Source organism: Rana temporaria, chromosome 10 (assembly GCF_905171775.1).
Source record: "Rana temporaria chromosome 10, aRanTem1.1, whole genome shotgun sequence".
Lineage (NCBI taxonomy): Eukaryota > Metazoa > Chordata > Amphibia > Anura > Ranidae > Rana > Rana temporaria.
This window is the reverse complement of record NC_053498.1, coordinates 148,955,058-149,099,236: the sequence shown is the minus strand read 5'-3', so window position 1 is coordinate 149,099,236 and position 144,179 is coordinate 148,955,058. Positions and strand designations below refer to the sequence as shown.

Here is a 144,179-nt window from a genome sequence, read left to right as displayed (position 1 = left end):
GCCTCATATAGCAGGGGTAACTTTACGCTGGATGTAAGCCTAACGTAAACGGCGTAGCGGGCACAAGTACGTTCGTGAATCGGCGTATCTACCTAATTTACATATTCAATGCGTAAATCTACGGAAGCGCCCCTTGTGGCCAGCGTAAATATTGCACCCAAGATACGACGGCGTAGGAGACTTACGCCGCTCGTATCTTGCCCAAATCTATGCGTAACTGATTCTATGAATCAGGCGCATAGATACAACGGCTCACATTCAGACTTACGATGGCGTATGTGGAGATACGCCGTCGTAAGTCCGCTGTGAATCTGGTCCTATGTCTAGCCCTCACGTCCCGTCCTGCTGACAATACTTCAGAGTACGGATGGCTCAGGGTGACATCTTACACAAATTGGATTTGCCGGCCCATAAGTACCTCCAATCCTCCTCCATGTCTTACCCCCCCCCCCCCCAGATCATTATATCCACCTTCCCCCTCTCTGGGATATTTAATGTATCACCTTATAAGAGCCAAACAGTGAACAACGTCTCCTGGCCGGGCTTTGCTGCAATGCAACCTCCATTCAATCCTATTGAAAGACCGTCACGAGGGGGGAGGGGCAAGTAGTGCATTAAAGATATACTGTAATAAAAGCACAGAGAAGCCCCCCGTCTAAGAGCCGGCACCACAAGGGACTCGTTATCACCTTTGTTGGCTACAAGAAAACTAAGCCCGGCCTCTGGAGTTAAGCATCCAATGCCGGCAGTAGCCTTCTAATTGGCATGGAAGGGGCTTTCAGTGGATGGACGGGATAGAAGATGAGCTCAGCTCCGGGGTCAGGGCTGGAGAACCATTCAGTATTCTCAACATCCGTCATCCTCACTTTGCTGCACATCCTCCTCACGTTTTTCCTGCAGACAGATTCTTGGTTCTCCAATTGTTGCAATCCATGGTCACCGATTGTGTCAAAGAAATGTGCCGTTATTTCAGCCATACCAGCGCCGGACCCTGATAGAAGGCAGATCCTGAGGAATTCTTCCCATGGGAAGGAAGGAAACCTTAAGCCAGGGGTGCCAAACTCTAATCACAGGCCACATTAGCATTGTGGTTGCCCTCAAAGGGCCAGTTGTATCTGTAAGACTAGATGTACAGAGCACACCCCCCCCCCATCCCCTTGCATTAAAGGTCAAGAGTCCCCCACCCTCCTTTACATCACAGTGCACGGCAGCCAGACTGGTAACAGGTAAAAAGTCGTGGGAATCAGTCTCCCCAGTCTTGAGGTCCCTCCACTGGCTGCCCGTACAGGACCGGGTGACATTCAAGACGCTCTGCCTCACCCACAAATGTATACAGGGGAACGCTCCTGCTCCGCGACCAAAACCTTCTCCAAATTCCTAAATCCCGCTACAAATCGAAGGGAGAACGTAGATTTTCGGTCCAAGGACCACGGCTCTGGAATGCTCTACCCACTACCATCCGCTTGGAGGAAAACCATCAGGCCTTTAGGAAAAAACTAAAGACCCACCTCTTCTGAAGGACCGGCACGACTGTGGACGGGAAGCGCCTTGAGGCGATTTAGTTCGCATTTGTTGCGCTATACAAGTTACTCACTCACTCACTCACTTCCCCTTACTGGGGAAGACGCTGGGGGCAGACCTGAAAAGCAGAAAATGCAGGAGTCAGCTGAATTCTGAGATCAGGGGAGGTGGAGATAAGGGGGAGCTACGGCTGCACAGAGAGGCGAGGATCTGAAGGAGTTCTGTCCTCCTCTTTGCTGCCGACTGCTGAGATGAGGGGGACCAGAGAGGAGCTTTGTTGCGGCTGCAAGGAGTGCAGGGACTGGTGAAGGAGTTCTGTCCACTGTAAGAGCGGCAAGGATGTGGAATTCCCTTCCACAGGCAGTGGTCTCAGCGGGGGAGGAGCCTTGATAGTTTCAAGAAACTATTAGACGGGCATCTGAACGACCACAACATACAGGGATATACAATGTAATACTGACATATAATCACACACATACCGTGTTTCCCCGAAAAGAAGACCTAGCGTTATTTTCCAGGAGGGCTGCAATATAACCCCTACCCCGAAAATAAGCCCTAGTTTAAAAAGCTTGTAAAATCCTATAATCCCCTCTATTACAGTATTATATAATGTACAATGTGAGTGTTTCTGTAATATAATTGCGGGTGAAGAGAGCTCCGTCGGGTCACAGAAGCGCAGAGCGGCGCCATAACAAAGGTATTTGGCACAATTATATTACAGAAGCACACACATTGTACATTATATACTCCTGTAATAGAGTGGATTATAGTATTTCACAAGCATTTTTACTCAGATCACACTGGGGATTCCTGACAGGCAGGAAGGGAGAGGGGGAGAGAAGACAGCACATTACATGGTAAGACCTACCCCAAAAATAAGCCCTACGGTGTCTTTTGTTCCCAAAATTAATACAAGACCCGGGCTTATTTTCAGGGAACCATAGTGTAACAGTCACCACCGTTTACGATATTCCATTCCATCGCCCCCACGACAGCTTATCCGACAGTCCGACAAGCCAGCAGACACGATCCATAGGAATTCCCTCAGAAAGACGAGACATACGCTCTGTGTTCTGAGTCAAATGAATGAACGCTTTTAATGGTATCTTAGCTTTCTTATATACAGTACAAGCATGTTACAGTTAATCACAGGGACAAAGAAACTCTCCACCCCCAAACCATCACACAATGGGGCTTCATACACATTCTTTTAGATAATGACATTCAGTTGAGTTAATTATTAGTCATCCCCCAGACGTCCCGTCTCCGCAATAAGTTCCCCTCACCTGTTACACAAAACACATTCCTTTACTAAACATAATTGACATGCTAATTCCCTACCCCTGAAAGGAGACATCTGACCTTTCAGACTTAATCAGTACAATAGACACAACACAGTATTGGCATCACACAATGGGGCTTCATACACATTCTTTTAGATAATGACATTCAGTTGAGTTAATTATTAGTCATCACCCAGACGTCCCGTCTCCGCAATAAGTTCCCCTCACCTGTTACACAAAACACATTCCTTTACTAAACATAATTGACATGCTAATTCCCTACCCCTGAAAGGAGACATCTGACCTTTCAGACTTAATCAGTACAATAGACACAACACAGTATTGGCATCACACAATGGACAATGGAATGTCTTTCAGGAGCCTATTGACCTGTTGTGGGTCAGCATGAAATCACCTGTAATATGTCCAGATCTCCTGCAATATATGAATTATCAGTTATCAGTCACCCTATGCCCAAAAGGGGCACAGGGTGACCCTAGACCCAAGAGTCATTAGTGACGCTGGCACAGGAGTACCCTTCATCCTTCCAAAGTCTCTGGTTGTCAAGGGTCATTCCGTTACACATGGTAGGTTGGACTTGATGGACTTGTGTCTTTTTTTTTTTTTTTTTTCAACCTCACCTACTTTATAACTATGTAATGTAAAAATAAAAAAAAATTGTATAACTTTTCCTGAACTTTCAGTCTTTGGAATAGCTGCAATTTTTGTTCTTCACGACGCACAGCCACCAATCAGACTTCAAACTCTCTTCTCTTGTGTAAGACCTGAGACCTTGTTTGCTCTTTACCCCAGTTTATCCCCCCTGCACAGACTCCTGTCACTTCTCTGCATTTTTCATTTGCTTGTTTCGGCCTCAATAACTAGTCATGCTTGCAGTAAATCTCAGTGATCTGCATCTGTGTGGCACGGAGAGGACAGCTCGTGTGCGTGTCACAGGCATGGAGATAAGTGAGGAATACACAACGATGCTTTCTATAAAAACAAACACTTGGCACCGGGAGCGCGGCGATCGCGTTTTCTTGTTTGAGTGAAATATGCAGAACCAGCTGAGATTTGCGAAACGGAAAAATGAACCGATTCTTACCGATCAAAGCGCGGTGCGCAAAAGGCAGGTGGTGGGCGTGTCCAAGACTGACCTACTTCTAGTCTACGGTGTCCACCGAGCGCTTATATACACACCCGTGGGCTTTCTACTGTACTGCAAGGGTAGGCAACCTATCAGAAGTTGAGATCTACCCTGACCACATGGAGGAAAGCAAAGATCCCTAGAAGGGTGGGGGGGGGGGGGGGTCAGTGACGGACGGTCGGTCGGTTGCACTTACAAAAGGACTCTGATGTGAAAAGATGATGATGGGGGGGGAGAGTGGTGGTAGGACTGAGGACTCTGATGTGAAAAGATGATGGGGGGGGAGAGTGGTGGTAGGACTGAGGACTCTGATATGAAAAGATGATGGGGGGGGCAGTGGTGGTAGGACTGAGGACTCGGATGTGAAAAGATGATGGGGGGGGAGTGGTGGTAGGACTGAGGACTCTGATGTGAAAAGATGATAGGGGGAGAGTGGTGGTAGGACTGAGGACTCTGATGTGAAAAGATGATGATGGGGGGGGGGAGAGTGGTGGTAGGACTGAGGACTCTGATGTGAAAAGATGATTAAGGGAGGGAGTGGTGGTAGGACTGAGGACTCTGATGTGAAAAGATGATGGGGGGGGGAGAGTGGTGGTAGGACTGAGGACTCTGATGTGAAAAGATGATGGGGGGGGGGGGGGGAGTGGTGGTAGGACTGAGGACTCTGATGTGAAAAGATGATGGGGGGGAGTGGTGGTAGGACTGAGGACTCTGATGTGAAAAGATGATGGGGGGGCAGTAGGACTGAGGACTCTGATGTGAAAAGATGATGGGGGGGGGGGCAGTGGTGGTAGGACTAAGGACTCTGATGTGAAAAGATGATGATTGGGGGGGGGAGTGGTGGTAGGGCTGAGGACTCTGATGTAAAAAGATGATGGGGGGGGGGCAGTGTTGGTAGGACGGAGGACTCTGATGTGAAAAGATGATGATGGGGGGGGGGATGGTGGTAGGACTGAGGACTCTGATGTAAAAAGATGATGGGGGGAGTGGTGGTAGGACTGAGGACTCTGATGTGAAAAGATGATGGGGGGCAGTGGTGGTAGGACTGAGGACTCTGATGTGAAAAGATGATGGGGGGCAGTGGTGGTAGGACTGAGGACTCTGTGAAAAGATGATGATTGGGGGGGGGGGGGCAGTGATGGTAGGACTGAAGACTCTGATGTGAAAAGATGATGATTGGGGGGGGGGGGTGTGGTAGGACTGAGGACTCTGATGTGAAAAGATGATGATGGGGGGGGGGGGATGGTGGTAGGACTGAGGACTCTGATGTAAAAAGATGATGGGGGGAGTGGTGGTAGGACTGAGGACTCTGATGTGAAAAGATGATTAAGGGAGGGAGTGGTGGTAGGACTGAGGACTCTGATGTGAAAAGATGATGATTGGGGGGGACGGTGGTAGACTGAGGACTCTGATATGAAAAGATGATGGGGGGGGGCAGTGATAGTAGGACTGAGGACTCTGATGTGAAAAGATGATGGGGGGGGGGTGGTAGGACTGAGGACTCTGATGTGAAAAGATGATGATGATTGGGGGGGGGGAGTGGTGGTAGGATTGAGGACTCTGATGTGAAAAGATGATGGGGGGGCAGTGATAGTAGGACTGAGGACTCTGATGTGAAAAGATGATGGGGGGGGGGTGGTAGGACTGAGGACTCTGATGTGAAAAGATGATGGGGGGGGAGAGTGGTGGTAGGACTGAGGACTCTGATGTGAAAAGATGATGGGGGGGGGGAGTGGTGGTAGGACTGAGGACTCTGATGTGAAAAGATGATGAGGGGGGAGTGGTGGTAGGACTGAGGACGCTGATGTGAAAAGATGATTAAGGGAGGGAGTGGTGGTAGGACTGAGGACTCTGATGTGAAAAGATGATTGGGGGGGGGGGGGGGTGTTAGGACTGAGGACTCTGATGTGACTGTGCGTATGTGTGGGGGGGGTGAAGGACTCTATTGTAACGGGGGGGGGGGGGCACTGAGGACTCTAATGTTAAAGTAGAGATTCTGATGTGACAGGGGGGCCCCATTATAAACTGGGGTGCCTCAAGTCTTTTCATACTTTTAGAGGGCGCCACATCTGAGTGAAGGTTGAGCCGCGTTGATCTGGGGACACAGATTTAGGGCAGGAGATGAGTTTTCAGGCTCCGGCTTTGAAGTCCCCTCCAATCAGAAGACGGTAAAAGATGAAAAATGAATTAGCAGAAAATACTTTCTGTAGAACGGCCGCCATCCACCTGACTGGGTGCCGCTGCTTTGAAGTGGAAGGAAGGAGTTTCGGCGGGGAGATTAGTGACCTGGAAATGGGAGATGTAGAAAACAGACGAAGAGGAAGGAAGAGACAGAACAAAGGATTCTGGCCGGGTTCCCTCAAGGATAAAACATATGTCTGCGGAGGTGCGCCTTCCTCGGCTGCCATTAATTTGAACTGACAATTATGACGGCCCGCCGGTGATAGATCGCTGCGTCTTCATTTTCCTTAGTAAGCAAAAAGGATACGGAGAATATTCCTCACACGGGGGCTCCGACTTCAAAGGGAAAGTCAGAAACATCCAATCAAAGGTTTCAAAGCTAATTCCACCCAAAAACTGATGGGTTCCTCAAATACACCTGTAAGACCTGACCACCCCTCAGTACAGACACCCCCATCAGTGTAGAATCCCACCTCTTAGTGCAGACACTCCCCCTTTAGTGCAGACCCCCCATCAGTATAGAATCCCCCCTTAGTTCAGACCCCCATTAGTATAGAATCCCCCCATGGTATAGACACCCCCCTTAGTACAGACCCCCACAGAGAGGAGGCGGCGCTGGCTGCTTCAGTCCCCTCCGTTGACACAGAGAGAGGCGCAGATTAGTTTAGGGCAGCGGCGGTGTTAGCGCTGCCGCTATGCACAGGTGTCACCCCTCTGGCAGTTGGCACCCGGGTGCGGCCCACACCCCCTGCACCCACCTAGCACAATGATACAGATAGCGGGGTCCCAGAACAAGGACAGATAGCGGGGTCCCAGAACAAGGATACAGATAGCGGGGTCCCAGAACAAGGATACAGATAGCGGGGTCCCAGAACAAGTATACAGATACAGGGGTCCCAGGACAATGATACAGATACCGGTGTCCCAGGACAATGATACAGATAGCGGGATCCCAGAACAAGGATACAGATAACGGGGTCCCAGGACAATGATACAGATAGCGGGATCCCAGAACAAGGATACAGATAACGGGGTCCCAGGACAATGATACAGATAGCGGGATCCCAGAACAAGGATACAGATAACGGGGTCCCAGGACAATGATACAGATACCGGTGTCCCAGGACAAGGATACAGATAGCGGGGTCCCAGAACAAGGATACAGATAGCGGGGTTCCAGAACAAGGATACAGATAGCGGGGTCCCAGAACAAGGATACAGATAGCGGGGTCCCAGAACAAGGATACAGATAGCGGGCTCCCAGAACAAGGATACAGATAGCGGGGTCCCAGAACAAGGATACAGATAGCGGGGTCCCAGAACAAGGATACAGATAGCGGGGTCCCAGAACAAGTATACAGATACAGGGGTCCCAGAACAAGGATACAGATAGCGGGGTCCCAGAACAAGTATACAGATACAAGGGTCCCAGAACAAGGATACAGATACCGGTGTCCCAGGACAATGATACAGATAGCGGGATCCCAGAACAAGGATACAGATAGCGGGGGTCCCAGGACAATGATACAGATCGCGAGATCCCAGAACAAGGATACAGATAACGGGGTCCCAGAACAAGGATACAGATAACGGGGTCCCAGGACAATGATACAGATACCGGTGTCCCAGGACAAGGATACAGATAACGGGGTCCCAGGACAATGATACAGATAGCGAGATCCCAGAACAAGGATACAGATAACGGGGTCCCAGAACAAGGATACAGATAGCGGGATCCCAGGACAAGGATACAGATACAGGGGGTCCCAGGACACTGCTGAACGTTAATGGTATTTTTAGATCCAAGAGGTTGGTTAGAAGATCTGGATACCACTATTCTTCTAGAAAAATCTATTGTATTGAACAAGAGTACGTGTTTATGCCCAGTGCCAGTTGGGGGTCTCAGAACAGTGGTACACTGACACTCATGGTCCTTAAACATGGCATACAGACCCCTCAGCCCCAGAGCACTAACACTTGGGGTCCCAGAGCAGTAGTACACCGACACTCAAAGTCCTAGAAGAGTGATACACTGACACTTATGGTAAGGTCACCAGATTTTTAAAATGAAATCCGGGGGCATTTTTTTTTTACTAGTAATGGCAGCAATCGGCGACTCTCTGCACGTCGCCGCCCACCTCACAGCCTGTCAAATCTCACTCTCCGGGCCCCGGCTACTACTGGATGGGGTGCGGAGGAAGATCCCTCCACCTTCACCCTGCGTCAACATGGACTCCCCCGCCCATTCTGGGTAAAACTATCACCCCTAGCACCAAAGTCAAACGTCTCGGAGTCATTTTCGATACCTTCATGACAATGGATGCACAAATAGGGTCAGTAGTCAGCGGATCCCACCATCTGCTGCGCCTACTACGCAGACTCACGCCCTTTATCCCGAAAGAGGACATTGCAGTCGTGGTGGGAACGATCATCAATTCCAGACTTGACTACGCAAATGCCCTCTATCTAGGACTCCCCAAATACCAAATCACTCGTCTGCAAGTCGTTCAAAATACGGCCGCGCGACTAGTGACTGGAAAAAAACCATGGGAATCAATCTCACCTTCACTGAGATCCCTTCACTGAGATCCCTTCACTGAGATCCCTTCACTGAGATCCCTTCACTGAGATCCCTTCACTGAGATCCCTTCACTGAGATCCTTCACTGAGATCCCTTCTCTGAGATCCCTTCATTGGTTGCCAGTAAAAGACAGAATCACTTTCAAGGCACTCTGCCTAATACACAAGTGTATTCAAGGCAACGCCCCCCAATATCTATGCGAAAAAATAAAAGCCCATAACCCCAATCGCATTCTGCGATCCACCAATCAAAACCTCCTCCAGATACCCAAAGCCAGATACAAGTCCAAAGGAGATCGAAGATTTGCAGTCCAGGGACCTCGCCTGTGGAATGCACTACCAACCACCATCCGACTGGAGTCGGACCACTTGGCCTTCAGGAGAAAGATTAAAACCCATCTCTTCTGAGGTCAAGGGGTTCCTTACCCATGAAATGGATACAGCGCCCAGAGGCGATTCAGTTTGCATGTGTTGCGCTTTACAAGTCACTCACTCTGGGAAGGCAAGGAGATAAGTAGGCAGGCGGCTGGCCTGGACTTGAGCCAAGGCAGAAGAACAGAAGTGGAGGTGAATGGGCACCCGAAACTGAAAAAATATTCCCTCCGCTCCGACCAGCACATGATCATCAAAAAGAGGCACAGATAATGGAAAAAAATACATGCCCCCCCCCCCCCCCCAAGCTAGTAGAAGCGGCAGAGTGGAGGTGTGTAATTCAGATTTATTTATTTTTTTATTCTGCACTGAATGGCCCGGATTCTCAAACGAGTTACGCCGGCGTATCTCCGAGTCTGATTCTTAGAATCAGTTACGCATAGATTTGTATTAGACCTGACCGGCGTAAGTCTCTTACGCCGTCGTATCTTAACTGCATATTAACGCTGGCTGCTAGAGGCGTGTACGCTGATTTACGCCTAGAAATATGTAAATCAGCTAGATACGCGAATTCATGAATGTAAGCCCGGCCGACGCAGTACAGATACGCCGTTAACGTTACGCTTTTCCCGGTGTAAAGTTACCCCTGCTATATGAGGCGTACCAATGTTAAGTATGGACGTCATTTACGTGGGGTCACATAAAATTTACATAACACACGCCCACATCTACCACATTTGAATTAGGTGGGCGTACGCCGGCCTATTTACGCTACGCCGCCGCAACTTTCGTTTGAGAATACGGCACTTGCCTGTAAAAGTTGCGGAGGCGTAAAGTAAATAGGATATGTTACGCCCGCACAAAGATACGCGGTTCTACGTGAATTCGGGCCAATGTCTTTGAAATTGCCCCAGCTCCTGTTCAAATCCAATCCGGGGACAAAACCGGGGACAGACTTGGTCCGGGGACAGTGTCCTCAATCCGGGGACTGTCCCCTGAAACCGGGGATGTCTGGTCACCCTAACTTATGGCCCTAAATCATGGTGTAGAGACCCCCAGAGTCCCAATGCACTGACATTTGGGGTCCCACAGCAGTGGTATACTGACACTCAAGGTCCCAGAGCAGTAGTACACCGAGACCTGGGATCTCAGAACAATGGTATAATGACACTTATGGTTGGAAAACAAGGATTCCGTGACGCTAAGGTCCCAGAACAGCTTTGAACTGACTCACAAGGCCTAAGAGCTGTAGTAACCTCAAGGCCCCAGAGTAGCAGTCCATTGACACTCAAGGTCTTACAGCAGTAGTGCACTGACCCAGAAGGTCTTACAGCAGTGGTAAACTGATACTCAAGGTCCCAGAGCAATAGTACCTTGACACTCAAGGCTACAGGGCAATAGTGTTCCAACACTTAAGGCCCCAAAGCAGTAGTATCCTGCCACAGAGCAATAGTATTTTAACGCTAACAGCCCCAGAGCGGTAGTACCCTTACACTCAATGCCCTGGAGTAGTAGTACCCTGACACACAAGGCCACAGAGTAGTAGTACGCTTACACTCAATCCTCCGAAGCAGTAGTTCCCTGACACACAAGGCCCCAGAGCAATAGTACCCTGGCACTCAAGGCCACAAAGCAATAGTACCCTGACACTGAAGGCCCCTGAGCAGTAATACCCTGACACTGAAGGCCCCTGAGCAGTATTACCCTGACACTGAAGGCCCAAGAGCGGTAGTACCCTGATAATGAAGGCCCCAGAGCAGTAGTGCCCTGACACTGAAGGCCCTGGAGCAGTAGTACCCTGACACTGAAGGCCCTGGAGCAGTAGTACCCTGACACTGAAGGCCCCGGAGCAGTAGTACCCTGACACTGAAGGCCCCAGAGCAGTAGTACCCTGACACTCTAGGCCCCAGAGAGGTTGTACCCCGTCGACACTCAATGCCCCAGAGCAGTAGTACATTGGCAGGGGTACATTGACACTTATGGTCAGATAGCGATACTAATGGTTGAATAACAATGGTTCGGTGACGTGGGGTCCAGTTCACCCGGATTTCCATAGCTCATCACCCCATCGTTTTGTAGGAGTTCGATCAATAGAAGGCTGCAGTAAGAGAATGTGTAAATGATTATCTTGTTACTAATAATTGCGCTCTGACATGACATACCATTTAATCAATATACACTGAGAGCTCCTCTCCACATGATCTATTTCCACAATCCCGGATAAAGCGTCATACCAATCCCATGACATTTATTCCTTGCGTCCGGCTATTTATAAATTCCGTGAACCATGACCCAACTACCTTGGCAACAACTATTTGTTTCTATTAATATTATCATCGGTGACCAATAACGAACCACTTACTAACGAGCGCCATTCAGATGTCTACCCTGGCCTGGCAGTCACATATGGTAAGGGGTTAATGGTTGCTGCACGTTAAAGCGGAACTCCGGGCACAAGTGCTTTTATTGAAATACATTCCTCTATAGCCCCAAAGGATACAAACCCAGCCTTTGAAAATCCACATATTACCTTGTGGGAGGGGCCCAGCAGGCTCCACCCATTACAGAAAACTACAGGAGGGGCAGAGACAAGACCAGTCACCCTGCACGAGGAGAGAGAGCAGGGCTGTGGGAGGGGCCCAGCAGGCTCCACCCACTACAGAAAACTACAGAAGGGGGCGGAGACAAGACCAGTCACCCTGCACGAGGAGAGAGAGCAGGGCTGTGGGAGGGGCCCAGCAGGCTTCACCCACTATAGAAAAGTTTAGAAGGGGCGGAGACAAGACCGATCACCCTGCACGAGGAGAGAGAGCAGGGCTGTGGGAGGGGCCCAGCAGGCTCCACCCACTACAGAAAAGTTTAGAAGGGGCGGAGACAAGACCGGTCACCCTGCACGAGGAGAGAGAGCAGGGCTGTGGGAGGGGCCCAGCAGGCTCCACCCACTACAGAAAAGTTTAGAAGGGGCGGAGACAAGACCGGTCACCCTGCACTAGGAGAGAGACATAGGACCTCTTTTAGAGCCTGGAGAATGCTCATAATCCAAAGCGCTTGCATATCAAAGCGAGTTTCCCCATAGAAGTCAATGGAAACTAGGGTTGTCCCGATACCACTTTTTTAGGACCGAGTACGAGTACCGATACTTTTTTTCAAGTACTCGCCGATACCGAATACCGATACTTTTTTTAAATGTGTCCCCAAATGCAGCCATGTCCCCCCACAAATGCAGCCATGTCCCCCCCATATCCAGCCATGTCCCCCCCATATCCAGCCATGTCCCCCCCCATATCTAGCCATGTCCCCCCCATATCCAGCCATGTCCCCCCATATGCAGCCATGTCCCCCCCCATATCCAGCCATGTCCCCCCCATTTTCCAGCCATGTCCCCCCCCCCATATCCAGCCATGCCCCCCCCCCCATATCCAGCCATGTCCCCCCCATATCCAGCCATGTCCCCCCATATGCAGTCATGTCCCCCCCATATCCAGCCATGTCCCCCCATATGCAGCCATGTCCCCCCCATATCCAGCCATGTCCCCCCCATATCCAGCCATGTCTCCCCCCATATCCAGCCATGTCCCCCCCCATATCCAGCCATGTCCCCCATATGCAGCCATGTTTACCCCCATATCCAGCTGTGTCTCCCCCCCATATCCATCCATGTCCCCCCCATGCAGCCATGTCCCCCCATATGCAGCCATGTCTCCCCCCATATCCAGCCATGTCCCCCATTTGCAGCCATGTCTCCCCCCCCCCATATCCAGCCATGTCCCCCCCCATGTAGCCATGTCCCCCCATATGCAGCCATGTCTCCCCCCCATATCCAGCCATGTCCCCCATTTGCAGCCATGTCTCCCCCCCCCATATCCAGCCATGTCTCCCATATGCAGCCATGTCCCCCTTACCTGCATCCCGCCGCATCCCCGCTGCCGCCGACTGCTTAATACGCGCGGGGAACATCACAGCTTTCATTCGAATAGCTGTAATGATTCGTGCTGCGCTGCGTATAGACACTCCCCCTTGCTCGGCATTGGACAGTTCACCCGAGCAAGGGGGAGTGTCTATACGCGGCTCGGCGCGAATCATTACAGCTATTCAAATGAATGCTGTAATGTTCCCCGCCCGTATTACCCAAGTGGCGGCGGGATGCGTTGGCGGGGGGGGGGGGGGGGCTATAGTATTCTATTTCGGTATCAGGGGTATTTGCGGGAGTAAGAGTACTCCCGCAAATACTCGGAATCGGTCCCGATACCGATACTAGTATCGGTATTGGGACAACCCTAAAGGAAACGAAGATAATTTGTTCTGCATAGACTTCTATACCGCATGTGGCCAGAGGTGGGGGGGGGGGGATGGGGCGTCGGAGAGTCTCAGAAATATTCGGAAATTGTAGTTCCTTCATTTCTTTGTAAATGTGCAAACTTAATCGTCAGGGAATCAAATAATTGTTTTCCCCCGCTGTGTGTATATATATATATATATATATATATATATACACACTAAATGGAATTGAGTTTACATCTCCTTTAAGAAGATATATGAAAGAGCTGGAGAATTCTGAGGAGGATTTAATGAGTGTTGAGAGAAGTGCAGTTTTATGTAGCAGACACATCAGAGGTGTACTCCGGATTTCATGTACATTTCCCATCACTGCAGTTAGCAGCTCATTACCGCTTGAAATATTGATGCGGCGGGGACTATGTGAGAATTTCTTCATGTTGGCTGATATAAAAGTATGTTACTACCACTATACTGCCGACAAGTTCTATTTTTTTTCTTCTCTTTAAGATCATGGCAGAGGATACAAGGGCACTCTGTTTAACTTTTCCATATGAAAAAGGGTTCTTTACTGTAAGAGCTGTGACAATGGTTTCAGGGTATATAGAGAAAAGGGAACACCATAGAAACATGTTGATCTCTTGGAGTTGCTGACCAGCACTGTATATAGTGTACTTCAGAGAAACATTATAGAATGTGCGCAGTGCAGGTAACACAGGGCCGATCCTAGGGTCACAGACACCTGGGTGCAGAAATATTTCTGGCGCCCGCGCGTGGGCGTGGTCATCTTACTAACTCCTCCCCTTTACACATGTTTCTATGGCTACGACTCAAACACAGAGATGCTTCCCTAAGAAGTCTTCATCAGTGTCCCCCATCAGAGTCCCCCCCCAGCAGGTGTCCCCCATCAGAGCCCCCCACAGCAGGTGTCCCTCATCAGAGCCTCCCAGCAGGTGTTCCCAATCAGTCCCCCCCCCAGCAATTGCCCCCCATCAGAGCCCCCCACATCAGGTGTCCCCATAGATGAGTACTTGTCCAATAGATCCCTGTAGCTCGGGCGTGCTGGGAGCAGAAGCACATTACAGGGGAGCGGGGCATACGTGGCATCTTTGGTTACTTGGAGGGTGGCACTTGGAGAGCATTTCTGGGAGTGCACGAGATGATTGGCAGCAGCTCCGGCCAACCCAGAAGCCTCTCATCACACCGCCTATGGGAGAAGAGCCAACACACGCAGAGGGGACGGGGCAGACAGGAGACTGCTCCATGCACACCGGACAGAATTAATTAGTGGAGCCAAGTGGCGTAACGTGTTCCGGTACTAGGCTCTGCTGTGTACCCAGCCCTGATTCCGGGGACAGCGAGAGGTATGCGCTCTTGTCAGTTGCCAGCGGAGAGAGCAAACTAGATGGGGAACTGCAGCACCGGCCACATGCACTCCGCCTCTGGACACAGACAAGGAGGAGGGAGGGGAGCACTTTGGAGCTTCGGCGCCCCCCCCCCTCTGAGGCGCCTGAGCACCCTGCCTAGGATCGGCCCTGAGGTAACAGGTCTGGACTCTGCTCTGAACAGATTCTGCGCTTGTTAGAACCACTTACTTTCTGCATTTACTTATAGATTCAATATTACCCCAGTACGAGGACCAGAGGTTCCATAACCTGCATGTCTTGCTTTAGCTTTTGAACTATTTCCTTTTTGTTAAAGTTGATTCCCTCCCGGCTCCCCCCCAACTGGATGTGGGCTTACCCATACAATAGAAGATATCCATCACTGGATGTGAGGTCCCCATACCATAGAAGATATCCATCACTGGATGTGGGGTACCCATACCATAGAAGATATGCATTACTGGATGTGGGGTACCCATACCATAGGTTATATCCATCACTGGATGTGGGGTACCCATACCATAGAAGATATCCATCGCTAGATGTGGGGGTACCCATACCATAGAAGATATCCATCACTGGATGTGGGGTACCCATACCATAGAAGATATCCATCACTGGATGTGGGGTACCCATACCATAGAAGATATCCATCGCTAGATGTGGGGGTACCCATACCATAGAAGATATCCACCACTGAATGTGGGGTCCCCATACCATAGAAGATATCCATCACTGGATGTGGGGTCCCCATACCAAAGAAGATATCCATCACTGGATGTGGGGGACCCATACCATAGAAGATATCCATCACTGGATGTGGGGTCCCCATACCATAGAAGATATCCATCACTGGATGTGGGGGTCCCCATACCATTGAAGATATCCATCACTGGATGTGGGGTCCCCATACCATAGAAGATATCCATCACTGGATGTGGGGTACCCATACTACAGATGATCTACTCTATATTGGGTACCCAAGCCATAGATAATCTCCCCTAGTTGATATTGGGTGCCCACACCATAGATGACCTCCTTCACTGGATAAGGGGTACCCACAGCATATATGATCTCACCCATTGGATATGAAGTATGTATAAGGGGTACAAATACCATATATGATCTCACCCATTGGATATGGCGTACACGCACCATAGCTTATCTCCCCTTTTGAACATAAGGTATCCACACTATAGATGATCTCCCCCATGGATATGGAATACCCACACCATAGATGGTGTGGGGTACCCATACCATAGAAGATAGCCATCACTGGATGTGGGGTACCCATACCATAGAAGATATCCATCACTGGATGTGGGGTACCCATACCATATAAGATATCCATCACTGGATGTGGGGTACCCATACCATATAAGATATCCATCACTGGATGTGGGGTACCCATACCATAGAAGATATCCATCACTGGATGTGGGGTACCCATACCAAAGAAGATATCCATCACTGGATGTGGGGTACCCATACCTTAGAAGATATCCATCACTGGATGTGGGGTCCCCATACCATAGAAGATATCCATCACTGGATGTGGGGTCCCCATACTATAGAAGATATCCATTACAGGATGTGGGGTCCCCATACCATAGAAGATATCCATTACAGGATGTGGGGTCCCCATACCATAGAAGATATCCATCACTGGATGTGGGGTCCCCATACCATAGAAGATATCCATCACTGGATGTGGGGTCCCCATACTATAGAAGATATCCATTACAGGATGTGGGGTCCCCATACCATAGAAGATATCCATTACAGGATGTGGGGTCCCCAAACCAAAGAAGATATCCATCACTAGATGTGGGGATACCCATACCATAGAAGATATCTATCACTGGATGTGGGGTACCCATACCATAGAAGATATCCATCACTGGATGTGGGGGTCCCCATACCATTGAAGATATCCATCACTGGATGTGGGGGTCCCCATACCATAGAAGATATCCATCACTGGATGTGGGGGTCCCCATACCATTGAAGATATCCATCACTGGATGTGGGGTCCCCATACCATAGAAGATATCCATCACTGGATGTGGGGTACCCATACTACAGATGATCTACTCTGCTTGATATGGGCTACTCACACCATGGATGATCTTCCTTACTTCATATTGGGTACCCAAGCCATAGATAATCTCCCCTAGTTGATATTGGGTGCCCACACCATAGATGACCTCCTCCACTGGATAAGGGGTACCCACAGCATATATGATCTCACCCATTGGATATGAAGTATGTATAAGGGGTACAAATACCATACATGATCTCACCCATTGGATACACGCACCATAGCTTATCTCCCCTTTTGAATATAAGGTATCCACACTATAGATGATCTCCCCCATGGATATGGAATACCCACATCATAGATGATCTCCATCACTAGATAAGGAGTACCCACAACATAGCTCTCCCTCACTGGATATGGGTACCCACACCATAGATGATCTCCCCCACTGGATCTACCAACACCATAGATTATCTCCCCCACTGGATCTACCCACACCATAGATGATCTCCTCCACTGGATCTACCCACACCATAGATGATATACCCCACTGGATCTACCCACACCATAGATGATCTCCCCCACTGGATCTACCCACACCATAGATGATCTCCCCCACTGGATCTCCCCCACTGGATCTACCAACACCATAGATGATCTCCCCCACTGGATCTACCAACACCAAAGATGATCTCCCCCACTGGATCTACCCACACCATAGATGATCTCCTCCACTGGATCTACACACACCATAGATGATATACCCCACTGGATCTACCCACACCATAGATGATCTCCTCCACTGGATCTACCCACACCATAGATGATATACCCCACTGGATCTACCCACACCATAGATGATCTCCTCCACTGGATCTACCCACACCATAGATGATCTCCCCCACTGGATCTACCCACACCATAGATGATCTCCCCCACTGGATCTACCCACACCATAGATGATCTCCCCCACTGGATCTACCAACACCATAGATGATCTCCCCCACTGGATCTACCCACACCATAGATGATCTCCCCCACTGGATCTACCCACACCATAGATGATATACCCCACTGGATATACCTACACCTACCACCTCAGTAAATATGGGATACCCACACCATAGATGATCTCCTCCACTGGATCTACCCACACCATAGATGATCTCCCCCACTGGATGTACCCATACCATAAATGACTTCCCCCACTGGATGTAGGGTACCCCACACCATGGATTACCTTCCCCACTGGATATGGGCTACTTAATAAATGATCTCTACTGTATGGGGTACCCACACCATAGATGATCTCTCTCGCTGTATATGGAGTACACACACCATAAATGATTCCTCCTACTGCGTGTGGGGTAGCATTAGCACACATTAGCTAAAGCTCTGTCAGGGCTGGGCTCAGCCCTTCCTTCTCAGAGTTCTGTGCCGAGCTATTGGTTAATTGCCAGTACTCAATAATATGGAAAGATTTCCCCAGTGGGGTTTGAAATAGCAGTAGAACACGGTCACAAAGTAGAATAAGTAAATGTTGATGTTTAATTTATAAAAACTGGTCCAATGATACAATGAATTCCACAATGCAATAAACAGACACAATTATGCATATCATTACATTACATAATGCTTTATGGTGTGCGAGCCCCTGACGCGTTTCGACCTCTGAAAGGTCTATTCAGGGGGATAATTGGTTCTAAGGAATACATTACATGAATTTAGAATTATGGAAGCATATAATTATACATCACATTGAGTAAGCCATAATGGCATATTTACTGCTAAAAAGTGGAATGGGCTTTCCAATGACCAGAACTGGTATAAGCCGCTGAAGCCGCTGGGAGATCCAGAGGACTTCAAGGCCACCCTCCCTCCCCCCGGGACGGAGGAGCCCACCCCAAGGGGCTTGCAAGGAGCCACACTGTGAACACCCTCCCGAGAGACGGAGGAACCGGCCCCTACAATCCTCACTTCCTGTTCTGTCTGTAACTTCACACCGTAATGCAAGGCTTTCTCCCTGGTGTGGAGTGTCGTGCTCGCCCCTCCCTTGGATTACAGGAGAGTCAGGATGCCCACTAACACACAGCTCCTTTCTCTATCTGCAACAAAGAGAGCCTCCCGACTCTCCGTAGTCTAAGGGAGGGGGCGAGCACGACACTCCACACCAGGGAGAAAGCCTCGCATTACTGTGTGGAGTTACAGACAGAAGAAGTGAGGATTTCTCAGAAGAAATAAGGACATTTAAAAGCAAAATGGAAGGATGAGGTAAGTGAAGGAGGACTGCACTAAGGTAAAGGAAGCTATTTAGGAAAAAAATTGTACCTTTACAACCCCTTTAAGTGTATTGATTAAAAGAAGTGCAGTGTATGTGGATGGAGGACTGACAATTGGGACAGTCCAAACATTTGCCAGAACTCTTCATTCCACAGTAATCACCTGGTCTTCATTTCCTGCTCGTCAGCTAGCCCTGCTGGCTGTTTAAACTGCCTTGATCAGATCTTCTGTGCCTTCGCCTGGTCAACATATCCAGATACTCTCTGCTGTGTTTTCCTGTTAAAGACTTTTGCCTGGCTGACTTCCCTTCTGGTTCCTGATCCTGTTTACTGCCTCTGACTACGCTGATCTCTGAATTCCTGTTTCACTGGCTTGTTCAGACTACCCGATCTGGTTACCGAACCCTGGCTATGTTTTGACTAAATTTTCTCTGTTTATACCATTTTATTAAATAAAGTGTGATTTTTACTGCACTTTTTCCTGACAAGCTCTTAAAAGAACTCTACTTTTGGAACAATTTGCCTTTAAGACACGCCCTCCTTCTCCCCAAGTGCAGCTCACCTGCTCCAATATATACCTTTCTTCTGGTTCGAGCAATCTACACTATGTGCCCTGGATGGTGCCGTTCCTTCTAAAAGCATCTGTTCCAGGTTCTGTTCCTCCCGCACATACATTATCTCACAAAAGTAAGTACACCCCTCACATTTGTGTAAATCTTTTCTTGTATCTTTTCATGTGACAACACTGAAGAAATGACACTGTGTATCTACAATGTTGTGTAGTGAGTGTGCAGCTTGTATAACGGTGTAAATTTGCCGTCCCCTCAAAATAACTCAACACACAGCCATTAATGTCTAAACCGCTGGCAACAAAAGTGAGTACACCCCTAAGTGAAAATGTCCAAATTGGGGGCCCAAATTGTCAATATTTTGTGTGGCCGCCATTATTTTCCAGCACTGCCTTAACCCTCTTGGGCATGGAGGTCACCAGAGCTTCACAGGTTGTCACTGGAGTCCTCTTCCCCTCCTCCATGATGACATCACAGAGCTGGTGGATGTTGGAGACCTTGGGCGCCTTCACCTTCCGTTTGAGGATGTTCCACAGATGATCAATAGGGTTTAGGTCTGGAGACATGCCTGGCCATGATGTCATAAGCCTAGGACTAATGACCAGACAAGAAACAGGAAGTGGGCTGTATAAGGAAACAGGAAGTGGGCTGTATAAGGAAACAGGAAGTGGGCTGTATAAGGAAACAGGAAGTGGGCTGTATAAGGGATTTACTGGCAGAAAAAAATATGTTTTATTATCCAGTTAAAACAACAACAAGGGCAGAAGATTTAATAGATGTCAAGTTGAAAAAAATGACTGAAGGTCCATTTTAAAGGGGTTGTAAAGGTTCAAATATAAAAAAATAAAAATAACAAACATGTCATAATTACCTCCACTGTGCAGCTCGTTTTGTACAGAGTGGCCCCGATCCTGATCTTCTGGGGTCCCTCAGCGGCTGTCTCGGCTCCTCCCCGCATCAGCTAACCCCCTTCATGGTAAGCTCACAAAGGGGTTAGCTTGCGAGCGCGCTCCCATGATACAGCCGGCTATAGCCGCCGAATGTATCGCTGGGCCCCACCCCCCGGCGCGTTGCGTCATTGGTTTGATTGACAGCAGCGGGAGCCAATGGCTGTGCTGCTATTAATCATCCAATGAATAAGCCGAGAAGAGCCGAAAAGCCCGGTCCAGAAGCCTGCTCGTTCACGACGCAGGACTTTCGAGGGCTCGGGTAATTAAACCGGGGGGGGGGAACTGGGGGGCCGGAAAACATCAGATGTTTTTTCACCTTAATGCATAGAATGCATTAAGGTGAAAAAACAGGAACCTTTACAACCCCTTTAAGTATTTCTCCCGGTGGGCTGCAGTTTATCAGTGTACTCCTTCTCTTTTCACTGTCCAACCATAGGCCAGGAAAACCTGGGCTCAGAGGAAGTTGGTTAAATGAGGCTGGCCATGACAATGAGCACATTTATTGGTAGAAAATAAGAAGTGCTGAGGAAATCTCTGGATTAAAGGTGAGTATTGCAGCAAAAATTATGTTATTTAATTTCATCTTTAATTGACTTTATTTTGTGTTCTTTTTTAATTGAATTCTGCTGGAAGTTTAAAAGTACATGAGCTTGATCAGCCCTGAGAGCCTCCTACCAGCCCACAAGGACAAACAATAGGCTTCTATCAAGTGCCAGCATCGCCCGAGTGCCAGCCTGATTTTAATGGGTACCAGTGACAACCCTTCAACCTCGCCTCTCTCCCACAATCCCCCCACACCAGCGGAAAAACAAAAACAAACAAAAAAACTTTCTGTCCAGTGTATGATTTGGGATTGTTGATGTGGTGTAATTATAAGACGCTCGGCGCTTAGTAAGCGGAGTCTGGGGGTGAGCGAGTGGGGGTGAGCGAGTGTGCATTTCCAAAGTCCTTAGTAAACCTGCTTATTACAAAGCCTGACAGACTAATCACCGTGTCAGACCATCTGCCGCAACATTCGGCACTGCCAGCGAGCACTTCAGGCTGAATCACGCAACGACGCAAATCAGTCGCCCCCAATCCAACGCACAGCTTACACTCTAACCACCGCTGCCGCCTGCCTGCCTCTTCGCATCATCAAAAAACCCCGGCGCCTTTTTCCGTTCATAAATATTTGATGTGCATTTTCTTATCTTATGTAAGACAACACTGACACAAGCAACTGTATACAGAGAGAGAGAGAGAGAGAGAGAGAGAGAGAGAGAGAGAGAGAGAGAGAGAGAGAGAGGGGGGGGGGGGAGGGGGGGGGAGAGAGAGAGGGGGGAGGAGAGAGAGAGGGGGGAGGAGAGAGAGAGAGAGAGAGAGGGGGGGGAGAGGGGGGGAGGGGGGGGAGAGAGAGAGGGGGGGAGGAGAGAGAGAGGGGGGAGGAGAGAGAGAGAGAGAGAGAGAGAGGGGGGAGGGGGAGAGAGAGAGAGAGAGAGAGAGAGAGAGAGAGAGAGAGAGAGAGGGGGGGGGGAGAGAGAGAGGGGGGGGGGAGGGGGGGTGAATAAAAGGAGCTGAAGTCAGCCGATTGCTAGATAAAATATATATATACACATACACACACTTGCCTACCAGGCCAATTCTGACATTTCTCTCCTACATGTAAAAATCTTTTTTTTTTTTTTTGCTAGAAAATTACACAGAACCCCCAAACATTAAATGGGCCAGATTCGCGTAGCTCAGTGGATCTATAGATCCGCTCGATCTACGTGAATTAAGATCCGCTCCCGCAAGTTTAGGAGGCAAGTGGCTAATTCACAAACCACTTACCTCCAAACTTGCGACGGCGGATCCTAAATCCCCCAGCGGAATTCAAATTCCGCGGCTAGGGGAGTTTCATATTTAAATCAGGCGCGTTCCCGCGCCGATTTAAATGCGCAGGCGCCGTCCGCGAAATTTCCCGGCGTGCATTGCTCCCACTGACGTCGCTAGGACGTCAGTGGTTGCGACGCGTACGTAAACTACGTAGTTCCGTATTCGAGAACGACTTACGGAAACTACGTAAAAAAATTCAAATTCGACGCGGGAACGACGGCCATACTTAACATTGGCTGCGCCTGCTTTTAGAAAGGGTAAGTATACGACGGGTACCGCGCTACGGAAACGACGTAAGAACACAGCGTCGGGTCCGTGTACGTTCGTGAATTTGCGTATCTCGCTGATTTACATATTATTCAGTGTAAATCAGCGGGAACGCCCCCGGCGCCATTTTTAATTAAAAAAAAAGATCCGACAGTGTAACACAGTTACACCTGTCAGATCTTCGCCCTATCTATGCGTATCTGATTCTATGAACCAGGCGCATAGATAGGACCAGTGTAAGTCAGAGATACGATGGTGTATCTGTAGATATCAGGAGATACACCGTCGTATCTCTTTGTGAATCTGGCCCTAAATATGTTTTTTTTTTTTTTTTTTTTTTTAGCAAAGACCCTAGAGAACAAAATAGCGGTGGTTGCAACTTTTTATCTCGCATGGTATTTGCGCAGCAATTTTTCAAATGCGTTTTTTTGGGGGAAAAAACAGTTTCATGTATAAAAAAAATATATTATATATATATATATATATATATATATATATATATATATATATATATATATATATATATATATATATATATATATATATATATATATACACACACACACACACACACACACACACACACATACATACACTTGCCTACCAGGCCAATTCTGACATTTCTCTCCTACATGTAAAAATCATTATTTTTTTGCTAGAAAATTACACAGAACCCCCAAACACTATATATGTTTTTTAACCACTTAAGCCCCGGACCAAAATGCTGCCTAAAGACCCAAGGGGTTTTTACAGTTCGGGACTGCGTCGCTTTAACAGACAATTGCGCGGTCGTGCGACGTGGCTCCCAAACAAAATTGGCGTCTTTTTTTCCCCACAAATAGAGCTTTCTTTTGGTGGTATTTGATCACCTCTGCGGTTTTTATTTTTTGCGCTATAAACAAAAATAGAGCGACAATTTTGAAAAAAATACAATATTTTTTACTTGTTGCTATAATAAATATCCCCCAAAAACATATATAACATTTTTTTTTCCTCAGTTTAGGCCGATACGTATTCTTCTACCTATTTTTGGTAAAAAAAAATCGCAATAATCGTTTATCGGTTGGTTTGCGCAAAATTTATAGTGTTTACAAAATAGGGGATAGTTTTTTTGTATTTTTTTTTTTTTTTACTACTAATGGCGGCGATCAGCGATTTTTTTCGTGACTGCGACATTATGGCGGACACTTCGGACAATTTTTACACATTTTTGGGACAATTGTCATTTTCACAGCAAAAAATGCATTTAAATTGCATTCTTTATTGTGAAAATGACAGTTGCAGTTTGGGAGTTAAACACAGGGGGCGCTGTAGGAGTTAGGGATCACTGTGTGTGTGTTTACAACTGTAGGGGGGTGTGGCTGTAGGAATGACGTCATCGATCGTGTCTTCCCTATAAATTAGATGACGCGATCGATGCGCCGACACAGTGAAGCACGGGGAAGCCGTGTTTACACACGGCTCTCCCCGTTCTTCAGCTCCGGGGAGCGATCGCGACGGAGCGGCTATAAACGAATAGCCGCGCCGTCGTCCCGGATCGCTCCTGAAGCCACGGGGACCGCCGCATGTACCGGTGGGGGTCCCGATCGGACCCCCGACCCACGTCAAGCAGAGGACGTATATATACGTTGATGTGCCTGCCTGTGCCATTCTGCTGACGTATATGTACATGAGGCGGTCCTTAAGTGGTTAACAGAGACCATAGCCCTAGAGAATAAAATAGCGGTCGTTGCAACTTTTTAACTCGCACGGTATTTGCGCAGCATTTAAAAGCAAAAATACTTTTATACTATATACCTTGACATTTATCTTACTAATTTTGGCAAATCATTGAGACACATATCATTTTGTTTACAGCTGATATCTATCAAGTCGCATACTGAGACAATTAGGACCATTCACCTTTACTCATGCCATGTCTGCCGCTTGGCGTCCTCCCTGGGGGTATCTGTGTCTGTTTTCTCCCCCTCAGCTCCCGTGCCACACCTTGGCTGCTTCCGTCCATTTGGGGGTTCAGCAATGGAGACACTGGCTTTGTTCATTGGTAAGTATTGGGCCAGTTCATTCTGGCCCATTCTGCCATTGTTCGTGCATTTACCACTGTGACACATCTCTTTATCTATTATAGATACATTCCATCTGCATCCACCCCTGATGAGCGAGCAATGATCTCGCGAAACGTGCGTCGGGTTCTCTGATGCGTGCATTTGTATATACTGCATTGTACAACGTTTGTATCAATTTTAATTACCTTTTATTATGTGCAAAGCCATTGGCTGAGCTACCATGCTGTATTATTCATGTATGTACATCTATTTTAATAACAAATCTATACGGTTACTATTTTTGTTACTTAGTGGCAAACTGTGACCACCTCATTTAAAGTCCCAAGGGCGACTCTTTTTCTGCATCTGTACATAACAATAGAGCAGAGCTGGGCAGCATTAGTAGCAGCACTTCACACTGAGATATCAGGACACAGCACAGGACTAAAACTTCAAGGGACAAGGGAATTTAAACTGGGATAGTTGGCAAGTATGAGGCAGCTGCTTTGGGCCCCACAACAATGACAGGGCCCAGGGCAGCTTCCCCTTTTGCTCGGCCTTAAAGACGGCCCTGCATATAATATGGTTTAGAGAAAATTCCTATAGCAGGATGGGATGTGGAATTTTAAATGTTGCAAAATGGATGTATATAACAAATAAATATTTAGGCCTGGTCAAACCCCAAACAAATGGAATATACAAGCACAATTGATTAAGTAAAAAAGATTTATTACAAAAACATAGAAAGAATATAGAAACTTGTACATTTATTATTGATCATTCTATTTTGCAACAGTTTTATGTGATGTTGTTATTATATATTTTTCTCTTTTCTCAATTATATTGTAAATATGTTATCTAATTATTATAGACTATCACCCTCCACGGGTTCCTGATGAAGCCGTAACGGCGAAACTAGTAAAACCTTTCTACGTGGGGTCCGAAGAAGACTATGTGCAGTTTTTTGCACCACTAGTACTTTTTCTATTTCTTGTCTGAACATTTTAAACTATGTCAAAGTTTCTATATTCTTTCTATGTTTTTGTAATAAATCTTTTTTACTTAACCCCTTCCATACCGGGCACGTATACACCTTCCCGCCCAAGCCAATTTTCAGCTTTCAGCACTGTCGCACTTTGAATGGCAATTGCGCGGTCGTGCTACACTGTACCCAAACAAAATTGGCGTCCTTTTTTCCCCACAAATAGAGCTTTCTTTTGGTGGTATTTGATCACCTCTGCGATTTTTTTTTTTTGCGCAACAACTAAAAAAAGACTGGAAATTTTGAAAAAAAATTACGTTTTAATTTTTTTCTGTAAATTTTTTTGTAAATAAGTAAGTTTTCTCTTTCAATTATGGGCACTGATATGGCGGCACTGATGGGCACAGATGAGATGGCACTGATGGACATCGATTAGGTAGTACTGACGGGCACAGATGAGGTAGTACTGATTGGCGGCGCTGGTATGCGGCACTGATGGGTGCTGATATGCGGCACTGATGGGCACTCATAGGCGGCACTGATGGGCACATGGGCGGCACTGATGGGCACACATAGGCGGCACTGATGGGCACATGGGCGGCACTGATGGGCACATGGGCGGCACTGATGGGCACTCATGGGCGGCACTGATGGGCACTGTGGGGTGGCACAAATGGGCACTGTGGGTTGGCACTGATGGTCACTGTGGGGTGGCACTGATGGACACTGTGGGGCGGCACTGATGGACACTGTGGGGCGGCACTGATGGACACTGTGGGGCGGCACTGATGGACACTGTTGGGCGGCACTGTTTTCCTTTTGTTGCCAGTCAGTGCCCATTTGTGGGCACTGATTGGCATCTTTATTTTTTTTCCAGACTTTTTTTTTTTTCAAACTTTTTTTTTTTTTTTTTCAGACTTTTTTTTTGCCCCGTTTTTTTTCTTCCTGCCCTTCCCTGGTGGTCCAGGGTGGGCTTCCCTGGTGGTCCATGTGGCGATCCGAGGGGGGGCTGCGCTGATAAACAATCAGCGCAACCCCCCCCCCCCCTGTCAGGAGAGCCACCGATCGGCTCTCCTCTACTCGCGTCTGTCAGACGCGAGTGAGGAAGAGCCATCGACGGCTCTTCCTGTTTACATCGTGATCAGCTGTGATTCGACACGGCTGATCACGTGGTAAAGAGTCTCCGTGAGAGACTCTTTACCGAGATCGGTGTTGCGGGGTGTCTGACTGACACCCCGCAACAACGATCGCCGCGATGCGCGCCCCCGGGGGCGCGCAGCGGCTCAGAATCCTGAGGACGTCATATGACGTCCAGTCAGGATTCTACAACCACTTTGCCGCCGTCAATATGTCATTGGCGGGCGGCAAGTGGTTAATCAATTGTGCTTGTATATTCCATTTGTTTGGGGTTTGACCAGGCCTAAATATTTATTTGTTATATACATCCATTTTGCAACATTTAAAATTCCACATCCCATCCTGCTATAGGAATTTTCTCTAAACCATATCTTAAGTGGAATTATGTTGCAGATGGCCTCTCACCTTCAATCAGTGTGCGCTCTATAATTTAATCTATATCTGCATATAATATGGTTTCCTATGGAAGACGTTCTGTAGTGCAAATCTGCAAAATGCAAAAAGCACTAAAAATGCCCTAGGTGAGAATCAGGCCTTCGGCCTCGTTCCCATCTGAGTGGATTGGAATTGCGGTCAGAATCACCCAATTCTGCTCATGATTCCAAAATCTCTCCAAACGCACAGAGCACTTATTTCTTAACGGCTCCCTAAATGCTTTGCGATTTTCGTACATTCGTATCACTAACAGAGGGAGATATTTGTATAGCATTTTTTGCTGTGAAAATTACAATTGTCCCAAAAATGTGTCAAAATTGTCCGAAGTGCCCGCCATAATGTTGCAGTCACGAAAAAAAAAAAAATCGCTGATCGCCGCCATTAGTAGTAATAAAAAAAAATTATTAATAAAAATGCAATAAAACTATCCCCTATTTTGTAAACACTATAAATTTTGCGCAAACCAATTGATAAACGCTTATTGCGATTTTTGTTACCAAATATATGTAGAAGAATACGTATCGGCCTAAACTGAGGAAAACATTTTTTTTTTATATATTTTTGGGGGAATATTTATCATAGCAAAAAGGAAAAAATATTGCATTTTTTTCAAAATTGTCGCTCTATTTTTGTTTATAGCGCAAAAAATAAAAACCGCAGAGGTGATCAAATACCACCAAAAGAAAGCTCTATTTGTGGGGAAAAAAAGACGCCAATTTTGTTTGGGAGCCACGTCGCACGACCGCGCAATTGTCAGTTAAAGCGACGCAGTGCCAAATCGCAAAAACTGGCCAGGTCCTTTACCTGCATTTTGGTCCAGGTCTTAAGTGGTTAATGATACATTGTATCAGGATGATATGTTGTGATCTCCCTCTATTATAGTGATACATTGTATCAGGATAAGATATTTATGTTGTGATCTTCATCTATTAATGATACATTGTATTGGGATGGGGGGGTTCTTCTGTCTGCGATTTCCCTCCAATGATGATACAATCTCCCTCTATTAGTGATACATTGTATCAGGATGATATGTTGTGATCTCCCTCTATTGATGATACATTGTATTAGGATGGGGGGGGTCTGTGTGCGATCTCCCTCTATTCGTGATACATTGTATTGGGATGGGGGGTCTGTGTACGATCTCCCTCTATTGATGATACATTGTATTGGGATGGGGGGGGGGGGTCTGTGTGCGATCTCCCCCAATAATGATACATTGTATTGGGATGGGGGGTCTGTGTGCGATCTCCCTCTATTGATGATACATTATATTGGGATGGGGGGTCTGTGTGCGATCTCCCTCTATTGATGATACATTATATTGGGATGGGGGGTCTGTGTGCGATCTCCCTCTATTGATGATACATTGTATTGGGATGGGGGGTCTGTGTACGATCTCCCTCTATTGATGATACATTGTATTGGGATGGGGGGGTCTGTGTACGATCTCCCTCTATTAGTGATACATTGTATCAGGATGGGGGGTCTGTGTACGATCTCCCTCTATTGATGATACATTGTATTGGGATGGGGGGTCTGTGTACGATCTCCCTCTATTATTAGTGATACATTGTATTAGGATGGGGGGGGGTCTGTGTACGATCTCCCTCTATTGATGATACATTGTATCAGGATGGGGGGGGGGGTCTGTGTACGATCTCCCTCTATTGATGATACATTGTATTGGGATGGGGGTTATGTGTACGATCTCCCTCTATTAGTGATACATTGTATTGGGATGGGGGTTCTGTGTACGACCCCCCTCTATTGATACATTGTATCGGATGAGATATTTGGGCTGCGATGTCAGGCAGTAAAAAGTTGCAGGCTGCATCCTCCTCCATAGTAGTGGGCTGTCTGTCGGGTGGTCGGGCATGCGCGGTGTCCTCTCCTCTCTCATCCTCATCCAACCCAAATGATGAAATGAAGAAGTGAGGGCTGAGTGGGGTGGGAGCGATGACAGAGGGAGCCCATTGTTCCGGGTGGGTTGGGGGCAGCAGATCCACAGTGAAAGCTGCTTTTCTCCTCCTGGAATGGAGACGGTGCCCGGTGCCCAGCGACCAACCAGCCAGTGCCAGCAGATCTACTGATCAACCCAGGAGAGGAGCCGCTGCCGTGCCTGCTCGGGGGCTGGGGGGTCCTTTATTCTAGGAGACAAAGGGACTGGATGAAGGGTGCTCCTGAAAACTGGGCAAAGGGTGCTCCTGAAAACTGGGCGAAGGGTGCTCCTGAAAACTGGGCAAAGGGTGCTCCTGAAAACTGGGCGAAGGGTGCTCCTGAAAACTGGGCAAAGGGTGCTCCTGAAAACTGGGCGAAGGGTGCTCCTGAAAACTGGGCAAGGGGTGCTCCTGAAAACTGGGCGAAGGGTGCTCCTGAAGACTGGGCGAAGGGTGCTCCTGAAAACTGGGCAAAGGGTGCTCCTGCAGACTGGGCAAAGGGTGCTCCTGCAGACTGGGCGAAGGATGCCCCTAAAGGCTCAAAGGATCACATCATTTGCTTTGTTACAAACTCATGCCAAGGGGAGAAGATCGCAGGCTGATGGCACCATAACCCAGGTATGGAAACCTTCTATGCATTGTAGAATGTTGGGTAACTACTAGTCTAAGCATGCCAACGTTGTGCATGGAATGAGATGTTGCTACTCATGGTCTGGTATAGGGTACAAGGACACAAGATATATATATATATATATATATATATATATATATATCCCTGCATAGGGCATAAGACTTCCCCAACAGTCTCCGACTGGGAAGAAAAAGTGCCAGCATTAGGCAAGCATTATTCTTTGTATTTGTTGGGTTACCACTATATGCCAAGGGTACAGGAGCTGTGCCCTCCAAGCTGTAGGGGGGGGGGGGCTACAAGTCCAAAAGATGTATCTAAATCTCCCCCCCCCCAGCTGCTGGAACTGTAAATGCCAGCATGTCCTTTTATTTAAGCAGCTCATTTATTTTGCCCATCAATGCCAAGCAAAGCAGCACTGACAGAGGGGCCAGAACCCCAAAACAGCACCCAATGTAATACAGAGACATTCTAGGAAACCTTCAGCCTCCAGCAGGGGAGAAATAAAAGCCTCAATAGGTTTATGTAGACTTTTAGTTGCACAGCCCATGGTGAACCTAAAGAGTGCCCTTTGACTTGAAGTTCTGAACCCAAAGGGTGCACATTGATTTATAGTTTCCCAACTCCTGGTGTACCCAAAGGGTGCCCTTTGAGTTGTAGTTGCACAGCCCATGCTGAACCCAAAGAGTGCCCTTTGAGTTGTAGTTGCACAGCCCATGGTGAACCTAAAGGGTGCCCTTTGACTTGAAGTTCTGAACCCAAAGGGTGCACATTGATTTATGGTTTCCCAACTCCTGGTGTACCTAAAAGGTGCCCTTTGACTTGTAGCTTCACAGCCCCTGGTGTACCCAAAGGGTGCCCTTTGACTTGTATTTCCACAGTCCTCGTGAACCCAATGGGCGACTTCCAAAGACCACAGAAAACCCTAAGGGTGCGCTTTGACTTGTAGTTGCACAGCCCCTGGTGTACCCAAGGGGACCCTAGCCACCTAAAGCTCCTCCTTAATGGGCATTACAGTGATCCCATCATAGGTTATGTAATAGGGGGAGGTGGAGGAAATGCTTCTTCTATGGCTGGATAATTACAGTAAATGCCAAGAGTCCCTGATTATCACAAACTAAAAAACTGGCAATTTGTTTCCATAATATCCAACTGTGCAATATTTCCTGGTCTGTGCATTATGGAATACATTCAAGGCTGTCTATCTCGCGGTGTCTCTCTCTGTGTGTCTCTCTTTCTCTCCATCTCTGTCTCTCTCCATCTCTCTCTCTCTCTCTCTCTCTCTCTCTCCCTATGTCTCTCCATCTCTCTCTCTCTCCCCCCCTATGTCTCTCTGTGTGTCTCTCTGTGTGTCTCTCTGTGTGTCTCTCTGTGTGTCTCTGTCTCTCTCCATCTCTGTGTCTCTCCATCTCTGTGTCTCTTTCTCTCTCCATCTCTGTCTCTCTCCATCTCTGTCACTCTGTGTCACTCTGTGTCACTCTGTGTCTCTCTGTGTCTCTCTGTCTCTCTGTGTCACTCTGTCTCTATGTCACTCTGTCTCTCTTTCTGTCTCTCTCTCTCTATGTCTCTGTCTCTCTCTCTCTCCATCTCTCTGTCTCTCTCCCTATGTCTCTGTCTCTCTGTCTCTCTCCATCTCTCTCTATGTCTCTCTCCATCTCGGTCTCTCTCTCGGTCTCTGTCTCTCTCGGTCTCTCTCTCTCTCGGTCTCTCTGTCTCTCTCGGTCTCGGTCTCTCTCTCGGTCTCTCTCTCGGTCTCTCTCTCTCCCTAGGTCTGTCTCTCTCCCTAGGTCTGTCTCTCTCCCTAGGTCTATCTGTCTCTCTCTCTCTATGTCTGTCTCTCTCTGTCTCTCTCCCTATGTCTGTCTCTGTGTCTCTCTCTCTCTCTGTGTCTCTGTCTCTCTCTGTCTCTCTCCCTATGTCTGTCTCTGTGTCTCTCTCTGTGTGTCTCTCTGTGTCTGTGTCTCTCTCTGTGTCTCTGTCTCTCTCCCTATGTCTGTCTCTCTGTCTCTCTCTGTGTGTCTCTGTGTCTGTGTGTCTCTGTCTCTCTCTCTCTCTCTCTCTCTCTCTGTGTGTCTCTCTCTCTTTCCATCTCTGTGTCTCTATGTGTGTGTCTCTGTCTCTCTCTCTCTTTCCATCTCTATCTCTCTCTAAAACACATCATTAAACATAATCCGGTTTATTTCACCTGGCGGTCTCCTATAGCGACTAATCTCCTTGCACATTTCCCTGATTGTTGAACAGATTTGCTGGCAGACATTTATGAGACCACCGAGACCCTCGTGTGTCTGGCTTCCCCAAAAATGGGTCACTGCCCTTTGCACTGCCTAATTAAATAATCCAGTGCTCACATCCCCCGCTCCTCGGGGACCCTGCTCAACAAAAGGGGATTTCAAATGCACCAAAGCAATGGCAACCTCCCTGGAAAGGATTTGAGAAGGTTGGTTATGAATCTGGAATGATGGATGGAGATGGGAACGGCGTGGGATCTCATCCCTCCTGGCTTTGTTTTTAATGCTTCACAGGACACGTGTAGCCGCAGGCAGCGGACGGGCACCGGAGGGTTAAATCCCCCTCGCAATTCGGCACAGGAGGAGCTCTGCCCACGCTGAGAGATGGACATGTGTCTGCGGGAGATTCTCATCTATCCAGGTCAGGGCTGTCTTAATGAGAGGGCACACCTGGGCACTTCCCAGGGGCCCCAGCTGCATGGGGGGCCCCTGCACTTTCCCCAAAGCAGCTGGCCCTTGATCCCATGCTGCCCCAAAATTCGGGGCCCTCATGATGGCACGGAGAGTGATGGGGGATATCTGGGGTGTAGAGGGGTCAGAGTGCTGGGGGGATATCTGGGGTGTAGAGGGGTCAGAGTGCTGGGGGGATATCTGGGGTGTAGAGGGGTCAGAGTGCGGGGGGGGGATATCTGGGGTGTAGAGAGGTCAGAGTGCGGGGGGGATATCTGGGGTGTAGAGGGGTCAGAGTGCTGGGGGGATATCTGGGGTGTAGAAGGGTCAGAGTGCTGGGGGGATATCTGGGGTGTAGAGGGGTCAGAGTGCAGGGGGGATATCTGGGGTGTAGAGGGGTCAGAGTGCTGGGGGGATATCTGGGGTGTAGAGGGGTCAGAGTGCAGGGGGGATATCTGTGGTGTAGAAGGGTCAGAGTGCTGTGGGGATATCTGGGATGTAGAGGGGTCAGAGTGCTGGGGGGGATATCTGGGGTGTAGAGGGGTCAGAGTGCTGGGGGGGATATCTGGGGTGTAGATGGGTCAGAGTGCTGGGGGGGATATCTGGGGTGTAGAGGGGTCAGAGTGCTGGGGGGATATCTGGGGTGTAGAGGGGTCAGAGTGCTGGGGGGATATCTGGGGTGTAGAGGGGTCAGAGTGCTGGGGGGATATCTGGGGTGTAGAGGGGTCAGAGTGCTGGGGGGATATCTGGGGTGTAGAGAGGTCAGAGTGCTGGGGGGATATCTGGGGTGTAGAGGGGTCAGAGTGCTGGGGGGATGGATATCTGGGGTGTAGAGGGAGGGGTCAGAGTGCTGGGGGGGATATCTGGGGTGTAGAGGGGTCAGAGTGCTGGGGGGATGGATATCTGGGGTGTAAAGGGGTCAGAGTGCTGGGGGGATGGATATCTGGGGTGTAAAGGGGTCAGAGTGCTGGGGAGGCATCAATCTAGCAGATATATTTGTTATTTTATGTAGTATTTTCCCCTCTGTTTCTTTGCTGTACAGAATGATTGTTCATGTAGTTAATGCCGAGTTCCACCCAGGGGCGGACTGACAACTCATGGGGCCCGAGTGACTCAATGGTCAGTCCGCCCCTGGTTCCACCCAAAAGGTGCCTCCTACCTACTTGATGTCCGTTTACCCGCACTGTCTCCATCGTAGGGGCCCCAGAGCATTACTTTGCCCAGGGGCCCATAATGCTAATAAGATGGCCCTGATCCAGGTCATGGTATAGCTAGTAGTAGTTGGTTACATTCAACTGGACTTGTGAAGTAGTGAAGACATTTCTTAGTTTATCTGGATTATTCATAGAATTCCGAGCTGGAGAAGTGCTTTGGAGAATCTACGAAACGCCTTCTCCTACATGCGCACTGGCAGTTTGCACCACGTGCGCCAAATCTCAGGGTTTCCGGGCAATCAGAGAGGTACAATTGCAGCACCCAGCCAAACTACCAACAGCCCATCAAAACCTATAAATGGCTGAAATAGAAGGCGGCTGGGTGTTGTGCCCCGGGCCGGAAACAAGGAGTGGGCAGCTGCCATGGGCACTGTGATATCGTATCAGATGGCTGGGCACCACATAGGGGGGAGGGGGGATTTGTGTTGGGTGGCAGAATTTGGGGGGCAGCAGGGGGTAAGAATCTTTCTATGAGGGGGAATTTGGGGGTTTTACTAGGAAAGGTGTATTTGGGGGGGGGGGGATTTGTGTTGGGGAGTGAGATGGTGGAAGAGTTTTTGTCCTAGGTGGGGGTATTTGGGGGTGTTTGTGTTAGAAGAGGTTAAATAGTAGAGGGGGTAGGGGATTTGTGCTAGGAGGGGAAGTATTTTTGGGGGGGGGGGGGGTATTCATGGCAGTAGGGTTGAGGGTATTTGCGCTAGGTGGGTAGATTTGTGCTGGGAGGGGAGATTTATAATGGGGGTGGAGAGGTTGTGTACTTGGGGGGGGGGGGATTTGAGGAGTAGAGGATTTGTGCCATGAGGAGTGATTTTTTTTTCTGGAGGGGAATGTGTGCTGAGAAAGGGGGGGGGATTTGGGGAGAGAGTGGATTTGATCTGGGAGGGGGGTTGGGGGGGGCAAAGATCTGTGCTGGGAGGGGCTAATGCAGCAGGGAGGTGAATTTGCCCTGGGAGAAGGGGTAAGGGTTCCAACACATAATACTCATACATCTTGGGCGCGGTTTGGCACGTTCCTCCCGGGCTCTAGATGGCTTTTTCCCGGCACTGGTTATACCAAACCATACTTGCCTATAAAGGAGTTCTGCATTTGAGGCATGCATCCCTTGAGGTGTGACTTCTGGGCTCCATCCTCAGAACCAGATCACACGTAGGTGTCCGGACACATTTTCCCTAAATGCCGCATGTGATCCTGAAACTATCAATTCACTATAACGGTCTGCGGTATCTACCGCAAAACTCTTGAAAACGTTCGGTAAATACCGCAGGAACAAGCGTTAAACTCAATTCACAGAAGGAAATAAAGAATTGAATGCATATAGTAATTATTTCACACCGATCTACTCTTTCAACAACTTGTACTGTATTGCGAAAAGGTTGATCAGCGCGTTTCGAATGAGTCTTCGTCAGGGGTCAAGAGTACATTGTGTTATATCTCATGATTGGGTTCAGCTATGGTCGTGGTGTTGGAGTCTTTTGGCTCATCGGTGGCCATTTCCTGGTAGTAGTTGATCATATTGAGCTGGACCTGATCTGTTTCGTTGAAGTCTTGTTGTAGCTTCTCCAAGAAACTTCTTCAGTTCTGAATTCTATGAATAAGGCCTAATGCACATGGGAGGTTTGGCCCATGTGAATTAATTCCTGGCATTATTGGGCACTCAATAATTGACGCACATGGGAAACTTCTTCAGTTCTGAATTCTATGAATAAGGCCTAATGCACATGGGAGGTTTGGCCCATGTGCATCAATTCCTGGCATTATTGGGCACTCAATAATTGACGCACATGGGCCAAACCTCCCATGCGCATTAGGCCTTATACATAGCATTTAGAACTGAAGAAGTTTCTTGGGGAAGCTACAACAAGACTTCAAATGAAACAGATCAGGTCCAGCTCAATATGATCAACTACTACCAAGAAATGGCCACCAATGAGCCAAAAGACTCCAACACCACGACCATAGCTGAACCCAATCGTGAAATGTAATACAATGTGCGCAAGACGCTTTCCCCGACTTGTTCATTCCCCGACTTGTTCATTCCCCGACTTAGTTGGGGTAGGCGGTACACTTTGGTGGGGGTGGGTCAGCCACGCCCTTTGACCTTTGGGAACCCTCCTCCTGACCTTTGGGGGAGGTCCCTGTTCTAATTCCTGAGTCCTAGCCATATTCTTCAATGGGAAACCCTAACCCAACCCCTAACCGGTAACCCAACCCCTAACCCTAACCCAACCCCTAACCCTAAACCCAACCCCTAACCCTAACCCCTTCCCCCGACGAAGACTCATTCGAAAACGCTATGAATAAGGCCTAATGCACACGGGAGGTTTGGCCCACGTGCATCAAATCCTGCCATTATTGGGCACTCAGGAGGCACTACTGCCGGCAGCCTCTCAAAGTGGTACTTTTAAGGCTGTATGTGTTCTGGGATAGACGTCTGGAACGGAGGAGTTCTGCATTTGGGGCATACATCCCTTGAAGGCATTTGTACTGACCGAGGTGTAACTTTGGACTGTATCGTGCCAACATCCCAGAGAAAAAAACAAAACTGGTGTATTGGGGTATATGGGTCTTCTTGGGCACGTAGAGACTACACATCTGTATCGGAATCCATATTTTATTATTAAAATTATAAAATCTAATTTAAAAGGTATTGGCTGGCAAAAAATTCAGGTTACTCATCTCGAATATGATAATACTCCATATTTCACATCAATCTACTCTTTCTACAAAGATTGATCAACGCGTTTCGAATGAGTCTTCGTCAGGGGGAAGAGTACATTGTATTACATTTCATCATTGGGTTCAGCTCTGGTTGTGGTGTTCGGAGTCTTTTGGCTCATCGTGGCCATTTCTTGGTAGTAGTTGGTCATATTCAGCTGGACTTGATCCGTTTTGTTGAAGTCTTGTTGTAGCTTCTCCAAGAAATTTCTTCAGTTCTAAATGCTATGAATAAGGCCTAATGCACACGGGAGGTTTGGCCCATGTACATCAATTCCTGGCATTATTGGGCATTCAGGAGGCACCACTGCCGGCAGCCTCTCAAAGTGGTACTTTTAAGGCTGTATGTGTTCTGGGATAGACGTCTGGAACGATCCTTGTGGTGCCCATTCCGCCCCAATATCCTTGCGGTGCCCATTCCCCTTCCCAATATCCTTGTGGTGCCCATTCCCCCCCGCCCCCAATTTCCTTGCGGTGCCCATTCCCCTTCCCAACATCCTTGCGGTGCTCATTCCCCCTTCGAATATCCTTTTGTGGTGCCCATTCCCCCTCCCAATATCCTTTTGTGGTTCCCATTCCCCCTCCCAATATCCTTGTGGTGCCCATTCCTCCTCCCAATATCCTTGTGGTGCCCATTCCTCCTCCCAATATCCTTGTGGTGCCCATTTCCCCTCTCAATATCCTTGTGGTGCCCATTTCCCCCCTCTCAATATCCTTGTGGTGCCCATTCCCCCCTCCCAATATCCTTGTGGTGCCCACTTCCCCTCCCAATATTTTTGTGGTGCCCATTTCCCCTCTCAATATCCTTGTGGTGCCCCCCCCCCAATATCCTTGTGGTGCCCATTCCTCCTCCCAATATCCAGGGCACCACAAGGATATTGGGGGGGGGGCACCACAACGATATTGGGAGGGGGAATGGGCACCACAAGGATATTATATCCTTGTGGTGCCCATTCCCCCTCCCAATATTCTTGTGCTCATTCCCCCTTCCCAATATCCTTGTGGTGCCCATTCCTCCTCCCAATATCCTTGTGGTGCCCATTCCTCCTCCCAATATCCTTGTGGTGCCCATTTCCCCCCTCTCAATATCCTTGTGGTGCCCATTCCCCCTCCCAATATTCTTGTGCTCATTCCCCCTTCCCAATATCCTTGTGGTGCCCATTCCTCCTCCCAATATCCTTGTGGTGCCCATTCCCGCTCCCAATATCCTTGTGGTGTACATTCCCCCTCCCAATATCCTTGTGCCCATTCCACCTCCCAATATTCTTGTAGTGCCCATTCCCCCTCCCAATATCCTTGTGGTGCCCATTCCCCCTCCCAATATCCTTGTGGTGCCCATTCCCCCACCCAATATCCTTGTGGTGCACATTCCCCCTCCCAATATCCTTGTGGTGCCCATTCCACCTCCAAATATCCTTGTGCCCATTCCACCTCCAAATATCCTTGTGCCCATTCCCCCTCCCAATATCCTTGTGGTTCCCATTCCCCCTCCCAATATCCTTGTGGTGCCCATTCCCCCACCCAATATCCTTGTGGTGCCCATTCCCCCTCCCAATATCCTTGTGGTGCCCATTCCTCCTCCCAATATCCTTGTGGTGCCCATTCCCCCTCCCAATATCCTTGTGGTGCCCATTCCCCCACCCAATATCCTTGTGGTGCCCATTCCCCCTCCCAATATTCTTGTAGTGCCCATTCCCCCACCCAATATCCTTGTGGTGCCCATTCCCCCACCCAATATCCTTGTGGTGCCCATTCTTCCCCCCAATATCCTTGTGGTGCCCATGCCCCCTCCCCTTAAAATTGGATCCTGGACGGGGCGGCTCCTCTCCTGCTGGTGTGTGCAGACCGCGGCACTAATTGAGTAACTGGGCTACATGCAGGGCGGAATGATGTACATGTGCCCCTCCCAAAAAATAAGTCCCTCCACCACTACGCCCTCCACCTCATGGGCCCCATAGGGTCAAATATTTAATTACACTTCCTACAAGTAGAAGCGGGGGGGGGGGGGGGGGGGGAGTTTAGCAAGTCCTATTTATTTTATTATGCAGTAATGAATTGTAATGTTACCCACCCCCCCTCTCTGTGGAGCTGATGGGGCCGGGCCCCCGTACACCAGGATCGCATGTACTGCCTCATCAGCGGCCCTGCCCGATTACATGGAAAAGCCCGGTAGAGCCAGCAGCGGGGGGGGGGGATGGGTTATATGACTCGACGCGTTTCACGAGATAGATTAGCCTTTTCAGGAGGACATTGAAACAGAACATCATTTAGCGTTGAACTTTCATCGAAGGCGCGATACATTGTTTCCAATGTTTCATTTAGTCGTTTTCTCCCTCAGGCTCGTGTCAGATGATCATCGCTTTCCAAAAATAATCCGCACTGCTGATCTGCAATCCTCGCAGGAAAATGATACAGGACCTGCCTGACCCCCTCATCTCGTAACCCCCCCCTCCCCCCGTGTTGTAGTATTCGGCACAGGAAACGCGCTGTAGGACAAACACACAGATTGCGCCAGAAATAGCTCATCACAATAAGATCTATTTTTATCTCAGTGCCATCTGTGAGTGTGGGGGCTGGGCTCTGTCTATGCAGAGGGCACTAGGAGTCCGGACAGGGGAGACCCCCCCCCCCCGCTCCGTGCCATTTATGGTTGTGGGGTACGTATAGCGGTGGGGGTCACTTTTTTCCCCCCCAAACGCTTTTGGCTTAAATGTGTGTAATATGAAAAATAAATGTTCATATAATCCTAGAGTGTAAGCTCTACTGACCAGGACCCTCCGATTTCCTCCCGTATTGAATTGTATTGGAACTGTACAGTCTGCCCTCATGTCGTAAAGCGCTGCGCAAACTGTTGGCGCTCTATAAATCCTGAATATTAATAATATGTTGTCTATAATAATAATAATAAATAATATTACTATAATAATATACTATTATAATATAGAATTTTTATAAATATAAGTTGTATACATGCCATTGCTCTAAATACCGTATCTCACAAAAGTAAGTACACCCCCCCATTCATTCATTCATTCACCCCTCACATTTGTGTAAATATTTTCTTGTATCTTTTCATGTGACAACACTGAAGAAATGACACTTTTAGCCAGATTCACGTAGCTGTGCCCATCTTTAGGCGGGCGTAGCGCACCAAATATAAGCTACGCCACTGTAAGTTAGAGAGGCAAGTGCCGTATTCACAAAGAACTTGCGTCCTAAGTTACGGCGGCGTAGTGTAAATGGGCCGGCGTAAACGTGCGTAATTCAAAGTAGGGCGTGTCGTATGGTAATGAATTGTGACCTCACGTAAATGACGCGCCGAACGAACGGCGCATGCGCCGTCCGTGAACGTATCCCAGTGCGCATGCTCAAAATCACGTCGCAAATAGTCAATGCTTTTGACGTCAACGTAACTTACGCCCAGCCCCATTCACGGACGAGTTACGCAAACTACGTAAAACGTGAAAAATTTGACGCTGTTCTGATGTCCATACTTAACATTGGCTGCGCCATCTTTTTGGTGGTTTATCTTTACGCCTGAAAATGCTTTATGTAAATGGCGTATCTTTACTGCGACGGGCGTGCGTACGTTCATGAATAGGCGTATCTCACTGATTTACGCATTCTAGGCGTAAATCAGCGTACACGCCCCTAGCGGCCAGCGTAAATAGACAGCTAAGATACGATGGCGTAGAAGACTTACGCCGGTCGTATCTTTAAGCAACATTTAAGCATATCTCAGTTTGAGCATACGCTTAAATATACGACGGCGCGGATTCAGAGTTACGATGGCGTATCTACTGATACGCCGTCGTAACTGTACCTGAATCCAGCTATTTGTATCTACAATGTTGTGTAGTGAGTGTACAGCTTGTATAACAGTGTACATTTGCCGTCCCCTCAAAATAACTCACCACACAGCCATTAATGTCTAAACCGCGGTATTTAGAGCAATGGCATGTATACAACTTATATTTATAAAAATTCTATATTATAATAGTATATTATTATAGTAATATTATTTATTATTATTATTATAGACAACATATTATTAATATTCAGGATTTATAGAGCGCCAACAGTTTGCGCAGCGCTTTACGAAATGAGGGCAGACTGTACAGTTCCAATACAATTCAATACGGGAGGAAATCGGAGGGTCCTGGTCAGTAGAGCTTACACTCTAGGATTATATGAACATTTATTTTTCATATTACACACATTTAAGCCAAAAGCGTTTGGGGGGGAAAAAAGTGACACCGTTATACAAGCTGTACACTCACTACACAACATTGTAGATACATAGGCCCGGATTCAGAAAGGACTTACGACGACGTATCTCCAGATACGCCGTCGTAAGTCAAGGAAATCAGATACGCCTGAATTTTGGCAAGATACGACCGACGCAAGTCTCCTACGCCATCGTATCTTGGGTGCAAATTTACGCTGGCCGCTAGGGGCGCTTCCGTTGATTTACGCGTTAAATATGTAAATGAGCTAGATACGCCAATTCCCAAACGAACTTGCGCCCATAGCAGTAAGCTACGCTGTTTACGCAAGGCGTACGTCCGGCGTAACTTTACCTCTCATAAAGCAGGGGTAAGTCATGTTAAGGTATGGGCGCGGGAACAGCGTCGTATTTTACGTCGTTTACGTAAGTCGTACGTGAATGGGGCTGGGCGTAGGTTACTTTCACGTCGCATGAATGGACCCGGCGTATCATAGGGAGTAAATTTGACGTGATTCTGAGCATGCGTGCGCATGCCCCATCGTTCGGCCATGCATTTACATGGGGTCACGCTTCATTATAATACAACACGCCCACTGCCTTGCTACTTTGAATTACGTGGGCTTACGCCGGCCTATTTACGCTACGCCGGCGTAAATATGGGAGCGAGTGCTTTGTGAATACTCAGCTTGCCTCTCAATGTTACGTTGGCGTAGCGCATATGAGATGCGCTACGCCTATCTAAAGATGCACCGATCTCTCTGAATCCGGGCCATAGTGTCATTTCTTCAGTGTTGTCACATGAAAAGATACAAGATTTACAAAAATGTAAGGGGTGTACTTACTTTTTTGAGATACTGGGGTAGATTCAGGTACATTTGCCCATTTCTTACGGAGGCGCAGCGCACCGTTTTGCCGCTGCGCCTCCGTACATTTCCTGCGCTACGCTTGATTCACGGAGCAGTAGCTCCGTAAATTGCGTGGGCTCTCCTGAAAAATGCCCGGCGTAAGAGCGCGCAATTTAAATGATCCCGTAGGGGGCGTGGATCATTTAAATTAGGCTCATTCCCGCGCCGAACGTAGTGCGCATGCCCCGACGTGCATTGCGGTAAATGACTTCGCAAGGACGTCATTTGCTTCAAAGTGAACGTGAATGGCGTCCAGCGCCATTCACGATTCACTTACGCAAACAACGTAATTTTTCGAAAACGCGACGCGGGAACGACGGGTATACGTAGCATTGGCTGCCCCTGCTAATAGCAGGGGCAGCCTTACACAAAAACCGACGTACGCAAACGACGTAAACTGCATGCGCAGGGCGCACGTACAGTTGTGAATCAGCGTTATACTGCATACTGCAATTTGCATACTCTACTCTGACCACTACGGGAACGCCACCTAGCGGCCTGCGTAAGAATGCAGCCTACGATATGACGGCATAAGAGCCTTATGCCAGGCATATCTTAGGCTGCAGTCGGTGTATCGAGGTTCCTGAATCAGGAGCATTCGATACGCCGGCGCAAGTAAGCAATTGCGCTGCGTAACTATGGTTACGCAGACGCAAATGCTTTTTGAATCTACCCCACTGTGTGTATATATATATCTCTAAATGAATATTCTGGGCAGTGAAAAAAAACAAATGCCAAAGTGCTTGACACGCCTAAATGCACCTATGCGTTGCACACATTTACAAGCCTCAAAGGGTTGTTTTTTTTGCCTGGGGGGGAAAGGCATCTCGGGAGAGATGGCCAAGGCATCCAGTGGGAATGAGGCCTCATTGTTGTGGGCAACTTATCAGAACTTGACACGAACATCCGATATGAAATATTGCCGATCCGATGTAAATGTGGTGCGATCGGTCATAATTAGCAATAGGACTTTGCTCACCTACGGGTTGCGACCGAGCACGCGTGCATTTTCAGCTTGTTCCCGCATGTCACATTTCATGTCAATGGACTGCTCTACACGTGAGAACGGCAGAAGAGATATCCGTGGCTATTTTTCCAAAAACAAGGGCCCACGGAACTGCATGATGCTGCAGTACCCTGCAGTTTGGTGCTTTCAAAAATGCATGGGGGGTGCCATTAACAATCAGACCCCATCCGCAATAAAAAAAAAAAAAAAGATACCACCAGCTGCCACTGCTGGCATTGCTAATTTTGGCACTTAGCCATGACCTCTGGTGACAAAAGGGTTAAACCTGTCACGGACAAGAACTGAAAAAGAGAACGGAGTCGGTGTTCCTGTAAAATGTTAAAGTCGTTTTCCAACTTCAAGACACACTGGAGAAATGACAGTTGTAGAGTTTAGATGTATCCGTCCTTCAGATCTTGTCAGTTGACAATCGTCGATATACCCATCTCCCTGCAAACCAAGCCGAGAGCTGCAACGTCCAATAACAAGATACCAGAAAAGTAAACCATTCTTTGCAGAATCTGTCCTCCACTACAGATACAAAGATTCCGAGTTTGACATTTACAGTATCTCACAAAAGTAAGTACACCCCTCACATTTTTGTAACTTTTTTCTTGTATCTTTTCATGTGACAACACTGAAGAAATGACACTTTGTGGGCCAGATTCAGAAAGGAGATACGACGGCGTATCTCCAGATACGCCGTCGTATCTCTGAGTCTGGCCGGTCGTATCTATGCGCCCGATTCATAGAATCAGTTACGCATAGATTTATATTAGATCCGACCGGCGTAAGTCTCTTACGCCGCCGGATCTTAACTGCATATTTACGCTGGCCGCTAGGGGCGTGTACGCCGATTTACGCCTAGAATATGTAAATCAGCTAGATACGCGAATTCACCAACATACGCCAGGCCGACGCAGTACAGTTACGCCGTTTACGTTAGGCTTTTTCCCGGCGTAAAGTTACCCCTGCTATATGAGGCGTATATGTGACGTACCAAGTATGGACGTCGTTCCCGCGTCGAATTTTGAAAAATTTACGTCGTTTGCGCAAGTCGTCCGTGAATGGGGCTAAACATCATTTACGTTCACGTCGAAACCAATACGTCCTTGCGGCGTACTTTGGAGCAATGCACACTGGGAAATTCCACGGACGGCGCATGCATGGTTAATTTACATAACACACTCCCACCTCTTCACAATTTGAATTAGGCGGGCCTATTTACGCTACGCCGCCGCAACTTTCTTTTGAGAATATGGCACTTGCCTGTAAAAGTTGCGGAGGCGTAACGTAAATAGGATACGTTACGCCCGCACAAACATACACCATTCTACGTGAATCTACCCCTGTATCTACAGTGTTGTGTAGTGAGTGTACAGTTTGTATAACGGTGTAAATTTGCCGTCCCCTCAAAATAACTCAACACACAGCCATTAATGTCTAAACCGCTGGCAACAAAAGTGAGTACACCCCAGAGGACTCCAGTGACAACCTGTGAAGCTCTGGTGACCTCCATGCCCATGAGGGTTAAGGCAGTGCTGGAAAATAAGGTTTTTTACATTTACAGTATCTCACACCCCATTCACAACTGAGCGTTTTGTAGCCTGAAGCTCAAAAACACCGGAGGAGAAAAAAAAAGTCTCTATGGAGACGGATCACATCTCCACAGCTTTTTTTGGCGCTCAAATCGGGCAGATTTGGGCATTTTTGGCGCTTTCTATTCTCATAGAAATGAATGGAAACGCACTATTCGCGGGTTTTTGTGCGTATGTTCTGCTCAAATTTAAAAATAAAATAGTAACAATATATGAAGAAATGTAAAATAAATACACAAATAACTGAATATCAGCATAAATAAGTAAAACAATTATAATATGTTATAAGACATTAAGAAAATAACAATTAACCTCTAACCTTTAAAAATATTAAATACATTGGCCCGGATTCACAGAGAGCGGCGCATCTTTGTGCCGGCGTAGCGCATCTCATATGCGCTACGCCGACGTAACAGAGGCAAGAGCAGTATTCACAAAGCACTCGTTCCCTACGTTGTGCCAGCGTAACGTAAATTGGCCGGCGTAAGCCCGCCTAATTCAAAGTAGGAAGGTAGTGGGCGTGATACATTTAAATTAACCGTGACCCCATGCAAATGAAGGGCTGAACGAACGGCGCATGCTCAGAATCACGTCGAATCTACTCCCTAAGATACGACGGCTCAATGCCTACGACGTGAACGTAACCTACGCCCCATTCACGTACGACTTACGTAAACAACGTAAAATCCGATGGCTGTTCCGTCGTCCATACCTTTGCATGGGATGCGCCTCATATATTTGGAATAACTTTACGCCGGACGTACGCCTTACGTAAACGGCGTATACTACTGCGACGGGCGCAAGTACGTTTGTGAATCGGCGTATCTCGGTCATTTGCATATTCAACGCGTAAATCAATGGAAGCGCCCCTTGTGGCCAGCGTAAATATGCGCCCAGGCTCCGGCGGCGTAGGAAACTTACATCGGTCGGATGAAGCCAGATTTCAGGCGTATCTAGCATTGAGAATCAGGCGCATAGATACGACGGCGCATCTGTGCACTTACGCGGCGTATAGAAAGATACGTCGGCGTAAGTGTTTTAAGAATCCGGGCCATTGTTATTATTGTTCTACATAATAATAATAATAATAATAATGATAATAATAGTAAAAATAAAACAACAATAAACACCCAAACTCAAACAAAAAATACATTATTAACCACTTGGCCACCAGGCACGTAAACCCACTTAATAACCAGACCAATTTTCAGCTTTCGGTGCTCTCACAATTTGAATGACAATTACTCGTAGTCGTAGTCATACAACATTGTACCCAAATGAAATTTTCGTCCTTTTTTTCCACACAAATAGAGCTTTCTTTTGGTGGTATTTAATCACCGTTGGGTTTTTTATTTTTTGCGCTATAAGAGAAAAAAGACTGAAAATTCTGTAGATGCCCAACATGTCACCCTTCAAAATTGCACACGCTCGTGGAATGGCGCCAAACTTCCCTACTTAAAAATCCCCATAGGCAACGTTGCAGGGTATTGCAGAGTAGTGTGGGGTATTGCAGAGTAGTGTGGGGTATTGCAGAGTATTGTGGGGTATTGCAGAGTAGTGTGGGGTATTGCAGAGTAGTGTGGGGTATTGCAGAGTAGTGTGGGGTATCCCAGAGTAGTGTGGGGTATCGCATAGTAGTGTGGGGTATTGCAGAGTAGTGTGGGGTATTGCAGAGTAGTGTGGGGTATTGCAGAGTATTGCACAGTATGGGTATGGAGTATTGTTTGTATGGGGCAGGGATGGCTGAGCAGGGATGGATGGCTGGATCTGTGACTGCATTTGTCACAGATCCAGCCCACAGCACTCGTGCTGCATCCGCTCTCTCCCCTCTCCTCTCACACTGTACCGCTCAGTACAGACAGGGGAGGGAGGAACTGGCGTCATCACATGACGCCGGTTTGTTTACAAGTGATCGCTCCGTCATTGGACGGAGCGATCACGTGGTAAACCGCCGCTATCAGCGGCGATTTACCGTGATCCGGACCCGGCGGTCACGGACATTCCCATGTCCGCGCCCCATGGGGCGCGCGGGAGCGCGATTCTTTGAGGACGTCCATGGACGTCCTCCCAGAGTTAAGGAACCGCCTTGTAGACGTATATCGTCTATAGGGCGGTGATTAAGCGGTTAATAATAATAATTTATTTTGTGTTATAGTGTTTAATTATTTATATATATATATATATATTTAAAGTAATGCCGCATACACACAAACTTAATACAGTTTTATCTTTTAGATTTAGCAGGAATTTTGTAAGTTGTGTTATGTTTGCGTCCACGAATATTGACTTTTGTGTATATATTCGTCTTGATATTTTCGGGGGTACGTGGCCCTGCCCGAAAGGGGGTATGTGGCCCTGCCCGGAAGGCCGCATGGGCCCCCGTGATTTCTAACAGCAGCCCTGACTTTATGGAACAATTAGGAAATGTTAGTCCTAAAGCATTGGTTGCCGCCGAGCGGGCGCCTCCGCTTCTCACCGTGTAAATAATCGCGAGTCCCAGGTAAGGATCAGGAGCAGAACGCGTATTCTAGAAATGGTGTCAGGAGAAGAGCGGGATGGACAGGTGTGACATCAGGCAGAAAGATTTGTGTCGCCGGGGCCAATCAAGCCGGCTCACGACGGCGACGATCGTCTTTGAAAACAGCAGCCGAGATATCAGATGAGTTGCGAGCCGGTGTCACAGCTCGGGAATTAGCGTGACGAGCTGTCTGGTCATGTCAGCGTTCCCATCAAGTGGAAGGCAATATCTAACACTGGCAAATTAAAGGATTGCTGGAGGAGCTGCGGGCAAAAAAAATGAAATTTAAAGCAGCGCTGAGCATTGGCGAGATTAAATCAATCGCAAGATCCGACGCGCTTCGCACATTACTTATTTAATGGGAGGGGGGGAGGGGGGGCATTTCAGATCTACTTCTTCCTGGCCTTCGAGTAGATCTGCCATGAGAGGGAACTGCCAATAAAATGTCAACAGTGAGAACAATTGGCTACTCATAAGAACAAATGTATCAACCGGGAGCAAACAATATGTGTGTGAAGTACACAAGTTCTCGTTTCCATACAAAAGAGTAACAACTTGCTACTCAGAAACCAAGCGCACCAACTAAGTGCAAACAATATATATATAGAGGAACTAAAACAGCATTCATTGGATACAAATTATTACAATTATTAGAAGGGTAATAATGCATAAATACTAAACCAGGGCTTGACAAATCTGCTATCTTCTCTTGGTTTCTTGGCCAATCTGTCCAGACCTCTCCCATTCTATGGAACTCCCTACCCCAATCTGTCCAGAGCTTCCCCAGTCTTCTAGACCTCCCTTCCCCAATCTGTCCGGAGCTTCTCCCATCCTCTGGACCTCCCTACCCCCATCCTCTGGGCCTCCCTACCCCCAATCTGTCCAGAGCTTCTCCCATCCTCTGGGCCTCCCTACCCCCATCCTCTGGGCCTCCCTACCCCCAATCTGTCCAGAGCTTCTCCCTTCCTCTGGACCCCCCTATCCCAATCTGTTCAGAGCTTCTCTCATCCTCTGGACCTCCCTACCTCAATCTGTCCAGAGCTTCTCCCACCCTCTGGACCTCCCTACCCCAATCTGTCCAGAGCTTCCCCCATCCTCTGAGCCTCCCTACCCCCATCCTCTGAGCCTCCCTACCACCAATCTGTCCAGAGCTTCTCCCTTCCTCTGGACCCCCCTATCCCAATCTGTCCAGAGCTGCTCCCACCCACTGGACCTCCCTACCCCAATCTGTCCAGAGCTTATCCCACCCTCTGGACCCCCCTACCCCAATCTGTCCAGAGCTTCTCCCTTCCTCTAAACCCCCCTACCCCAATCTGTTCAGAGCTTCTCCCACCCTCTGGACCTCCCTACCCCAATCTGTCCAGAGCTTCTCCTACCCTCTGGACCTCCCTACCCCAATCTGTCCGGAGCTTCTCCCATCCTCTGGACCTCCCTACCCCAACCTGTCCAGAGCTTCTCCCATCCTCTGGGCCTCCCTACCCCCAATCTGTCCAGAGCTTCTCCCTTCCTCTGGACCCCCCTATCCCAATCTGTCCAGAGCTTCTCCCACCCTCTGTACCTCCCTACCCCCAATCTGTTCAGAGCTTCTCCCATCCTCTGGACCTCCCTACCCCAACCTGTTCAGAGCTTCTCCCTTCCTCTGGGCCTCCCTACCCCCAATCTGTCCAGAGCTTCTCCCTTCCTCTGGACCCCCCTATCCCAATCTGTTCAGAGCTTCTCTCATCCTCTGGACCTCCCTACCTCAATCTGTCCAGAGCTTCTCCCACCCTCTGGACCTCCCTACCCCAATCTGTCCAGAGCTTCTCCCATCCTCTGAGCCTCCCTACCCCCATCCTCTGAGCCTCCCTACCACCAATCTGTCCAGAGCTTCTCCCTTCCTCTGGACCCCCCTATCCCAATCTGTTCAGAGCTGCTCCCACCCACTGGACCTCCCTACCCCCAATCTGTTCAGAGCTTCTCCCACCCTCTGGACCTCCCTACCCCAATCTGTCCAGAGCTTCTCCCTTCCTCTGGACATCCCTACCCCAATCTGTTCAGAGCTTCTATCATCCTCTGGATATCCCTACCTCAATCTGTCCAGAGCTTCTCCCACCCTCTGGACCTCCCTACCCCAATCTGTCCAGAGCTTCTCCCACCCTCTGGACCTCCCTACCCCAATCTGTCCAGAGCTTCTCCCACCCTCTGGACCTCCCTACCCCAATCTGTCCAGAGCTTCTTCCACCCTCTGGACCTCCCTACCCCAATCTGTCCAGAGCTTCTCCCACCCTCTGGACCTCCCTACCCCAATCTGTCCAGAGCTTCTCCCACCCTCTGGACCTCCCTACCCCAATCTGTCCAGAGCTTCTCCCACCCTCTGGGCCTCCCTACCCCAATCTGTCCAGAGTTTCTCCCGTCCTCTGGGCCTCCCTACCCCCAATCTGTTCAGAGCTTCTCCCACCCTCTGGACCTCCCTACCCCCAATCTGTTCAGAGCTTCTCCCACCCTCTGGGCCTCCCTACCCCAATCTGTCCAGAGTTTCTCCCGTCCTCTGGGCCTCCCTACCCCCAATCTGTTCAGAGCTTCTCCCACCCTCTGGACCTCCCTACCTCAATCTGTTCAGAGCTTCTCCCACCCTCTGGACCTCCCTACCTCAATCTGTTCAGAGCTTCTCCTACAATCTGGACCTCCCTACCCCAATCTGTTCAGAGCTTCTCCCACCCTCTGGACCCCCCTACCCCAATCTGTCCAGAGCTTCTCCCTTCCTCTAAACCCCCCTACTCCAATCTGTTCAGAGCTGCTCCCACCCTCTGGACCTCCCTACCCCAATCTGTTCAGAGCTTCTCCCTTCCTCTGGACTTCCCTACCCCAATCTAACCCCAAGTTCGAGTGTTATTCTGGCTGCCAGGCTTGTGAGAGAGGCCTGTCCAGGTGCGCTATACCCATTGCGGCTGGAGTGGTGAAGTAAATTTTGTCGTTGGAAGCAGGACTGTTTCCTTTTACCTACACCCGAATCTGTGTTCTCCATCTCTGCTATTCCTCTATTCTTCACCAAGTTCAACTGTTTTACCTTGTTGGGTACATAAAAGCACAAGAAAAAGACACCTACTGTATGGACATTCCATTACTACAGCTCTCATCAACTACCCTAGATGGCAGAGTCACAGAGGTAACATGGCACCCAAAACAAACCAGCAGCTCCTCCGGGGGTAGTGCTACATGTTTAAAGGGGGAATGGCGTGTGTTATGCACAGGGTGCAGATTCCAGGCATGTGCTATGCACAGGGTGCAGATTCCAGGCGTGTGCTATGCACAGGGTGCAGATTCCAGGCGTGTGCTATGTACAGGGTGCAGATTCCAGGCGTGTGCTGTGTACAGGGTGCAGATTCCAGGCGTGTGCTATGTACAGGGTGCAGATTCCAGGCGTGTGCTATGTACAGGGTGCAGTTTCTAGGCGTGTGCTATGTACAAGGTGCAGATTCCAGGCATGTGTTATGTACAGGGTGCAGATTCCAGGCGTGTGTTATGTACAGGGTGCAGATTCCAGGCGTGTGCTATGTACAGGGTGCAGATTCCAGGCGTGTGCTATGTACAGGGTGCAGATTCCAGGTGTGTGCTATGTACAGGGTGCAGAATCCAGGCGTGTGCTATGTACAGGGTGCAGAGGCCAGCACTGGAGGCGGCAGAAGCTCCGGATGATCAAAATCTCTGCCGGCTGGTGCCCACAATGGAATCTTCCTTCCTGTGCTAGGTGCTGTTACATGGAGAGCGTTCCAGCACCTGGCACCCGCTGACAGTCTGCGTGCTGTGCTCAGGTGATTAGGGTGTGCCTGGGCACAACACGTGAACACCCCTATGGCGGACACCTTGCTGTTCCCTGATTCCAGGGGGGGCACTTGCCCCCCACCTACAGACGCCCATGGCCATGGGGCTCACTCAGGAGCCAAAGCCCCGTCGCACATCTGCATATGCGTAGGGGGTGGGGCAAACAAATACCTTTCTTGCTGAGGCAAGAAATGAGGCAATGTTTAGCAGCAGGGCCGCCATCAGGGGGGTACAGGCAGTACACCTGTAAGGGGCCCGGAGGTCCCCAGGGGCCCGGATGGCAACCCCCTTTGTTTTTTGTTTTTTAGGGGTCTGGAGGTTCCCAGAGGCCCACAGGGCCCCAGATGGCAACCCCCCTTTTTTTATTTATTTTTTTATAAAAAAAATATATATTTTTTTAATATATTTTTATTTTATTAAAAAGGGACAATTTTTTTTTTTAGGGGTCCGAAGGTCCCCAGGGGCCCGGAGATCCCCAGGGCCCCGGATGATAACCCCCCATTTTTTTTATTAAAAAAAAAACCTTTTTTTTATTTCTTTTATTTTTTATTTTATTTATTATATATATATTTAATATATATATATATATATATATATATATATATATATATATATATATATATATATATATATATATATATATTTTATAAATGTTTTTTTTTTATATATTTTTTTTATTTATTTTTTATTAAAGGGCCCAGAGGTCCCCAGGGCCCCAGATGGCAACCCCCCTTTTAAAAAATATATATATTTTTTATTTATTTTTTTCTTTTTATTGAAGGGCCCAGAGGTCCCCAGGGCCCCGGATGGCTACCCCCCCTTTTTTTATATATATTTTTCTTTACTTTTTTGTATAGGGCCCCCTCCCCCGCTTCTCAATTCGCGGCAGCCATGCCTGAAGCTGTGTAAGGGGCCCCATAATTCCGGATGGCGGCCTTGTTTAGCAGCACAAATAAATGTTAAAAAAAAAAAACATTTATATCTTGATTGTAACAGGGAGGGGGAGGAGTCAGGCCAACGTCACAGTAAAGTTCCACCTCATGCAAAATATCATATTTACTTATTTTTCCTCAGTTCATTTACATTACCGACCTTTTTTTTCTCATTATTGTTGAACTTAAAAGGTCGCAAGTCTTTTTTTTTTTTCCTAATCCCACCAACGCTATGTAATAGATACGGCGCCATATCCCTACGTAGGATCTGTGCCTCGGAGCCCATTGTCAGTCCTCCCGGGTTGCCAAGAATCAGAAGTGAATAAAGCCAGTATGCAGTTACTAGGCAACAAAGAAAGTTCACCTTCGTAGCATCTGTAGAGAGAAAAACTCCCAAGACTTCCATGATCAGGCACCTTCATCATACGAGACACAGAGAGCCGCGAAAAACAAGTACAACTCACTGGAGACGACGTGTGTGAGGATTCCCGGGGGAAAGACACATCCTGCAATCATCGGATAGAATATTTTATACCCACCAAAGTTCACAAGAGACTTTATAGTCATACTTAGGTTTTTAGACCCAACGAGAAGAGTCATTGCTCTACTTTGGTGATCTCCTCCACCCACTGCCCTTAATAATGTTGTCCTTCAGGACGGTCAGAGGCGGATCTTTAATTAGGCGGTCGCCTAAGGCCTCGCACTCACAGGGGCCTCGCGGCCGCCTAATTTGCCTCTGCTCAATCACTGTGTGCTAGATCCGTGCATCTTTCTGCAGCCCCTTTTTACCCATTATGGGTATGAGTGGGCCCCCCGTGTCTAAGTTTTGCTTAAGGCCTCACAAAGCCTAGAGCCACCTCTGAGAACAGTGGTCTCCAAACGGTGGTCCTGGGGGCCAGATGAGGCTCTTTGCTTGCCTTTATCTGGCCCCTGGGGCATGTATCCTCTTACTGACACCAATGATCAGCTGATACAAACAATGGGGTGCAATTCCTCCCAGTGATACCAACAATGGGGTGCCATTCCTCCCAGTGATACCAACAATGGGGTGCTATTCCTCCTGGGCTGACACCAATGTTGGGGGCTGGGGTTAAATTTTACTGCCACTGACCAACAATGTGGGGGGATTATTAGCACTGACACTAATGTTGGGGGTTATTATTTAATCCACTGACACAAGCATTGGGGGTTATTCTTGCGTCGACTGACAGTGACACCAATGTTGGGAGTTATTATTACATCCACTGACACCAATGTTGGGGGTTATAATAGTATCCACTGACACCAGCGTTGGGAGTTATTACATCCCCTGATGCCAATTTTGGGGTTTATTATGTCCACTGACACCAATGTTGGGGGTTATTATTGCGTCCCCTGACACCAATGTAGGGGGTTATTATTGCGTCCCCTGACACCAATGTAGGGGGTTATTATTGCGTCCCCTGACACCAATGTAGGGGGTTATTATTGCGTCCCCTGACACCAATGTTGGATGTCATGTATCCCATCTTCTTCAGTGTGCATTGTGATACGCTGCAAACAGGACCCAAATCTTTGTCCATTGAGAGAAGTTATAGCTGCCAAACTTGACACAATGTACCTCAATTCACAAAATGCGCTGCTATTGTGTGGCCCTCCGGAAGTGTCAGGAGCCATACTGGAGGCTCTCTGTCATTTTCAAGTTGACCGTCACTGCCTCAGAGTCTCAACTGCCTGGATCCATCATCCCTCACCCAAGGCTGGTTGTGAGCCACATGGGTGTACCAAATAAATGGCAATAGGGCAGTTGATATTCCTGATCAATTTAGTCTGTGAATTTTAGATTACAGTAAAGCAGGGCTCGACAAATCCCGGTCACCATGGCGACTAGAAATAGGGTCCTGGCGACTTGGCTTTTTTTTTGTGAGCCGGCGCCATCTGGTGGTGAGCCATTGGTATTACAAGTTATTACCACCAGATGTGTAAGCTGGCGCCATCTGGTGGTGGCCGTTGGTATTACAAGTTAAGCATTACAAGTTAAAGCGGATGTGCCACCCCAAAAATATATTAAAAGCCAGCAGCTACAAATACTGCAGCTGCTGACTTTTAATATAAGGACACTTACCTGTCCTGGAGTCCAGCGGTGATCGCAGCAGATGACGAGCCGATCGCTCGTCACCCTGCTGCTCCCCCCTCCATCCACGGTGAGGGAACCAGGAAGTGAAGCGCTCCGGCTTCACTGCCCGGTTCCCTACGGCGCATGCGCGAGTCGCGCTGCGCCCGCCGATTGGCTCCCGCTGTGTGCTGGGAGCCGAGTGTTCCCAGCATACAACGGGGGGGGCGACGGGAAGCGGAGGAAAAACCCGTCCTTTGCCCGTATCGTAGGGCCGGAAGTGGGTGCAGATACCTGTCTGTAGACAGGTATCTGCACCCCCCTCCCCCCTGAAAGGTGTCAAATGTGACACCGGAGGGGGGGAGGGTTCCGATCAGCGGGACTCCACTTTAGAGTGGAGATCCGCTTTAAACAGCAATTCTAATGTAATTTTTCACAATTTTTCACTATTTTCACTGCCATCTTCTTCCCTCTAATTAGAACCCAAAAACATTATATATATTTTTTATCCTAACACCCTAGAGAATAAAATGGCGATCGTTGCAATACTTTTTGTCACTCCGTATTTGCGCAGCGGTCTTACAAGCGCACTTTTTTCGGAAACATTTTTAAATTAAAAAATAAGACAACAGTAAAGTTATCCCCATTTTTTTTAATATTATGAAAGATAATGTTACGCCGAGTAAATTGATACCCAACATGTCACGCTTCAAAATTACGTCCGCTCGTGGAATGGCGACAAACTTTTACCCTTTAAAATCTCCATAGGCGACGTTTAAAAAAATTCTACAGGTTGCATGTTTTGAGTTTCAGAGGAGGTCTAGGGCTAGAATTATTGCTCTCGCTGTACCAATCGCGGCGATACCTCACATGTGTGGTTTGAACACCGCTTACATATGCGGGCGCTGCTCACGTATGTGGTCGCTTCTGCGCGCAAGCTCGTCGGGACGGGACGCGTTTTCTGGCTCCTAACTTTTTTAGCTGGCTCCTAGATTCCATGCAAATTTGTCAACCCCTGCAGTAAAGTACCCAATATTGTTAGATCGGGGAATCTTAAAAATACATGCAATATAGGCTGACTAAAGGCACAGAGATACATTGTACAACAAACGTTTCTCTCCTCCTGAGCTCCGTCCTAGTCCTCCATATGTATAGGAGCAACCTTAACAAGCAGAATGAGAATTTGATGCCATATGAATCCCGGCTGCTCTCTCATGGCTGCACTCTGGGGAGATAAAGGACGGGACTTATGCGAGCTCCAGCTGTCCCAGCATCTCTAGTAATTGGTTTATTCTTTTATCAGAGCTGCAGATCATATTCATGGTATTCATGGTATGCGCAAAGCACCCTCTAGTGGCAAAGGAGAGATTGCATCTGTAGGGAACCAAGGTGTGCAGGGATTCATCTATAATTTTTACTTCAATGGGACGGCAAATACTGCAGCTGCTGACTTTAAAAAAAATGGACGCTTAACTGTCCAGCGCGCCCGCGATGTCGGCAGCCGAGGCCGAGCAATCGCTCGTCTCTTGGCTGCCCCCGCCACCATCCTCGATGAGGGAATCAGGAAGTGAAGTGTTGCATGCGCAGTAGGGAACCGCAGAGAGAAGCCGCGCGAGCGGTGCAGCCCGTCCTCACTGGTCCCACCGCTCTCTCCCGGGACCAGTGTGTTTCCCAGGAGACAGCGGGGTGGGGAGGGGGGGGGGGGGAAGTGGCGTGACTCCCACTGGAGTCTATGCCCGGAAGTGGGTGCAAATACCCGTCTTAGAGCAGCACAGTGGTGCAGTGAGTAGCACTTTCGCCTAGCAGCAAAAGGTTTGCTGGTTCGAATCCCAACCACGACACCATCTACCTGGAGTTTGCATGTTCTCCCTGTGTCTGCGTGGGTTTCCTCCGGGTACTCCGGTTTCCTCCCACACTCCAAAGACATGCTGGTAGGTAAATTGGATCTCGTCCAAATTGACCCAGTATATATATATATATATATATATATATATATATATATATATATATATATATATATATATATATATATGTATAGTGTGTATGACTGTGTCCCTAGCGTGTCATGATCCTACCGGGTAAAAATGACCGCACCAGCCAAGCAGATACTGGCTGGAAAAAGTGCTCAGAGGCGATTCAGTTTGCATGCGTTGCGCTATACAAGTCATTCATTCATTCATTCATAGACAGGTATCTGCACCCCCCTACTCCCTGAAAGGTGCCAAATGTGACACCGGAGGGGGGGGGGGGGGGGTTCCGAAAAGCGGAAGTTTGGCTTTAATGTTGATTGGACCCTGGGCAAAAATTTTCTTGGGGCCCCCTCATGCAATTTTGCTCTCCACCTGCTCTGAGACATACAATAAATATCAGCTAGACTTAAAATCAGTTTACTGTATCAGATCAGGCAGTGATTGCAATTGGTTGCCAGAGGTTACAGCGTATCATTACCGCTTACTGACTGGTTGCTAGAGGTTACAGCACACATTACAGCTCACTGATTAGTTGCTAGAGGTTACAGCACATGATTTCTTCTTGTTAATTGGTTGCTTACAGTAATACTGCTCACTGATTGGTTGCTAGAGGTTACAGCACATCATCTCTTCACTGCATAGGGGCATGATATACATATGAATGCCGCCAGCCTCAGCTATTTACATATGAATGCCCCTGTTTTTTACATATGAATGTCTTTTTTTTTACATGTAAACACAGGGTCTGCAGGTGAGTCATCTGTACACAACAATAGAGCAGAGCTGGGCAGCATTAGTAGCAGCACTTCACACTGAGATATCAGGAGACAGCACAGGACTAAAACTTCGAGGGACAAGGGAATTTAAACTGGGATAGTTGGCAAGTATGAGGCAGCTGCTTTGGGCCCCACAACAATGACAGGGCCCAGGGTAACTGTCCCTTTTGCCCTGCCTTAAAGATGGCCATGCATGCAGACGTTCAGAAAATTTTAAATTTTCAGACTCTAAGGGTTATTGATTCTCTGAAAGAGTTCGATTTTGAGAAGTGAACAGTTCAATTATAAATACTGCATTAACCACTTGTTGTCCAAACGGCATGCATACACAGGAAGTCTGGTGCTAGAATTATTGGTCGCACTCTGACGTTCGCGGTAATACCTCACCATTTACATATGCTTGCAGGAGTAACGTATGAGTTTGCATTTGCACATAAGCATGGGGTACGTGGGCACATACATTTTTTTTTTCAGATTATTTTATCCAAAACTTTTTTTTACACTGTCTCCAATTTTTTTTTTTTATTAGAGTGGAGTTTCAGGCCAACATGAAACTAGGTACAGAAATATCAAAACCCCCCACCCTCATTTTTGGTTATACTTTTTTTTATTTTTTTACGTTTTGGACCTTTTTGTTGTTCTCCAGCTGGACCTTCATCCTACCTCGTCGCAGCGAGGTACGTCACTTCCACATTTGCACCAGCCCCTCCTCCTCCTCCCCTTACTGCCTTATGGGACCTGTGTGTAACCCAGAAGACAATGGGACCATTTAGAACTTACCCAGTATGCAACTGAGCTGTTGGGCTTGCCTTCATCCAGCGTGCTTTCTGAAATGGGCATTCAGTGCTGCTGGAGGTTTTGTTACTGATGTTAGAACGTGTCTGTCCACAGACTCCGTGGACCATCTGACATTTATCAAAATGAATCAGTCCTTGATTACCAGCTATGAAGCCCCTGATGCCGATGTTGTTGATTAAATGTTTTTGGGATGTGGAATCTCTGCAGGACTTCTAGGCTGCCCACTACATTGTGGGTGTTAATTTCATCTGGAAGATTTTTTTGGTGTAGGTTTCATGGGCACAATTAACACCCAAAGACCAATTTTTCTGCACCTGGAATGAACAAAATCCCTTGTGACAGCATGGGCCGTGAAAGGTCCTCTTTATGGAGAGTCTGGGGCCTATCAGACCCCAAATCTCTCCTCTGGCCTCCAACGCAGCCGATCAAAGAAAAGAAAAAGGAGGGCGCAGCGACCTAGTGTATTACCGTTTAAAAGGATTTTATTAAATTCATTAAAACAATGGTTATACGCAGCCAATCAGGCACAGAAAGTGTTAAGGATTGACGTCCAGTCCTTTGGATTTTGCTAAAACAATTGCCTTTTTTTCATAAAATATATATATATTTTTAATCTTTTGATAGAGGACAGAGGCGATCAGCCGTTTCCTGTCTACATGCGCTCCACTCCACTCGGCTGCACATCATTGCACTGGACCGCGTGCGGCACAGGCTCCATTGGGGTACATGTCACAGCTGACAATAAAGAAGCTCAGGTTGTCACAGGAAGTGTCCCTCATGGCATACATCACTAAGCATTACTTAACTGAAAACTGCTGAAATCACATTAACTTGTTTAAACTTATTTGAGGTTTTAGTAAATTGGGCGTACATATACTTTAAGCCCAGAGAAATTAAAAAATAAATAATTTGCACACATTAACTGCTTAACGACTGCCAAATGTACATATACGTCGGCAAAATGGCACGGACAGGCAGAACGACGTGCCCGCACGTCGCTGCCTAGACGTGGGTCGGGGGTCCGATCGGGACCCCCCCCCCCCCCCGGTACATGCGGCGGGGGTCCCGTCGGAAATCGTCGGGGAGCGATCCGGGATGAAGGGGCTGCTATTCGTTTCTAGCCGCCCCCTCACAATCGCTCCCCAGAGCTGAAGAACGGGGAGAGCCGTATGTAAACATGGCTTCCCCGTGCTTCACTGTGGCGGCTGCATCGATCGTGTCATCCCTTTTATAGGGAGACTCGATCGATGACGTCAGACCTACAGCCACACCCCCCTACAGTTGTAAACACACACTAGGTGAAACATAACTCCTTCAGCGCCCCCTGTTGGTTAACTCCCAGACTGCAACTGTAATTTTCACAATAAACTGCAATTTAAATGCATTTTTTGCTGTGAAAATGACAATGGTCCCAAAAATGTGTCAAAATTGTCTGAAGTGTCCGCCATAATGGCGCAGTCACGAAAAAAAAATCGCTGATCGCCGCCATTAGTAGTAAAAAAAAAAAAAAAAAATTAATAAAAATGCAATAAAACTATCCCCTATTTTGTAAACGCTATAAATTTTGCGCAAACCAACCGATAAACGTTTATTGCGATTTTTTTTACCAAAAATATGTAGAAGAATACGTATCGGTCTAAACTGAGGAAAAAAAAGTTTTTTTATATATTTTTGGGGGATATTTATTATAGAAAAAGGTAAAAAATATTGATTTTTTTTCAAAATTGTCGCTCTATTTGTTTATAGCACAAAAAATAAAAACCGCAGAGGTGATCAAATACCACCAAAAGAAAGCTCTATTTGTGGGAAGAAAAGGTTCGTTTCGGTACAACACTGCATGACCGCGCATTTACCAGTTAAAGCAGCGCAGTGCCAAATTGTAAAAACACCTCTGGGCATTTAGCTGCATATTGGTCCGGGGCTCAAGTGGTTAAAATCTGAAGTATTTGCTAAAAATTACAGAATATAGAAGAGTTGAAGCTGCAAAGGGTGGGCAAACTCAATATTGAACCCTACGGACCAAGACTGGAATGCATTAAAGTTTGTGTACGGGCAGGCGTCCCAATACTTTTGACAATATAGTGTATATAGAAACATAGAAGACTGACAGCATTAAAAAAAAAAAAAAAAAACAACTCAGTGGTTCATCGAGTTTACTTTTTTCCTTTAACATTTTTGAAAGACTGATGCCGCGTACACACAGTCGTTTTTCGGCATAAAAAAAAATGAAATTTTTAAAAACGTAATTTAAAATCATCGGGCCAGATTCAAGAAGCTCTTGCGCCCGCGCAACCATAGGTTGCGCGGCGCAAGGGCTTACTTGCTCCGGTGTAACGAGTGCTCCTGATTCAGGAACCTCGTTACACCGACTGCAGCCTAGGATGTGACAGACATAAGCCTCCTTATGCCTTCACATCCCAGGCTGCATTCTTGCGTTGGCCGCTAGGGGGCGCGGCCTTTGTGATCGGCGTATAGTATGCAAATTGCATACTACCACCGATTCACAAAAGTTGCGCGGGCCCTGCGCACGCAAGGTACGGAGTTTCCGTACGGCGACTTTAGCATAAGGCTGCTCCTGCTAATAGCAGGCGCAACCAATGCTAAAGTATAGCTGCGCTTCCCGCTCGCGACGTTCAAATTTTACGTCGTTTACGTAAGTGAACCGTGAATGGCGCTGGACGCCATTCACGTTCACTTAGAAGCAAATGACGTCCTTGCGACGTCATTTGCCGCAATGCACGTCGGGAAAGTTTCCCGACGGAGCATGCGCTGTTCGCTCGGCGCGGGAGCACGCCTAATTTAAATGATTCCCGCCCCCGGCGGGATCATTTACATTAGGCAGCCTTACGCCCGGCTGTTTAGCATATCGCCCGCGCAATTTACGGAGCAATTGCTCCGCGAATCGCGGGCAAAGCGCAATATTTGCGTGGGCGCAGAGAAAAATTTTTGCTCTTTGCCCACGCAAATATTGCGCAAATCTACCTGAATCTGGGCCATCGTGTGTGGGCTTCACATCGTTTTTCGGCTTCTGAAATGTCGTTTTTCGGGTTGTAAAAAAATGATCGTGTGTGGGCTAAAACGACGTTTTAAACCCGCGCATGCCCAGAAGCGAGTTATGAGACGGGAGCCCTCGTTCAGGTAAAACTACCATTCATAATGGAGTAAGCACATTCATCACGCTGTAACAGACAAAAACTAACAAGGAATCGGCTAAAAGCAGCCCAAAGGCGAATAGAACTTCCCCTTCAGAGTGCCGTCGTACGTCACCGCGCTTTGTTCATCATTTTTTAAAAACGATGGTGTGTGGGCAACATCGTTTTTAATGATGAACTTGGAAAAACTTCGTTTTTTGGACATGCTGAAAAATTTCGTTTTTTTTTCATGCCGAAAAACGACCGTGTGTACGCTGCAAAATACTCATCCCAAGCATGTTGAAATGGATTGACTCCATCTCTGCTGGAAATCTGTTCTAAGCATCCACTACTCAGAAGACGTCGTCAACGTATCTGTCCCTGCAGGTTTCCTGTAATGCTGACATGTAGGGGCTCATAGCGATACGCCATTAGACCGAAGTGCTGCTTTGACTTTTCCTATAAACGCTCTCATGCTTTGCACTCAGTAGCAGTAAATTGTCGCGCTGTTGTCACACTCCTGTCTGCTCCTCTAATTTACAGAGATTATGTGTCATTTTGGGGAAGGAGATTGAACAAATAACACAAGTCGTCTTCGCAGCCAGCTCAGTGGAGCCAGAGCCAGACGGATTAATCCATAACAGGATGTACAGCGCGGACGCGGCGAACTTGTTCTCATCACGCAGTTCTGCTAATTGCCATGTTTCTGAAGTGTTCAATCTGAAGACGGTTAATACCGGGTCATTTATGGAGGGATTTGTCTCCACATTGAATGTTTTGTGGCTTTTTTGCTTCTTGATACAAGTAACCTCATCCTTCCGGTATTAAACCCATGGACCTCCACCACAGACTTCCATTAAAATGGTCACCACATAGAAGTATGCATTTCTTCCGCAATGCTAGGACCGGCCACACTCACAGCAATTAACCCTCCTAGTAATCCTAACAAAAATCCTCAGTGCCGCCTCAAGAACTTTGCGGCCCCCTTACACAGCTTCAGGCATGGGCTCCCTGGAGCAGAGAACCGGGGGGGGATTCTGCCGCCGCAAATTGAGAAGCAGCAGGGGGGGAGTGTCGCAAGTTGAGAAGCGGGGGGGGGGGGCGCCGCGAATTGAGAATGGGGGGCCGCCGCAAATCGAGAGAAGCTGGGGGGGGGGGGGCTGCCGCCGCAAATTGGTGACGAACAAAAAAAAAGGGGGATGCCATCTGGGGCCACGGGGACCACCGGGGCCCTTAGAGGTCAGGGGGGGCTTTGGGTGCTGACGAAAAAAAAGAAAAAAAAGGGGGGGTGTCATCCAGGCCCCTGGGGACCTCCGGGCCCCTTAGAGGTCGGGAGGGGGGCTTTGGGTGTTGACGAAAATAAATAAATGGGGGGATGCCATCCGGGCCCCTTACAGGTGTACTGCCTGTACCCCCTGATGGCGGTCCTGCTAATCCTCCTTGTAATCCCAATACTAACCCTTCCTGTAACACAAACCCTAACCCTCCCTGTAACCCCAATACCCCGAACTCGCATTGGATTCGCATTAAAAAGGTGCAGGTGTTATCTGTGTGAACTGCCTGCGGGAGAGATGCGATGCGAGAATCACCCTGGTTCCCACATCGCTACAGTGTGAACCCAGGCTAACACTAACCTTAAATTAACTCCTCGTTTATACAAACCCTTCTGACGCCTCAGGGTTCTCTGACTCCTCAGGGTTCTCTGACACCTCAGGGTTCTCTGACCCCCCAGGGTTCTCTGACGCCTCAGGGTTGTCTAATTCCTCAGGGTTCTCCAACTCTCTGATGCCTCAGGGTTCTCGTATGCCTCAGGATTGTCTAATGCCTCAGGGTTCTCTGATGCCTCAGGGTTCTCTGATGCCTCAGGGTTCTCTGACCCCCCAGGGTTCTCTGACGCCTCAGGGTTCTCTGATGCCTCAAGATTCTCTGACGCCCCAGGATTGTCTAATGCCTCAGGGTTCTCTAATTCTCTGATGCCTCAGGGTTCTCTTACGCCTCAGGATTGTCTAATGCCTCAGGGTTCTCTAATGCCTCACGGTTCTGACGCCTCCGGATTGTCTAATGCAGGGGTTCTCAAACTATGGCCCTCCAGTTGTTCAGGAACTACAATGCCTAGTCATGTCTGTGAATGTCAGAGTTTTACAATGCCTCATGGGACTTGTAGTTTCGCAACAACTGGAGGGCCGTAGTTTGAGGATCCCTGGTCTAATGCCTCAGGGTTCTCTGATGCCTTAGGGTTCTCTGACGCCTCAGGGTTTTCTGACACCTCAGGGTTCTCTGACCCCCCAGGGTTCTCTGACGCCTCAGGGTTGTCTAATTCCTCAGGGTTCTCCAATTCTCTGATGTCTCAGGGTTCTCTTATGCCTCAGGATTGTCTAATGCCTCAGGGTTCTCTGATGCCTCAGGGTTCTCTGATGCCTCAGGGTTCTTTGACCCCCCAGGGTTCTCTGACGCCACAGGGTTCTTTGACCCCCCAGGGTTCTCTGACGCCTCAGGGTTCTCTGTGTCAGAGGCCAACACTTTCAACCAATATTTGTAAGTGTAAATGAAAAAAATTGTTTTTGCACACAAGGTATTATGAGATCGAAAAAAAAAAATTGTTTTCAATCTGTCCAATAGTCCCCTTTCGATTTCCCCCTCCGCTTTAAGTGCATATATTTTATATTTTTATAAGTAAAATATATTTTTCATATAAATATTAAAATAATATAATATTTAAAATATATTTAAATCCTTTTATATATGAGTTTTTATTTCTATATGTAAACTACATATATAAAATTACATATAAAACATGTTGTAATATACTTATATAGTTTTATATTTAAGTGGATATATTTTATATTTTTAAATTGTAAAATATATATTTTTAATAATACAAATATTAAAAAAAAATCAATATATTTATATTGTTTTATATCTAAGTACATATATTTTATACTTTTAATATGTAAAATATATTTTTAAATAATATAAATATAAAAAAATATTTAAAATACATTTATATCAGTTTATATATTTTATAATTTCAAAATGTAAAATATATTTTTTGAATAATACAAATATTTTAAAAAAATCTAATATTTAAAATATATTTATAATGTTTTATATTTAAGGGTTTATATTTTTATAGGTAAAATATGTTTTTTTAAATAATATAAAAATATGTATATTGTAAAAAATATATTTAATCTTGTTTTATATTTAAAGGGTTTTAGAGTTTTACGTTCAACTTTTTTTTAAATAATATACTTTATATATAAAAAAATATATACTTCTTTAATTTTATATTTTATATATTCAAACACAAATGTAATTTTCTCAGTGACACGACGACTGTTATAAATCTATTTTTTCCCGTAGATTGAGCTTGCCGGGATACATTATTGAAGATCCCATTCTGCTGTAATGAGGCCGGCATTTCAATCCTCTTCTCATTTCCAGCTGTGTGTGGGTTGTGTCAATTCTTAATAGGAATCCGGTTATATTAGGCAACCTGGGAGATCATTTGTTTTACTTTCGGCACTTACAGCGGTGAGAAATACCTGTGTTAAAGGGGCACTCCTTTGGCGGTAAAAAGTCACCAATCCTACCCGGTCCTACACCGGCGCGCTGCAGTATTGCGTAGAGGAGAAATGATGATCCAGTCCCGTCGCCAGTCCTGCCTGAAACGGAGCTTCATCACAGCTTGGGGGCGGGGCCGGACTGGGACAATAAATAGGCCCGGGCATTTTAGACTGAGCAGCCTGGGGGGGGGGGGGGCACGGCGGCAGTGCCGTGGATGGGATGAGGGGGTTCCAGCACCTTGCACCCCTTTACATTACACAGCACCTTGTACCCATGGACCCCTTTACATTACACAGCACCTTGCACCTCTGGACCCCTTTACATTACACAGCACCCTGGACCCCTTTACATTACATAGCACCGCACCTCTGGACCCTTTTACATTACACAGCACCTTGCACCTCGGGACCCCTTTACATTACACAGCACCCTGGACCCCTTTACATTACACAGCACCCTGGACCCTTTTACATTACATAGCACCACACCTCTGGACCCTTTTACATTACACAGCACCCTGTACCTCTGGACCCCTTTAGATTACACAGCATCCTGGACCCCTTTACATTACATAGCACCGCACCTCTGGACCCCTTTACATTATACAGCACCTTGCACCTCTGGACCCCTTTACATTACACAGCACCCTGGACCCCTTTACATTACATAGCACCGCACCCTGTACCTCTGGACCCCTTTACATTACACAGCACCCTGGACCCCTTTACATTACATTACACAGCACCCTGTACCTCTGGACCCCTTTACATTACACAGCACCCTGCACCTCTGGACCCTTTTACATTACACAGCCCCCCACAGTTTGTTACACAGACAACCCCCTAACCGTTCTGGACCCCCTGCATGTTACACAGACCCCCCTCCCTACAGTACAGACCCACTCCCTACAGTATCCCCTACATTACAGACCCCCCTATATTACAGACCCCCTCTTCAATACAGCCCATACAGGCCCCCCTACATTACAGAGATGTGACCTGCAGCCCGCGGGATGGGAAGTGATGAACTTGGACAGGGATGGGAGGGGATGAACTTGGGATGGGAAGGGATGAACTTGGACATGGATGGGAAAGGGGAGAAGCCCGGAAAATGGTAACTTGGATTGCAACTTGAGGACTTGCTAAATTTCTGGCTGCCAAAAGTCACTATGCTGTCCTCCCGTGGGATGAATGGATCAACTGAACTGGTGCCACCAATATTCCCAACACTGAATGCAGATGCTCTTTTTCTATAGACAATGCCAGGGCACCTGGCTGCTCCTTAGATTCCCCAAGCTGTAATGGCTTGGGAGGACTCTAAGCTGTCCCTTGGTAGAAAAGCTAGCTGGGTATTGCACTGATGGGCACTATTAGGCATCACTGATAGGCTGCACCGATGGGCACTGTAACGGTATGGCGACCCAGAGGCTCTTGAAGGATACGGGGTACTCCTGGTTCAGCTTCACCAATGACTCTTGGGTCGTCATCCTATGTCCACTAGGGGCATAGGATGACTGAGAAATTATATCTTAAATTACATGAGATGGGACAGTAAGGATAATTCACAATGTATTGCAGGATATCTTGAAATATTACAGGTGGTTAATTCTGAACCCAACAGGTCAATAATAGTGTGATTCATTCAATGTGGGGACACATTCTGTTAAGATGTTAATTGATGTTAATCACCTCCAGCTACCTGGCTGTAGTGATGAAAGCTTGCTGTGATTGCATTCTATTGTCTATTGTGTTAATTAAGTCTGGCTCCTAAGATATTTCATTGTGCTATGCTAATTGACACTGTATTGTGTGAAAGTCTATTGATGAAGATATGTGATGTGAATTAGCACCCTCTAAAAGGTCAGACGTCGGACTTATGTTTACTAAAGGAATGTGTATTGTGTAGCAGGTGAGAATAGCTTATCGCGGAGTCAGAATGTCTGTCTAAGATGTGGATTGAGGGGGACTCGTTAGTACCCATTGTATGATGTTGTGGGTGGAGTGTGTCATTGTCCCTTTGATTATTGCAGCATTCTTTTTGCTGTATAAAAAGAGCCCGAGTTTGTCATTAAAAGGTCATTCGTTTGGAACCAGAGAACAGAGCTGCGTGTCTCGTTTTCTGGGGGAAATCCAATGGGTCCTGTCTGCTGGATTGTGGCATGTCGGAGGCTGTCGTGGGTTGGTGGAATGGAATATCATAACGGCGTTAACCCCTGACCGTTACAGGCACTAACAGGCAGCATTGATGGGCACTGATGAGTTTGCACTGGTGTACCTAATCGGCGAGTGTATGTTTTAGCAGAGCAAAATTAAGATAGGGCTGTGTGGCAGAGCTCTGTAAATCCCAGGACTGGATGGACAGGAATACAAATCATTCGGCAGGTAAAGCCGTTCCTGTATATATATATATATATATATATATATATATATATACACACAGATGTGTGTCCTCCGTGTCTTTAGCTGTAGGAGGACACAAATGTATAAAAAAAAAAAGTTTTGCTTGATCTCTCATTCATTTTGCGCTCCGATTTCCCCGTAGAGAAAGAAAGGCGCACAGGTCGGGTTTTCATGGTGTTTCATTAACTCAAAAAGAAAGTTTTCCTGGACTTGGCCCTCGTTGGAATGAATCACATTTTCCATCGCTGGTCTAATTGGAACCATTTGGTTTCGCACGTGTCTGATATAAACAGACCTCGTCCACAGATGTGGGTTTTATGGACTTCCATCTTCAGAGTGGCTCCTGGCTATGCTGTGCGCTGCGTTGGGTTAGTGGGGGGGGATGGCGGCATGCTTTAATCTTAGCCGTCCGCTGATTGCGTTTTCCATTACAAAACCAAAAGTTTGGACTTTGCCAGATGCCTAGAGCTCTGTAGTCAATTTTCCATTACAAGTGTAAGTAGCCGGGGCTTCCTCCATCCCCAGGTGGCTTCATCTGATGTAAAGCCCCCCCCCCCTGCTTCCACACATTCATACCAAAAAAACCCCAAAAAAAACGATTTATTTTAAAAAAATGTGCATAACTTTTTATCCAGCAAATCTACATCTACATTCGCTCTGTGCGACTTAAACCCAAAACTAAAAATGTCATATATTGCAGCTTACCGCCATCATTAGATGTGGTGGCTGCATTCATTTTCTTTTTTTCGTTTTTTTCCCCTGCAGATCTGACCAGTAACACACCTCCTGTATAAGAGCGCCCCATCCCACTAATAAACCCAAAACTAAATAATATCTCCTCACCCCCACACCCCTACATCTAATACACCATCCCTTCTTTTCCCCACATCTGAGACATCCTTCCTTTTTACCATCATGCCTTCTCCCTACATTTGATACTTCCTTTATCCTACCATCCATTCTTCCTACTTTCGATACATCTCCCCATCATCCCGTCTCTCTACATCTGATACATTCTTCCTTTATCTCATTATGCCTTCCACCTACACCTGTTGAATCCTTCTTTTAACCCATCATCCCTTCTCTCTACATCGGATGGATCCTTCCTTCAACCCATCATCCCTTCTCTCTACATCCAAAGGATCCTTCCTTCAACCCATCATCCCTTCTCTCTACATCGGATGGATCCTTCCCTCAACCCATCATCCCTTCTCTCTACATCGTATGGATCCTTACTTTAACCCATTATTCCTTCTCTCTACATCCGATGGATCCTTCCTTCAACCCATCATCCCTTCTCTCTACATCCAAAGGATCCTTCCTTCAACCCATCATCCCTTCTCTCTACATCGGATGGATCCTTCCTTCAACCCATCATCTCTTCTCTCTACATCGGATGGATCCTTCCTTCAACCCATCATTCCTTCTCTCTACATCCGTTGGATCCTTCCTTCAACCCATTATTCCTTCTCTCTACATCCGATGGATCCTTCCTTCAACCCATCATCCCTTCTCTCTACATCCAAAGGATCCTTCCTTCAACCCATCATCCCTTCTCTCTACATCGGATGGATCCTTCCTTCAACCCATCATCTCTTCTCTCTACATCGGATGGATCCTTCCTTCAACCCATCATTCCTTCTCTCTACATCCGTTGGATCCTTCCTTCAACCCATCATTCCTTCTCTCTACATCCGATGGATCCTTCCTTTAACCCATCATTCCTTCTCTCTACATTCGATGGATCCTTCCTTTAACCCATCGTCCCTTCTCTCTACATCCGATGGATCCTTCCTTCAACCCATCATTCCTTCTCTCTACATCGGATGGATTCTTCCTTCAACCCATCATTTCTTCTCTCTACATCGGATGGATTCTTCCTTCAACCCATCATCCCTTCTCTCTACATCGGATGGATCCTTCCTTCAACCCATCATTCCTTCTCTCTACATCCGTTGGATCCTTCCTTCAACCCATCATTCCTTCTCTCTACATCCGATGGATCCTTCCTTTAACCCATCATTCCTTCTCTCTACATCCGATGGATCCTTCCTTTAACCCATCATTCCTTCTCGCTACATCCGATGGATCCTTCCTTTAACCCATCATTCCTTCTCTCTACATCAGATGGATCCTTCCTTCAACCCATCATCCCTTCTCTCTACACCTGATGGATCCTTCAACCCATCATCCCTTCTCTCTACATCGGATGGATCCTTCCTTCAACCCATCATCCCTTCTCTCTACATCAGATCAGGTGGATCCTTCCTTTAACCCAGTGGTCTCCAAACTGTGGCCCAGGGGCCAGATGCAGCCCTTTGCTTCCCTTTATCCAAACCTTAGGACACTATTTCGCCCACAGATACAGGGCACGATTCCTTCCACTTACAACAAAGATGGGGCACGATTCCTTCCACTGACACCAATGATGGGGCACTGTTCCTCCCACTGACACCAATGATGGGGCACTATTCCTTCCAATGACACCAATGATGGGCTATTTTCCTTTCACCGACACCAACAATGGGGCACCATTTCTCCCACTGATACCAATGATGGGGCACTCTTTCTCCCACTGATACCAATGATCTAGCATGGTTTACTCCCATTGATGTCGGGGAATTTTCTACTCTGACTGGCCACAGTCTGGCCCCCTCAAAGTCTGAAGGACAATAAACTGGTCCTTTGTTTATAAAGACTGGAAACCTCTGCTTTTACCCATCATCCCTTCTCCCTAAATTTGATGGATACTTCCCTTATCCCATCATCCCTTCTCCGTACATCTGATACATCCTTCTTTTATCCCTTCAATCCTTCTCTTTACACCTCATAGATCCTTCCTTTATCCCATTATAACTGCATCCGATGAATCCTGCCTTTATCCAGTCCTTCCTTCTTTCTTCTTCCTGCATATGGTGGATCCTTCCTTTATCCAGTCCTTCCTTCCTGCATATGGTGGATCCTTCCTTTGTTCCATCATCCCTTCTACCTACATCGGATGGACCCTTCCTTTATCACATCAACCCTTCTCTCTACATCCGATACATCCTATTATCTGATGAATCCATTCCTTCTCCTTACATATAATGGATCCTTCCTTGCTTCCATCATCTCTTCTACCTACCTACCTACCTACCTACCTACCATCTTCTGATACACCCTCCTTCCTAGGAAGACATGAACCACTCAATCATCTACAGTATCTCACAAAAAATAGTACACCCCTCACATTTTTGAAAATCTTTTCTTGTATCTTTTCATGTGACAACACTGAAGAAATGACACTTTGTATCTACAATGTTGTGTAGTGAGTATACAGCTTGTATAACAGTGTAAATTTGCCGTCCCCTCAAAATAACTCAACACACAGCCATAAGATTTTCCAGGAGGGGGGCAATGGCTTCCCTTAGAGATTTCTCTCACTACCCATTTGGCTTTCTCGGCATGGGGTCTCCTCACACAGTACAGAGCTCCTCCCCCTTCACTCTACTGGCCCACGCCCATCAGCTGACTTTCTCTTCCAGACATTTTCGGCCTCCCGTCGTGGCATCTGTCTCTGAGGTCCACTGTGATGATAGGACAGTCAAAACTAGAAGTGGCGCCCACCCCACCAGAGTTGGGGGAACGCTGGCTGCCCGCACAACAACTCATTAGTTAGGGTACGCCGTCTGGGCCCCCTACATATGTTGTCCCCCCCATGGTGGCCCTGCCGGTATTATCATACCGGCAACAGTGCAGCCGCTTTATGGGGGCGCCAGACCGTTTTGCGTCCCGGCCCAGTTTGCCCTATAATACTGGCGATACACTCAAAGTGTAGTGCAAGCCGGCGGGGACTCTTTTTTTTGCTGCCCCCCTGCAAAGTGCCGCCCTGGGCCTTGTCGGCCTAGGCCAGGGGTGGCCAACCAGTGGCCCGGGGGCCACATGTGGCCCGCTGAGCCCTCTGTTGTGGCCCACGACCTCCTGCTCTGGAAAGGTGGGTTGGCATGCAAAGATCGCAGGTTGCCGACCCGCCATACCACAGCATCAGTGTTGTGATATGAAGCTGGTGGTAGAGGAAGAAAGCGGCTGCGGAGCAGAGCCCCATAAGCCGACGCTTCCTCTACAGCGCCGGCTTTTGCCACAGGCGGAGTTTATGGCAAAGTTCAGCTAACCCGAGGGATAGACACAGCTGGGTAAACCGCAGCACATCAGTGTGAAAGCAGTCTTAGGCCCTTTTCACATGATCAACCCAACCACATGGGACCCTCAATTCACATCTACAGAGTGACAGATGTCCGTTTTATGCCTGCCTACCTTCAATCCGAAAAATATTTGTCCCCTTCCGCCGGATCTGAGGGCCTATAGAGTAGCCGTGACCTGTCATCCGTCCGCTCCGATTGTGGCCCGCGATTGGTTACCAAGTTGCTTAAGTGGCCCTCGCTCTTCAAAAGGTTGGGCACCCCTGGCCTAGGCCAAGATACATTATTGCCCTAAGCTAGTAGGCACAGCCTACTGAAATTGCCCCTGCCCCCTATTAAATCTAATTTGGGGACAAAAGCAGGGACAGACTTGGTCCGGGGACAGTGTCCTCAATCGGGGGACTGTCCCCTGAAACTGGGGGCTGTCCGGTCACCCTACTGTACACTCACTACTTTACATTGTAGCAAAGTGTAATTTCTTCTGTTTTGTCACATGAAAAAAGATAGAAGAAAAGAGTTTAAAAAAAATGTGACTGATGGGGTGTACTTACTTTTGTGAGATACTCCAAGTCCAGATTTGCTGCTTCCAATATCTTCAGCCAGTGCCAATAACAACTCCTGTGAAATAATGAACGCAAACGCATGTGGTTTCATTAGGGAATACTAGAGCATGTCCGGGCATTAGTCTGTTTTTTCATTTTCCCAAGTTATATAAACACTATAAAAAAAAAGAAAAAAAAAAAAGAAAGAAAAAATAAAGTCAATAGGGATGGCAAATTTTACAGCAGCAGCTACAGTTTGTTGTAGAAAAAGTCTTTTGGGAAAAGTCTGGGCACATCATAGGTTTGCATAGACATGTTGCTGCCATGAGTGTTGACCTTTTTAGAAAAGATGGGCTTTGAAGCTGCACAGCATCAGGGAACGGCGTTTTTTGGATAAAAGGCGGCAGCAGCATGGGGGGGGGGGGGTGAGACCTGGGAACATGTACTTAAAGCAGTGGCCAGGGAAAGAGAAAATACTTGTTGGCGAGGTAAAGAGTCTGAGGGTATGTACCTAGACACAGAAGCCTGGGCAATCTAAACTAAGCGTTTGGTGAGTGTGACGGACTAAAGGACCCGGCCCCTTTTTGCGATTCGGCACTGCGTCGCTTTAACTGACAATTGCGCGGTCGTGCGACGTGGCTCCCAAACAAAATTGGCGTCCTTTTTTCCCCACAAATAGAGATTTCTTTGGGTGGTATTTGATCACCTCTGTGGTTTTTATTTTTTGCGCTATAAACAAAAATAGAGCGACAATTTTGAAAAAAATTCTATATTTTTTACTTTTTGCCATAATAAATATCCCCCAAAAAATATATTTTTCCTCAGTTTAGGCCGATACGTATTTTTCTACATATTTCTGGTAATAGAAAATCGCAATAAAGCGTGTATTGATTGGTTTGCGCAAAATTTATAGCGTCTACAAAATAAGGGATAGATTTATGACATTTTTATTAATATTTTTTTTTTTTTTACTAGTAAAGGCGGCAATCAGCGATTTTTATTGTGACTGCGACATTATGGCGGACGCATCGGACACTTTTGACACCATTTTGGATCTCCAGGCTCCTGGGGACCTCCGGACCTCTAAAAAATAAAAATAAAAAAAATAAATGTGTCCCTTTAATAAAAAATTAAAAAATATTTTTTTTTTTATAAAAAATAAATAAAAAAGGAGAGGGTTGCCATCTGGGGCCCTGGGGACCTCCGGGCCCCTTACAGGTGTACTGGCTGTACCCCCCTGATGGCGGCCCTGTATAGGCTTGTGATTTTGCAGTGACAACGCTAATAGTCACACCCCCTTCAACATTGTTTCATGTATTACAATCAGGCACAGCCTACACAAGAGTGGCAACTCTGCTCTGAATTCAGGAGCGGTGCAGCAACGTTGCCACCCCATTACAGGAAGCTCCATTATGTGGACTTCACTGGCAGAATCCATCCATATTTTTGTTGAACTTCTCAGAGGGGCCCAAGAGAAAATTGGGCAGATGCATTTATAATTAGGTGCTGTATTTTTATTTTAATGGGAGGCCAAAGTTCTAACTTTTAATAAGCTGACCGAGACCCTTGTGTAGGTGGGAGGAGGAGGGATCGTCCTTCATCCATATAGAAGTGAACAGCGAAGCTTTGCATTCCGGTCTTGTATTTCCCCCGGCTGAGTATAAAATAACAAGGAAAAATCGCAGTTTTATAAATAGACAGCATTTTCCATTTAAACAAGGTGTTTAAAAGATTATGCATGGAGTGGAGATTAGCGCGATGGCGGAGCGCGATTATTAAGATGTAAAAGGTCACTTGACATAAGTATCGCCGCGCTTGGCTTGTTCTTGTCTGTTGTATTAAAAAAGCCCACACTTTGGTGAATCATCGTTTTCTATTACATTTTGTACTTTGAAGGAAAGGTGTTCGGCTGCTGCCGCTGCTCAAAGGCTTTTTGGCTTCCTGTCAAAAAAAAATGTTTCCACAAGAAGATTAACGGAGCTGGGGAAAATAAGTGTATGGAATTGTGGTCTAGTAAGGGGGTTTGATACCCCCGGTGAACTACTGAAAGCTGAACACCAGGCAAACAGCGAATACAGTTGAACCAAAAGACACGCGACTATTTTTTTTCTGATTCAAAGACACGCGACTATTTTTTTTCTGATTCAAAGATACGCGACTATTTTTGCATTGACAGAGATTTGGAATTCAAATTCAGATGATTGTGAAATGCATGGGCGTCCGCTGAAATGCTTCAGCAGCGGCGATACGCAGTCGCATTTAACACTTTCTTCAAACGCTAGTGGGGGTTAAAAGCGCCCCGCTAGCGGACGAATAGCACAGCTAAAACGATGGTAAAGCGCCGCTTTTTACCGATAACGCGGCCAGCTGGGCAGTGTGAAATAGCTCTTGACAGGGCCGGCCCTATGATGGGACGGAGTGGTACCATGGGTACCAGGCAGCACTTTTAGGGGGGCAGCATTCTGCCGCCCGCCAGACAGCCCACTCCGCTGCCTTTGAGGACACTCACAGCCGGAGGGGAGGAGTCTGCGAGTGAGAAAGGCAGGCGCCGCTCCCTCTGAGGAACCTGTTGTGCCGAGAATGGTTGCCCGTCGGAATCTGTTCCCCCTAGCTCTCGTCTCCGATCGGAACTCCGCCTCTCCAGCCCTCTGCATTGCCGCTCCCTCCTACTCTACCCACAAATTCTTATGATCCTAATACCGCCCCGTCCCAGTGCGTGTCCCCGGTACAATGTAATTACTCATTATGGCAGATTGCATAGCAGCGTTTGCCCCCGGGAGACAGCCTGTGTACAGGATATATCTATGCCTATGTGGTTCGGATGACTTTGACTATTTTCCTCTCTTGTCTGTCCTGAAGAAGCCTCATGGCGAAACGCTTAGATGCACGGGGGACATTTATAGGCAGCATACATACCTGACATCTTGTATGGTTTTCTTTTTAATGTTGTTTTATGTAACTACTTTGTAATAAAATTATATATTTTTTGCTATTCCTGTCTGTGTTGCCTATAAAATCCAACCATTGGTTGCTTTCCTTAAGCAATTTTGTCTTTATCACATGAATAGAGCCATGACAGGTCCTCTTTATACATGTATAGAGCCATGACGTGATTTTTTTTGGGGGGGAGGGGCAGCATTTCATTCTTGGTCCCAGGCAGCACAATGTCTTGGGCCGGCACTGGCTCTTGAGATAATTCAGCTTCACTCCATGCCCATATAAATATAGCCTAGAGAATATACAGACCCCCCCTTCAGCACAGATGAACCCCCCTTCAGCAAAGACCCCTCCAGTGAGCACAGATGGACCCCCCTTCAGCACAAATAAAAATAAAACCTTACGTCACCAAGCGCGTGCTCCGGTCAACCAACCAAAACCTTCTCCAAATCCCTAAATCACGCTACAAATCTAAGGGAGAACGTAGATTTGCAGTCCAAGGACCTCGGCTCTGGAACGCTCTACCCACGACCATCCGCTTGGAAGAAAACCATCGGGCTTTTAGGAAAAAACTAAAGACTCACCTCTTCTAATGGATCAGGACGACACTGGAGGCAAAGCGCCTTGAGGCGATTAAGTTCGCATTTGTTGCGCTATACAAGTTACTCACTCACTCACTCACTCACAGACCCCCCCCCCATTCTGCACAGACCGCTCAATTCAGCACAGATGGACCCCCCTTCAGCACAGACCCCTCAATTCAGCACAGACCCCCCCTTCAGCACAGATGGACCCCCTTTAAGCCCAGACCCCCCTTTCAGCACAGATGGACCCCCCCTCCAGTACAGACCCCCCATTCAGCACAGATGGACCCCCCCCCTTCAGCAAATACCCCCCATTCAGTACAGACCCCCCATTCAGCACAGATGGACCCCCCCCTTCGGCAAATACCCCCCATTCAGTACAGACCCCCCATTCAGCACAGATGGACACCTCCATTCAACACAAAGAGGGGTCACCAGCAGGAGGAAGGGGGTCCTGATTCCTCTATATAGATCTTTATATCACTAGAGGGCATAGGCGTGCGCACATAGGGTGTAAGGTGTGCCTGGGCACACCCTAATCACCCTGTACTATGCAGATTCCCCCTGCTGCCTGGCTGCAGAGAAAGGGACTGGGGAATCTCTGTCCTCAAGTCTCTTACTCTGTCTCAAAAGTTAGAAATCAGGGGTCTGTTTAGACCACTGATATTTCACCAAAGCCCCCAAACAGGGCTCCTAAAAAAAATTATAATATTAAAAAATAATAATAATAAAAATAAAATTGTAAAAAATAATAATACAAATAAAGATAAACTACTGACACTGATCTCTGCCCTGCTGACTTGCCCACTGCCATATATGGTATATTACACACGCATGTGTGTTTGAGCTTTGGTGTGCACACCCTAATGCAACAGGCTGCGCACACCTATGCTAGAGGGACAATACACAATATGGTTGGACAGATAAGATTATACAGACCCTCCCCATTTTTTCCATTGGCTCTCCTTAGGTCATCGATTGTATTCTCAGCACTTATGATCTGGTGAAAGGGTTACGATTATAATAAATGTTGTGGTAATTTTACCAACAGTAACGAAATTCATAGTTTTTATTTATTTTTTGTTTATTCTTATCTTGCAGGATATCCAGTCACAATGGAAGTACTCCCATTTTCCGAAACATATCACGACTAGCCTAAAGTTACCAGAAGATGCATTTGCAGTCACGGTTGTTTTTTTTATTATCTGAACCGCAAAGCTCTTCTCCTAATGGTGCCTTCACCCTCCACCATGAATGATGAGCAGAGACTGCACAACAACGCGGTAGCCTGGCTGATTTGTTCAGGGATCTCACTTCTAGCCAATGCCTGGGGGATTCTTAGCATAAGTGCCAAACAGAAGAAATGGAAGCCTTTGGAGTTTTTAATCTGCACCCTGGCCGGAACTCATATCCTTAATGTGGCCATACCAATCACCATGTACTCGGTGGTCCAGCTGAGGAAGCAACACTCCGATTATGAGTGGAACGAAGGGGTCTGCAAAGTGTTTGTTTCCACCTTCTACACTCTGAGCCTCGTCACCTGCTTTTCCGTCACCTCCTTGTCCTATCATCGCATGTGGATGGTACGCTGGCCAGTGAACTACAGGTAGGACTTATTTTATTCATTTTTAGATTGGGCATCCTTATGGTGAGGACAGAAGAAGCTGGCTAGCACAGAGTTTGGCAGGGCTGGGCTGGGACAAAAATTTGGCCCTGAACTTCATCCAGACTGGCCCACTTTGACAGGTCTCTCCCATGCCGGCCAGACAAACCTGCCCCCCCCCTCCCGGCCAGCCAACCCAGATGGCCACTAGGGGTGCAACGGATCAAAAAACTCATGGTTCGGATCGTTCCTCGGATCAGGAGTCAAGGATCGGATCATTTTTCGGATCGGCAAAAAAATAATTCTCCCCCACTGTAATATACACATCCCCCCCCCCCCCCACTGTAATATACACATCTCCCCCCCCACTGTAATATACACATCTCCCCCCCCCCCACTGTTCACCCCCCCACCAACTATAGTACCCCCTCGGTGCAGACATCCCCCCTCCTCTCAGTACAGAGACACCCCCCCTCCTCTCAGTACAAGAGACCCCCCCTCCTCTCAGTAGGAGAGACCCCCCCTCCTCTCAGTAGGAGAGACGACCCCCCCTCCTCTCAGGGCAAGAGATGACCCCCCCTCCTCTCAGGGCAGTAGACACCAACCCCCCTCCTCTCAGGGCAAGAGACCCCCCCCTCGGGCAGTAGACACTCCCAGCGTGTGTCCCACGAGTGCGGGCTCCTCCTCTGTGGGTGTAAACAGAGAAGGGCCGCCGCCGGGTGTACCAAGATGGCCGCGGCTCCGGAGCTAGGCCGAAGCCGCAGCCTTTCCTAATGTTATTCCTGCGGCTCCGGAGCTAGGCCGAAGCCGCGGCCTTTCCTAGCGTTATGGCCTCGGCTCCGGAGGTAGGCCGAAGCCGCGGCCATAACGTTAGGAAAGGCTGCGGCTTCGGCCTAGCTCCGGAGCCGCGGCCATAACATTAGGAAAGGCCGCGGCTTCAGCCTAGCTCCGGAGCCGCGGCAATCCGCGGATCACAGTGTGTTACGATCCGAAGGGGGTGACCCGTTCGGATCACGGATCAGCTGTGATCCGTTGCACCCCTAATGGCCACCCAAGCCTCCCCCCCTTCATTAGCCATTAGTCGTTTCTACTTTATTAGAGTAGAACGTCTGGTACTGGTACTCTTATAGCTAGGGCTTTTTTTCTCAGACAAGGGACAAGGGAATTTAAACTGGGATAGTTGGCAAGTATGAGGCGGCTGCTTTGGGCCCCACAACAATGACAGGGCCCAGGGCAGCTTCCCCTTTTGCCCTGCCTTAAAGACGGCCCTGAAAACACTTGGACTGCACATTCCCTTTAGAAACTGGCCAGTCCTTAGGCAAAGCTCCAGCCTGATATCTTCCATTTTCTGACTTGCATAAAAAAAAATAAAAATAGCGAATAAACACATAAATCAATACTGGAGGTGCAGTAATAATAAATACGTATCGATCTCCACAAAGCGGCTCTCCGCTTCCAGGACCGCATTAGGCAGTAATTACACAGGGACGGTGCCCGGGCAGAGCAGTGCCGGGTGATTATTGGACATTATTATTTTCTCTTCTGGGAATGTGGAAACTCTAGATTAGCAAAGCGACGTCAGAAATCCAAAGCCAGCAAAAAAAAAAAAAAAAAAGAAAAAAAAAAAAAAAGGCAAAGAAAAGAAAATATACAATTTCCCAATCAATTCTTTCAGCTTGCAAGAAGAAAAAAAAAAGTTAAAAATAAAGTGGTTAAGGTGAAACCTATTACAACAAAGCGCGCATTAATGGATCTCGCCGTCACGCTAAGAATGGATGCGATAATAAAATTCCCCATTTATAGCGGCTTGCCATGTTTATGTATGAGCTTCGCTGACCTAGAAAGCGAGGTTCCTGCAATGACCTTCAGATCTACAATGAATTCATGGCTCGGCGCCTGGGTGGTTCTCTCCTTGAACGTGGCGGGAGATATATCACGCCTGGATATAGGCTTATATTATTATATGGAGGGAGATAGAAGTTTAGGGAGAGAGATGAAAAGGGCAGAAGATGGAGAGAATATTATATTCCTTTACATGGAAACTGAAGGTGCAGAGTGGAAAGTTTGTCAATGAAGAAAAGACAATATTTCCTAATAAAGCTGCTTTACCAGGTCTGCGTGTCTTGTTATAATAAGACTGTTCCTTTGTCCGTAGGCTCCTTATCTCACCGTGCCTTTGTAGGTAGGGGCTTGCGAAAAAAATATTGTAAAAATTAAATTGTAATAAAAAAAAAAATACCGACACCATCCACTGCCCTAATGGCTCTGTCCACTGCTCTACAGGCTCCACCCACTTCTCTACTGGCACTGTCCACTGCCCTAGTGGCTCCGCCCACTGCCCTACTAGCACTGTCCATTGCCCTACTGATACCATCCACTGCCTTACTGCCACATTCACTGTCCTACTGGCTCTGTCCACTGCCCTACTGGTACCATCCACTGACTTACTGTCACATCCACTGCTCTATTGGCTCCGTTCACTTCAATACTGACTCCCTCCACTGCTCTACTGGCGACACCCACTGCCCTACTGGCACCCTCCACTGCCCAATTGGCTCCGCCCACTGCTCTACTGGCACTGTCCATTGCCCTGACACTGTCCACTGCCCGATTGGGCCCTGGCGTTCCGTCACCACGAGGAGGGAGGCAAGAAAGCAGGAAGGGGGCCCACTGCAGAACATGTGAAAGTGTCCAGCTGTTAGACTGTAATAAAGGGCCTTGCGATGGGAGTAAAGTGCCACAGGCCTAGAGGGAAGAGCCCTGGTCAGAGGTCAGGGGGGCCCTTCATGGTTTCTTGCACTGGGGCCCTAATGGTCCTGGTGCTGAGTGGCCGACCTCCAGTGTTCCCAATGCAGCAGGGCAGCCACTCAGCATGGAACCTGAGAGCCAATGGAGATGACTGGAGTTGTAGTGTAGTAATGGTGCCTGCCAAAGTAATCTCCAGCTTCTAGGGGGATCCCACAAGTATGGTATTCAGAATGACATGGAGCCAAGCTAGAAGAATGTCACTATGTATTAATATCACCTGAAATTCTTATTTAATCATATTAAAAATTACCTTTCCATTGTAGTCTGAACTCGCTGTACATTTTATAAAAATGTTAGAAGCATTCGGTGCAATATGGCAACCTGGAGGAATTTTTATTTTTTTTAGAATAAAGTTAGATTTTAGGCACCCCCTGCAATGGGAATTACATTTTTGATAAGATAATCTCCATCTCCAACGAACCAGACCCTCCCATTCAGGAATAGGTCGCTAAAGCAGGTGTAGGTAACCTTTCAGAGGTTGATATCTACTTAACAGCCCCCCTAAATCAGTGTCCTGTGCTCCCCTTTACATCACCCCTGTAGTGTCCTCTGCCCTCCTTTACATCCCCCAATGTAGTGTCCTCTGCCCCCCCCCCATAGCAGTGTCCCATGCCCCCCTATAGCAGTGTCTTCTGCCCCTTCACATCACCCCCCCCCCCCCACTGTAGTGTCCTCTGCCTGCCTTTGTCCCCCTTCACATCACCCCCATAAAGTCCTCTGCCCCCTTTACAACCCCAATGTAGTGTCCTCTGCCTCCCCCATAGGTGTGTCCTATTCCCCCCTTCACATCACCCCCACCCCCCACACACTGTAGTGTCCTCTGCCTGCCCCTGTCCCACTTCACATAACCCCCATAGTGTCCTCTGCCCCCCTTATATCCCCCAATGTAGTGTCCTCTGCCCACCCCCTTAAATCCCCCAATGTAGTGTCCTCTGCCCCCCTTATATCCCCCAATGTAGTGTCCTCTGCCCCCCCATAGCAGTGTCCATTCCCCCCCTAAAGCAATGTCCTCTGCCCCCTTCATATCACCCTCCCCCCACACACACTATAGTGTCCTCTGCCTGCCCCCCCCCTTCACATCACCCCTCCCCTTAACTGTAGTGTCCACTTCCCCTCTGTCCCCTTCATATCACATCACTCCTCTGTAGTATCCTGTGCCCCCCCCCCCGCAAAACATTGACTATAGTTAACCTTTTACATTACAAATTGGTAATTGGTTGCTAGGACCGCCCAGCTTCCTAGCAACCAATCACCTGCTGGTTAATGTGAAAAGTTAACTCTGGCAGCTCGCGCCCTCCATCCAGTACTGTGAAATGTCCTACAGTGCTGGGGGGCAGATGCTGAGTGGGGAAGGATCGGCAATGCAGGGCTGTGTTCTCGATTCACCTATCGGCTGCCCGCGGTTGACTGGCAGATCGGGATTGACGGCTTGCTGACTCCCTCTCTAGAGGACTTGGTGAAACAAACAGGTTTTTCTTCAGAACAGAAATAGGTAGGTATCTGCTACAACGTTTGTTAGAATTCCTGCAATGTACAGAGCAGGGCAGCCTTAATGCATGGGCACATCTGGGCAGTCCCCAGGGGCCCAAGGTGCATGAGGGCCCCATGATAATATTTCATTAGCTCATACTTGCCAACTGTCCAGGGTTTTCTGGGACAGTCACGCTTTTTACTAAGCTGTCCCGGGATGGCTGTGTCCTGGGCAGCATCTTGGAACCTGTACTGTGCCCTCCTGACCCCTCTTGTACTGTGCCCTTTTTGTTGATTACTCTTTGATTTATGGCCTATTTTCATATTGTTTTAAATACATTTATTACTACTTTTAATAAAATCTATGTTTACTTCCGTCAATTATTTATACTTTAATTCTTAAGAGTAGGAACGTAAAATTAGAGGAGGCTAGTAGGGGTCCCAGTGCATTACGTTGCCCAGGGGCCCATGATGCTGTTAAGACGGCCCTGGTACAGAGATCCCCCAGAGGGGAGTTTTTTTTTTTTTCTTAATAAAAGAAGAAGTTAATAAAAAGAAAAAAGAGAGTAACGTGTCCCTTTAATTCTTGTCGTGTTTCCAGGTTAAGCAATACAAAGAAGCAAGCCGTGCACACCGTCATGGGCATATGGATGGTATCGTTCATTCTCTCCACTTTACCCGCTGTTGGATGGCACAATCCCACCCAGAGGTTCTACGCCGGGGACTGCCGCTTCATCGTGACGGAGATCGGACTGGGCTTTGGCCTGTGTTTCCTCCTGCTGATCAGCGGCAGCGTGGTGGTCGGAGTGGTCTGTATCGGCATCTCACTTTTTCAGACGTTTTCTATGCACACCGGGCAGAACGCAGACAAGAACAAATTCAACGTGCCCACCATTGTGGTGGAGGACGCTCATGGGAAGAGGAGGTCCTCCATAGACGGCTCGGAGCCCATTAAGACTTCTCTTCAAATTACCTATTTGATATCTGGGATTGTGTTTATATACGACTTTCTAATGGGGTTCCCCATCTTGGTAAGTAGCCTCCTTCAGAATGTACACAATGTATCAACACGTAAAAGAGAACCAGTCATGAGCGGGCTTATGCAAGAATCTGAATTGTCAGTCTTAGAAACAAAATTGACTTACATTTAGGATGACTCTTAAAGCTCTAGAACCCCGGAGTGCTGACCGTGGCGGTTCCTTCCAAACATCCATTGCGTGGAATTTGAACATTCTTAAGTGATATTAGGCCGCTGTTCGCATTCAGGAGCTGAAAAACACCAAGTTATCAAGAAGTCAGGCAGTTGACCGTGTAACGGGGCGTCATGGTTTGCTGGTTTTGGAGCTAAAGCACAAGTCCCTACCCCCGCTCTAGTCCTGCTAGTTAGGATTTCACTACAGGTCAGACTTGTTGTCACCGAGCTTCACACAGTAGATGATGCATTATCATAAGTATAAACACAGGACACCTTCTCACAATAGCAGGAGTAGACATGTGCATTCGTTTTCGTTAGAATGCATTTTCGTCCGAAAATCTGTTTTTTTCGTTATCGTTTTAACAAACGATAACGAAAGTGCAAGAAACGAAAACCGAAAGATCCGACATAAAAAATGCTTTATTTTCGTTTTCGTTGCGGTAAAAATTCGATATAGAGAGATTCGAAATTATAGGGAAAAGATCCGACATTATAGAGAAAAGATTCAACACTATAGAAATAATAGATTCGACATTACAAAGAATAGATTTCGATTTATGAGAAAATAGATTCGACATTATAGAGAATAGATTCGACATTATTACTAGTCATACAACATTAGAATTCTTGTAGGCAGAATATTCGAATGGAAATGTACGATTCAACGTCAAGATTCGACGTTCCGTCGAATATTCGTTTGAACAATCGATGGAAACTACAAACATTCGACGTTCTGTCGAATATTCTTTTGACCATTCGACAGAAACCAAGTATTATTGGATTTTCGGATGAAAGCTATTCCCCAACGAAAAACGAAATAAATCAAAACGATTTTCGGGAGTAACTAAATAAATGTATTTTCCAAACGAAAACGAAAAAACGAAACGAAATATTCCAGTATGCACATGTCTAAGCAGGAGCTCCAGCAGGAGTCGGCCCGTCTCCTACATTGTACAGAGGCCAATGTGATCAGCTCTCTCAACTAACATGTTGAGTTCAGAATCAAACAAACCAAGAATAGTCTTTACATAAATCCTGGGAGATATTGTGGGATAAATATTACTGTCCCATTTTAAGTAATGCAAGACATATTTTGACAGTCACCCTGTGCCAGGATGGCGTAGGGTGACCTAGACATAAGAGGAGCATGGGGAGCTGAACCAAGGGCATCCCAACCTCTCCAAGGGATTCTGGGTTCCACGGGCCCTCCGGTCACACCTTGGCTCCAGTGAAGGGAACTCTTAGGCTGCATTCACACCTAGGCGACAAATTGCGGCATTTTGTACCGCGATTTGCGCGATTGTGAATGCAGCCTCACCCCCTCTATGGAGATGGTTCACATCTCCTATGCCGAAAGCCGCCTGAAAAAAAGGTCCGGGACTTTTTTTCAGGCGGCAGGCGTACGGCGTTCGGCGTGGAGATGTGAACCATCTCCATAGAGGGCAATGTGTTTTCATCCCTCCAGCGTCTCGGGGCTGCTGCGGCGTCACACTACAGGCGACAAAACGCCTAGGTGTGAATGGGGGCTTAAGGCGTCAGTGGAGAGTTAGGTGAATAAGGTGAATAAGTGACGCAGGCTGTGCCTCCAAAGGGTTGCACCTCTATTGAAACTAGGTTGTCCTTGTTTAACTCCCATTGGTCGTACTTGGCCCGGGTTGAGGCCCCTGGGAGGGGGGGGAGGGGATGGAGAAGTCCTATGGCTTTGATTGATTTTGATGTTATCCCTTCTATTGTATGTGATTGCCTATGGACTGCATTGGTTGATGTGTGTGAACGAGAAGCAGCTGCTGCCCGGTGCTTACTATGACCATGCTGTCATTTTTGGTTTGGTGAGGGGTGGAAGGGTTGTTTTTATAGTATTATATTTTTGCACATCTATAAGTAAATTGTTGAGCCAAACCACCTGGTCCTCCTTGTGGAATTCCCTTAGTCTGTATGTTTATTGTATATGTATGGTTCAGGTTGTGAGCACCCTAGGATCGATCGATCGATAATACGTTGACCTGGTGGTGAGCTCTAGTTGGATTTAATGGGGCATTCTTCTTCTTTACCCCTTACATTCTGTATGTTCCCCCCTTACATTCTGTATGTTCCCGGTTGGTTCTATCATGTAGTGTTCCACGATCCCCAACCATTCTTGACAAGTTTACATCACGAATAATCTTGCATACGCGGTTTTCTATCCAACGCATGTTCTTTCTACTTTTTCAAGGATGCATACATAGTTAAAATCAGGGTTTGACAAATTTGCTTGGAATCTAGGAGCCAGCTAAAAAAAGTTAGGAGCCAGGAACGTGCCCCGTCCCGCCGAGCTTGCGCGCAAAACGCATACGCGAGTAGCACCCGCATATGAAAGCAGTGTTTAAACCACACATGTGAGGTATCGCCGCGATCGGTAGAGCGAGAGCAATAATTCTAGCCCTAGACCTCCTCTGTAACTCAAAACATGCAACCTGTAGAATGTTTTTTAAAGTCGCCTATGGAGATTTTAAAGGGTAAAAGTTTGTCGCCATTCCACGAGCGGACGCAATTTTGAAGCGTGACATGTTGGGCATCAATTTACTCGGCGTAACATTATCTTTCATAATATAAAAAAAAAATTTGGGCTAACTTTACTGTTGTCTTACTTTTTAATAAAAAAATATATATTTTCCCCCAAAAATGTGCTTGTAAGACCGCTGTGCAAATACGGTGTGACAGAAAGTATTGCAACAACCGCCATTTTATTCTCGAGGGTGTTAGAATAAAAAATATACATATAATGTTTGGGGGGTTAGAAGAGAAGAAAATTGTTGGGCAATGAAAACAGGCAGGGAAGCTCCATTAGCCTTGCTGGTTGTCTTGTAATACCAACGGTCACCACAAGAGGGCGCCAGGTTCCAGAAAGAAGCATAGGCCTGCAGAAGGCCGCAAAGTCGTGGCCTCAATTACTGGCCGGCGCGATTGCGGAGGGGGGGGGGGGGGTGTTGCGCACAGAGACAGGTTACCCCAGTTGTGCCGCCCCAGGAGCCAGGTCGCTAATTCTAGTCGCAATTGCGACCTGGCGCCGCCGGGTTTGTCGAGCCCTGGTTAAAATTATGAGAATTGTATACAATTATATGATGTATACTGTATTATAAGAATGTTGCAATCAGCTTTTTTCATTTTAACGAGAACCTGTGAATTTCTAAGAAATAAATAATAAAAAATATATATATATTTTTGTATATATGGGTTAGAATTAATTTTCTCGCATTCCACAAATACCTATTTTTTCTATATATTCCCTTTTCATGCAATTTTCTCTGCCAGCCAATCACAGGAGAGGCCATCATTTCACCCTCATGCTTTTACGAGAATAGCGGCCTCCATCTTTCTCACGGCAGGTTCTTGTCCCCTGTAGAGACTCCAGACAGACATGATATGAGAATCGCAGAGCAGTAAAATGAGCGGCCACATTAAAATCAACATTACTTTCATTTCGAAGAGGACATAAAAGCTTTTCTGGCAAAGATCGCACAAACTTCCACCCACGGGGGAAAGAACAATGAATATATATTGCTGGACTCGCTCCAACTTCCTATGAAATGGGAGTCATGTTTAATTCATCCAGTTTTTCCACTAATTTCCACTGGAATATGAATAGTAAAAAAGAAAAGATAAAAAAGAACATATGAGAGAGGAAAATTATATAGACAAAGATAGAAAGCGAGAGACAGAGATAGATCAAGGAAGACAGATGGAGAGATGGGGATAGAAAGACAGAGAGAGAGAGAGAGAGAGAGAGAGAGAGAGAGAGAGAGAGAGAGAGAGAGAGAGAGAGAAGGAGAGAGAGAGAGAGAGAGAGAGAGAGAGAGAAGGAGAGAGAGAGAGAGAGAGAGAGAGAGAGAGAGAGAGAGAGAGAGAGAAGGAGAGAGAGAGAGAGAGAGAGAGAGAGAGAGAGAGAGAGAGAGAGAGAGAGAGAGAGAGAGAAGGAGAGAGAGAGAGAGAGAGAGAGAGAGAGAGAGAGAGAGAGCAAAAGGTGGGGAGAGATAGAGAGAGAGAGGGGAGAAGGGAGAGAGGGAAATAGAGGGGAGAGGGGAGAGAGGGAAATAGAGGGGAGAAAAAAGAGAGAGAGAGAGAGAGAGAGAGAGAGAGAGAGAGAGAGAGAGAGAGAGAGAGAGAGAGAGAGAGAGAGAGAGAGAGAAGAGAGAATAGGAGAAAAAAGGAAGAGCACGAGAGAAAAAAAGAGAAAGATAGCAAAAAGAGAGAGAGAGAGAGAGAGAGAGAGAGAGAGAGAGAGAGAGAGAGAGAGAGAGAGAGAGAGAGAGAGAGAGAGAGAGAGAGAGAGAGAGAGAGAGAGAGAGAGAAAAGAGAGAATAGGAGAAAAAAGGAAGAGCACGAGAGAAAAAAGAGAAAGATAGCAAAAAGAGAGAGAGAGAAAGAAGAGGAGAGAGAGAGAGAGAGAGAAAGAGAGGAGAGAAGGAGAGAGAGAGAGAGAGAGAGAAAAGGAGAGAGAGAGAGAAAAGGAGAGGGAGAGAGAGAGAAGGAGAGAGAGAAGGAGAGGGAGAGAGAGAGAGAGAGAGAGAAAAGGAGAGAGAGAGAGAAAAGGAGGGAGAGAGAGAGAGAGAGAGAGAGAGAGAGAGAGAGAGAGAGAGAGAGAGAATAGGAGAAAAAAGGAAGAGCACGAGAGAAAAAAGAGAAAGATAGCAAAAAGAGAGAGAGAGAGAGAGAGAGCGCGAGAGACAGAGAGAGCGCGAGAGACAGAGAGAGAGAGAGAGAGACAGAGAGAAAGAGCTTTACACCAGAGGCCACAGTGTTCCCCCTTACATCAGAGTCTTCTCCATGCATCAGAGTACTCAGTGTTCCCCGTTACATCAGGGTTTCCAGAGCATCCCTTATGTTAAAGTTCCCAGAGTTCTCCCTTACGCGGATTCAGATGTAAAAAGGGCAAACTCTGCGGATTCAGATGTAAAAGGGCAAACTCTGCGGATTCAGATGTAAAAAGGGCAAACTCTGCAGATTCAGATGTAAAAAGGGCAAACTCTGTGGATTCAGATGTAAAAAGGGTAAACTCTGCGGATTCAGATGTAAAAGGGGACTCTTGTGAAAAACTTCATATTAGAAATGTTATTTAAAGGGGTTGTAAACGTAAAAGTTTTTCACCTTAATGCATTAAGGTGAAAAAACTTCGACAATACCGGCCTCCCCAGCCCCCCTCCCCCCATTTACTTACCTGATCCCGCGAAAGTCCCGTGCCGTGAATGCGCTGTCATGTTGGCTGGCTTCACAGCTCACTCATTGGTCGATTGAAGCAGCGCAGCCATTGGCTGCCGCTGCTGTCAATCACAGCCAATGACGTGGTGTGCCGGGGGGGCGGGGCCCAGTGATACAGTCGGCGGCTATGGTCGCTCGCTGTATCAGAGGAGCCGCGCCCGCAATGACTCCACTAAATGCAAGCTCTCTCGCATGAATGCGCGGAGTTCTTGCGGCGAGAACCAGGAACAGCCGCCGAGGGACCCCAGAAGACGTGGATCGGGGGCCACACTGTGCAAAACGAGCTGCACAGTGGAGGAAAGTATAACATGTTTGTTATTTCTAAAAAATAAACCAATTTTCCTTTACAACCCCTTTAATGGCAAAATATACGTATAGTACTTTATACTATTAAAAAAAATTGCTGTGTTCGGGTTTGACTTGAATACAAAGGTGGCGACCCTAGCTGCAGATCAGATGCCCATCCACCTCTCTGCCACATTGGGTGTGGATCTCCTTGAGCTGCAGAGGGCAGGAGACAGAGGAACGTATATTCCCCCCTGCGTGTTTGCTGGAGGCCCGGGGATCGCAATTCCATCCGAGCAAGTCAAGCGACACCACAGTAGACAGACAAACACAGACAGACAGACAGACAGACAGACAGAGACAGACAGACAGACACAGACAGACAGAGACAGACAGAGACAGACAGACAGACAGAGACAGACAGAGACCGACAGAGACAGACAGAGACAGACAGACAGAGACATTCAGAGACAGACAGAGACCGACAGAGACCGACAGAGACCGACAGAGACCGACAGAGACCGACAGAGACCGACAGAGACAGACAGAGACAGACAGACAGAGACAGACAGACGTGTTGTAGACAGACTTTACTTTTGGTGCCTTTGATCCGAGGAGAGATGACGGCGATCTCGTGCCAGAAAACACTTTTTACAGATGCCAACTAGGAATGTAATTAACCTATTTTCACTCTCTGCAGAATCGCATCTCTTCTGCCGTCATTATAAGATTCTCCTAAGGAGCAGTCTGGTTCTGTGTGCGTCTTTATTATTATTATTATTAACCACTTGCTTACTGGGCACATATACCCCCTTCACGCCCAGGCGAAATTTCAGCTTTCGGCACTGCGTCGCTTTAACAGACAATTACGCGGTCGTGCGACGTGGCTCCCAAACAAAATTGACGTCCTTTTTTTTCCCCACAAATAGAGCTTTCTTTTGGTGGTATTTGATCACCTCTGCGGTTTTTATTTTTCGCGCTATAAACAAAAATATAGCAAAAATTAAAAAAAAAAAAAAAAAAACACAATATTTTTTACTTTTTGTTATAATAAATATCCCAAGTTTTAAAAAAAAACTCTCTCAGTTTAGTCCGATATGTATTCTTCTACATATTTAAAATAAAAATAAAAAAATCGCAATAAGCGTATAGAGATTGGTCATGTTTCACGGTGATGTGCGGTGTTGGTTTTCCCCACACATAGCGTTTTTCTTTTAGGCCAAAAAGTTTAGTTTTTGGTGTCATGTGACCAGAGCACCTTCTTCCACATGTTTGCGGTGTCCCCTCCCCCACATGGCTACTCACAAACTGCAAACAGGACTTCTTATGACTTTCTTTCTCCAATGTCTTTCTTCTTGTCACTCTTCCATAAAGGGCAGATTTGTGGAGAGACCACTAATAGTTGTCCTGTGGACAGATTCTCCCCCTGAGCTGTGCAGCTCCTCCAGAGTTACCATGGGCCTCTTGGCTGCTTCTCTGATGAATGCCCTCCTTGCCCGGCCCGGTCAGTTTAGGTGGACGGCCATGTCTTGGTAAGTTTGCAGTTGTGCCATACTCTTTCCATTTTCCGATGATGGATTGAACAGAAGCTCCGTGAGATCTTCAGAGCTTGGGAGATTTTTTTATAACCTGACCCTGCTTTATACTTCTCCACAACTTCATCCCTGACCTGTCTGGTGTGTTCCTTGGCCTTCATGATGCTGTTTGTTCACTAAGGTTCTCTAAAAAAAACTCTGAGGGCTTCACAGAACAGCTGTATTTATACTGAGATTAAATGACACACAGGTGGACTCTATTTACTAATTAGGTGACTTCTGAGGGCAATTGGTTCCTCTAGATGTTAGTTTGGGGTATTGGAGTAAATGGGGGCTGAATACAAATGTCCCCCCCCCCACACTTTTCACATATTTATTTGTATCATTTTCCTTTCACTTCACAATTATGTGACACTTTGTGTTGGTCCAACACATAAAATGCCAATAAAATACATTTACGTTTTTTGGTTGCAACATGAGAAAGCGTGGAAAATTTCAAGGGGTATGAATACTTTTTCAAGGCACTGTATTAAGAGATCTAACAGGCTGGAACTTTTCCTTCCAAGCGCCTCCTTAAATTTGTTCTTGTGGCGGGCAGACGGGATATCATACTAGGAACCCCCCCCAAAACCTACGCTCACATGCGGAGATCTAAACAGCTTTGCCATTTGGAAGTGGCGAGTTGGAAGAGTTCTTCTTGAAAAGAAAGGCAGTTCATTCATCCTCTCTGCTGTCACGACGGCCGGCAATCTGTGTCTCCTACATAACAATTTTCTAATCTTGTAGATTTTTTTTTTCTTGTTCAGCGGAACGCGCTGATCAGTCATCCGCTCGGAGGAGACGTGCCAAAATGTATTTTCTGAAGCCTCAGCGGCTCTCCATCTCTCCGCATCCACTTGCCGATTGCGTAACCCGGGAAAATACTACATATTAAAAAAAGGGCTACAGCTAGATGCCATAACCCGGGTTCAGGGCCACCATCAGGGGGGTACAGGTAGTACACCTGTAAGGGGCCCGGAGGCCCCCAGGGCCCCGGATGGCAACCCCCCCTTTTTTATATATTTTTTATATGTATATATTATATATATTTTTTTTATATGTATATATTATTATTATTATTATTAAAGTGCACAGAGGTCCCCAGGGCCACGAATGGCAACCCCCCTTTTTATTTATTTTGTATAATGTTTTTTATATGTATATAGTATATATATTTTTTTTATATGTATATATTATAATTATTATTATTATTATTATTAAAGGGCACAGAGGTCCCCAGGGCCACGGATGGCAACCCCCCTTTTTTTTATTTTTTATAAATGTTTATTTTTATAATATATTTTTTTTATTTATTTTTTATTAAAGGGCCCAGAGGTTTTATTTTTATTAAAGGGCCCAGAGCTCCCGAATGGCAACCCCCCTTTTTTTGTAATTTATTTTTATAAAAAAAAAAAATTGTTAAGGGGCCCAGAGGTCCCCAGGGTCCCAAATGGCAACCCCCCCTTTTTTAAAAAAAATATATATTTTATATATTATTTTTCTTTTTTTATTAAAGAGCCCAGAGGTCCCCAGGCCCCCGGATGGCTAATCCCCTTTTTTTTTTTAATATATATTTTTCTTTATTTCTTCTTTTTTTTTGTAAAGGGCCCCCCCCACTTCTCAATTCGCGGCAGCCCCCCGCTTCTCAATTCCGAATTCCCCCCAGTTCTCTGCTCCAGGGGGCCCATGCCTTAAGCTGTGTAAGGGGCCCCATAATTCCGATGCCACTACATCAGCAAACAGCTGTTCGCCGGCCTTTACTGCGCATGCGCCACCTCATCGCTGCTTTATCGCGCATACGCAATTTTTCGGTCTAGAGATTAGTTTAAACTTGTCATCTGGCAGCGCCGCATCCAGCCCCGCCCCGCCCCTAGGCTGTTCTTTCTACTAACCCGTACCGAAGGAAAGTGGGAGATGGAGCGGTGCTTGGAGAGGGGGTGCCGGTCGCACACAGTGCTATGCACGGGGGGCCTGCCCCCTCTCCAAGCACCGCTCTATCTCCCACTTTCCTTCGGTACGGGTTAGCAGAAAGAACAGTCTAGGGGCGTGTTAGGCGCGGTGCTGCCGATGACGAATGCATGCGCGATAAAGTGTGGTGAAGTGGCGCGGATGCGCAGTAAAGGGTTAGGGTTAGCCTCACCAGAAATGACGCGTTGAGACTTTTTTTTAGAAGTCCAGGATTTTTTTAGAACGCCGGTATAATTTTTTCTCATCGTTCACACCCCCCGCACTCATCTCTGGGCCACAGAAGGACCGCCGCTCATCTCTGGTCCACAGGAGGACCGCCGCTCATCTCTGGGCCACAGGAGGACCGCCGCTCATCTCTGGGCCACAGGAGGACCGCCGCTCATCTCTGGGCCACAGGAGGACCGCCGCTCATCTCTGGGCCACAGGAGGACCGCCGCTCATCTCTGGGCCACAGGAGGACCGCCGCTCATCTCTGGGCCACAGGAGGACCGCCGCTCATCTCTGGGCCACAGGAGGACCGCCGCTCATCTCTGGGCCACAGGAGGACCGCCGCTCATCTCTGGGCCACAGGAGGACCGCCGCTCATCTCTGGGCCACAGGAGGACCGCCGCTCATCTCTGGGCCACAGGAGGACAGCCGCTCATCTCTGGGCCACAGGAGGACCGCCGCTCATCTCTGGGCCCCAGGAGGACCGCCGCTCATCTCTGGGCCACAGGAGGACCTGCCTTGACCTGTGTCAAGGCAGGCGTCCCAATACTTTTGAAAATATAGCGCATCATTGCTTCACAAACGACGCATCCAAATACAGCTTTTATCTCAACCTATATTGATTGGATTCTTTACATTAAAGCCAATCACCATCACAAAGCTCGCAAAGATCAGAAAGGCATTAAATGCGGTTTGGATGCTGTTCTCATTAGGACCGGCGCGTCTCGCTATAATTAATAGGATTCATCAGTGGATTGCGTGACGCGGGGGATTAATTCGCCATTGATGCCATCAAAAAGATTAAATTTCTTTCCTCACTGGGAGAATAAATTGGCTTTATTTATTTTTTTGCCTTCCTCTAGAGATCAACTAAAGCATTAAAAAATGTGTTTTATATTTCAACCTCGCCTGCTTGGGTACCTTTATATTTTTACCCCCCCCCCTCTCACCAGAGCTTCACCTGGAACAACATTAACCCGCGGATTATGATACAATGGCTGTTATTGGATTTCAGGGATTCCCAGTTAAAGTCGGGATTAACCTGTCGGTGCCGAGTGACCTTTCTTCCCGTTTTTGACTTCTAATCTCCCTCTGAATTCCCCGATTAAATCTCCTGTTTTGCACCGGCTGCTAATTCCAACAGCTGCTTGATTTGGATAATGAGAGGGGGGAGGGGGGGGGGGTCGGGTTACGCGGTTGCTGATCCAAGTTTTGGCACCAAAAATTTTACTGATTGGATATTAGTGAGATGTATCATTTATAAAAAGGAGAAAGCGAGAATGGTATGTACCGGCCTGCTACTTTCTAGCCGGCGCGGATTTAAATTTAGAGGGTAGTCTTAGAGTTAGTTGACTCAGACTGGATGATTTTTCACTAAATTTGGGCCTCTGTTCCAGCCATGGCTGTACTGTGAGTGACCACTATTGTTGCCTGGGGTGCCATCACCCCAGGCCAAGGGTGGCAGCAGTCAGTTCATGGTGTTTTGGGTGTTCCCCTTCGGCAGCCAATCAGAGGTAGTTGATCGTCCCACTGTGCATGCTGGGGAGGAGTACTTAAGGGACAGATGTCATTGGTCCGCGGTCGTCGATACTGGGTCTGTCGTCCCACCACCCCCCTGGTGTGTGGCCCTCCTGGCCGGGGGTACGTGTTTAAGTGTTCCTGGCTCCGGGACCCAGGGCCGATCCTGGGCAGGTGCACAGGGTGCAGTGCACCCAGGCGCCACAGGAGGTGGGGGCGCTAAAACGCCAGAGTGCTCCCTATTCGCCTCCTCTTCTTGTGTGTATCCAGAGGCAGCTCTCTCTGCCAGGCAACTGACAAGAGCGGATCAGAGGAGGAGAGACTGTGCCGCCGCCGTCGCCGCTGTTTCCTGCCCAAGTCCATCCTCCCTCCTTCCCTCCTCCTATCAGAGGATGAGAGCGAAGCAGCCGGAGACCATTGCGGCAGTCTCTGACCATCTCCTGTATTATATCTGCAGTCTCTGAGCATCTCCTGTAGTATGTCTGCAGTCTCTGACCATCTCTTGTATCATGTCTGCAGTCTCTGAGCATCTCCTGCACTATGTCTGCAGTCTCTGACCGTCTCCTGTACTATGTCTGCAGTCTCTGACCGTCTCCTGTAGTATGTCTGCAGTCTGAGCATCTCCTGTATTATATCTGCAGTCTCTGATCATCTCCTGTATTATATCTGCAGTCTCTGAGCATCTCCTGTAGTATGTCTGCAGTCTCTGAGCATCTCCTGTAGTATGTCGGCTAGGATCGGCCCTGCCGGGACCACGTTGGTCAGGGGTTGTGATCCACTAAGTAGGCCCGATAGTCAGACTGGGTTTATGTTTGCAGAGTGGTCCTGTGCTGTCCGTCGTGAGGGAGGAAGCCACTTAATGAAGAACCTGTCTTGGAGAACACCGAGCACGAGGCTGGTATCTCAGGAGAGGCCTTGCAATTCATCGAAGGACGCTCTATTACTGAAAGGCTGAGTGATGGTTTCCTGTCAGTTCTGAGTTCACAAGAAGTTCATCGGGAGAGATCCGGGGGCTGAATCATGTGTTGAGAGGATTTTGGACTGAATATACCTCCGTCTTTAAGAAGGTCTGTGGCAGAGACTTTACCAAGTTTCCGTGTGACACTCTGGCTTGCATGCCACGGCCTCCTGGGAGGGGGGGTAATAATGCTCCTGGGGTCAAGTAGCAGCCAGCGCCCAGCCCTGCATCCCGACTTCATGGCACACACTTCCTCTGCCTGCTTCCAAGAATCCGGTCCCAGGGAGTTGTAGTTTCCTCTGCGCTGCTCTACAACTCCCGGGAATGCAACAGATAGTGGTCAGCCACTGTGGCCTTGCCCCCGACCCGACTTCCTAGTGTAGAATAAAAAAGAAAAATGGTAGAGGGCAGCGGCCATTTTGAACATAAGTTAGAGCGGCCTGGGAGGCAATTGCCACCCTACCCCCCGGCCCAGCCCTCCCCTGTTCCAAATGGAGGACATCCATATATAGAATATAGAGTATATGGAGACTAAACCAAAGGTTATGTTACATAGCATATCACCCAATACAATACAACATTACCGTGGGGCCCTTGAGAACGTGTTTCCTGGTCTTCTGCTTCCTCAGGACTGGGCTGCCACGTCCCTGGCGGTAGAGCCTGATGTGCGGAGGACGGCCTCTCTTACAGCTCTGACTCCGAGCTCCTGATAGAGCAGACAGGAAGCGCGAGAGTACAGAGTCGCACGAGTGCCTGGCAGGATCGCTGATGAGTCGCTGGGCTGGAATCGCTGAAGGAACCGCAGGAGGACACTGGTGCAGGAGGAGCCCAGGAGCAGCTGTCAGCAGATAGTGTATGACCCGGCCTGCCTACTTCCGCTATCGGGCACGTCAGGAACCAAAGCGGAGGCAGGAACAAAGTCAGGGTGCAGGCCGGGTCAGTATTGGGCTGGCAGCGAGGTAGCAGGAGCGGCAGGCGGAAGCAGGGTCAAACAAGCCGGGTCGAGTGCAGGCAGAGAGCAGGAGCGTCAGAGACAAGCCGGGTCTGATAAACGGGAACAGGAATCAGGATAACAGGATCAGGTACACTAAACGCTATAGAATGGACAGCACCTGAGTCCGGGAAGTGGCCCAGTTTAAATAGCCTGTCTGGCGCCAAACGCTCAGGGGGTGCACGCCGCGGCGCGCGCACGTGCACGCGTGCCAACGGCGCTCCCGCAGGAACAGAAGTCACTGACTGACTTCTACGGCCGCCATTTTGGGCATTGGCATGCCCTTCCTGACAAGGCTTTCATCTCCCATATATAATGTAACACAGTATATCAGCCATTCTCAACCAAGGTGCCATGGAACCCTAAGGCCCCGTACACACGAGAGGATCGATCCGCTGAAATTGATCCGCGGATCGGTTTCAGCGTATAGATCCGCTGGTGTGTACGATCCAGCGGATATTTATCCGCGGATATATTTTGGGCCGACCGATTTCCAGCGGATAAAAATTTCTTAGCATGCTAAGAAATCTATCCGCTGGAATCGGCTCCAGCGGATCGATCCGGTGGTCTGTACAGACTCACCGGATCGATCCGTCCGAACCCATCCCTCGCATGCGTCGTAATGATTCGACGCATGCGTGGAATTCCTTATATGACAGCGTCGCGCACGTCGCCGCGTCATCATCGCGGCGACGGCGTATCCGCGGATAAATCCTCTCGTGTGTACCCGGCATAAGGGTTCCTCCAGAGATTTCTAGGGGTCCCAGCATGACTCTCGGGTTACATAACATCAGCCAGCAACCCTGATAGGTAGTCCAGTCTGAATAATGTGTCCGCGTTTCACGCCGTCTGAAACCCGGACGCATGCTTCCAAACCCCCACTGTCCGGGTGAATCCCGGACAGGTGGCAACCCTACCGAGGAGGCACTGGAACCCCAATGCTGTGATCTCTATAAACAGGTTATAAATACCTGGCAGCGTTCCACATAACTTAGCATACACTCATTATAAAAATCTGATGCTAGATCTACGCAAAAAAAAAAAAATCTCAAGTGGGTTTTTAACTGATCTCAGATTCTGACATGCGTTATCTCCGATGGATCTGAAGACTGGCGGCAGGCGGAGGTCATTCTAGCTTCGGAGACTCGCGTTCTTTGTCGGACCGACGCGTTTTTCTTTCACAACTTTACTAAAGGTTTTCTTTTCGCTGCACAAAATGTCGTCCAGCTCTTCGGGTTCCGCGTCTTTTACGCTTTCTGTGCAGAATTTTCAGGGGTTTGAAGTCGGGATGAGAAAACTGCGAAGGTGAAAAGTTCACATTCTTAAATCCGACTTCAGTAAGAAAAAATAAAATTCCTAACTCAGCGAGTCGGCTACAGGCGGGATTCTTCTGCGCGGGTAAAAATAGCGCCGTCTCTACAGATCGGAAGACGGAAAAGGAATTCGCTTTATAGGAGGAAGGCGAGTCGTTCGAATGATGTTTAGAACATCAGTAGAACCGTACAGGTGACTATAACCCCCCTCCCCCAATGTCTTCATAAAAAGGACCTAGAACCCCCCTCCCCCAATGTCTTCATAAAGAGGACCTAGAACCCCCCTCCCCCCAATGTCTTCATAAAGAGGACCTAGAACCTTCCCCTGGTATCACATGGGGGGGGGGTGTTAAAATTAAAAATAGAATAATTATATAAAATAAAAATAAATGTAAAGTACCCCCTTCCTATTGCGTACATCCCATAAAAAAAACGCAACATAAAAGGTGAGCACGTTACGTTAAAGTGTTACTAAACCCAGGACTCTGCATTCACTATATCTGATCCCCCCCCCCCCCAGGAGCGAGGCAGAGGGGCCTATATAGGGAGGTACTAGAGCCGGGTTCGGGTAGGAGCGAGGGGAAACGGAGAAGCTTTGGATGGGGGGTTGGGGTTCCACACTGTGCATAGTGCACCCCCAAACCCTGTACACAGTGCACATCTAAACCCTACACTCTGGACACAGCGCACCCCCCAAACCCTGCACTCTGTACACAGCGCACCCCCAAAACCCTGCACTCTGTACACAGCGCACCCCCAAACTCTACACAGCACACCCCCAAACTCTGTACACAGCGCACATCTAAACTCATAATGCACTCCTGAACCCTGCACACAGCCCACCCCTAAACCCTGCACTCTGTACACAGCCCACCCATAGGGGGTGGAGAGAGAGAAAGAGAGAAGCTTTTAAGGGGGTTGGGGTTCCACACTGTGCATAGTGCACCCCAAAACTCTGTACACAGTGCACATCTAAACCCTATACCCTGTACATAATGCACCCCTAAACCCTGCACTCTGTACACAGCGCACCCATAGGGGGTGGAGAGGTAGGAGAGAGAGAGAGAGAGAGAGAGAAAGAGAGAGAGGGGGGAGAGGGAAAAATACAAAGAAGCTTTTAAGGGGGGTTGGGGTTCCACACTGTGCATAGTGCACCCCCAAACTCTGTACACAGTGCACATCTAAACCCTACACTCTGTACATAATGCACCTCTAAACCCTGAACTCTGTACACAGCACACCTATAGGGGGTAGGAGAGAGAGAGAGAGAGAGAGAGAGAGAGAGAGAGAGAGAGAGAGAGAGAGAGAGAGAGAGAGAGAGAGAGAGAGAACGAGAGAGAGAGAGAGAGATACAAAGATGCTTTGGGAGGGGGGGTTGGAGTTCCACACCGTGCATAGTGCACCCACAAACTCTGTACACAGCACACCCCTAAACCCTGCACTCTGTACACAGCGCACCTCTAAACCCTGCACTCTGTACACAGCGCACCCATAGGGGGCAAAGAGGTAGGAAAAAGAGATACAAAGAAGCTTTGGGAGGGGGGGTTGGAGTTCCACACCGTGCATAGTGCACCCACAAACTCTGTACTAAACCCTGCACTCTGTACACAGCGCACCCCTAAACCCTGCACGCTGTACACAGCATACTCCTGAACCCTGCACTCTGTACACAGCGCACCCCTGCACTCTACTCTGTACACAGCGCACCCCTGAACCCTACACTCTGTACATAGCGCACCCCAGATACGACCTGCCCTTTGAGGGCGGCCCACAATGAAATCAAGTTCGACACCCCTGGCATAAAACATCCACGGAGACCTCATGATCGTTGCCAAGGTTTGGGCCGCATAAAGAAACGATTTTTCCATTCCTACTCAGAAAGGATACTTTTTCCCACTTAAAAAGAAAAGAAAAAGGGTGGACTCCTGTGAAGGTGATATTCAGCTTTCATTTCTGAAAACGATCGTTATCGCTCGCTGGATCGCGCCTAATGGCCATTATAATTGCAAGAAACACTTTTCTTTTTGACTGAAGGATTACTTTAGAGTTTTCTCTTTGTGGCGCATTGTTTCCTCTTGTTATATATCATGTATATGTATTTTGCAGTTTGTCTTCTGGCACGAGGATAATTTCTCCAAGCGTGTTTTTTTGCGGTAAATCCTTTCACTGTTGCCTCAAAATCCGGAACGGCAAACAAAAGAACCGTGTTCCAGGTTTAATTTGTTTTCCCAGCGGTCGCTTTAGTTCTTTGAAATGACTTATGTTTGAAATGTTGTGAGATATTTGTAGTTATCGCAAGCCAATTAGCATTACATGGTGTGCTTGTGGGCTTGATGTATGGCAAGAGCAAAGCAGAAAACCCAAGTCTGCCCTCTTGTGTCCGAGTCTAGTATTACACAAGAAAGCTTAGAATGTAAAAATGAGATCTCCCACCCAAAAAATAAATACAAATAAATAAAATACAGGCCATTGTATAAACAGAGCGCATATTGGACTAAATAAATCCCCATTTGATATAGCATCACATATTTAACCACTTACTGACCGCAGTGATTAAATATACATCCTATAAGCAATTGGTTATACCCAGGGCTTTTTTTCTCAGAGAATAGGTGCAGGAACTCCCTCCTTCTGAGTCACCTCTTGTGTCCACCCCCTACACACCTCCAAGCACCATTAATGGGTTCCACCCCCTACCCACCTCTGAGCACCATTCCTTGGTTCCACCCCCTACCGAGCAACATTCCTTTTCTCCACCCCCAAGCACCATTCCTTGGTTCCTCTCTCTACCCACCTCCAAGCACTGGTCCTTGGTTTCACCTCCTACCCACCTCTGAGCACTATTCCTTGGTTCTACCCCCTACCCACCTCCGAGCACTGGTCCTTGGTTTCACCCCTACCTGCCCCTGAGCACTATTCTTTGGTTCTACCCCCTACCCACCTCCGAGCACTGGTCATTGGTATCACCCCTACCTGCCTCTGAGCACTATTCCTTGGTTCTACCCCCTACCCACCTTTGAGCATCATTTCTTGGTTCCAGCACCTACCCACCTCCAAGCACCATTCATTGGTTTCACCCCCAACCCACCTCTGAGCATCATTTCTTGGTTTCCACCCCCTAGCCACCTCCGAGCACCATTTCTTGTGCCACCCCCTACCCACCTCCGAGCACCATTCCTTGGTTCCACCCCCTACCCACCTTCGAGCACCATTCCTTGGTTCCACCCCCTACCCACCTCTGAGCACCATTCATTGGTTCCACCCCCTACCCACCTCTGAGCACCATTCATTGGTTCCACCCCCTACCCACCTCTGAGCACCATTCATTGGTTCCACCCCCTACCCACCTCTGAGCACCATTCATTGGTTCCACCCCCTACCCACCTTTGAGCATCATTTCTTGGTTCCGCCACCTACCCACCTCCAAGCACCATTCATTGGTTTCACCCCCAACCCACCTCTGAGCATCATTTCTTGGTTTCCACCCCCTAGCCACCCCCCAGCACCATTCCTTGGTTCCACTCCCTACCCACCTCCAAGCACCATTCATTTTCTCCACCCACTACCCACCTCCGAGCACCATTCCTTGGTTCCACTCCCTACCCACCTCCAAGCACTATTCCTTGGTTCCACTCCCTACCCACCTCCAAGCACTATTCCTTGGTTCCACTCCCTACCCACCTCCGAGCACCATTCCTTGGTTCCACTCCCTACCCACCTCCGAGCACTATTCCTTGGTTCCACCTCCTACCCACCTCCGAGCACCGTTCCTTGGTTCCACTCCCTACCCACCTCCGAGCACTATTCCTTGGTTCCACCTTCTACCCACCTCCGAGCACTATTCCTTGGTTCCACCTCAGAGCACCATTATATACATTCAGAACGGGGGGTGCGTTCCCCCGCGTTCCTGCTGAAAAAAAAGCCCTGCTTATACCAGTCTCATGGCTGCAGCTACAGCCGTGATCTTGGTGTCATTTATTTACAGCTGGCGATCTACAGCCACCCAATCTGTTTTGAAGGTAATGAAAAGGGCCACCCTCCACCCCCTGCTGCCACCTGCGTGGGTTTCTTGGCTCTCCTATGTCTCTGTGGAGCCCAATTACCGCAGTAAATGGCCAAGATCATTTTTTACAGATGAAGCCGGAAAGCGAAGATGATTGTTACTTCTGGTATTGAAGTGGTCATTACCTGGCTGTTACAGCCAGCAAAGCAGCCAATCCAGCCGAATCTGTGGAGGGCAAAGGGGACATCAAGGGGCTAATAGTGCTCTGATAGACTCATCATGGGCACCACATACTTTGAATTTTCTGAATGAATGCAAAGCACTTTTTATGATGAGGGGGAGATTGTGATGTCACTACCTTGGTCTCTACTTCATCCAATCAGAGAAGGATTTGAATTCACTGGGAAAATGCAAAGTGTTCCCTGAATGGTGCCCACACTGGGAGAGTACAACCTGGGGGCACCCGAGGCAAAAGGGAGACTCTACTGGCGGCACCCGAGGCAAAAGGGGGACTCTACTGGCGGCACCCGAGGCAAAAGGGGGACTCTACTGGCGGCACCCGAGGCAAAAGGGGGACTCTCTTGGCGGCACCCGAGGCAAAAGGGGGACTCTACTGGCGGCACCCGAGGCAAAGGGCAACTCCACCTAGCGGGAAAGGGGGCTCAATTCGCCATCTTCGCCCTGGGTAGTGGATGACCCTGTCCCGGCACTGCCATCTAGTGATGCAAATGTGCGGCATGTGGGTGATAAAGCCAGGGCAGTCTTAATAGCATCATGGGCCCCTGGGCAATGTAATGCTCTGGGGCCCCTACAATGATGACAGTGCAGGTAAACAGACATCAAGTAGGCAGGGGTGGACTAAAAACTCATGGGGCCCCCGGGCGATAGAAGATTATGGGGCCCCTGGGCTTAAAGGTGGCCACCACGCCAGGAGACATTGTATAGGCGGGGCAGCTAAAATCTCAGGATTTTCACATCAAAAGCATGTTGGTTTTGAACATATCAGGGACAGATGTAAAAAAAAAAAAAAAAACACAGATTTGTACATACTGTCCCTGGTTTTATTGAGCCTGGCAACCCTGATGGGGCCCCCTAGTGGCATGGGGCCCTCGGGCTGTGCCCGAGAGTGCCAATGGCCAGTCCGCCCCTGCAAGTAGGTAAGAGGCAGACTGAAGAAGAAAGACATTGGAGAGAGAAAGGACATAAGAAGTCCTTTTTGCAGTTTGTGAGAAACCATGTGGGGGAGGGGACACAGCAAACATGTGGAAGAAGGTGCTCTGGTCACATGACACCAAAATTCAACTTTTTGGCCTTAACGTTTTGCTTTATGTGTGGGGGAAACCAACACTGCACATCACCCTGAACACACCATCCCCACCGAAGCATGGTGGTGGCAGCATCATGTGGTGGGGATGCTTTTCTTCAGCAGGGACAGGGAAGCTGGTCAGAGTTGATGGGAAGATGGATGGAGACAAATACAGGGCAATCTTAGAAGAAAACCTGTTAGCGTCTGCAAAAGGCTTGAGACTGGGGGGGGGGGGGGGGGAGGTTCACCTTCCAGCAGGACAACGACCCTAAAGTACAGCCAGAGCTACAATGGAATGGTTTAGATCACAGGTGTCAAATACAAGGCCCGCGGGCCGAATCCGGCCCTCCATGACTTTTCATGTGTCCTTCGCACCTCTCCTGCAGCTGCAAGAGAGCTCCAGCCCTCCACTGGTCCTACTCCAGACCCTATACTTTCTGCTTTCAAGCAATGCATCCAGCTTCTTCCCAGCAGCAGCATAAGGAAATGGGGGTGCACTGTGATGTAAGGGAGAGTTTGGGGATTCACCTTCTGAATCAACCCTCCCCTTACATTAGATGTCAAGAGCCCCCCCACTGGACATCTAATCTTACAGATACAACCGGCCCTTTTGAGGGCAATCATAATGCTGATGCGGCCCAAGATGAAGTGGAGTTTGACACCCTCTGATTTAGATCAAAGCCTATCCATGTGTTAGAATGGCCCAGTCACAGTCCAGACCTAAATCCCATTGAGAATCTGTGACAAGACGTGAAAATTGCTGATCACAGACGCTCTCCATCCAATCTGACAGAGCTTGAGATATTTTACAAAGAAGAAGAACGGGCAGAAATGTCCCTCTCTAGATGTGCAAAGCTGGTAGAGACACCCCCAAAAAGACTTGTAGAGAAAGGGGGTCCTACAAAGTATTGACTCCGGGGGGCGCCATACAAATGCCCCTCCCCCCACACTTTTCACAGATTTATTTGTATCATTTTCCTTCCACTGCACAATTATGTGACACTTTGTGTCTCTCACATAAAATCCCAATAAAATACATTTACGTTTTTAGTTGTAATATGACAACATGTGAGGAATTTCAAGGGGTATGAATACTTTTTCAAGGTATATAAAAAATCTTTGCAATCCTCTAGTGTTATTTATCAAGTTATGGTGACATTATTTATCTAATCTGTTGATTATTACTTGTTTTTTTATTGATACGCAGGTGGTGAGTTTTGCCAGCCTGAAGTTTGATAAGTCCGATGACTGGATGGTGCTCGGCGTCCTCTGGTGTTCCGTAGTACAAGCTCTTCTTCTGCCGATGTTCCTGTGGGCCTGCGACCGCTACCGAGCAGACGTGAAAGCGGTCTGGGACAAGTGCATCGCGATCATGTCCAACGACGATGAAAACGAAGGTGAGAAAAAAAAAAAACCCCACAAAAACGGTGACGTCAGAATACGTTTCGCCGCACGACTATATATACGTCCGCTGCTGCCACAACCGAGGTAACCATCTCTTCAGGTGGCGGTCCGGTTAACGATAAGGGTGGTCTCTGCGGTGGATTCTCCCCGCAAGATCACCTTCATCAGCGACGGAAGTGGGATCCCTCCCCTCCCGCCACTCTCCCGCGCCCTCCGCCGCTTACCGGAGCCGTCGGCGATTGGGTCCTATCCGTGGCTGGGTATGGAGACGAGTCAGGGGAAGATGGCCCCCCATCCGTCACCATACCATAGCAGGGCGGAAGCGACGTCAATACGTGACTTCCGCCCATAGCTCTAAAGGGACATTTTATTTTTCTAATTTTTTTTTTTTTTTTATTATTGCATTTTAGTCTAAATATGAGATGTGAGGTCTTTTTGATCTCATATATAAGAGGACCTGTCATGCTTTTTTCTATTACAAGGGATGTTTACATTCCTTGTAATAGGAATAAAAGTGACCCAAATAAAAAAAAAAAAATAACAAACAATGTAAAAATAAATCAAATCAAGTAAAATAAATAAAAATTATTTTTTTTTTTTTATAAAAGCGCGCCGTCCCCACGAGCTTGCGCGCCCCATGATAACCTTGCATTACATCATAATTGCAAACTGTCCCAGATTCGCGTTTTTCTAAGCTGTCCCAGAATGGGCGTGTCCCAGAACCTGCACTGTGTCCTCCTGATCCCAGGTTTGTGCCTTTCTGATCTCCCTTCCTCATACTGCGATTTCCTGATCTGGAATAATGCTTTAGCCACTTGGAGTATCTTGGCATGAAGTGAAAGCGTTGGGTGGTAGTGCAATAATCAACTTAAGCATTGGGTTTTTTTTATTTTTTTTATTCTGACTCGGTTTGCAACGTTGACTCGCAAGACGAGTAGGATTCAAGCCACTTGGGTGTGAATTACCGCATTTGGCCAGAGGTGCTGGGGCGCCAGTGATGCTCAGAGGCACTCAGACACTCACATGCTCAGAGATGCGCGGTTTCCGAGTGGTCTCCAAGTGTCTCAGAGTGGTCTCCAAGAGTGACTGAGGGGTCTCCAAGTGTCTCTGAGTGGTCTCCAAGTGTCTGAGTGGTCTCCAAGTGACAGAGGGGTCTCCAAGTGACAGAGGGGTCTCCAAGTGACAGAGGGGTCTCCAAGTGACTCTGAATGGTCTCCAAGTGACTGAGTGGTCTCCAAGAGTGACTGAGTGGTCTCCAAGTGACTGAGGGGTCTCCAAGTGACTGAGGGGTCTCCAAGTGACTGAGGGGTCTCCAAGTGACTGAGGGACTGAGGGGTCTCCAAGTGACTGAGGGACTGAGGGGTCTCCAAGTGTCTGAGTGGTCTCCAAATGACAGAGTGGTCTCCAAGTGTCTCTGAGTGGTCTCCAAATGACAGAGTGGTCTCCAAGTGTCTCTGAGTGGTCTCCAAATGACAGAGTGGTCTCCAAGTGTCTCTGAGTGGTCTCCAAATGACAGAGTGGTCTCCAAGTGTCTCTGAGTGGTCTCCAAGTGACAGAGGGGTCTCCAAGTGACAGAGGGGTCTCCAAGTGACAGAGGGGTCTCCAAGTGTCTCAGAGGGGTCTCCAAGTGTCTCAGAGGGGTCTCCAAGAGTGACTGAGTGGTCTCCAAGTGTCTCTGAATGGTCTCCAAGTGACTGAGGGGTCTCCAAGTGACTGAGGGGTCTCCAAGTGACTGAGGGACTGAGGGGTCTCCAAGTGACTGAGGGACTGAGGGGTCTCCAAGTGACTGAGGGACTGAGGGGTCTCCAAGTGTCTCTGAGTGGTCTCCAAGTGACTGAGTGGTCTCCAAGAGTGACTGAGTGGTCTCCAAGAGTGACTGAATGGTCTCCAAGTGACTGAGGGGTCTCCAAGTGACTGAGGGGGCTCCAAGTGACTGAGGGGTCTCCAAGTGTCTCAGAGGGGTCTCCAAGTGTCTCAGAGGGGTCTCCAAGAGTGACTGAGTGGTCTCCAAGTGTCTCTGAATGGTCTCCAAGTGACTGAGGGGTCTCCAAGTGACTGAGGGGTCTCCAAGTGACTGAGGGACTGAGGGGTCTCCAAGTGACTGAGGGACTGAGGGGTCTCCAAGTGACTGAGGGACTGAGGGGTCTCCAAGTGTCTCTGAGTGGTCTCCAAGTGACTGAGTGGTCTCCAAGAGTGACTGAGTGGTCTCCAAGTGTCTCTGAATGGTCTCCAAGTGACTGAGGGGGCTCCAAGTGACTGAGGGGGCTCCAAGTGACTGAGGGGGCTCCAAGTGACTGAGGGGGCTCCAAGTGAGTCTTCGAGTGGTCTCCAAGTGTCTCCGAGTGGTCTCCAAGAGTCTTCGAGTGGTCTCCAAGAGTCTTCGAGTGGTCTCCAAGAGTCTTCGAGTGGTCTCCAAGAGTCTTCGAGTGGTCTCCAAGAGTCTCCCGCACCCCCACGCCTCTGGCCACATGCGGTACTGCATAGACCAGGGATGCCCAACCTTTTGAAGAGCGAGGGCCACATGAGCGACTTGATAACTGGTCGCGGGCCACAATAAGTGGAGCGGACGGAAGACAGAATCTGTGTCTGCTCTGTATATGCAGAACGGACACAGACACAGCCCACTCTACTCTGTGGGCCCTCCCATCCAATACAACCAGATGGAAGGGGACAGATCCCCTTCTGCTATTTTTTGTATTGGATTGGAGGCAGGTGGGTGCAAATGGACACAAGTCCGTTTACATCTGCCTCTACATAGAGATGAATGGAGGGTGTGTCTGGGTTGAACCGATCAATGTGAAATGGGCCTAAGGCTGCTTTCACACGGGTCGGCAACCTGCGGTCTGGGCTTGTGAACCTGCTATCCCAAAGCAGGAGGCCGCGGGCCACATCAGAGGGCTCCGCTGGCCACATGTGGCCCCCGGGCCGCTGGTTGGGCACACCTGGCATAGACCAACAGCGGCTGTGGAACGGATTATCAGAGTTTCCATTGTTTCCTATGGGAAAACTTGCTTTAATATTACGAGTGCTTTGGAATGAATTATGCTTGTAATCCAAGGTATTACGGTACACCTAATAGAAACATAGAAAAGTGATGGCAGGAAAAGACCGAGTAGTCCATCGCGTCTGCCCATTTCTTTTGTTTTTTTTGGGGGGGGGGGTGCTTTTTTTTACCCCCCCCCCATTAACCTCGTTGTCTGACTATGCCAAGCTGTTTTCTGTTGACCTCTGACTCAATGTACACTTTTAGAAAGGTTTATTTTAAAACATTAAGGAGTCCATACAGATAACTATGGATTGTTATCGAGATTGGAATTGACCTTTATACTCCGGAAAGTCAAGGATTTATAAACGGTTCTTTTTCCTATTTTTTGTATTATTACTCATCTTTCCGTCCTTGTGGTAATAATAGTTTGTCCGTTGTTCTAGATCACAGTCCTGATGGTGGCATCCATTCGGATCTCATCTATGAAAGGCCCTATGACTACAATTATGGGGGGGACCTCATGGCCATGGAACGCATTACAAAGTATGACATCTCTGCATTGGAGAGGGGAATACCACAGATCTATCCTTTGAAGGAGGCACAAGAAGATAAAATGCACTACCTCCAGGTATTGTGGATTCCGATTCTAGAATTGGACAACCAAAAGTTACAACTGATATCAGTCTTCACCAGAACTACCAAACCCAATAGGGACAAAGCTTCAATGGGTTGCAAATCAAGGCAGTTGCCCGGTTTTCATTTAGGAGTCAGAAAAAAAAAAAACACTTATGTGAAGGATATATGGGCTACATTATACAGCGGAAACCTCGGATTGCGAGTAACGTGGTTAACGAGCGTTTCACAATACGAGCGCTGTATTTCTAAGTGTTGTCTCGCAAAACGAACAGGATTCAGGCCAAATCGGTGTGCAGTACCGCTTTTGGTCTGAGGTGATCGTCGCCGTTCAGAAATGCACGGAAAGGCCTGAGGACAGCTCAGCTGACCTCGGCAACCCTCGGAAAGGCTTGTGAACGGAGTCTTTCCGGAGGTTTGCCGAGGTCAGCCGATCTGTACTCTGGCCTTTCCAGGTGTTTCCAAGGCTCTCCGGCGCCCCCCCCCACCTCTGGCTGCATGCGGTATTGCATGCAATTGAAGTCAATGCGGAACAAATTATTTTAGTTTCCATTGACTGCAATGGGGAAACTCGCTTTGATATGCGAGTACTTTGGATTACGAGCATTCTCCTGAAATGGATTATGCTTGTAATCCAAGGTTCCAGTGTATATGTTTTTTGCCTTCAGCTGATAAAATAAAGAAAAGCTCAGCTGACGGGTTATTTTAGCCTAACCTAGTACCCATGTATCTATGGAAAAAAAAAAAAAAAAAAAAAAAAGAGTACAGCTCCAAGCCCTGCAACCTATGCTGTGCTCCCGCCCTGTAGTACTGACAGGTGCAGACTCTGCGCTGATCCGTGGAAAAAAGAAATGTTCCTGGACTGCCGCACTCCGATTGTTCATTTTGTTTCAATAAATTGCCTAAGGATAAAATCCAAAACTGTATAACATCCAAAAATTCATGCAACACTGCAATCAATGGTAGAAAGTGGACATAGTGGACAAAAAAGCCAACATGTTTCACATCATGGATAGATGCTTAGTCTTAGAAACATGTTAGCTTTTTTGTCCCCTATGTCCACTTTCTACCATTGATTGCAGTGTTGCAAGAATTTTTGGATGTTATACAGTTTTGGATTTTATCCTTTGTTCATTTTGTTTCAATAAATCGCCTATCGGAGTGCGGCAGTCCAGGAACATTTCTTTTTTCCACCCATGTATCTATGTACTAAATAATACACAATTTTTTTAAATGACACATAGTTGGCTTCCTTTCTATTCCCCTGTTAAAGCGGAGGTCCACACAAAAATTGAACCTCCGCTTTTCGTAACCCTCCCCCCTCCGGTGTCACATTTGCCACCTTTCAGGGGGATTGGGGGGGGGGGGGGTTGCAAATACCTGTATAATAATTTAGAAGCTTAGCATGGCTTCTAAATTCCATTTTAAGGCCTTTAAATGGACATGACCATTATAAAAATCAATCAGTCATTCTCAATCAGGGTTCCATGGAACTGTTGGTTTCCTCCAGAGGTGTCCAGGGGCTCATTGAGCTGTGACTGACTGACCTATGTGATGGTGCCTGCATAGTTCAAGGTCCAACACCAGTTAGGGGAGCCAGAGCCATGACTGTAAGGGTGGCAATTCAATGTAAGGAGCATTTCTCTTACTGACCACGGCCAATAGAAGGGGCAATTTTCCAATGACCACTAAAAAAACTAATCTTAGAAGGGGTTCCCTGGGGCCTGGAATTTTTTGCAAGGGTTCCTTTTGGGATAGAAAGGTTGAGAAAGGCTGATCTAAATGGTGGTTCCCCACCTTGTGGTTCCTGGGCCCGACAACATCACTCCAAGCTCGCTCTCAAGTCCCTCTTCCTTTCTTCAACCAAAGGTCCACTTCACTAGACCAACCCACCAATAATGAACTATGGATACAGTAAGAATTATGTGCGATGGTCTTTCAAATCCTCATTTAGAGACTTGTATGTCAGTCATTGACCGTGAAGGGTGGGTTAAAATTTGGGGTGTATGTACATTATCTCTACTATCAACCATGTTCACAAGCTTCCTCAGAAAGGACATGGTGCCGGTGAATATGGTTCCGGCTATCCAGATGGTTCCTGTAAGGACTGCGCAGGCGCAATCCTTGCCGATGGAAATCTCCGAACTTCGGCCGGGATCCAGGGCGACGTGGAATTTGAGGAAAGTGGCCAGTCGGCCTCACTTCGCTCGGCTGCTCGCTCCGCTCAGCCTCCTGGCTCTTTTTTTAACATCCTCCAATCCACGGGGATGTTAAGGAATGAGCCTGGATGCCTTCCGAGGTTAGGAGATTTCCGTCGGCAAGGATTGCGCCTGCGCAGTCCTTACAGGAACCATCTGGATAAGGGAACCATACCGACAAGTCACCGGGACCACCATATTAGTTCTAAACCCTTTACTTATTCTGGGGAAAATAATTTTAAAAAGGACCAATTATGGCTGGGATTATAGCCCCCTCTTGCCACCCAGCTGTACCAAGGAGGGTCTTTGCATCTCATACATCAAAAATGCATAGAACTCCAAGAACTTGTTCTATAATAATCATAAAGCAGTCATTTGTGCAGTCTAGGTCCCTTGTGCCCAACCTGCAGCCCTTTGGGGCTTGAAGTCCAACTTTCAGGCCCCAGCTGTCTGTAGGAGGAGAATTGATTAGTAAAAAGGAGCCTTTGCCAACAGTAATCTCTAACAGTTTTATATAACGTGTCCCTAATCTCTACTGTCTCCTTCAGTTTGACTTCAGTCTACAACTAGAAAAGTCTCAGACCATTTCCTCCAAGTCTTCAGTCTTTGACAGTCTTTTGTAGCATTACATGTAATAGATATCATAGGAGCTCTTTGGAGACATCAGGGGCCTGCATTTAAGGCCTAGGGATTGGGTAATAAAAAAGGAACATGTACATTCATTACCATCAATAGCGAAGGTTTAAATTTATAGAAATATAATATATCAGGTTTTTTTTCTGTCTGTGTCCTACAGAGGTAATTTCCATCTTTTTCAGGAGGCACAAGTGAGTGATGGGGATTCCTATTATGGATGAGGTTGGGTTTGGTTCAAAACTCAAAAGGAAGCCGTCTCCACTGGCCCAATCAGCTGTGGCCAAAGTATTTCCCTTCCTGCAGTTGTCTGTACACAAAGGCATGCATGTGACATTATTGACCCAATAGGACCATGGGGCCATATTAGGTCAAGGCCAATGACCCAATATGACCATGTGGTCATAGTAGACCAAGGACATTGACCCATTATATACATGTGGCCATACTAGGTCAAGGATATTGGCCAAATATGACCATATTAGGTCAAGGACATGGACCCGATATAACCATGTGGCCATATTACTTCAAGGACATAGACCCAATAGGACCACATTGACCCAATATGACCATATTAGGTCAAGGACATTGACCAAATAGGACCATGTGGCTATTTTAGGTCAAGAACATTGACCCAATATGACCATGTGGCTGTATTTGATCAAGGAAATTGAACTAATGGGACCATGTGGCCATAGCAGGTCAAAGACATTGACCCAATATGACCATGTGGCTGTACTAGGTCAAGGACATTGACCCACTATGACCATGTGGCTGTACTAGGTCAAGGACATGGACCCACTATGACCACGTGACAATATTAGGTCAAGGACATGAACCCACTATGACCACATGGCCATATTAGGTCAAGGACATGGACCCAATAGGACCCCATTGCCGTATTAGGTCAAGGACATTGACCCAATATGACAACGTGACCATATTAGGTCAAGGACACGAACCCACTATGACCACATGGCCATATTAGGTCAAGGACATGGACCCAATAGGACCCCATTGCCGTATTAGGTCAAGGACATTGACCCAATATGACAACGTGACCATATTAGGTCAAGGACATTGACCAAATAGGACCATGTGGCTATTTTAGGTCAAGAACATTGACCCAATATGACCACGTGGCCATATTAGGTCAAGGACATTGACCCAATGTGACCATGTGGCTATAGTTGATCAAGGACATTGACCCAATGTGACCATGTGGCTATAGTTGATCAAGGACATTGACCCAATGTGACCATAGCAGGTCAAAGACATTGACCCAGTATGACCATGATGCCCCAACCACAGCCGATTGGGCTGGCAGTTAAAACTTGCCTTCCAGGTTTTGATTAAACGAAAGCTCATCCCTAATAACCATCTTAAAAAGCTGCCACCAGAAAATTTGTCCCCAGTTAAAGATTTCCTTTACTTGGTCACCAGGACGAATAGAGAAAGTAGATCACCAGAGCTTAGACACAGACAGAAATAATGTGGCAGTGGATCGAAGTCTTCCCCAAGTCTATGTAGAAGATGCACACAATAAAATAGTTCCCGTTTTTAGACATATTGGGGTTTTCTTCTTTTCCAAGCTTTGCCGTAGCGTCATCAGATCCGCCACTCTGTACGGATAGAATCTAGTCGATCCGCATCGTCATATGTTCTGCATTTGTCGGCCACTAACGCTAGGGATTTCATACTACATTCCAAATACAAGTCATATTTTTTTGATTGTCTCACTGTTTTATTCTTGTTTAATTTTTTAGTATACATGATTATTATGCTGAGCAAAATGAAGATTGGCAGCACAGAGGGATAGAACAATTTTGCACGTAATGAATCTTAATTTTTAAAAATAATAGCAATTTTAAAAACTTAGAAAAACAAATTACTTTGCTGATTTAATGAAAAGTCGATTATTTTGATTTATCTTTTTTTTTTTTGTCTTTACAAGGGAATGCTGTTTCTGGACTTTTGCTTGCACTTTTTGCTGCCCTTGGTTTTTTTGTGCCATTTTTTTTTTAATTCGTTTTTCTGCTTTTAAAATTATGCTTTGTGGGGTCTGTATCCTTCTTTAATCATCATGCATGTTGAATTTAAAATAAGGAGTGGCTTCAAGTGCAACCAACCCAAACCCATCCATTATGATTTGTGTTTCTCGTCCCCAAAAAAAAATTCTCAGCAGTTAAATTTATTTTTATTTTTTTTTGTTTCTAGACCTCAGTGATGTCTTCCTACCACTGGACATATTACTACAAATTGTATTTGCCTTCAAGTCTGTTCAGCTTATGGACTTAAAAGGGGTAGTCCACAGAGGGGCAGATTTACCATACTTACAGTTATGGTGTCTTTGGAACCAGGTGCAAGTCTTGGAGGCAGGGCTGGACTGGGACAGAAATTTGGCCCTGGACTTCATCCAGGCCGGCCCACTTTGACAGGTCTCTCCTATGGCAGCCTGGCAACTCCCAAAGGAGGGGGGGGGGTCAGTATATGTGTAAGGAGGGGGGGTCAGTATATGTGTAAGGAGGGGGGGTCAGTATATGTGTAAGGAGGGGGGGGTCAGTATATGTGTAAGGAGGGGGGGGTCAGTATATGTGTAAGGAGGGGGGGGGGGTTAGTATATGTGCAAGGAGGGGGGTCAATATATGTGTAAGGAGGGAGGGTCAGTATATGTGCAAGGAGGGGGGGGGGTCAGTATATGTGTAAGGAGGGGGGGTCAGTATATGTGTAAGGAGGGGGGGTCAGTATATGTGTAAGGAGGGGGGTCAGTATATGTGTAAGGAGGGAGGGTCAGTATATGTGTAAGGAGGGGGGGGTCAGTATATGTGTAAGGAGGAGGGTCAGTATATGTGTAAGGAGGGGGGTCAGTGTATGTGTAAGGAGGGGGGTCAGTGTTTGTGTCAGGAGGGGGGTCAGTATATGTGTAAGGAGGGGGGTCAGTGTATGTGTAAGGAGGGGGGGTCAGTATATGTGTCAGGAGGAGGGTCAGTATATGTGTAAGGAGGGGGGTCAGTGTATGTGTAAGGAGGGGGGTCGGTGTTTGTGTCAGGAGGGGGGTCGGTGTATGTGTAAGGAGGGGGGTCAGTATATGTGTAAGGAGGGGGGTCAGTGTATGTGTAAGGATGGGGGGGGTCAGTATATGTGTCAGGAGGAGGGTCAGTATATGTGTAAGGAGGGAGGGTCAGTGTATGTGTAAGGAGGGGGGGGTCAGTATATGTGTAAGGAGGAGGGTCAGTATATGTGTAAGGAGGGGGGTCAGTGTATGTGTAAGGAGGGGGGTCAGTATATGTGTAAGGAGGGGGGTCAGTATATGTGTAAGGAGGGGGGGTCAGTGTATGTGTAAGAAGGGGGGGTTAGTGTATGTGTAAGAAGGGGGGGTTAGTGTATGTGTAAGGAGGGGGGGTCAGTATATGTGTAAGGAGGGGGGTCAGTATATGTGTAAGGAGGGGGGGTCAGTATATGTGTAAGGAGGGGGGTCAGTATATGTGTAAGGAGGGGGGTCAGTGTATGTGTAAGGATGGGGGGGGTCAGTATATGTGTCAGGAGGAGGGTCAGTATATGTGTAAGGAGGGAGGGTCAGTATATGTGTAAGGAGGGGGGGGTCAGTATATGTGTAAGGAGGAGGGTCAGTATATGTGTAAGGAGGGGGGTCAGTGTATGTGTAAGGAGGGGGGTCAGTATATGTGTAAGGAGGGGGGTCAGTATATGTGTAAGGAGGGGGGTCAGTATATGTGTAAGGAGGGAGGGTCAGTGTAGGTGTAAGGAGGGGGGTCAGTATATGTGTAAGGAGGGGGGTCAGTATATGTGTAAGGAGGGGGGGTCAGTGTATGTGTAAGAAGGGGGGGTTAGTGTATGTGTAAGAAGGGGGGGTTAGTGTATGTGTAAGGAGGGGGGTCAGTATATGTGTAAGGAGGGGGGGTCAGTGTATGTGTAAGGAGGGGGGGTTAGTGTTTGTGTCTGTGATTTTTTTAATATGCAGCATGGTGGGGGGGACGGGGGTAAATGCACTGCCTCGGCGGTAAAACGCCGCTATTTTTACCGCCGACAATTGCGTATAGTTTACTGTGTTTGCAAAAATTAAGTGGGCCGGTCTGGATGAAGTCCAGGGCCAAATTTTTGTCCTAGTCCACCCCTGGATATAAAGAACGAATAGTTGCAATCAGGCTTGTATAATGGGAGCACTTGCACTTGTTTCCTGGGACAACCTACCTGAAAGACAGATAAATCTCTACCTAGGTGGATACATCTTTCAAAGAGTTTTTTTTTTTTTTTTTCCTCCAACCAGTGTGCCTTCTTTTTAATTTACAATTTGCATGCATCGATGTCCGTTATTTTGTATAGACCTAAACATTTTACATCTGGCTTGTGTTACGTAAAAGTATTTGGTGTTATTAATACATAAACTTTGAGGTTTTGTTCACAAAATGCTACGAAATGAGTTGCACTTTAAAATTTTCCTTCTACACTAAATGGCGAAAATCTTGCGGACACCCGGCCCTCCACACCTATATGAGCCTCGTTAGGCATCCCCTTCCAAAACCACGGGCATTAACCCGCTTGCCGACCGAGCCACGCACATATACGTCGGCAGAATGGCACGGCTGCACAAAGCAACGTATATATACGTTGCTTTGAATTTTGTGCCGTGCGGGCGTGAGCGCGCCCTTGCCGCGAGCTCCGTGACCGTGCCCGCTGGACCAGCGGACTCGATGTCCGCCTGCGTCCTGTGATCGTGTCACGGAGCTGCAGAACGGGGGGGGGGGTGCCTATGTAAACACAGCGGGCCAGATTCAGGTAGAATTCCGGCGGCGTAACGTATTGCATTTACGTTACACCGCCGCAAGTTTTACGGGCAAGTGCTTGATTCACAAAGCACTTGCCTGTAAACTTGCGGCGGCGTAGCGTAAATCCGTCCGGCGCAAGCCCACCTAATTTAAATGGGGCGTGGATCATTTAAATTAGGCGCGTTCCCGCGCTGAACGTACTGCGCATGCTCGGTTTAGAAATTTCCCGCCGTGCTTTGCGCGAAATGACGTCGCACCGACGTAATTTTTTGAACGTCGACGTGAGTTACGTCCTTTCCTATTCACGAACGACTTACGCAAAAAAAATTTTTTTTTAATTTGACGCGGGAACGACGGCCATACTTTAACATGGCAAGTCTAAAGATAAGCCAAGAAATAGCAGCTTTAACTATACGCCGGGAAAAGCCGACTAGCGACGATGTAAGAGAATGCGACGGCCGCGCGTACCTTTGTGAATCGCCGTAAACAGCCAATTAGCATACCCGACGTGAAAAACTACGCGAACTTCACCCAGCGGGCGCCAAAGTATTACACCTACGATCCGAAGGCGTACGAAGCCGTAAGCCTGTCGGATCGAAGCCAAAAGCCGTCGTATCTTGGTTTGAGGATTCAAACTAAATATACGACGCGGCAAATTTGAAAATACGCCGGAGTATCAGTAGATACTCCGGCGTATTTCTTCTGCGAATCTGGCCCAGCATCTCCCTGTTCTGCCTTGTGACACGACACTGATCGTCTGCTCCCTGTGATCGGGAGCAGCGATCGGTGTCATGTCACAGTAAGCCCAGCCCCCACACAGTTAGAATCACCCCGCTTAACCCCTTCCCTGCCAGTGTCATTTACACAGTAAAAAAGGAAATATTAGGAGTTCGGTTTTGGATAGTTTGAGGAAGTTGACATCCAGGCTGATATGTCTGTCAGAGAATGAGTGATGGGTGTAGAGACTATTGGAGTAAGCTGTGGGGTAGAGAGCTAGATGCGGGTGTCATCAGCATAGAAATGGTGCTGGAAGCCATGGGAGGCCATCAACTGACCCAGGGAGGAGGTGTAGATGGAGAATAGGAGAGGTCCAAGAACAGAACCTTGGGGGACCCCAACTGAGAAAGGAAGAGGAGGAAGCAGAATTCTAAGGGACAGGAAATGTGCGGTGGGAGAGTTAGGACCCATCCCATTGCAAGTCAAAGAGCCTCCACTCTTCCAAGAAGGCTTTGGAGCAGCATGTCTCTAAGAATTTGAGCCCATCCCCCCCCAAAAGAGCATTTGTGAGGTCAAGTACTGGTGTTGGATGAGAAGACTTGGCTCACAATCGACATTTTAATTCATCCCTAAGATGTTAAATAGGGTTGAGGTCTTGACTGCTCGAGTTCCTCCACACCAAACCCGTAAATCTGCATTTGTACACAGGGGACACGATCATGCTGGAACAGGAAGGGTGACTATTGCAGTAAGCTGTGGGGTAGAGAGCTAGATGCGGGTGTCATCAGCATAGAAATGGTGTTGGAAGCCATGCGAGGCCATCAACTGACCCAGGGAGGAGGTGTAGATGGAGAATAGGAGAGGTCCAAGAACAGAACCTTGGGGGACCCAACTGAGAAAGGAAGAGGAGGAAGCAGAATTCTAAGGGACAGTAAATGTGCGGTGGGAGAGTTAGGACCCATCCCATTGCAAGTCTAAGAGCCTCCACTCTTCCAAGAAGGCTTTGGAGCAGCAGGTCTCTAAGAATTTGAGCCCATTCCCCCCAAAAGAGCATTTGTGAGGTCAAGTACTGATGTTGGATGAGAAGACTTGGCTCACAATCGACATTTTAATTCATCCCTAAGATGTTAAATAGGGTTGAGGTCTTGACTGCTCGAGTTCCTCCACACCAAACCCCTGAATCTGCATTTGTACACAGGGGACACGATCATGCTGGAACAGGAAGGGGTCTTCACCAAGCTGCTACCAAGTTGGAAGCTCAAAATGGTCTATGTCTTTGTATGCCGTGGCATTAATGATACGGCATACAAAGACGTAGACCATTTTGGGCTTCCAACGTGGTAGCAGCTTGGTGAAGACCCCTTCCTGTTCCAGCATGCCTGGAAACACCAGAATCAATCATTTGGAGGGGTGTCCACAAACGTTTGGCCATATAGTGTATGTACGGTATATTTTCAGACCTTTTTTTTTTTTGGTGGAAGTGAGCAAATTGAGAATTTTCCAAACACTCATATGCTTGAATTTTTATTTTTTTAACAAAAATTAGAATGCCAAAGTCTCACATAAATTTCTATTTGCAGATCAACCTTATAAAATCTGAAATGTTGCCGAGATTCTGTGCGCCAGGTACAATCCTCTCCCTCCCTCTTTCGTAGGAAAATTCTTCAAATTATTGGAGGCCAACAGCAACCAGCCAATAAACCGTAATTTTGGTATCATGGGGGGCGACATGCTGTAACCCTCCTAGTCAATGTTTTTGGGTCTACCAACGCGGATTGAAGCCACAAACTGAAGATCTTTGAGGTCTACATATGCATGTGTCATATCCGTAATGACTGAAGACTAGCCCCACATTTTAGTTGTTAGGTTGCTCATCTAGGCCCAGATTCACGTACAGCCGCGCAATTTTGTGCGGGCGTAACGTATCTCATTTACGTTACGCCTCAGCAACTTACACAGGCAAGTGCTGTATTCTCAAAGCACTTGCTCCGTAAGTTGCGGCGGCGTAGTGTAAATCACCCGGCGGAATTCAAATTCAGTGGGTAGGGGGCGTGTATCATTTAAAAGAAGCGCGTCCCCGCGCCGAACAAACAGCGCATGCGCCGTCCGTAAAATATCCCAGTGTGCATTGCTCCAAATGACGTCGCAAGGACGTCATTGGTTTCGACGTGAACGTAAATGACGTCCAGCCCCATTCACGGACGACTTCCGCAAACGACGTAACTTTTTTAATTTCGACGCGGGAACGACTGCCATACTTAACATTGGCTGCGCCTCATATAGCGGGGGCAACTTTACGCCGGGAAAAGCCTAACGTAAACGTCGTAACTTTACTGCGTCGGCCGCGCGTACGTTCGGGAATTCGCGTATCTAGCTAATTTGCATACTCAACGCGGATTTCAAAGGAAGCGCCACCTAGCGGTCCAAAAAAAAAATGCACTTAAGATCCGACGGCGTAAGAGACGCCTGTCGGATCTAATGGATATCTATGCGCAACTGATTCTAAGAATCAGTCGCATAGATACGACGGCTCAACGCAGAGATACGACGGCGTATCTCGGTTGAGAATCTGGGCCCTAGTCTTTTTCTAAATGTATAGACTGTGCATTTAAAGCAGGGGTCTCCAAACGTTATTTATTTTTAAACAAGAGGCCAGTATACTGTCCTCCAGACTTTAGGGAGGGGGGGGGGGTGGACTGTGGCTAGAGGGAGTAGAAAATATGTGCCCATCCTTGGTGTCAGTGGGCGGAATAGTGCCCCACCATTGGTGTCAATGGGCGGAATAGTGCCCATCCTTGGTGTCAATGGGCAAAATAGTGCCCATCCTTGGTGTCAATGGGCAGAATAGTGCCCATCCTTGGTGTCAATGGGCAGAATAGTGCCCATCCTTGGTGTCAATGGGCAGAATAGTGCCCATCCTTGGTGCCAATGGGCAAAATAGTGCCCATCCTTGGTGCCAATGGGCAAAATAGTGCCCATCCTTGGTGTCAATGGGCGGAATAGTGCCCCACCATTGGTGTCAATGGGCGGAATAGTGCCCATCCTTGGTGTCAATGGGCAGAATAGTGCCCATCCTTGGTGTCAATGGGCAGAATAGTGCCCATCCTTGGTGTCAATGGGCAGAATAGTGCCCATCCTTGGTGCCAATGGGCAAAATAGTGCCCATCCTTGGTGTCAATGGGCGGAATAGTGCCTATCTTTGGTGTCAATGGGCGAAATAGTGTCCCACCATTGGTTTCAGTTGGCGGAATAGTGCCCCACCATTGGTGTCAAGGGGCGGAATAGTGCCCCCATCCTTGGTGTCAATGGGCGGAATAGTGCCCCCATCCTTGGTGTCAATGGGCGGAATAGTGCCCATCCTTGGTGTCAATGGGCGGAATAGTGCCCATCCTTGGTGTCAATGGGCGGAATAGTGCCCATCCTTGGTGTCAATGGGCGGAATAGTGCCCCACCATTGGTTTAAATGGGCGGAATAGTGCCCCGCCATTGGTGTCAATGGGCGGAATAGTGCCCCCATCCTCGGTGTCAGTGGGCGGAATAGTGCCCATCCTTGGTGTCAATGGGCGGAATAGTGCCTCATTGTTGGTTTCAGTGGCAATAGTTATGCCCTCATTGTTGGGGTCAGCAGGAGGAATAGTATTGAAAGGGCCAGATTAAGGCAAGCAAAGGGCCACAGTTTGGAGACCACTGATTTAAAGGATTGTTGACTTAGTATTAAAAAAATTAATTGATGTTGCGATTCATTGTCAATACATCCATGCCCAATAATCTAACCCCGGTTTGCTCACTGGCTCCATTAAAAATTACTTTTATTGATTTATCAGATGATTTTACGAATAATTTGGATTACCGAACGTGCATTTTGGTGAACAATTTGAAAATTATAGATTTTTTTTCCAATAGTCATTACATTCGGGGGGGGGGGGGAAATAAAAAAAAAAATGTTTAAAAAAAAAATTGCCCACAAATTTTTTACAAACATTATTAGCTGTATTCCAAAAAGTTGAAAATGAGATAACACCAAGCCATGATGTTTCATGACGTGTTTTATTGGAGTTACAAAAAAAATGTCACTTCCTGAAAGAGTTGCCTACCCTAAATGGCCTTTCATTTTTATTTTTTCCTTAAGGTCCCTCCAACAAGACGCTATTCTCACGATGAGACAGACATATTTACCACGTGTCAGATACCAGCTTTCCTCCATGGCTGGGGATCGGCTGAAGATATCGCCGCCATCTCTTTCTTCACGCTGCCAAGGCGCGATAGGCGAAGCAGCCTGGTGTTTTACCACGAAGAAGCCAGCTTGCCGTATCGAAAGTGCCGCAAAGGATCGGAGAGCCTCCTTTCCTTGAAACATTTTACCTTGGAGGAACTGTACAAAGACGACTTCAAGTGCTTTAGTCGGGAAGAGGTGGTCGGTTTTATCGACGACACGCCTCTTCCGAGCCCGCGAAAAAAGACTCCTGGTAGGTCTTCTTCGATCTCGCTCATACCAGATACTTTAAAACACCCAACAGTTACCCATTTCACTTTGACGGACTTCGAGCGAGAGCCGCAGGGGTTACGGAGGATTTCCAACCACGGTAAGAGTTGTACGCTTAACGTCCCTGGTCACCTTCGACCTCACGATCACAAGCGCTTCTACACGGAAGGACATCGGGGCATTCAGAATACTCAGCGGCCCGTTCAGAAGGCCGAATCTCAAAAACTAGATGAGGTAGCAGCAAATTCTATCTCTGCCGACTCTGGCAGTTGCCAGACCGGCCTGGACAACACGTGGAGCGAGCAGGAACGGCTCGACAAAGTAGAATGCAAGGGAAGTACGAATAGCTTTTTAAGCACGCCCTCCGAATCTTCTGGATACATAACTTTCCATTCAGATTCAATCGGATCTGCTTCCTAGGGATAACCCAACGTCTTATATATCAATATACGCTATTTCAGGGTTTACATTGCTCCTAATCTTGTTAAAAAATTCCAAGAACTGGAAACCGCACCAAAGAAGAAGAATCGCGTTTTAAAAAAAACGGATACAAATGATAATATTCTGCTTTTCTTAGGAAAAAATAAATAAAATATTCAGGAAAAAAAAAACACGATTTACAGATCATTTTCAGCTTGGGTTTGTTATGCAGAGAAGAGAATAAAAACTGCTACATCAAATTTATTTCCTAAAATATTATTACATCCAATGAGTTGTACATGGAACACGTCTTCAAGCGACAATTTAATCTTTACTTGTCATCAATAAATATATAATATGCATGCCTATGTAACTCTCCACTCTCTATAAAAAAAAAACGTGATTTTTTTGATATACACTTTACTATTTTCTAATTTTGAATGAAACGTGTTAAGTGTGGGTGAAATGATAAAAAATTAAAAATATGTGCTTTTCCTAAACAAGAAAAAAAAAAAAAAGTTAAAGCATTGTACTAATTAATGTATGTTATTTTCTGTACTGTATTATACATTTTTAAATGAAAACTAATATATGTTGACATTTTTGTAATTTAAAAATTTGTTCACATTGATTCTGATTTAAGTAGGAGGGCATCACTGAATACTTTGTTTAATATTTTGTTATTAATTTCCCCCCCAATGGATCATCATTCGAGATGAAGTACCTTTAGTATACGCTAAAGTTAGGTCTTACTAAATAAATGCGGGGTTTTAGTGAGGTAATGGATGGGCCAACGTAGAACTCTGGGCAAAACGCATACATTTTAAGATCCCAATTTTCTATTCTCAAACGTGTCCCGGTCTATACTTATATAAAGCACCATCCGTGAGATCGACCCTGTAGTGGCAATTATGTATCTGTTGCGTAAAGTGGAAAATGGCTACTTAAAGCCAAGAAAAAGTGACAGTGTCTGCACATAGCCAACCCGCCTAGGCACATAGACCTACCCATCCCACGCTAGTCCTGCCCAACACAGTCCACCCGCCTAGGGACATAGACCTACCCATCCCACGCTAGACCTGCCCAACACAGCCCACCCCCCTAGGGACATAGACCTACCCATCCCACACTACACCTACCCAACTGAGCCCATCAGCCTAGGCACATAGACCTACCCATCCCATGCTAGACCTGCCCAACACAGCCCACCCGCCTAGGGACATAGACCTACCCATCCCACGCTAGACCAACCCAACCCAGCCCACCGGCCTAGGGACATAGACCTACACCCATCCCACACTACACCTACCCAACTGAGCCCATCAGCCTAGGCACATAGACCTACCCATCCCACGCTAGACCTACCCAACACGGCCCACCCGCCTAAGGACATAGACCTACCCATCCCACGCTAGACCTGCCCAACACAGCCCAACCGCCTAGGGACATAGACCTACCCATCCCACGCTAGACCTACCCAACACAGCCCACCCACCTAGGGACATAGACCTACCCATCCCACGCTAGACCTACCCAACACAGCCCACCCGCCTAAGGACATAGACCTACCCATCCCACGCTAGACCTGCCCAACACAGCCCACCCGCCTAAGGACATAGACCTACCCATCCCACGCTAGACCTAACCAGCCCACCAGCCTAGGCACATAGACCTACCCATCCCACGCTAGACCTACCCAGCCATTCCATGGTAGACCTACCCAACACAGCCCACCTGCCTAGGGACATAGACCTACCCATCCCACGCTAGACTTACCCAACACAGCCCACCTGCCTAGGGACATAGACCTACCCATCCCACGCTAGACTTACCCAACACAGCCCACCCGCCTAGGGACATATACCTTCCCATCCCACGCTAGACCAACCCAACTGAGCCTACCCACCCATCGATGTAGACTTTCCCATCCCACACTAGACCTTACCAACCCACCCATCCTACGCTAGACCTACCCAACCCACCTGCCTAGGCACATAGACCTGTTCATCCCATGCTAGACCTACCCTAACCAGCCGACCCACCTAGGCACATAGCCCTGACCCACCTAATCACGTTAGACCTCCCCAACCCAGCCACTCGCCTAGGCATATAGACCTACCCATCCCATGGCACACCTACCTATCCCACCTGTCTAGGCCTGTTGGCCCACCCATCCTATGCTACACCTACCCAGCCCAGCCCACCTGCCTAGGCACATAAAGCTGCTTATCCCATGCTAGACCTACCCAACAAGCCCACCCACCTAGGCACATAGACCCACCCATCCCATGCTAAACCTACCCATTTCCACCTGCCCAGGCACATAAACCTGTTCATCCCATGCTAGACTTACCCAACCACCTAGGCACATAGACCTGCTCATCCAATGCTAGACCTACCCAAACCAGCCCACCCACCCATCTTGTGATGGACCTACCCAGCCCAGCCCACCCGCCTAGGCACATAAACCTGCCCATCCCATGCTAGACCTACCCCATCCTACGCTAGACCTACCCAAACATCCATGCATGCTTTTTAGCAGTGAAGCATTAGGATGGTCATGAGGTCATCCCTGCTCCCCCCCCATCCCACTACACCCCATTCCTGTACACCCCTCCCCCCAAGCATTATCATTAAGACTGACAGCACACTTCCACAAAGTAAAACTCCAATAGGTACAGAGGGCTGACCCGTCATCTCCCAATTCTGAGTGGAATTACAGGAAGCCAATACGAAGACAGATTTGGGAATGTATACTAGCTGTATTAAAAAATTACATTTAATGAATATAGAACTGGAATAATTTGTGTTTTATTCATACTCAGGGTTCTGCTTTATTAGGTTTCCTGCTCGACAAGCAGGCAGGCAATTTCTCACTGCTAATGTAGTTTATAGACAAAAAAATTGTTTGTTTTCATTTTGTTTTTTTGTTTTTTTTTCATTTTACGGGTCATGCGTTTACATAGAAAATTCTTTATTTCAAATAAATTCAAAAAAGAAAGAAAATCTGAAAATCCCCAAATTTTGGAAAAAAAAAATAAAAAATCGAAAAGCCGAAATCCCAAAAATCCGAAAATAAGAAAGAAAATCTGAAAATTCAAAAGAACGAAAACAGGAACGAAAATCCAAAAATGTGAAAATCAGAAATAATAACTAAATAATAATAATAATAATAAGAAGCAACTATTAAACTATAGGTAATGGAATATCCTTTCAAAATTTGTCTGTTAGCCGTGGCGTCACTAGGGTTGGTGTCACCCGGTGCGGAAAAAAATGATGGCACCCCCCCCCACAAACTATAGTCCGATTGCAGCGGCGCATGCGCAGGGGGGATCCTCGGCTAAAGGACCGGCAGCCGCCGGACCTTGCCGATTTTCAATCTTGCGCACGCGCGGGAGTGACGTCATCGCCGCTCCAGCCAATCACAGCGCTGGAGCGGCGATACCCGGAAGACACGGCGGAGCAAGATGATTTCTCGCTCGGCGTGAACCAGGTAAGTTTTACACACCTTGTTCCGAGGTAAGTATTTCATAATGAGCTAGTATTCGGTGCATATTAGCTCATTATGACTTTTGCCTTGCAGGAGAAAAAAAAAGAAAAAATTTTGATGCGGGTTTACAACCGCTTTAAGTTAATGACACTCGGAATCGGTTCCCAAAGCGCAGTGCGATTTGTACAATTGGATCGGAAGGGTGTCCACACCAATGAATGAAATGTCACGACATTTTTTTGAAGGCTGTATCACCAGCGCCATCTAGGGGCCAAATAGCAGTACAGTTTTTTGACATACAGTATCTCCCAAAAGTAAGTACACCCCTCACATTTTTGTAAATCTTTACTTGTATCTTTTCATGTGACAACACTGAAGAAATGACACTTTGTATCTACAATGTTGTGTAGTGAGTGTACAGCTTGTATAACGGTGTAAATTTGCCGTCCCCTCAAAATAACTCAACACACAGCCATTAATGTCTAAACCGCTGGCAACAAAAGTGAGTACACCCCTAAGTGAAAATGTCCAAATTGGGACACAAAGTGTCAATATTTTGTGTGGCCGCCATTATTTTTAACCCTCTTGAGCATGGAGGTCACCAGAGCTTCACAGGTTGTCACTGGAGTCCTCTTCCCCTCCTCCATGACGACATCACGGAGCTGGTGGATGTTGGAGACCTTGCGCTCCTCCCCCTCCCCCCACAGATGATCAATAGGGTTTAGGTCTGGAGACATGCTTGGCCAGTCCATCACCTTTACCCTCAGCTTCGTTAGCAAGGCAGTGGTGGTCTTGGAGGTGTGTTTGGGGTGGTTATCATGTTGGAATACTACCCTGCGGCCCAGTCTCTGAAGGGAGGGGATCATGCTCTGCTTCAGTATGTCACAGTACATGTTGGCATTCATGGTTCCCTCAATGATCTGTAGCCCCCCAGTTCATGCAGCACTCATGCAGCCCCAGACCATGACACTCCCCCCACCATGCCTGACTGTAGACAAGACACACTTGTCTTTGTCCCTCTCACCTGGCTCCTCCCACACACGCCTGACACCATCTGACACCAAATACCTTTATCTTGTCTCATCAGACCACAGGACACTGTCCCAGTAAACCATGTCCTTAGTCTGCTTGTCTTCAGCAAACTGTTTGCGGCTCTTTCTTGTGGATCATCTTTAGAAGAGGCTTCCTTCTGGGACGACAGCCATGCAGACCAATTTGATGCAGTGTGCGGCGTATGGTCTGAGCACTGACAGGCTGACCCCTCCCCCACCCCTTCACCCTCTGCAGCAATGCTGGCAGCACTCATACGTCTGTTTCCCAAAGACAACCTCTGGATATGACGCTGAGCGAGTGACCTCACCTTCCTCGGAGGACCATGGCGAGGTGGGGGGAGGGGAACCCGTCCTGTTATACCGCTGGGTGGTCTTGGCCCCCGTGCTGCGGCTCAGTTTCAGGGTCTTGGCGATCTTCTTATATCCTCGGCCATCTTTATGTAGAGACACAATTCTTTATATCAGATCCTCGGAGAGTTCTTTGCCATGAGGTGCCATGTTGTCCTTCCAGTGACCAGTATGAGAGAGTGAGAGCGATAACACCAAATATAACACACCTGAGACCTTGTAACACTAACGAGTCACATGACACCGGGGAGGAAAAATGGCTAATTCGCCCCAATTTGGACATTTTCACTTAGGGGGTGTACTCACTTTTGTTGCCAGCGGTTTAGACATTAATGGCTGTGTGTTGAGTTATTTTGAGGGGACAGGAAATGTACACTGTTATACAAGCTGCACACTCACTACACAACATTGTAGATACAAAGTGTCATTTCTTCAGTGTTGTCACATGAAAAGATTTACAAAAAAAATGTGACTGAGGGGCGTACTTGCTTATTCATTGATGTACAGCATCTCCAAAAAAGTAATACCACATTTTGCCCACTAGATGGAGCTGGCGACACAGGAATTAAACTCTTAGAACATGCTATTTTTATTTTTTTTTAGCAGAGAACCTAAGGAATAAAATGGCGATTGTTGCAATTTTTTTAATGTTATACCGTATTTGCGCAGCAGTTTTGCAAAACACTTAAACACTCTTCTGTATTTTTTTCATCTTTCCATCTCTTACATTTTCTGACTTTGTTGTTGTTTTAACTTTGGATAGTAAAACATTTTTTCTGCCAGTAAATCCCTTATACAGCCCACTCCCCGTTTCCTCATACAGCCCACTTCCCGTTTCCTCGTACAGCCCACTCCCCGTTTCCTCATACAGCCCACTCCCCGTTTCCTCATACAGCCCACTCCCCGTTTCCTCATACAGCCCACTCCCCGTTTCCTCATACAGCCCACTCCCCGTTTCCTCATACAGCCCGCTCCCCGTTTCCTCATACAGCCCGCTCCCCGTTTCCTCATACAGCCCGCTCCCCGTTTCCTCATACAGCCCGCTCCCCGTTTCCTCATACAGCCCGCTCCCCGTTTCCTCATACAGCACACTCCCTGTTTCCTCATACAGCCCACTTCCTGTTTCCTCGTACAGCCCACTCCCCGTTTCCTCGTACAGCCCACTCCCCGTTTCCTCGTACAGCCCACTCCCCGTTTCCTCATACAGCACACTCCCCGTTTCCTCATACAGCACACTCCCCGTTTCCTCATACAGCACACTCCCCGTTTCCTCATACAGCACACTCCCCGTTTCCTCATACAGCACACTCCCCGTTTCCTCATACAGCACACTCCCCGTTTCCTCATACAGCCCACTCCCCGTTTCCTCATACAGCCCACTCCCCGTTTCCTCATACAGCCCACTCCCCGTTTCCTCATACAGCCCACTCCCCGTTTCCTCATACAGCCCACTCCCCGTTTCCTCATACAGCCCACTCCCCGTTTCCTCATACAGCCCACTCCCCGTTTCCTCATACAGCCCACTCCCCGTTTCCTCATACAGCCCACTCCCCGTTTCCTCATACAGCCCACTCCCCGTTTCCTCATACAGCCCACTCCCCGTTTCCTCATACAGCCCACTCCCCGTTTCCTCATACAGCCCACTCCCCGTTTCCTCATACAGCCCACTCCCCGTTTCCTCATACAGCCCACTCCCCGTTTCCTCATACAGCACACTCCCCGTTTCCTCATACAGCACACTCCCCGTTTCCTCATACAGCACACTCCCTGTTTCCTTATACAGCCCACTCCCTGTTTCCTCGTACAGCACACTCCCCGTTTCCTCATACAGCCCACTCCCCGTTTCCTCATACAGCCCACTCCCCGTTTCCTCATACAGCACACTCCCTGTTTCCTCATACAGCCCACTCCCTGTTTCCTCATACAGCCCACTCCCCGTTTCCTCATACAGCCCACTCCCTGTTTCCTCATACAGCCCACTCCCCGTTTCCTCATACAGCCCACTCCCCGTTTCCTCATACAGCCCACTCCCCGTTTCCTCATACAGCACACTCCCCGTTTCCTCATACAGCACACTCCCTGTTTCCTTATACAGCCCACTCCCTGTTTCCTCATACAGCCCACTCCCCGTTTCCTCATACAGCCCACTCCCCGTTTCCTCATACAGCCCACTCCCCGTTTCCTCATACAGCACACTCCCTGTTTCCTTATACAGCCCACTTCCTGTTTCTTGTCTGCTCATTAGCCTAGGCTTATACCAGAGGATTTACTGCCCTGTGTCCATTCTCTGCCCTCTTGCTCTGCTGTGCCCAGGGCAGCTCTCCCTCCTGCCCCCCTCTTTTCCCGGCCCTGATGGCGGTCTACAAGGATGTTCAGGCCCCCCCCCCACAGCCTTCTGGGAAACACACACGGGTCCCAGAAGACTGTGGAACCGTTCACAAAGCTCAGCACATGTTCAGTAGGAAACTGTCTGTGAAACCGGAAAGGTTTCCCTCACTTACATTGCCAGCGCCTGAAACCGATTGAAGAATTGGCTCGGGGGGCCAGACATCGCTGAATCCCTGGACAAGGTGGGTCAACAGCTACAGGCAGGGCTGCCATCAGGAATTATGGGGCCCCTTACAGAGCTTCAGGCATGGGCCCCCTGGAGCAGAGAGCCGGGGGGCTGTCGCCGCTAATTGATTGAGAAAATTGAGAAGCGGGAGGGTCCTTTACAAGAAAAAATAAATAAATATATATATATTATATATATTTATATTTGTATTTATATTTATATATTAAAAAAAATTATAAAAAAAGGGGGGATAGCCCTGGGGACCTCTGGGCCCTTTTATAAAAATAAAAAAAGAAACCTCTGGGCCCTTTAATAAAAAAAAAAAAAAAAAAAAAAAAAAGGGGGGTAGCCATACATATATGAAAAATAAATAAATAAATAAATAAATAATAATAAAAAAAAAATATATAGAAAACAAATGTATTTTTTTTATTAAAAAAAGGGGGGGTTGCCATCCAGGGCCCCTGGGGACCTCTATGCCCTTTAATAAAAAAATAAACATTTATAAAATAAATAAATAAATAAATAAAGGAGGGTTGCCACATGGGGCCCTGGGGACCTCGGACCCCTTACAAAAAAATAAAAAAAAAAGGAGTAAAAAAAATAAATAAAAAAGGGTGTTGCCATCCGGGCCCCTGGGGACCTCTGGGCCCCTTACAGGTGTACTGCCTGTACCCCCCTGATGGCGTCCCTGGCTACAGGATTTGTACCCGCTGACTTTTATTTTACTTTTTCGGGAGTCTGGAGCTCCTCTTTTCAATACAGTCTCATTGTATTCATATCGGTGACACAATGCCAGATTTCACCAGCAGGTGGCACTGTGAATTAAGCATTGAATTAGAATCTCTCAGTCCTGGGAATCCCATCCTTCAGTGATCTGACTTGTACCGCCGCCGTACTCTGGAAATCCTCTTCGCTCTTTTTGGTCATTTACTGATAAAATGTCTTCTTATATCACCGCACAGCGAGCTAGGACATGTTTGGTTTTGGAAATCCTCTTTTGAAGAAAAACCGGCGCGCTTTATAATGCCAAATTCTGGGAAACCGCCTACTTTATATTTCCTCCGTGTTTAACCCCTTTCATACCGGGGGGCACTTATACACCTTCCCGCCCAGACCAATTTTTAGCTTTCAGCGCTGTTGCACTTTGAATGACAATTGCGCGGTCGTGCTACACTGTACCCAAACTAAATTTTTATCATTTTGTTCCCACAAATAGAGCTTTCTTTTGGTGGTATTTGATCACCTCTGGGATATTTATTTTCTGCAAAAAAAATAAAAAAATGACCGAAAATTTTGAAAAAAAATATTTTTTTTGTTTCCGTTATAAAACATTGTAAATAAGTACGTTTTCTCCTTCACTGATGGGCACTGATGGTACTGCACTGACTGGCACTGATAAGGTGGCACTGATGGGCACCGATGAGGTGGCACTGATGGGGTGGCATTGATGATGGGCACCAATATGCGGCACTGATGGGCGGCACGGATGGGCAGGGATAGGCGGCACAGATGGGCAGGGATAGGCGGCACAGATGGGCAGGGACAGGCAGCACGGATGGGCAAGGACAAGCGGCACAGATGGGCAAGGACAAGCGGCACAGATGGGCAAGGACAAGCGGCACAGATGGGCAAGGACAAGCGGCACAGATGGGCAAGGACAAGCGGCACAGATGGGCAAGGACAAGCGGCACAGATGGGCAAGGACAAGCGGCACGGATGGGCAAGGACAAGCGGCACGGATGGGCAAGGACAAGCGGCACGGACCAAACAATGCCTGCCAATCAGTGATGCCCATTGTGGGCACTGATTGGCATCCATTGTGGCACTGATTAGCATCCATTATGTGTCATCCCTGGTGGTCTAGGGTGGCATACCTTTGATTTAAATCCCTGGTGATCTAGTGGAATCCCTGGTGGTCCAGTGGGCATCCTCAGGGGGGGCTGTGCTGATGATCGATCAGCACAAACCCCCCCCTGTCAGAGGAGCAGCCGATCGTCTCTCCTCTACTCGCGTCTGATAGACGCGAGTGAGGAAAAGCCGATTACCGGCTCTTCCTGTTTACATCGTGATCAGCTGTGATTGGACACGGCTGATCACGTGGTAAAGAGTCTCCGTGAGAGACACTTTACCTAGATCGGTGTTGCGGGGTGTCAGACTGACACCCTGCAACAACGATCGCTGCGATGCGCGGCCCCCGGGGGCGCGCAGCGGCTCAGAATCCTGAGGACGTCATATGACCTCCACTCAGGATTCTACAACCACTTTGCCGATGTCAATCTGTCATTGGCGGGCGGCAAGTGGTTAACCACTTCAGGCATGGCCCCCCCCCCCTCCCATTCACGGATCATTTTTTGCAGCTAAAAGATGTGGGGAGGTGGAAACACAACTCGTCTGTTTATTTTTACCCCCCCACCTCCTTCCGCAAGCCTGAACTGGGGTAGATCCCATTATTAGAGGGTGTTTGATGGGCAGTGAACAGGCGCTGGGTCGCCTCCTCGTTTCCTGTTTTAACCCCTTAGGCCCGGCTCACACCGATGCATTTTTGGGTCTTTCTTTGCAGAAAACGCACTACATTTAACGTAACAAGGTTTGCTATAAGACACGTTCACATCTAAGCTTTTGTCAGCCACGGCATGTTTGGAAAGAGACTTTTTTTTTAAAACGCAGAACGGCGCGTTTTTTTTTTTTTTCCCAATAGGCTTCAATGGAGAAGCTGCATAAAAGCATGTAGTGCGTTTTTGTTGCAATTTGCGTTTACTGATCTGCACAAAAACCAACTGGCAAAAAAAAAAGAAAAGTATAAATAATGCAAAAAAAAAAAAAAGTGTGAAGAAACGCATGGAAAACACGCTTGCAAGAACACAAAACGCACCGCGTAAAGCACTGCAGAAACAGATCAAAGGTAATCCCACAAGGACCCCTTCATCACATGCCTGACGAAGGGGGTCCTGCAGGGCCGCCATCAGGAATTGGGGCCCCTTACACAGCTTCAGGCATGGGCCCCCTGGAGCAGAGAACCAAGGGGGGGGGGGGGGGTTGCTGCCGCCTGAAATTGAGAAGCGCGGGGGGGGGCCCTTTACAAATAAAGAAAAATATATATATAAAATAAATTATAAAAAAGGGGGGGTAGCCATCCGGGGGCCCTGGGGACCTCTGGGCCCTTTAATAAAAAAAAATATAAACAAACAAAAAATAAACATTTATAAAAAAAAAAAAAGGGGGGGGGGGTTGCCACATGGGGCCCTCTAAACCCTTTAATAAAAAAAATTATTTTTTTTATTAAAAAGGGGGGGGGGGGCGTGGGTTGCCATCATGGGGACCTCTGGGCCCTGATGCCAACCCCCCCCTTTTTTTTTAAATAAAAATTATATATATATATATATATATATATATATATATATATATATATATTATATATATACACACACATTTTTTTTATAAAAAAAAAGGGGGGGGGGTTGTCATCAGGGCCCCTGGGAACCTCCGGGCCTCTTACAGGTGTACTGCCTGTACCCCCCTGATGGCAGCCCTGGGATCCACCCCCCTCCCCAGCAACAGATTCCCCAAGCAACAATAGATCCTTCATAGCAACAATAGATTCCCCCTAGAAACAATAGACCCTCCCCTCAAGAAAAAAAAATGCACATCCCCAGAAACAATAGATCTGCCCCAGCAACAGAAGACCCCAGTAGCATCAATAGACCCTCCCCTGCCCCCCCACCTCAACAGCATCAGAACCCCGGGGCCAAAGATCCCCCGCCAGCAACAATAGACCACCAAGCAAAAAAGGTATATTTCTTAGGCAACAATGCACACCACCTAGCAACACTACAACCCCCTCCCAGCTACAGTAGATCCCCAGCAGTCAGCATCAATAGACCCTTTAGCACGCCCCAGATACATTCTCTGCTGAAGGTGCCGGAACTGCGTTCCCACGCGTTCCTGCTGGAAAAAAAAAGTCCTGGTTGTGATCACGCAATAATTAATCGGTCTGGACGCTACTTTGTGTCGATCCATGGTGTGCTGGCAAATATCTACTTTGTGATTAGAGCCGTGGGCTCGGGGCGCGGAGCATTGCGCTGCTCGGAGCCCACACTCCGAATTAATATTCGCTTTTCTAACACTGAACCGCCAATCAGGAAGCGCGGGTCTAATACCCGTCACCGGATTGGCTGAAAGGACAGGCGCCCCTATTGGAAGCCTAGCAGTAGAAAAAGAAGAGACGCATGGAGGACACAGCTCGCCGCTGCCCATCCCACAGCTTGTCGCCCGCTGCCTGACCCGCCACCAAGTTGTGGTAAGTGCCAGCCAGATAGCGAGCGGTTTGGGGGAGGGGCACAATGGCTGAATATAACCCTAGTGTAAACAAAGCCTTTCATGTCAATGTGAAACAAAACTCTCATACGTGAAAAGAAAAGGAACACATCTATGAGGTTCCCGTCATTTGTCACCATCATGGCCACTTACCTGCCACACGTCCGCACAGCTCCTGAAAGACAACGCATGCCCTGCAGTGTGAGATATTATTGAGCAGAAAGTTGCAGCCGAATCCCCACTGATCAGAGGAAGCACATCCAGCACTCAGGAACCTGCAATCCCCACAGGTGCATCAATCAATCCAAGGACTCCCATCATCCTCTGTGAGAGGCGCTCCCCGTACAGGTGCATCACTCAACCCAAGGACTCCCATCATCCTCTATGAGCGCTGAGCTCCCCATACAGGTGCATCAATCAACCCAAGGACTCCTATCATCCTCTATGAGTGCTGAGCTCCCCATACAGGTGCATCAATCAACCCAAGGACTCCCATCATCCTCTATGAGTGCTGAGCTCCCCATACAGGTGCATCAATCAACCCAAGGACTCCCATCATCCTCTGAGTGCTGAGCTCCCCGTACAGGTGCATCAATCAACCCAAGGACTCCCATCATCCTCTATGAGCCCTGAGCTCCCCATACAAGGGCATCAATCAACCCAAGGACTCCCATCATCCTCTGAGCTCCCCATACAGGTGCATCAATCAGCCCAAGGACTCCCATCATCCTCTATGAGATGAGCTCCCCATACAGGTACATCAATCAACCCAAGGACTCCCATCATCCTTTATGAGAGCTGAGCTCCCCATACAGGTGCATCAATCAACCCAAGGACTCCCATCATCCTCTATGAGAGGCGCTCCCCGTACAGGTGCATCAATCAACCCAAGGACTCCCATCATCCTCTATGAGCGCTGAGCTCCCCATACAGGTGCATCAATCAACCCAAGGACTCCCATCATCCTCTATGAGCACTGTGCTCCCCATACAGGTGCATCAATCAACCCAAGGACTCCCATCATCCTCCATGAGTGCTGAGCTCCCCATACAGGTGCATCAATCAACCCAAGGACTCCCATCATCCTCTATGAGAGCTGAGCTCCCCATACAGGTGCATCAATCAACCCAAGGACTCCCATCATCCTCTATGAGCCCTAAGCTCCCCATACAGGTGCATCAATCAACCCAAGGACTCCCATCATCCTCCATGAGCGCTGAGCTCCCCATACAGGTGCATCAATCAACCCAAGGACTCCCATCATCCTCTGTGAGAGGCGCTCCCCGTACAGGTGCATCAATCAACCCAAGGACTCCCATCATCCTCTATGAGCTCCCCATACAGGTACATCAATCAACCCAAGGACTCCCATCATCCTCTATGAGCGCTGAGCTCCCCATACAGGTGCATCAATCAACCCAAGGACTCCCATCATCCTCTATGAGATGAGCTCCCCATACAGGGGCATCAATCAACCCAAGGACTCCCATCATCCTCTATGAGATGAGCTCCCCATACAGGGGCATCAATCAACCCAAGGACTCCCATCATCCTCTATGAGATGAGCTCCCCATACAGGGGCATCAATCAACCCAAGGACTCCCATCATCCTCTATGAGCGCTGTGCTCCCCATACAGGTGCATCAATCAACCCAAGGACTCCCATCATCCTCTATGAGCGCTGTGCTCCCCATACAGGTGCATCAATCAACCCAAGGACTCCCATCATCCTCTATGAGTGCTGAGCTCCCCATACAGGTGCATCAATCAACCCAAGGACTCCCATCATCCTCTATGAGCACCCCATACAGGTGCATCAATCAACCCAAGGACTCCCATCATCCTCTATGAGAGGCGCTCCCCGTACAGGGGCATCAATCAACCCAAGGACTCCCATCATCCTCTATGAGCGCTGAGCTCCCCATACAGGTGCATCAATCAACCCAAGGACTCCCATCATCCTCTATGAGCGCTGTGCTCCCCATACAGATGCATGAATCAACCCAAGGACTCCCATCATCCTCTATGAGTGCTGAGCTCCCCATACAGGTGCATCAATCAACCCAAGGACTCCCATCATCCTCTATGAGCACCCCATACAGGTGCATCAAACCACCTAAGGACTCCCATCATCCTCTATGAGCGCTGAGCTCCCCATACAGGTGCATCAATCAACCCAAGGACTCCCATCATCCTCTATGAGCACTGTGCTCCCCATACAGGTGCATCAATCAACCCAAGGACTCCCATCATCCTCCATGAGTGCTGAGCTCCCCATACAGGGGCATCAATCAACCCAAGGACTCCCATCATCCTCTATGAGCGCTGAGCTCCCCACACAGGTGCATCAATCAACCCAAGGACTCCCATCATCCTCTGAGTGCGGAGCTCCCCATACAGGTGCATCAATCAACCCAAGGACTCCCATCATCCTCTATGAGCGCTGAGCTCCCCACACAGGTGCATCAATCAACCCAAGGACTCCCATCATCCTTTATGAGCGCTAAGCTCCCCATACAGGTGCATCAATCAACCCAAGGACTCCCATCATCCTCTGAGTGCGGAGCTCCCCATACAGGTGCATCAATCAACCCAAGGACTCCCATCATCCTCTATGAGCACTGAGCTCCCCACACAGGTGCATCAATCAACCCAAGGACTCCCATCATCCTCTATGAGCGCTGTGCTCCCCATACAGGGGCATCAATCAACCCAAGGACTCCCATCATCCTCTATGAGCGCTGTGCTCCCCATACAGGGGCATCAATCAACCCAAGGACTCCCATCATCCTCTATGAGTGCTGAGCTCCCCGTACAGGTGCATCAATCAACCCAAGGACTCCCATCATCCTCTATGAGATGAGCTCCCCACACAGGTGCATCAATCAACCCAAGGACTCCCATCATCCTCTGAGTGCGGAGCTCCCCATACAGGTGCATCAATCAACACAAGGACTCCCATCATCCTCTATGAGCGCTGAGCTCCCCATACAGGTGCATCAATCAACCCAAGGACTCCCATCATCCTTTATGAGCGCTGAGCTCCCCATACAGGTGCATCAATCAACCCAAGGACTCCCATCATCCTCTGAGTGCGGAGCTCCCCATACAGGTGCATCAATCAACACAAGGACTCCCATCATCCTCTATGAGCGCTGAGCTCCCCATACAGGTGTATCAATCAACCCAAGGACTCCCATCATCCTCTATGAGCGCTGAGCTCCCCATACAGGTGTATCAATCAACCCAAGGACTCCCATCATCCTCTATGAGCGCTGAGCTCCCCACACGGGGGCATCAATCAACCCAAGGACTCCCATCATCCTCCATGAGTGCATTGGGCATTGCAACACACAAACACCACATTCTTTGTGATTCGGCACTGCGTTACTTTAACTGGCAATTGCGCGGTCGTGCGGCGCTGCACAAAAAATGTACGTCCTTTTTTTCCCCACAAATAGAGCTTTCTTTTGGAGATATTTGATCACCTCTGCGTCTTTTTAAATTTTTGAATATAAACAAAAAAAGTCAGGCAATTTTGAAAATAAAAACCAATACTTTCTGCTTTAACCACTTAAGGACCGCCGCACGCCGATATACGTCGGCAGAATGGCATGGGCACGTACCTGTACGTCGCCTTTAAGAGCCCAGCCGTGGATTGTTACTAGTAATGGCGGCAATCTGCGATTTTTATCTTGGCTGCAACATTATGGCGGACACATCTGACACATTTTTGGGACCATTGTCATTTTTACAGCAATCAGTGCTATAAAAATGCACTGATTACTGTATAAATGACACTGGCAGCGAAGGGGTTAACCACTAGGTGGCGCTGAAGGGGTTTAGTGTGTCCTAGGGCGTGATTCCAACTGTTAGGGGGAGGAGCTACCAGCGACACATCACTGATCGCTGTTCCCGATCACGGGGAACATTCGATCAGTGACAAGTCACTAGGCAGAACAGGGGAATGCCTCGTTTACAAAGGCATCTCCCCATTCTGCAGCTCCGTGACCCGATCGCGGGACACCGGCAGACATCGAGTCTGTGGGTCCCGCGGGCATGGTCATGGAGCATGCGGCAAGGTGTGAAAATCAAACCTGTGGCTTTGTGTGACTAAAAGGCAGGCTTGAACCACCCACCCCCTAACCCTAACCCTGTTCTGCCTTTGCCGACCGCAATCGCAGGCCGCCCGGGAGCATCGAGTTCCCGGGACCCGCGGGCGCACTCACGAGGCACGCGGCAGGCTTGCGCGTGCCTCATGAGTGGGGACGTACAGGTACGCCCATTTGCCTGCCCGTGCCATTGTGTCAACGTATCGGTCCACAAGTGGTTAAAGTTAAAATAAAGTAAACGCTGCGATGTGTTGGTACGGTGCGTTACAACGCACCGTACCAGCTACAGCGTGGGCGCAAAACACACACCATTGGGGGGGGGCACATGGTGGGGAACAGGACAATGTTGGGGGGGGTCAGGGCTCCCTCTGGCCCCCCCTTAGTGACGCCATTGACACCACCGGACAAGCACCCGAGAATCTCATGCCAATAGTTGGGGGCAGACCATTCCATTTGTAAAATTCAATATACAAATCATTGCCCCAACAGTGGTGGAAGAGTGGGTCCGACTTTGCCGGGGGGACAACCAAGTCACACCCATCCAAAGTCGCGCCAAAGTCTGAATGACTTTGGAGTCACACAAGTGTGAGTGGAGCCTAAGAGAAATACGCTTATTCCACCAGACTAAAATAACAGTTTTTGAGCGGAGTTGCCCTTTTATAGTCACATCACATGTGTACTAATGAGCTTTTAGAGACTTTTCAATAGATGACCAAAACCAGTTCACGTTCCCCTCCCCCCGCCCATCATTATTGTATTTTTTTTACTTGTTTATCAACAGAGTGGGAAAAACTTTTTCGGGTTGACTTGTTCTCTTTCTCCGGGAATTCGGAGCTTTGTGACTTCACGGAAGAATCAATGGGGATTTCTCAATGGATTTGGCCTTTAACTTTTCTGTCTCTGAGAAAACTCTCCGCCGAAAAGCCTTGTTAGTTAAAAGACCACAAAACAGCCATTGTGCCTCAGTCAGCGTCTTCATCCAAGTCACTAAGCCCAGTGTTATGTTAATGGCGCTGGACTTCCATCCACTGTTCTTGTGCCGAATTAACAGCTGAGAAGTTTTAACTGACTCCCAGAGCTCTTCATGTCTTGCCTATTGTACGTCAGGCCCGGCCATTGACATCAATGGGTGGTGTTGGAGATGATCCCACCGTATTTAGAGGTCTTTCCAGCCAGCTAGCTGTGCAAACACGAACGCTCAACAACTCCGTGTGTATTGTTTTACAGATCTTCTGATGGGTTAAAACGGTTAGTTTGTGTTTAGAAACATGTCAATTTAAGGGCCCCAACTAGGGCTGCCACCTCATCCCTTTAAGGCGGGGTTCACACTGGTAAGACACGACAGTCGTAATACTTTGGATCCGACTTTGCCCTGCGACTTGAAGTCCGACTTCAATGTACAGGCTCCGACTTCGATTCCTGACAATACCAGGCACTGGGGGAGATTCAGATAGAGATACGACGGCGTATCTCCTGATACGCCGTCGTATCTCTGAGATCCGACGGTCGGATCTATGCGCCTGATTCATAGAATCAGTTACGCATAGATCTCCCTTAGATCCGACAGGTGTAAGTGACTTACACTGTCGGATCTTAGGCTGCAATCTCCTGCCGGCCGCTAGGTGGCGCTTCCATTTGTATACGGGACGAATATGCAAATGAGGAGATCCGCCGATTCAGAAACGAACGCCCGCCCGTCGTTTATTTTTTTTACATCGTTTGCGTTCGGCTTTTTCCGGCGGATAGTTACCCCTGCTATATGCGGCGTATCCAATGTTAAGTATGGCCGTCGTTCCCGCGCAGAGTTTTGAATTTTTACGTCGTTTGCGTAAGTCAGTTGCGGATACGGATGGACGTAATTTACGTTCCCACCGAAACCAATGACGTCCTAGCGATGTCATTGGGAGCAATGCACGCCGGGAAAATTCGCGGACGGCGCATGCGCAGTTAAATCGGCGCGGGGACGCGCCTGATTTAAATACTACACTCCCCCTAGCCGCAGAATTTGAATTCCGCCGGGGGAGTTACGATCCGCCGGCGCAAGTTTCGAGGTAAGTGCTTTCTGAATACTGCACTAGCCTCTCAAATTTGCGCCGGCGGATCGTAAATCAGATAGACTAGCGGATCTTTAGATCCGCGTAATCTATCTGAATCTAGCCCAGTGTGTCTGATATGAATCTTGAGGGGGAACTCCACGCCAAATTTTAAATAAAAAAACGGCATGGGTTCCCCCTACAGGAGCATACCAGGCTCTTCGGTCTGGTATGGATTTTAAGGGGAACCTCCGTACGCCAAAAAAAAAAAACGGCATGGGGGTCCCCCCAAAATCCATACCAGACCCTTATGCCCCGTACACACGATCAGATTTTCCGTTGGAAAAACCTTGGATGTTTTTTCCGACGAAATTCCGCTCAAGCTTGGCTTGCATACACACGGTCCCACAAAAGTTCTCTGAACTTTCGACCGTCAAGAACGCAGTGACGTACAACACTACGATGAGCCAAGAAAATTAAGTTCAATGCTTCCGAGCATGCGTCGGAATTTTAAGCGTCGGAATTGCTACAGACGATCGGATTTTCCAATAGGATTTTTTTCCGTTGGAAAATTTGAGAGCCAGCTCTGAGGCCCCGTACACACGACCAGTTTCCTCGGCAGAATTCAGCTTCCGACCGAGTTTCTGGCTGAATTCCGCCGAGAAACCCGGCCGTGTGTACACTTTCGGCCGAGGAAGCCGACGAGGAGCTCGGCGAGGAAATAGAGAACATGTTCTCTATTTCCTCGCTGTTCTATGGGAGCTCTCGCCCCGCCGAGCTCCTCGGCGGCTTCAGTGCTGAACTGGCCGAGGAACTCGATGTGTTTGGCACGTCGAGTTCCTCGGCCGTGTGTACGAGGCCTCAGTCTTTTGCTGGCGGAAATTCCAACAGCAAAAGTCCGATGGAACCTACACACGTTGAAAGGCTCACATCGGACTTTTGCTGTCGGAATTTCAGATCGCGTGTACGGGGCATTATCCGAGCATGCAGCCCGGCCAGTCAGGAAAGGGGGTGGGGAGGAGCAAAAGCACCCACCCCCCCATGTTGAGGGAATGTGGCCTGGTACGGTTCAGGAGAAGGGTGACACTCGCTCGTCCCCACCGCCTTTCCCGCCCGACCGGGCTGCGTGCTCGGATAAGGGTCTGGTATGGATTTTGGGGGCACCCCAACGCCGTTTCTTCAGCGTAGGGGGGTTACCCTTAAAATCCGGGGAACCCATGCCGTTTTTTTTTATTTGGCGTGGTGTTCCCCTTCTAGATCCTCAGAGCACAAGTCAAAGTCGAATCAGGTTCCCGACTTTGATCCGACTTCAATGATATTCAATGGGCTGAAGTAGGATCAAAGTCAGACTAATGTAGTACAGGGAGCATTTTCAAAGTCGGACCAGTTAAAGCGGGGGTTTACCCTAAAAAAAAATTCTAATATTGCATGGAGCCGACCTATGAGACAGACAGTATGCTGTTGTTTTTTTTTTTTTTTGGCGTACATACCATTTTAGGGCTATTTTCACCCCCGGCTTCCCCGCGGGAGTGGGCGTTCCTAATCACAGGCTGTGATTGACGTGCTTCCGACCGGCGCATACTGCGCGTCACGAGTTGCCGAAAGAAGCCGAACGTCGGTGCGGCTCTATACGGCGCCTGCGCACCGACGTTCGTCTTCTTTCGGCAACTCGTGACGCGCAGTATGCGCCGGTCGGAAGCACGTCAATCACAATCTGTGATTAGGAACGCCCACTCCCGCAGGGAAGCCGAGGGTAAAAATAGCCCTAAAATGGTATGTACGCCAAAAAAAACAAAAAAAACAACATACTGTCGGTCTCATAGGTCGGCTCCATGCAATATTAGAATTTTTTTTAGGGTGAACTTCCGCTTTAAGACGGCTCCCATAGGGAACCATTGATTTTAATCCGTCATGCGACATGAGCTCCCAATGTCGGAGCGTTTGTCAGACAAGTGTGAACCCGGCCTAAACCCGAACACATATGAATCACACGGGTTCTGAGGCTAATTTAATGCAGAATAGGCATCAAGTGAGATTAATTACCACCGTAATCAGCCATAGAACCCATGTAATTAATATGTGTTTGGTCTTAAAGGGATGAGGTGGCAACCCTAGCCCCAACTGTTAGCTTTCCTACTGGATAGGAGGCGACATGTGTTATAAAATGATGGACTCCCAGTAGATCGTTTTAATTTAAATAGATAAGGGGCCACATCATGTGGCACTTTTTAGAACTTCCCTTACGGAGTTCGAAAGCTTATGGGCTGAACAAGACCCTCAGCCACACATGATCTTTGCCCTATATAAACTACTAGAAGCAGCCAAGCCTAGACCTAAACCATTTTACATCAAAGAATGGGAGCGTGACCTCCAGTGTGAGCAGAGGCGTATCTAGTGAAAATGGCGCCTATGGCAAGCACTGAAACTGCGCTCCTGTCAAAACATTTGAAACTTTTTAGATAACCAGGTACAGGGAGGGACACAGTGCGACAAGGACACTGTGGACCACTGGCGGCTGGTGCTGAATTTTTTTTTAGGGGTGCAAACAAACTGAAAAAAAAATCAATTGCAGCCACTGTGCCCATCAAAAGCAGCCACTCTGCCATCAATGGCCAGTCATCGGCCATCATAGGGGCACCTGTCACCCCCCTCCCTAGGCCAAGTAGCAATATCACCAATTGCTGTGCCGGCGCCACACTTCAGCAGGCCGGCCGCGATGCTGGGAGTGCGGGAGGCAGCCACAGGACGACGGGCGTTTTTTTTTTTCGTGCAGGGGGTAGCTTTTTGCCGCCCGCCCTCCCCATTGCGCCCATGGCACTTTCCATGGCTGCCATACCCTAGATACGCCACTGAGTGTGAGTTTACAAATGAACAAACGAACCACCTATATTACCTGACACACTTGAGTTCAGGAGGAGAATAATTATAAAATACTTTCAAGGTGGTATCAGGTGCCTACGATCCTGGCTAGGATCTATCAAATGGCTTCTAAACAGTGCTGGAGGGGTGGCGGACAGAGAGGAACACTTCTTCACATATAGTGGGAATGCCCCATCCTGAGACCTTTTTTTGGTCAATGGCCAGGAAGCATATCTCTGATGGTCTCGGTGTGGGCATCCTTGACTTACTGGGTCATTTCCTCCTCCACATCCCCTTAATGCCCTTTACACGCTATAAACAAAGTGCTCTCCCACACCTTCTCAAGGCAACCAGACGCCTAATTCCAATTTATCGGAAAAGCTTGCGCATCCCGAGTGAAGATGAGTGGATGGGGAAGGTGGGGGAGATCATGAATGCAGAGGAATGGCTTGCCACATGTAGGGGTACTCGGGAAAGGTTTGACTCCACTTGGGCATCTTGGAAAAAACATATCTCAGGGTCGCTCTCAGTCTCATCCAGCTTGGACACAGCCTTGCTGGCACTGGCTGACCCCAACTTTAAACAACTCGTTTTCCCATCCTCTCTTCCCATCAGGGCTGGACTGGGACAGAAATTTGGCCCTGGACTTCATCCAGACTGGCCCACTTTAACAGGTCTCTCCCATGGCGGCCGGACAACTCCCGCACTCCTCCCCCCGACCACCCAAGCCCCCTCTTCCCCTTCACTAGCCCTTCTACTTTATTAGAGTAGAACGGCTGGTGCTGGTACTCTTTTATAGGCAGTACCAGTGGGGAAGCTAGACATTATTTCACCCGTTATTTCATCAGTTCGGTGCCCCCCCTTATGGGACAAGATTAGGCAGAAGTGAGAAACTCCCAGGCCATAGCTGTTGAGTCAGCAGTCTGTCCCCCCCCCCATGCTCCTCTGTCGTCCCCCCTGCTCCTCTGGTCCTCCCCCTGCTCCTCTGGTCATCCCCCTGCTTCTTTGTTCCCCCCAGGTGAGCGCTGTGGGCAGGGAGAGGAGTTGAGTGCTGCGGGAAGGGAGAGACAGAGGAGCGGAGGGGGGCGGCGGTCCGCTGTCACTGAAACTGGCCCACTGAGCCATCGGCCCACCGGGAAACTTCCTGTAGTCCCAATGGCCAGTCCATCCCTGCTTCCAATCCTCTGCTATGATTGGACACCTGATAGGGGGCATCCAATCACAGCACCTGTCGTTTCAGCCAATCAGGTGACAGGTAACAGTACCGAGCACCTGATTGGCCGAGAGGAGGTTCGGTGTTAGGAAAGCAACGCTGAGTGAACAGCGAGCACCCAGCATGGCGCCCGCTGTTAACCTTTTTGGACGCCTATTAGAACTTACGGCTCTAATCCACACGCTCCTTGAATCAATTGTTTCCGTTAAAGCCCCACCTTGGGGGAATACTTCTTTCCTACGGCTCTAATCAGGTGCTTCCCAAAAACACCCACACTGCTGTAATTCAGGTGCCCGATGCCCGAAAAATGGGCCGGGCAAATGAATAAGGGGTGGCAGCAGCGACCATAGATAGATTCATACAATGCATGAATCTCTCTATGGTGAGAGAGAGATGGCAGGAGAGAGAGGGGGGCGCTTGTGAGCCCTTTATGGACGCACCGCCACTGGGTTCTAATCCCTCTTCACTCTATCCAAAGCTTAAAAAAAAAACCTTTAGGTATACTTTGGGCCAGATTCTCGTAGAATCCGTGGCGGCGTAGCGTAAGCCATTTACACTACGCCGCTGCAAATTACTGGAGCAAGTGCCGTATTCTCCAAGCACTTGCTCCGTAATTTGCGGCGGCCTAGTGTAAATGGCCCGGCGTAAGGCCGCGTAATTCAAAGGGGGCGGCTTGTATTTAAATTAAGCGCGCCCCCGCACCGATCGAACTGCGCATGCACCGGGCGTAAAAATAGCCCAGTGCGCATGCTCCAGCTCACGACGGAAAAGGTCAATGACGCTGACGTGAGCGTCATTGACGTAAAGTTCTATTTGCGAACGACTTAGGAAAACAACGTAAACGACGGAAAAAGACGACGCTGACCCGACGCCATACTTAACATGGCATACGACAGACCTTCGTAAACTTGCCCCTCATATAGCAGGGGCAAGTTTACGCTTACGGAAACGTCGTAAATTCACTGCGTCGTCCGCGCGTATGTTCGGGAATCTCGCGTAAATAGCTAATTTGAATAGACGATGGGGAAAACGACGAGGCGACACCTAGCGGCGGGAAAAAAAATTGCATTCAAGATCTGACAGCGTAAGAGCCTTACGCCTGTCAGATCTAATGGATATCTATGCGTAACTGATTCTAAGAATCAGTCGCATAGATACGACGGCCCAGATTAGGACTTACGACGGCGCAAATGGCGTTGCGTTGTCGTAAGCCCTTTGAGAATCTGGGCCATTCAGCTCAACATTAGTAAATCAGGTCCCCTATAGCTCTTGAAATTCTGTCCTATTTAATAAAATGGGAAAAAATAAAATAAAAAATAAACATTGATACATTGACACAGCCCAATGTGCCCAGAAGATGATACATTGTAGCAGGCTGTATAATTGGTGATCCCTGGCAATAATTAAGCCAGGATCTCTGTCACTGTTCTGAAAACATTATTACAACTTTCAATCTTAAAGGGACAGAGCATGAGTATCCTCTCCCCCCTAATCTTAGGATACAAGTCCCTTTCATGGACCAGGGCTGTGTATAAAGGACTGTATTCCAATGTATCCAGCGAGGAGCCTCTGAAGTTTTTAATGTAACTTGTTCTTTCTGGGTATTGTCTCCTTTAAGAGAGTGTTCAAAGCCTCTCCACAAACCTCACTGCCCCTTTGTCATGCTAAAAGCTCTGAAGTGGCTTTAGACTAAGGACAGATGTTGACTAATTCAGGGAAGACAATTGTCGGGGGTCTCATGTTTAAGAATGAAGCCCCCTTGCCTTTGTCTCTATTTAAACTTCTTCTTCCAAAGCTGAGCTTTCCAACAAAAAAAAGAGAAGCATTTACTAACAATGTAGTGATAAATCTACTTTCTCTTTTATGAGCTCCATTCATTGGTTGGCCAATGTTAATAAGGAGGACTCCTTCTGTTGGGCGCTGTGCTGCCCCATTGTCCTCCTAACCAAACCCGAGCACCTTAAACAACTACACAGGGACTCCATAGAAATTCCCCAGCCTGTGTTTGATGTGAGATTACATTTCCCCCAAATGCACACACGCGCCCCAATATCCCATGAAATATATATGAAATATCTGGAGATGGTGCAGGGAGATGGTGCAGGGAGAGGGAGATGGTGCAGGGAGAGGGAGATGGTGCAGGGAGATGGTGCAGGGAGAGGGAGATGGTGCAGGGAGAGGGAGATGGTGCAGGGAGATGGTGCAGGGAGAGGGAGATGGTGCAGGGAGATGGAGATGGTGCAGGGAGATGATGCAGGGAGAGGGAGATGGTGCAGGGAGATGGTGCAGGGAGATGGTGCAGGGAGAGGGAGATGGTGCAGGGAGAGGGAGATGGTGCAGGGACAGGCTCCGGCGCTGGATCGGTGCTGGAGGCGCTAAGTTTACTCAATAGAAAGTCAGTGAAAGTTTTTCCTCTGAATAAAAAAAAGAAAGAAGTCCCCGGCTGAATAGTTCTGGGCGGATCTACAATTCTCCTCGCTGCAGGCTGCTTTTCTCAGCTTCTACAATGAAACTTCTCCCTGGATCTTCTCCAAAACAATAAATAGACACCCCCCCCCCCCACAAAAAACCCAGACAAAATAAAAAATAAAAATACAGATAAACTGCCTTTCTGCTGTTTAATAGGATTTCTATAAACTCAAGAATTCTCCCCAAGGAAGTGCTGCTGGCGTCTCACAAGGGAAAGTCCTTTATTGGGTCCAATAACTTTTATTATTATTCAGTCCGCTTTACAGGAATGGAAACCCCCATTGTCTGCACGATCCGTGATTGGGACATAACAGTTCCTATCTACCTATGTACTGTGATTTGTAAATGTAATATAAAACACATGAAGAAGTCAGAATAATTCTACATTTCCAGAAATGTTTTAATAATTTAAAATATAAACGTTAGAGCTTTATAGAAAGATATGTAAAAAAAAAAATTGTGAACATGTACTATATCTATCTATCTATCTTTCTATCTATCTCTTTATCTATCTATCTATCTATCTATCTATCTATCTATCTATCTATCTATCTATCTATCTATCTATCTATCTATCTATCTATCTTTCTATCTATCTCT

The 144,179-nt window shown here is 47.8% G+C and overlaps 1 protein-coding gene across 2 annotated transcripts; it reads left to right on the top strand.

Moving 5' to 3' along the window:
* The first annotated feature begins 29,231 nt into the window (after positions 1-29,231).
* Positions 29,232-119,635, top strand: GPR153 (G protein-coupled receptor 153). Of its 2 annotated transcripts, none has more exons than XM_040326532.1 (6): positions 29,232-29,861; positions 75,542-76,046; positions 80,923-81,352; positions 102,082-102,271; positions 105,708-105,892; positions 118,359-119,635. In XM_040326532.1, the coding sequence occupies exons 2-6, from the start codon at positions 75,670-75,672 to the stop codon at positions 119,130-119,132; spliced, it is 1,956 nt and encodes a 651-aa protein (XP_040182466.1). In that variant the 5' UTR covers positions 29,232-29,861; positions 75,542-75,669; the 3' UTR covers positions 119,133-119,635. The 2 variants fall into 2 exon arrangements, with proteins under 2 accessions (XP_040182466.1, XP_040182467.1); XM_040326533.1 differs by lacking the exon at positions 29,232-29,861 and adding an exon at positions 42,971-43,196.
* Positions 119,636-144,179: the final 24,544 nt, after the last annotated feature.

Excerpts from the sequence above, each read along its gene's own strand:
- GPR153 (XM_040326532.1), top strand. The coding sequence starts at position 75,670 with ATGGTGCCTTCACCCTCCACCATGAATGATGAGCAGAGACTGCACAAC. Across the intron at positions 81,353-102,081 it reads TAATGGGGTTCCCCATCTTG|GTGGTGAGTTTTGCCAGCCT; the intron begins GTAAGTAGCCTC and ends ATTGATACGCAG. Across the intron at positions 105,893-118,358 it reads ATAAAATGCACTACCTCCAG|GTCCCTCCAACAAGACGCTA; the intron begins GTATTGTGGATT and ends TTTTTCCTTAAG.